Below are 144,179 nucleotides of genomic sequence, written 5' to 3'. Positions count from 1 at the left end.
GTAGTGCAGGTAACACCTTCGTGAAGATGTCAGCAGGATTGTAAGCCGTTGCAATCATCAACACTTGTACTTCTCCCACTTTAATCAAGTCTCTGATAAAGTGATACTTTGTAGCCATGTGTTTGGTCTGCTCGTGAAACACTGCATTCTTGGATAGTGCAATAGCGCTTTGGCAATCACAGTAAATCTCTACTGAGTTCTGAGGAAATCCTAGTTCCTCCGCAAACCTCTTTAGCCACACGCCTTCCTTCACTGCTTCTGACAACGCAATATATTCTGCTTCAGTTGTCGATAGTGCCACTACCTTCTGTAATGAGGATCTCCAGCTCACTGGATTACCACCCGCAGTAAAGACCATTCCTGTTGTTGATTTCGCATTGTCCATATCACCACCATAATCTGAATCACAATAACCAGTAACCACAAAGTCTCCCTTCCGTTTGAAATTCAAACAAGTATCAGTGGAGCCTTTAATGTATCTCAGTACCCATTTAACGGCTTGCCAATGATCTGTGATAGGCCGTGACATAAATCTACTGATCACTCCTACTACATATGCCAAGTCAGGGCGTGTTCCCACCATTGAGTACATAATACTTCCCACTGCGTTCTGATACGGCACCTTCTTCATACACTCCTCCTGATCTCGCAACTCCTCGTCTGTAGCTGCTTTTAGCGCAAAATGAGCTCCTAACGGTGTAGCAACCGTCTTGCACTGGTCCATATTGAATTTACCCAACACTTTCCACAAGTAATCCTCTTGAGAAACACACAGCTTCCTGTTAACCCGATCTCGAGTGATCTCCATTCCTAAAATCTTTTTAGCATCTCCCAAGTCCTTCATTTCAAATTCTGCACTCAAACAGACTTCAGCTTCTGAACTTCAGCTTTGTTAACAGAAGCTATGAGTATATCGTCCACATAAAGCAGCATATAGACATATTCTCCCTGCTTGTTCTTCTGGAAGTAGACACACGAATCATACTTGCTTCTCGTATATCCTTTTGATCTTACGAAGTCATCAAACCTCTTGTTCCATTGTCTTGGACTCTGCTTCAAACCATATAACGATCTCTTGAGCTTACAGACTCTGTTCGGATATCTTTTATCGACAAAACCCTCCGGTTGCTCCATCACTATGAATTCATCCAAATTACCATGTAAAAACGCGGTTTTTACGTCCATCTGTTGTAGCTCCATGTCAAAGTGAGTGACAGTCGATAGTATGAACCGTATGGAAACATGCTTAACCACCGGAGCGAAGATCTCTTGGTAATCTATTCCCTCCGTTTGGGAGTAACCCTTTGCTAACAATCCAGCTTTATGTCTTGGGGGTTCTACTCCAGCTATCCCTGCCTTTCTCTTGAAAAGCCATCTGCAGCCAATTGTCTTCTGACCCTTAGGTCTTTCTATAAGATCCCATGTCTCATTTGCTTCAAGAGACGTCATCTCATCCTGAGCTGCTCCAGTCCATTTATCACTATCAGCATCCATCATGGCTTCTTTCCATGAACTAGGTTCTGTCAACGTATCTTCGGACATAAAACAGACCAATCCAGCAAACTGATCCTCGCCATCAGTGATGTCACACTCATAGTCCATCAGTCTTGGTGGAGGTCTTGTGGATCTCCTTTCTATATCTCTGGCAAGTTGATATTCATTTAGGTCAGGTTCCTCTGAATCATCAGCTTCATCAGTAGTTTCTGTTTCAACTTCTGTACCGTTATGCTCCTTCTCAGTCTTCAGTACGTTGAAGTCAACTACTTGAGGAACTGTTCTGACATCCTCTATCTCAGCTACCTCAGTCTTAATATCTTTGTAGACCTGTTCCTCTCTGAACACCACATTTCTACTGATAACCACCTTTTTCTCATCGAGAAGCCACACCTTAAAACCTTTTACTCCTTCTGGATAGGCAGTAAATATCCCTTTCTTGGCTCTTGGAAGAAGCTTTCCTTCAGAGGAATGTACATAAGCCAGACACCCAAACCATTTCAGGTTACTGAGGTCAGGAACTTGAGACGTCCATAATTCTTCAGGTATTCTGAACTCCAATGCTGACGATGGGGATCTGTTGATTAGATATACTGCAGTAGCCGCCGCTTCTGCCCAAAACTTCAACTCCATTCCACTCTCACTCAACATGCTTCGAACCTTGTTCATTATCGTCCTGTTAAGTCTTTCAGCAATACCATTTTGCTGCGGTGTGTATGTGCACGTACGATGCCTAACAATGCCCTGCTCCTTACAGAATCCGTCAAATTGCTTGTTGCAAAATTCCAACCCATTGTCGGTTCTGAGTCTCTTGATCTTTCTCTTGCTTTGCGTTTCTACCATCTGCTTCCATACTACAAAACTCTGAAACGCTTCATCTTTGAACCTCAGGAAGTATAGCCATACCTTTCTTGTACAATCGTCTGTGAAAGAGATGAAGTACTGGCTCTTGGTTAGGCTGAATGGGACATTTGGTGATCCCCAGAGGTCAGAATGCACGTAATCCAGTTTATTTTTGGTTACATGCTTAGCCTGGCTGAAGCTTACCTTGTGTGTTTTCCCAATCACACACGCTTCACAGAAATTCAAGCTCTCAACTTTGCTCTTTCCAAATGATCCCTTCTTGTTAAGAATCTCCATACCCTTCTGTCCGAGGTGGCCAAGTCTGCTATGCCACATCTGAGTGTCACTGATCAGCTTGTCTGTGGTTGAAGCTGAACTAGTTTCACCTACACACGATGACGTTGATCTGGCCTTAGAGGTAAGGATGTAAAGTCACTGTCTTCGTAGTCCCTTCATAAAGACTGTACACCCTTTGATTACTTTCAGGACTCCATTTTCTGCCTTGAACTTGCAGCCTTTGTCTTCAAGGGTTCCCATTGATATCAGGTTCCTCAAAATCCCTGGCATGTATCTGACTTTGGTGGTAGAAAAGTAGTTCCATCGTCATTTTGGAAACGTACAGCTCCCACGCCTTTGACTTCTACTACCGTATCATTCGCCATTCTCACTCTGCCTTGTCGAACTTCTTGCAGGTCAAGGAACACATCTCGTCTCGGTGTCATATGGAACGAGCAACCCGTGTCAAGCACCCATTCATCGTAATCTGCTACCACTGCATTAGCTTCATCTACTATCAACCCTACCAAGTCCTTTGCATCATCTTTCGCTAGGGAAGCTTCCCCACTGTCTTGATCAGGCTTCTGGTTCTTGTTTCTTTCAAGCCATTTATGACACTGCCGCTTGAAATGACCTTCTTTTCCGCATGACCAGCACAGACGCTTCCCATCCTTACTTTTTGATTTTGACCTGAACTTGTTTTTACCTGCAAAAGCATTTCTATTTCTACTCTCCGACCTACCTCTTACATAGTTTCCTTCCCCATTCAACTTAGCTGTAGATGAGTCCTTATATTCCAATTCTTTAGACCTAGCAGCACTAGCAATCTCATCTACTCTAATAGCCTCTCTACTATACTTTAACGTCTCTTTAAGAGAGTCATACCTGCTTGGCAAAGCATTGAGTAGCAGTATCGCTTGTACCTCCTCGGGTATTTCTATGTTGAGTTTGTTCAGGTCCGTGACAAGTTTGAGGAAGTCGTCGACGTTCTGGTCGATAGTCTTTGCTTCTTGCATCTTGAATGAGTAGACCTTGAGTTGCGCATGCACTCTGTTAGGGAGAGTCTTCGCCATATACAGCTTGTCAAGAAGTTCCCATGCCTCCAATGCCGTAGTACACTTGTCGAGTTTTCTGAGAACATGATCTCCAACACTCATGAAGATGATGTTTAACGCCTTCTCATCTCGATCCAATCTTGCCGTTTCTTCAAGATCTTTCTTCTTCTTGGATTCTTCATCATCCTCATCTGTCTTCATCGTCACTAAGGCTTGTGACTGTGGTGACAGAACATCCTTCAAGCCTTGAACACTTAAGTTAGCAAGCATCCTCTTCTTCCAGATCCCGGTTCCGTCGAACATCGTGATCTGGATCTGCATCTTCATCTTGTGCGTCGCCATCACAAGATTCACCTACTTTGCAGATTCACTCTCCGATCGAGAAGTCGAATCTCACCGTTTTTGATCTTTGTAACCTTCAGCTCGATCTTCTTAACCTCCGGCTCTGATACCAATTTGTGAAACTCAATCACGCTCCACTCGATCACTGTCTACTGTCGAACGGAAGGATCACACAAGCGAGCGTTCACCCGGTGTTCACCGCACCACTCCATTAACGAGGAGTGGTTGGTATATCTCACCGGGGCCGGGATTGAACCGGCAATATACTATGCCTTCAACGGATGAACTCACAATCCGAGCCACCGTCTTTACAACTCGATCACCTAGCTTCTCTCTCACTTTACAATACGTTTGAGTGCTGATCTAACAAGATCCTAATCAGCTCAGCTCATACTTATCCTAGTCTAACCGTCACACGTGCGCACACTTCACACGTGAGATCAACAACTCGAGAGAGAGAGCCGGTTCTAATTGATTACAAGCTTAACCGACTAAACCAACTTTAATCCCCCTATACAATTAGAACCTAAACCAATGGATAGAAACTTGACTATATCCAACAAAAGCCTTAGGGTGTAGGTTAATTATCTTGTTCATCAAAACCTTAGCTTTTTATTTACTGCTTTAATCATAATCATCTAGTTTTAATTCGAAAACTACAAATTTATTGTGTAATCCTAAAGTCTATGTGGATTCGATCCTTAAATATTACAATTGAAACTTTTAATTAAAAGAATAAAATCACTGTTTAGGGCAATTTAAATGATATCACACCTACTCTCCGGTAACAAAAATAAATGTAATCATAATGTTGATGGATGGCACTACAAGATCTAAAATTCAATCAAATAGATTTTAAAACTTCCTTTCTATATGGTAATCAAGCAGTAGAGATTTATATGAAAAAATCAAAAAAGGTTGGTTGTCCCATAACAAGAAAAGTCTACAGACTTGTTAAGTCATTATACAAACTAAAACAAATTCTAAAATAATGGCATGGAAGTTTTGGCCATGTTCATCTTATGATGTCAAACAGTTCAACTTTATGAGTGTGCTACGTTCATATACATCAAAATTACCCTACACAGATACATTTGCATTATTTGTATGTTGATCAAATGCTCAACTGAAAGTAATAAAGACATGATCAGTCAAACTAAAAATATTTAGGGTTGCAAGTTTGATATGAAATATATGGAATTAATGTATGTCATTATAGGGATTAAAACACTAAAAAAAAAAATCAAGGAATCATATTATCTTAAATTCATTATGTTGAAATGATACTTGACATATTCAAAATCTACTCAAAATGGGAATTCAAAAACTCTCATATACATGAACCTTCACCTGACTAAAAATATAAGTGAAGCGGTGTCATAATTGGAGTATACTCATGTAATCAGAAGTCTAATGTACTTAACAAACTGCATTAGCCCTGATCTATCACATGTAGTTAATGTATTTAGTCACTACACAATTAATCCAAATCATATACACTAGAAAGCCATAACTAGATTATTAAAGTAGTGATGCTATACTAAAAGTTACGGACTACGCTGTGGTAAATAACTGAATGTTTTAAAAGGATAAAATGATGCCAAATAGATTTCCAACTGTAAAAATCAAAATCCAAAAAAGTGGATATGTCTTTACACTTTGTGGTGCAGCAATGTCTTAGAAATCTTACAACCAACTTTGTTCGCCAGATCGACAATTGAATGTAAAATTAACAACTTGAGATAAATGTGGAGAGGAAGTAGAATACTTCAAATTTGTTTTGAAGATATTCACATGTGGATAAGCCAATTTTATAGTAACATGTAGATTCTGATAGACAGTCAACTATTTACCGGTTATCAATTTATATAATGGTAAATATTTTCATATTATAAGACAACATAAAACTATTATAGAAATAAGCCAAGGAAGGAGGCGAGAAGTGATTGTGGTGGTGCTTCCATATGAACATCCCACAAGCTCAATGGCTGGTCAGGGAAATGACAATTCTAATCGGAATAAGGAGCAGTAGAGTGGTGGTGTACAGAAAGCTAAATGTTTAGCGAGCACCATTGTAACTCCATCCAGAGTCACTTCAGCTCAAGAAGACAACATTACTATCCGAGCCAAGTGTACGCCAAGGTCACTCACGTTCTCTCCCTCTAGTTTGCAAGTGGAGGCAAATGGTTTTGAGAATGAACAAATTATCGGAGCTCTGAATGATATGAAGTTAGTGGATCAGAATAATGATGGCAGTATGATGGAGTGTGAAGAGCAGGAAGATGATTTATTGGGAGAGGATCTTATTGCAATGGAAGATGTGCAACCTTATACTTTGGCTACATCTTCAACTACTAAGGATCTTAAAAAAGAAAGCAATTCCGCAACGATTAGTAATAGAAGGAATGTCCCATTGGGCATTCAACCAAAAAAAGCAAAGTTCCTTCGTCGAGGATCTCTGATCTCACTCAAATTACCCTAAAGAGTTAATTTACTCTCTCAAATAAGAGGTTCAATTGCAGTACTTATGGATCGAATCCACAAGGAGCTAGGGAACCTAATAAATCTAATGGGATTTGTTAAGTTGGATGTTTTAATGATTGTAAATTAGTTTTTATTGTGCAAGTAATTGCTTGATTGATTGGTTGAGGTTTTGGTGCTAAAAAGGAAATATCTAGACTTAGGGTTTTTATTCAGGAAACTTGGAATTATAATCCTACAGATGCCTAATGAGTTGCATGCATGATAATGTAGAGCTCAACTACTAAGCAACAAGTCAATCAGCTCTCGCGTTTATGGACTTGTCTATTAGGTAGATCTAATGACCCAAACAAATGTGTTCGATCAATAGCAAGTGTCGATCGATGATCCTATAGGGATATCGATCGATACACCTTTCACTCCGTTGATCGATTATCTAATACATATATCGATCAACGCGCTTGTAGTTAAGCGTTATGCGCGGGTTGAATAATGCTCACTAAGCTCACTAGATCAGCTTTCGCCTTACTCTTAGCAAGAAACTTAGCTTAATTAGAATGGTTTCAGGTTGAGAATGAAGCTCTCGCTTTTATCGAACAATCTTAGGGAAAGTTCTAGGTAGCTAATCTAGAATCAGGCATTAATGATAATCCTAATGATTATTATCACAACTCAGCAATCTATAGTTGAGGCTAATCCTTCATACCCTATTTAAACCCTAAAATTTGACAATGTAACTACTCAGACATGAGTAAGTAATTCATAGCAGCAATTAGGTAAGAAAACTTCATTAAAATAATAAACAGATATTAATGGAGTTCCAATCACAAATATAACTTTGGATCTTCTCTACAATCTATCAAAATCCTAAAAACCTTTGCTGATAATACTAAAACTAAAAACACAAGAAAACACACTTTGCCTCTAACATGGTGGCAAAGCTTATATATTTAAGTTAAAACTCGTCAGAGGTAATCTTGTAAATTGGTGAAAACTTGGGCTTCAAGTCAGCTGTGACCAAACGACCTTTCTCCGCGCTTCGCTGTCGATCAATGTTCTGACGTGAACATCGATCGATATTTGTTCATCAATATCGACCGATGGTCGAGCTCGATGGTCATCTCGGTTGCTTTCTCCAAATATCTCCAAAATGCTCCAAAATCATCACTTATCTCCAAATCACTTTTGATCTTATAAATATAATAAATAGACTCTATAATATAATAATTTGTAGTAAAAACACCCATAAACCATGGGTGAAAGTGGGTTAAATCCATGGTCTATCAATCTCCAAGATCACGATCAGCTATGCCTCCTGGGTCAGTAGATCCTAAGAGGATACGACAGCATCGGAACAGCACAAAGAAGGGAAGAGTAACTGAAAACAAGAACGGTGGTTCGATGGGTTCCAAAAACCCATCCAAACATCATCCATAAGGACAATCAGTTGGAACGGTCGAGGGAATGGGAGCAACCTCACAGTTCAACGCCTCACGGAGATGTGTCAGAAGCATCGCCTAGGATTTGTGTTCCTTTCTGAGACGAAGAATAAAAGGCTGCTGTCGCAAAACATTCAGGCCGACTTAGTGTTGGGGTCAAAATCGGTCATGACGGAATCAATGTCTGAAAGTCCGTAAAAATCAGCATAACCGTTTTTACGAAAAGTAATCTTCGTAAAGATATATTTACGAACAGCCTTGCAGTAAAATATCGTCCAAATCTCAATCGAACCACTAAATACCGATTGTCCGAAGGCAACGGACATATATCCAAATCGGCCGCGGACAAGCTCGAGTATGGAAATCAGACCGCGGACAAGCCAAGCTCGATCGATACGCGGCGACCAAGCATGCACACAGCTCGGTCGCTACGTAGCGACCGAGCTCGAGCCAAGCTCGGTCGTCACATAGCGACCGAGCGTCCGTCTCGCTCGGTCGCTACGTAGCGACCAAGCATCCGTCTCGCTCGGTCGCTACGTAGTGACCGAGCGATCGTCCCGCTCGGTCGCTACGTAGCGACCGAGCGATCGTCCCGCTCGGTCGCTACGTAGCGACCGAGCTCGAGCCAAAGCTCGGTCGCTACGTAGCGACCGAGTGATCGTCCCGCTCGGTTGCTACGTAGCGACCGAGCTCAGCCAAGCTCGGTCGCTACGTAGCGACCGAGCTCGAGCCAAAGCTCGGTCGCTACGTAGCGACCGAGCGATCGTCCCGCTCGGTCGCTACGTAGCGACCGAGTTCGAGCCAAAGTTCGGTCGCTACGAAGCGACCGGGCTCGAGCCAAAGTTCGGTCGCTGTGTAGCGATTGAACTTTTCCGAACGTCAATACGACACCATTTCTTGCATTCTCGTCAAAACCTTCGAATGCTATCTCCCGAAGACCGTAGCAAGCTCAGTCCATGTTTCCCGCCATTCTAATTCATCGATCAAACTTCGCGGATTAGAAACCGCGGAAAACTCGTAGTAAACGTGTCGAGTCGGAAGACGGCCCAAAGGGACCTAAAACACGACTCGAGGCCCATCCTATGATTTTCCTAACCAAAAGCCCGTAAACCACAGCCTGGTTTACGCTTGGTCCACAAGGAAGGATAAATGTCAAGTTTCCGCGGATAAATACGGAAGTTTTGAAGATAATTGTGATGATCGGGAAAAATGGAATATCTCCATTTTTATGCTATGACGGCTTAAGGGCAGAAGAGCAAAAGCGTAAACCGACCTTGGAGCTAGTATTTCAGGAGTCCTAGGCGAGGAGCAAGGGCGGAACTTTTTAGATTCATAATTCTCTGCACTTAGAAACTTTAGGCTTATTCTCGACAAGTTCGGTTTCTATGACTGGCACTCAATTACTAGACGAACTCGCCCAGGCAGTTCGATCTCTTGTCCAGCTCTATCAATTGAACTACGTTCGGCTTGATCCTCGAAAGGGGTACGTAGGCAGCCTTTAACAAGGTTCAGTCCGAAATCAATCAAAAACCTTTTCTTTATCTATTTCGTCTTTCGTTATCGAGCTGCGACTCAACTAGGTTTGAGCTATTAGGCCGCTAGCACTAAGTAACTCACTGACAGCCTTTGCGGCCAAAGCTTTCATGATCTCTTGTAATGATCGCAACGCTCTTACGCGGAGTCGAAATAAGATCAATTGTTTTCTCTAAACTCGTTTGTTATCTTTTCATAATTTCCGCATACATTTGGTCACTTGTCGTTGGCTCTCGCAGAGATCCGGGACCTCTGGGAAATTAGGGTTTTCCTAGTTTCCTTATTTAAACGGAAATCGACAGTGCGAATTTCGGTTACCACAGTTTGGCGCTAGAAGGAGGGGGGTTACGGATTACTCTTACTCATGGCCACAAAACGCTTGATCGAAACGATGTTTGGATATATGAAAGACAAACTCGCAGCACTGACTGCTCCTATGGCCAACGCTTACGCAAACGCCGTAGTTTTCAACAAAATCGAAAACTTAGTCGCGACCTTCCGCCACAGGAAGAGCACTAAAACAAGCTCGCGATTTCTCCCTGTAAACAAGAAAGGAAACGATAAATCTTATCAGAACCCCGTAAAGAAATCTCGATGCGTAAGGGTTTTACCAAAACACGTTTTCCGAAAACATTTCGGAAGGATAAAACTTGTTCTCCCAAAAAAACCGCTGAAAAACCCCTACGTTAATCGCGGAAAAAGGAAACACAACAAAACGATTACACAGCTCGGTCGCTACGTAGCGACCGAGCACGCACACTGCTCGGTCGCTACGTAGCGACCGAGCACGCACACGCTGCTCGGTCGCTACGTAGCGACCGAGCACGCACACGGCTCGGTCGCTACGTAGCGACCGAGCACACACGCTGCTCGGTCGCTACGTAGCGACCGAGCACACACGCTGCTCGGTCGCTACGTAGCGACCGAGCACACACGCTGCTCGGTCGCTACGTAGCGACCGAGCACGCACACTGCTCGGTCGCTACGTAGCGACCGAGCACGCACACTGCTCGGTCGCTACGTAGCGACTGAGCACGCACACGCTGCTCGGTCGCTACGTAGCGACCGAGCACGCACACGGCTCGGTCGCTACGTAGCGACCGAGCACACACGCTGCTCGGTCGCTACGTAGCGACCGAGCACGCACACGGCTCCGTCGCTACGTAGCGACCGAGCACACACGCTGCTCGGTCGCTACGTAGCGACCGAGCACACACGCTGCTCGGTCGCTACGTAGCGACCGAGCACGCACACGGCTCCGTCGCTACGTAGCGACCGAGCACACACGCTGCTCGGTCGCTACGTAGCGACCGAGCACACACGCTGCTCGGTCGCTACGTAGCGACCGAGCACACACGCTGCTCGGTCGCTACGTAGCGACCGAGCACACACGCTGCTCGGTCGCTACGTAGCGACCGAGCACACACGCTGCTCGGTCGCTACGTAGCGACCGAGCACGCACACGGCTCGGTCGCTACGTAGCGATCGAGCACACACGCTGCTCGGTCGCTACGTAGCGACTGAGCACACACGCTACTCGGTCGCTACGTAGCGACCGAGCACACACGCTGCTCGGTCGCTACGTAGCGACCGAGCACGCACACGCTGCTCGGTCGCTACCTAGCAACCGAGCACGCACACTGCTCGGTCGCTACGTAGCGACCGAGCATGCACATGCTGCTCGGTCGCTACATAGCGACCGAGCACACACACTGCTCGGTCGCTACGTAGTGACCGAGCTCAAGCCAACTCTCCACTCGCTACATAGCGACCTGTAAGGCCTCAGAAAGGTCCTCCTTTGGGTTCTCTTTTGAATCCTCGTCGAAACACTTTTCGTTTCGTCTCAATCGGAGTTTCCGTTGAGATTTTACGACGAAAACAAGTAGGACTCTTCTCGGCTTGCTTCCACTCGCTACGTAGCGACCTGTCAGACTGTCAGTCGCTACGTAGCGACCTGTAAGGCCTCAGAAAGGTCCTCCTTTGGGTTCTATTTTGAATCCTCGTCGAAACGTTTTTCGTTTCGTCTCAATCGGAGTTTCCGTTGAAATTTTACGACAAAAACAAGTAGGACGCTTCTCGGCTTGCTTCCATTCGCTACGTAGCGACCTGTCAGACTGTCAGTCGCTACGTAGCGACCTGTAAGTCCTCAAAGGGTTCCTCCTTTGCGTTCTCCTTTGAATCCTCTTCGAAACGCTTTTCGTTTCGTCTCAATCGGAGTTTCCGTTGAGATTTTACGACGAAACAAGTAGGACACTTCTCGGCTTGCTTCCATTCGCTACGTAGCGACCTGTCAGACTGTCAGTCGCTACGTAGCGACCAAGTCCTCAAAGGGTTCATCCTTTGCGTTCTCTTTTGAATCCTCTTCGAAACGCTTTTCGTTTCGTCTCAATCGGAGTTTCCGTTGAGATTTTACGACGAAAACAAGTGGGACTCATCTCGGCTCCCTTCCACTCGCTATAGCGACCGAGATGACATCCTCACTCGCTATAGTGACCTGTCAGGCCTCAAAGGGGTCCTCCTTTGCGTTCTCCTTTGAATTCTCCTTGAAACGCTTTTCGTTTCGTCTCAATCGGAGTTTCCGTTGAGATTTTACGACAAAAACAAGTAAACCTCATCTTAAACTCCTTGACTTGTTTATGCTCACCCTACCTCCATCTTTGCGTTCACTTTCGGATCTCGATCGAAACGTCTCTTGTTTCGCCTCGATTGAAGTTACCATTGAGACTTTACGATATAAAAAAAAAAACCGCAAAGACCTATTTTCTCGCATGGATTCAGATTAATCGTATAAAACGGCAATGGTTAACTTAACACCTTAGCCGCCTTAACTATACGATTACGTTGAACCTTTTTACAAAAATCGACGTCTTATCTAAGGAGAAGATAACAGTCAAGTTCGGAAGATAAATGTCAAAGTTTCAAAGGATAAACACCAATACCGGAAATGGCGAACATACACGAGAATAGGAAACGAAAATGAGCACGCAAAACTGAGAAGGGACAAAACTGCATCTTCGAGAGAACTAAGGTATTTCCGACTTGAAATTTTTGAAATCAGACTTGGAATTTTCGTAGGAAATTACTTTGAGGCTGCCATAGAACTTTAGGGAACGTAAAACCTAGGCGGATAGTCTAGCGAACTAAGTTTTAAGCGATTTTTCCTGTCTCGATATATTGTTCCATAATTGTTCATCCAGATCTTGCAAACCGATCTAAACTCTCCGAAAGTCGAGAAACGATCGCCACGCATATCAAGCTCGCTTCCTAAAGAGAGAAAAAGTTAGAGACATGAACGTCGTCTTAAAACCGATTCGTTTCTTAAAACCGAACCGACATATCCCAAGTCGTCAACGTGGAAACAACCAAATCACAGTCAAAGCGTCGTCTATAAATCATCCCGAATTATCGATCATTCCAAACATCAGAAGAGGAAACGTACACAACCCTTCAAAGTATCGGTTCAACCGTTTTCTTTGGTAAAAAAATGGGGGGAGTAGGTACGTATACTATACTCGTATACTCCCAAACTTCAAAAAACTTCTGCAAATCGTCAAGAATAGGCAAACGACAATCTTAATATTCGTCTAAACGCTAGCAACATATCCAGACGATCATGAACATAATCTCAAAAACTATACATCATTTCTTGTCGCAATCATGCGTACAGAAAACTTGTACCAATATCAAACTGAAACTCGACGATTAGCCAAAGTATTGAAGCCTTTTCCGGCTTCAATAAGCCAGTTTCGTTTTAAAAATTTTACGAGAAATCTTCAATCACCAAAGCATTTCTTTCAGTTTCCGTTGTACCAAGTAAGTCACGGAAAAGCATCGAAAACATTTGCGACGAAGAAGACTCGAGAATAGATGTAGCATCATGCACATTAAAAGGAACACTTTCCTCCCGATGGTTAGCTAGATCCACCTCTGGATGACCAATTAGTTCAAGAAACGAATGTGTCATGAGAATCCTCTCGAAAAACCTATGAAAAACGTTCTGCGACTAGATCGTATTGAAATAAACTTCGGTAACACTCCATGAGTAACTCCAAGCAACTTTCACCTAAGATCAAAATCACGGCGGGAACGTTTCTCGTAAAACCCGCAGAAACAATGCTACTTTGACATATGTATACATATCACTGATTTACGACCTTCGTAAAATCGGTTATATGATATGATAAATTATCGTATAGCCCATAGTCGGAAATCATATGATAAATTCTTCGTAACGAAACTAAGTCCTAACAACCAAACGGTTAACGGAAAATCTAAACTTTTCGAAAATTGACCAAGTTCAATACGCTCCACAATTCACTTTAAGCCCGCAACGTTTTAACCATAATACGCGGCATGTAAGGAAAAATTCGTAACAAAGCTTCTAGAGCTATACGAAACATCCTAAAAAATGCACGAAATACATCTCGGAAGGCCAACACTTCACAAAGCATTATGAAGGAAAATGCTTGTTCCCATGGACAAATTTACACGACACCTCAGTCATAATTCCTCGATCGCAAATAAAGCTATTAGCATCCGAGCAGGAACAACAATTTTTGGCTGCGAACATTCATAGTCAAACCAGAACGTTTCTCAAACACAGGGCTAATACTAAACCCTCGCAACATCGCGAAATATCTTCAAAGCCCGCGAACATTTCAAGCACGAAACGTGGCATACGAAAGAATAACAAATCTTCAGCATCGCGAGACGTCGCGGACGCCTGAAGATTAGTTCTTCGACGAAATTTCCTTCCTCGATAAATACACCTTCATGGAAGACCAGACAGTCATACGCACTAACATCTTCTCAAAACATATTCTTCGCGAAGACTCAAAATAGTAATTTTTACCATTAAGTTTGTTGCTGATCACAACAAACTCTTAAACGTCCTAAACAGACTTAGCCATCTCGTAGAAGATGACTCTCTTACATCCGACACAAGGATAATAGCGCTATAAAAGAAATCCGAAATTTTGGTCTAGCACTTCCGGTTTCCGGAGAGATGCTCGATTCGTATCAAACAAGTCGTATAAGCCGAGAACCTATCGCGGACTTTAAATCGATACGAATCAGGAAGAAATCGCAACAGGAAAAACGATAGCCGGCCAGTCACCGCACAATCCTTAAACCGAAAGTAAACCTAGGTCTTGCCCTAAACCCAGCACACTGGTCTCTAACATCTCTAGGCATAGTATCAAACACCCTGATAAGAGATCCCAAAATTTGTCTCTTTGCCAATATTCGAACGTCTTCAGAAAAATCCCGCAAGTTTACACACTGCGAAAAACTCTCGAAACAGATTATGGATATGGCAATTCACACAGAGTTAGATTACGAGACGACAACTCGTAGTCTTCCCTCTACACCCATACAAAACGCCATCGGCAGCAACACACCTTATAACTGCTACATAAAAACTAGACCATAAAGGTCCTACTGGAAAACTAGTCATAAGAACCTTAACTCCAAGATGAACTACGAAAGGCTTGATCCCTTCAACAAGGGTACGTAGGCAGCCGTCATAAGGCGCAGCCCCAATCTTTTCCGTTTTCTACTTTTAGGAGAGCGAGAAGATCACTTACCACAGACCTTTTCAACCATTAATTCTGCCTAACTCACCTAACTTGCCTAAAGCCACTCGCTAGAACCTCACGCTAGAAGCTCATGATTCTAACGAGCTGGGGGGCTAACTGTTGGGGTCAAAATCGGTCATGACGGAATCAATGTCTGAAAGTCCGTAAAAATCAGCATAACCGTTTTTACGAAAAGTAATCTACGTAAAGATATCTTTACGAACAGCCTTGCAGTAAAATATCGTCCAAATCTCAATCGAACCACTAAATATCGATTGTCCGAAGGCAACAGACATATATCCAAATCGGCCGCGGACAAGCTCGAGTATGGAAATCAGACCGCGGACAAGCCAAGCTCGATCGATACGCGGCGACCAAGCATGCACACAGCTCGGTCGCTACGTAGCGACCGAGCTCGAGCCAAGCTCGGTCGCTACATAGCGACCGAGCGTCCGTCTCGCTCGGTCGCTACGTAGCGACCAAGCATCCGTCTCGCTCGGTCGCTACGTAGCGACCGAGCGATCGTCCCGCTCGGTCGCTATGTAGCGACCGAGCTCGAGCCAAAGCTCGGTCGCTACGTAGTGACCGAGCGATCGTCCCGCTCGGTTGCTACGTAGCGACCGAGCTCAGCCAAGCTCGGTCGCTACGTAGCGACCGAGCGATCGTCCCGCTCGGTCGCTACGTAGCGACCGAGCGATCGTCCCGCTCGGTCGCTACGTAGCGACCGAGCTCGAGCCAAAGCTCGGTCGCTACGTAGCGACCGAGCGATCATCCCGCTCGGTCGCTACGTAGCGACCGAGCTCAGCCAAGCTCGGTCGCTACGTAGCGACCGAGCGATCGTCCCGCTCGGTCGCTACGTAGCGACCGAGCTCGAGCCAAAGCTCGGTCACTACGTAGCGACCGAGCTCAGCCAAGCTCGGTCGCTACGTAGCGACCGAGCGATCGTCCCGCTCGGTCGCTACGTAGCGACCGAGCGCTTGTCCCGCTCGGTCGCTACGAAGCGACCGGGCTCGAGCCAAAGTTCGGTCGCTGTGTAGCGATTGAACTTTTCCGAACGTCAATACGACACCAGTTCTTGCATTCTCGTCAAAACCTTCGAATGCTATCTCCCGAAGACTGTAGCAAGCTCAGTCCATGTTTCCCGCCATTCTAATTCATCGATCAAATTTCGCGGATTAGAAACCGCGGAAAACTCGTAGTAAACGTGTCGAGTCGGAAGACGGCCCAAAGGGACCTAAAACACGACTCGAGGCCCATCCTATGATTTTCCTAACCAAAAGCCCGTAAACCACAGCCTGGTTTACGCTTGGTCCACAAGGAAGGATAAATGTCAAGTTTCCGCGGATAAATACGAAAGTTTTGAAGATAATTGTGAAGATCGGGAAAAATGGAATATCTCCATTTTTATGCTATGACGGCTTAAGGGCAGAAGAGTAAAAGCGTAAACCGACCTTGGAGCTAGTATATAAGGAGTCCTAGGCGAGGAGCAAGGGCGGAACTTTTTAGATTCATAATTCTCTGCACTTAGAAACTTTAGGCTTATTCTCGACAAGTTCGGTTTCTATGACTGGCACTCAATTACTAGACGAACTCGCCCAGGCAGTTCGATCTCTTGTCCAGCTCTATCAATTGAACTACGTTCGGCTTGATCCTCGAAAGGGGTACGTAGGCAGCCTTTAACAAGGTTCAGTCCAAAATCAATCAAAAACCTTTTCTTTATCTATTTCGTATTTCGTTATCGAGCTGGGACTCAACTAGGTTTGAGCTATTAGGCCGCTAGCACTAAGTAACTCGCTGACAGCCTTTGCGGCCAAAGCTTTCATGATCTCTTGTAATGATCGCAACGCTCTTACGCGGAGTCGAAATAAGATCAATTGTTTTCTCTAAACTCGTTTGTTATCTTTTCATAATTTCCGCATATATTTGGTCACTTGTCGTTGGCTCTCGCAGAGATCCGGGACCTCTGGGAAATTAGGGTTTTCCTAGTTTCCTTATTTAAACGGAAATCGACAGTGCGAATTTCGGTTCCCACACTTAGGATTCATTTATTTACCGTTGAGCCACTTGGACTCAACAGAGGTTTAGTTTTGCTTTTTATGAATGAATTTCAAGTTAATGTTTTATTTTCGAATAACAGAATGATTGACATTGAGTCAGTCATTGATGGAATAAAAGTCTTTATGACATTCGTTTATGGAGACCATGTACTAGAACGAAGAGAACAAGTTTGGTAACGTCTTACGCGTTTCTCAACAACATGAAATGGACCTTGGTTTATGATAGGAGATATAAATGAAATCACATGTCACAATGAAAAAGAAGGAGGAAGACAACGCCTTGATAGCTCATTTCTACCTTTTGGACAGATGTTGAGCGATTGTGGTATGCTGGAGTTTCCATTTACTAGGAACATGCTATCATGGGTGGAAACGAGAGCGGGAGGATCAACTATTAGATGTCGTCTCAACAGAGCTGTTGGAAATGAAGATTGGCACGAGAAATTCCCTCCTTCTGCTGTAAAATATATGAGGCTATGGGGATCGGATCATCGTCCGATCCTAGCAGATATTCTCACAAGACCTATAAGAATATCGAAGAAATTCTAATTTGACAAAAGGTGGCTGGACAATGAGGAACTGAGACAAGTAATTTTGGATGGATGGAAATCTCCAGATCTCCTACCCGACGCAAATATAATGGAGCATATTTCTAGTTGTCGTAAAGCCTTGAGCCAGTGGAGGAGAGAGCATAATTTGAACTCAGAGAAATTAGTGGAGTAACTTAAAGAGAAAGTTGAGGGACTGTATTTATGAATGATGAAGTGACAACTGAGGAAATAGCAGAAGCCTTGAAGGAACTCTCTGATGCTCTTAAGGCAGAAGAGATGTTTTGGAAGAAAAAGAGTCGAGTCTTTTGGTTGAGGGAAGGCGATAGAAACAACAAATTCTTTCATGCATTGACAAAGCAGAGGAGAGCTAGGAATAAGATCATACAGCTTAGAGATGCAAATGGAAATGTTGTTGAGGATGAAGAAGGATTGGTAGCCATTGATACTAGTTACTTTAGGCAGATCTTTGAGTCCTCCAACCTAGAAGATTTAGCGGATGCGCTTTCAGAAGTATCCACATCGATTACTGGGTCGATAAATAGTGATACTACTGCTCCGGTCACTGAATGGGAAGTCAAATTAGTACTTTGTGTGATGCATCAAGAAAAGGCTCATGGACCAGATGGGATGACAGTTCTCTTTTATCAGAAGTTCTGGGATATTGTAAAAGATGATTAAACTCATACGGTTAATCAATTTGTTTTTGATGGATCGATGGCAAATGGATTGAATGATACTAATATCTTTCTCATCCCAAAAACGAACAATCCCAATGAGATGTCCCAATTTCGACCCATCATCTTATGTAACGTCAACTACAAGATTATCTCTAAGGTCTTATGCCAGAGATTAAAGAAAGTTCTACCAGATCGAATGCATAAACTCAGTCAGCCTTTGTAGCTGGGAGACAAATTTCAGACAATATTATCATTACCCAAGAAATGTTTCATACCCTAAGAACTAAACCAAGCAGAAGAAACAAAAGGATGGCCATTAAGACAGATATGAGTAAGGCATATGACAGAATGGAGTGGTCGTTCATTGAGGAAGTTATGCGAAAGATTGGGTTCTCTAAGGTTTGGATTACCTGGATTATAAGGTGTGTTACATCGGTAAAATACAAGGTACTTATGAATGGACAACCAACAGAAAATATTGTTCAAGAGAGAGGTCTACGTCAAGGAGATCCTTTGTCTCCTTTCATCTTTATTTTATGCACGAAAGCGCTCGTTAGACTTCTTAATCATACAGAGAACCAAGGGAAGATAATGGGGATGCGCGTTACACTCGTGTGTCCTTATGTATCCCACCTTATCTTTGCTGATGATAGCATATTCTTCTGTAAGGCGGAGCCCCGCGAATGTGAAGAAGTGATGAAAGTAGTCAGGAAATATGGACAAGCATCAGGACAATGCATTAATTTTGAAAAATCCTCCATACACTTTGGCAAGAGGATTAACACAAATGCTAGGCAGCAGATTAAAGATACACTTGGGATCCAGAATGAAGGAGGAATAGGAAGATATCTAGGAATTCCAGAGGATATAAGCGGATCCAAATGCAAACTTTTCGAATTTCTGAAGGATAAATTAATGCATAGACTGAATGGATGGACGGGAAGGTGGCTATCAAAAGGTGGAAAAAAGGTTCTGATTAAATCTATCCTGCTCCCATTGGAGATATGTGAAAACCTTGTGAGTGCCATTGCAAAATTTTGGTGGAGCTCAAACCCCCCCCCCCCCCCCCCCCCCAAAGAAAGGAATTCATTGGGCAAAGTGGGAAAAGGTCTGCAGACCACGAGAAGAAGGCGGGATTGGTTTCCATATGATCCATGAGTTTAACCTTCCTTTACTGGCAAAAAAATTATGGAGACTAGTGCAATACCTTGATTCGCTGGTGGCTAGAGTATTGAAGGGAAGATACTATAGAATGTGTTCGCCTTTACGATCTCTGTAAACAGTCCATCATATGTATGGGCCAGTATCTCAGCAGTGTGGGAACCGAAATTCGCACTGTCGATTTCCGTTTAAATTGAGAAACTAGGAAAACCCTAATTTCCCAGAGGTCCCGGATCTCTGCGAGAGGCAACGACAAGTGACCAAATATATGCGGAAATCATGAAAAGATAACAAACGAGTTTAGAGAAAACAGTAGATCTTATTTCGAGTCCGCGTAAGAGCGTTGTGATCATTACAAGAGGTCATGAAAGCTTTGGCCGCAAAGGCTGTCAGCGAGTTACTTAGTTCTAGCGGCCTAATAGCTCAAACCTAGTTGAGTCACAGCTCGATAACAAAAGACGAAATAGATACAGAAAAGGTTTTTGATTGATTTCGGACTGAACCTTGTTAAAGGCTGCCCACGTACCCCTTTCAAGGATCAAGCCAAACGTAGTTCAATTGATAGAGCTGGACAAGAGATCGAACTGCCTGGGCGAGTTCGTCTAGTAATTGAGTGCCAGTCATAGAAACCGAAGTTGTCGAGAATAAAGCCTAAAGTTTCTAAGTGCAGAGAATTTCGAGTCTAAAAAGTTCTCTCTCCATGCCTCTCACCTTGGACTCCTTATATACTCGCTCCAAGGTCGGTTTACACTTTTACTCTTCTGCCCTTAAGCCGTCATAGCATAAAATAGAGATATTCTATTTTTTCCGATCTTCGTAATTATCTTCAAAATTCTGTATTTATCCACAAAAACTTGACATTTATCTTCCCTTGCGAACCAAGCGTAAACCGTCCTACGCTTTACGGGCTTTTGGTTAAGAAATCGTAAGATGGGCCTCGAGTCGTGTCTTAGGTCCCTTTGGGCCGTATTCCGACTCGAAACGTTTATTGCGACTTCTTTCGATAAAGAACAGACTTTCCGCGGTTTTTACCGCAAAGTTTGATCGATGATTTAGAATGGCGGAAAACATGAACTGAGTTCGCTACGGGCTTCGGGAGATAGCATCGAAGGATAGACGAGAATGCATGGACTGGTGTCGTATCAACGTTTCGGAAGAGCTCGATCGCTACGTAGCGAATGAGCTTTGGCTCGAGCTCGGTCGCTACGTAGCGACCGAGCAGTGTGCATGCTTGGTCGCCGCGTATCGATCGAGCTTGGCTTGTCTGCGGTCCGATTGCCATACTCGAGCTTGTCCGTGGCCGATTTGGATACATGTCTGTTGCCTTTGGACAATCGTATTTAGTGGTTCGATTGAGATTTGAACAAGATTTTACGAGGATTACTTTTCGTAAAAATCTTCATGCTGATTTTTACGGACTTTCAGACATTGATTTCGTCGTGACCGATTTTGACCCCAACAGTTAGCCCCCCAGCTCGTTAGAACCATGAGCTTCTAGCGTGAGGTTCTAGCGAGTGGCTTGGCAAGTTAGGCAAGTAAGGTGAGTTAGGCGGAATTAATGGTTGAAAAGGTCAGTGAAAAGTGGTCTTCTCGCTCTTCTAAAAGTAGAACACGATAAGATTGGGGCTGCGCCTTATGACGGCTGCCTACATACCCTTGTTGAAGGGATCAAGCCTTTCGTAGTTCGTCTTGGAGTTAAGGTTCTTATGACTAGTTTTCCATCGAGACCTTTTGGGTCTAGTTTTTATGTAGCGGTTATCAGGAGTGTTGCTGCCGATGGCATTTTGTATGGGTGTAGAAGGAAGACTAAGAGTTGTCATCTCGTAATCTAACTCTGTGTGAACTGCTATATCTGTAATCTGTATCGAGAGTTTTCCGCATTGTGTAAACTTGCGGGATTTCTGAAGATTCTCGAATATTGGCAAAGAGACAAATTTTGGGATCTCGTATCAGGGTGTTTGATACTATGCCTAGAGATGTTAGAGACCAGTGCGCTGGGTTTAGGGCAAGACCTAGGTTTACTCCTGGTTTTAGAGGGTGCGATGACTAATTCGACTTACGTATCCCGTTTCAGTTTCATCCTGATTCCATACCGATTTAAAGTCCGCGTTAGGTTCTCAGCTTATACGACTTGTATGGTTGGAACCGAGCATCTCTCCAAGGAAAATTTTTAAGCCTCTTGGAAGTGCTGACCAAAAATTTTGGGATTCTTTTATAGCGCTATTATCCTTGTGTCGGATGTACGAGAGTCATCTCTACGAGATGGCTAAGTCTGTTTAGGACGTTAAGAGTTTGTTGTGATCAGCAACAAACTTAATGGTAAAAATTACCATTTTGAGTCTTCGCGAAGAATATTTTTTGAGAAGATGTTAGTGCGTATGACTGTCTGGTCTTCCATGAAGGTGCTTTTATCGAGGAAGGAAATTTCGTCGAAGAACTAATCTTCAGGCGTCTGCGACGTCTCGCGATGCTGAAGATTTGTTATTCTTTCGTATGCCACGTTTCGTGCTTGAAATGTTCGCGGGCTTGAAGATATTTTGCGATGTTGCAAGGGTTTAGTCTTAGCCATGCGTTTGAGAAACATTCTGGTTTGACTACGAATGTTCGCAGCGAAAATTTTTGTTCATGTTTGGATGCTAATAGTTTTATTTGCGATCGAGGAATTATGACTGAGGTGTCGTGTAAATCTTTTTATGGGAACAAGTGTTTTCCTTCATAGTGCTTTGTGAAGTGTTGGCCTTCCGAGATGTATTTCGTGCATTTTTTATGATGTTTTGTATAGCTCTAGAAGCTTAGTTACGAATTTTTCCTTACATGCCGCGTATTATGGTTAAAACGTTGCGAGCTTAAAGTGAATTGTGGAGCGTATTGAACTTGGTCAATTTTTGAAAAGTTTAGATTTGCCGTTAACCGTTTGGTTGTTAGGACTTAGTTTCGTTATGAAGAATTTATCATATGATTTCTGACTATGGGCTATACGATAATTTATCATATCATATAATCGGTTTTACGAAGGTTGTAAATCAGTGATATGTATACATATGTCAAAGTAGCGTTGTTTATGCGGGTTTTACGAGAAACGTTTCTGCTGTGATTTTGATCTTAGGCGAAAGTTGCTTGGAGTTACTCATGGAGTGTTACCGAAGTTTATTTCAATACGATCTAGTCGCATAACGTTTTTCATAAGTTTTTTGAGAGGATTCTCATGACACATTCGTTTCTTGAACGAATTGGTCAACCAGAGGTGGATCTAGCTAACCATCGGGAGGAAAGTGCTCCTTTTAATGTGCACGATGCTACATCTATTCTTGAGTTTTCTTCGTCGCAAATGTTTTCGATGCTTTTCCGTGACTTGCTTGGTTCAACGGAAACTGAAAGAAATGCTTTGGTGATTTTCTCGTAGAAATTTTTAAACGAAACTGGCTTTCTGAAGCCGGAAAGGGCTTCAATACTTTGGCTAATCGTCGAGTTTCAGTTTGATATTGGTACAGGTTTTCTGTACGCATGATTGCGACAAGAAATGATGTATAGTCTTTGAGATTTATGTTCATGATCGTCTGGATATGTGATATACCTTGGATTTGACCCGTTTTCATCCATGGTATATAGGTAATTTACTATATATATATCTATGTTTTCTACTCTTCTAGGTATGTTTTCAGGTTCAGGTGCATTTCAGAGTAAAGCTATGACTTTGGAGCATTTTGGAGGTTAAAGGACATTTCACCCGAGCTGACCACGTAGATGTTGGGGAGAGGAAGATTAATCGATCAATGCTTATCAGTGCTATCGATCGATACCAGGAGATGCCTCGACAGATGAAGATTAATATCGATCGATGTACACAAGTACCATCGATCGATGTCGAGACATCAGACACGCGACATTTGGACTCAGCAGACTTAAAACCCAAGGCCAAGGCAAATTACCAAAATGCCCTGACGAGTTTTTAACCTAGTAGATTATATACTGCCTAAGTGTTTTGACGGCAGAAAAGCTTTTCTAGACCTAGTTTTGTTACAAGTTTCATTTGAGAGAGAGAGAAGAGAGTTTTGGAGAGAAGATCACTTGTGATTGGAACTCTTTGTTTTCATTTTTTTTCATCTATACTATGAGTTTCTATTTCTTTATTGTTATGAATTGCTTCGCTATGTCTGAGTAGTTTAATTATTAGATCCAGGGTTCAGATAAGTTTGTGGGATTAGCCCCAAACTATAGATCTGCCTTGTTGTGATATTCATGATAGATTTGTATTCATTGCTTGTTTTAGCCTTGCTAACTAGAACTTGATAATAGGATTGCATACTCAAGCACCCTTGTTATTCCATCCTGACATCTATCTATCATATTAGGATTTCTAGAGAGGGCTAACCGCCAATTTAGTATCTTAGTAGGGCATATCATACTCGCGCATAGGCTTGGCTAGAACCCGTTGATCGATGTCCTCAACTGACTATTGATCGACGTTGGCAAAGGTGTATCGGTCGACGTCATAATAGACCATCGATCGACACTCTCTCGTTGTCGACATACTAACCGTTGAGACACGAGATTTAGTTTGTTAACTAGTGAAACATGCGACAGCTGATGACTGAGTTAAGCGATTGAGCTCTAATATATCATGCATGCAACAGTTAGGCATCTATAGGTATTATAATCTCCAACACCTGAATAGTGGCCCTGCATCTAATATCATTTCCAACTAAGTTACATTTATTATTTACTCGCTTGTTACTATTGCTATTTCATTTAAACATTTGCAACCTTTAGAATTAATAAACACTAGATTTAATTGTTCCCTAGCTCCTTGTGGATTTGATCCCTAAGTACTACATCTGAACCTCTTTTGATGAGAGTAACACTCCTTAGGGTAATTTGAGTGGTATCGATATGTTGCAAGCGTTTAGACGAATATTAGATTGTCGTTTGCCTATTCTTGACGATTTGCAGAAGTTTTTGAAGTTTGGGAGTATACGTACCTACTCCCCACTTTTTTTTTATGAAAGAAAACGGTTGAACCGATACTTTGAAGGGTTGTGTACGTTTCTTATAGGTTTGGAATGATTGATAATTTGGGACAATTTATAGACGATGCTTGAACTGTGATTTGGTTGTTTCCACGTTGACGACTTGGAATATGTCGGTTCCGAGAAAATTGCCAGAAACGAATCGGTTTTAAGACGACGTTCATGTCTCTAGTTTTTTCTCTCTTTAGGAAGTGAGCTTGATATGCGTGGCGATCGTTTCTCGATTTTCAGAGAGTTTAGATTTGCAAGATCTAGATGAACAATTATGGAACAATATATCGAGACAGGAAAAATCACTTAAGACTTAGTTCACTAGACTATCAGCCTAGGTTTTATGTTCCCTAAAGTTCTATGGCAGCCTCAAAGTAATTTCCTACGAAAATTCCAAGTCTGATTTCAAAAATTTCAATTCGGAAATACCTTAGTTCTCTCGAAGGTGCAGTTTTGTCTCTTCTCAGTTTTGCTTGCTCATTTCCCTTTCCTCTTCTCGTGTATGTTCGTCATTTCCGATATTGGTGTTTATCCTTTGAAACTTGACATTTATCTTCCGAACTTGACTGTTATCTTCTCCTTCGATACAACGTCAATTTTTATAAAAAGGTTCAACGTAATCGTATAGTTGAGGCCGCTAAAGTGTTAAGTTAACTATTGCCATTTTATACGATCAGTTTGAATTCATGCGAGGAAAAAAGTCTTTGCGGTTTTTTTTTTTATATCATAAAGTCTCAATGGTAACTTTAATTGAGGAGAAATAAGAGACGTTTCGATAGCGATTCGAAAGTGAACGCAAAGATGGAGGTAGGGCGAGCAGGAACAAGCCAAGGAGTTTAAGATGAGTTTTACTTGTTTTCGTCGTAAAATCTCAATGGAAACTCCGATTGAGACGAAACAAAAAGCGTTTCGATGAGGATTCAAAGGAGAACGCAAAGGAGGACCCCTTTGAGGCCTGACGGGTCGCTATAGCGACTGAGGATGTCATCTCGGTCGCTATAGCGATTGAAAGGGAGCCAAGATGAGTCTCACTTGTTTTCGTCGTAAAATCTCAACGGAAACTCCGATTGAGACGAAACGAAAAGCGTTTCGATGAGGATTCAAAGGAGAACGCAAAGGAGGACCCCTTTGAGGTCTGACAGGTCGCTATAGCGAGTGAAAGGGAGCGAAGACGAGTCCCACTTGTTTTCGTCGTAAAATCTCAATGGAAACTTCGATTGAGACGAAACGAAAAGCGTTTCGATGAGGATTCAAAATAAAACCCAAAGTAGGACCTTTCTGAGGCCTTACCTGTCACTACTTAGTGAGTGAAGGTCTGACAGGTCGCTACGTAGCGATTGGAAGCAAGCCAAGAAGCGTGGCGATGAGGATTCAAAAGAGAACCCAAAGGAGGACCTTTCTGAGGACTTACAGGTCGCTATGTAGCGAGTGGAGAGTTGGCTTGAGCTCGGTCGCTACGTAGCGACCTAGCCGTGTGCGTGCTCGGTCGCTACGTAGCGACCGAGCCGTTGGCGTGCTCGGTCGCTACGTAGCGACCGAGCAGTGTGCATGCTTGGTCGCTACGTAGCGACCAAGCAGCGTGTCTGTGCTCGGTCGCTACGTAGCGACTCATGTGCGTACTCGGTCGCTACGTAGTGACCGAGCAGCGTGTGCGTGCTCGGTCGCTACGTAGCGACCGAGCAGTGTGCGTGTGCGTGCCCGGTCGCTACGTAGCGACCGAGCAGTGTGCGTGCTCGGTCGCTACGTATCGACCGAGCTGTGTAATCGTTTTGTTGTGTTTCCTTTTTCCGCGATTAACCTAGGGGTTTTTCAGCGGTTTTTGGGAGAACAAGTTTTACCCTGCCGAAAAATTTTCGGAAAACGTTTTGATAAAACCCTTACGCATTAAGATTTCTTTTATTCGATAATGAGCCAAACTTACGGGGTTTGATAAGATTTATCGTTTCGCTTTATGTTTAGAAAGAGAAATCGCGAGCTCGTTTCATTGCACTTCCTGCGGCGAAAAGTCGCAGCAAGGTTTACGATTTTCTCAAGAATTGTGGCGTTTGCGGAGTCGTTAACCATAGGAGCAGTCAGTGCGACGAGTTTGTCTTTCATATATCCAGACATCGTTTCAATTAAGCATTTTGTGGCCATGAGTAAGAGTAATCCGTAACCTCCCCCCCCCCCTCCTTCTAGCGCCAAACTGTGGGAACCGAAATTCGCACTGTCGATTTCCGTTTAAATTGAGAAACTAGGAAAACCCTAATTTCCCAGAGGTCCCGGATCTCTGCGAGAGCCAACGACAAGTGACCAAATATATGCGAAAATCATGAAAAGATAACAAACGAGTTTAGAGAAAACAGTAGATCTTATTTCGAGTCCGCGTAAGAGCGTTGCGATCATTACAAGAGGTCATGAAAGCTTTGGCCGCAAAGGCTGTCAGCGAGTTACTTATTTCTAGCGGCCTAATAGCTCAAACCTAGTTGAGTCGCAGCTCGATAACAAAAGACGAATTAGATACAGAAAAGGTTTTTGATTGATTTCAGACTGAACCTTGTTAAAGGCTGCCAACGTACCCCTTTCGAGGATGAAGCCGAACGTAGTTCAATTGATAGAGCTGGACAAGAGATCGAACTGCCTGGGCGAGTTCGTCTAGTAATTGAGTGCCAGTCATAGAAACCGAACTTGTCGAGAATAAAGCCTAAAGTATCTAAGTGAAGAGAATTCCGAGTCTAAAAAGTTCTCTCTCCATGCCTCTCGCCTAGGACTCCTTATATACTCGCTCCAAGGTCGGTTTACGCTTTTACTCTTCTGCCCTTAAGCCGTCATAGTATAAAATGGAGATATTCCATTTTTTCTGATCTTCGTAATTATCTTCAAAATTCTGTATTTATCCGCGGAAACTTGACATTTATCTTCCCTTGCATCCCTAGATAAAGAACGGACTTTCCGCGGTTTTTACTGCAAAGTTTGATCGATGATTTAGAATGGCGGAAAACATGAACTGAGTTTGCTACGGTCTTCGGGAGATAACATCGAAGGATAGACAAAAATGCATGGACTGGTGTCGTATCGACGTTTCGGAAGAGCTCGGTCGCTAAATAGCGAATGAGCTTTGGCTCGAGCTCGGTCGCTACGTAGCGACCGAGCGGGACGGATGCTCGGTCGCTACGTAGCGACCGAGCGGGAAGGACGCTCGGTCTCTACGTAGCGACCGAGCTTGCCTCGAGCTCGGTCGCTACGTAGGGACCGAGCGGAACGGACGCTCGGTCGCTACGTAGCGACCGAGGCAGGCTCGGGCTCGGTTGCTACGTAGCGACCGAGCTGTGTGCATGCTTGGTCGCCGCGTATCGATCGAGCTTGGCTTGTCTGCGGTCCGATTGCCATACTCGAGCTTGTCCGCGGCCGATTTGGATACATGTCTGTTGCCTTCGGACAATCGTATTTAGTGGTTCGATTGAGATTTGAACAAGATTTTACCGCAAGGCTCTTCGTAAAGATATCTTTACGAGGATTACTTTTCGTAAAAATCTTCATGCTGATTTTTACGGACTTTCAGACATTGATTTCGTCGTGACCGATTTTGACCCCAACAAGCAGCACGAAAATTACTATTATTCGCAATCAGACATAAGGTAAATTCAGTATATGAGGTTACGGTGTGGGAGGATCCTTGGATCCCGACAACGCCAGCTAGACCAGCACGGCCATTGGCCCCAGTGCTGCATTCAAACATGAGAGTCAGTGATCTCATTAACCAGGATATGAAGGAATGGGATGTTAGGCTACTGGAGAACTATGTTGACCATGCTGATATATCCTATATAAGGAGACAGACCATAAGCACCACTTATCGCCGGGATACAATCTGCTAGAACTATACTAAAAATGGACAGTACACAGTCAAATCAGGATATTGGGTAGTTCGGAACTTACTAAAGGCTTATGAAGAGAAAGAGGTTCTGAAACCTAGTATAACAAAGCTTCAAGCCTTTGCTTGGAAGATAAAAGCTCCTCAAAAGATTTGTCATCTTATATGGCAACTCATAACTGGTTATGTGGCAGTAACGAGGAATTTGGTATGGCGTAACATGAGATGTGATAATTACTGTCCACGATGTGGTGAGCCAGAAGAATTTGTAACTCATGCAATTTTTGAATGTCCACCAGCTTTACAAGCTTGGTCTCTCTCAGCAACACCAACAAGTCAAGATGTCTTTCCTCTTTCGAACATACATGCTAATATGGATTATCTCTTCTGGAGAAAGAACAATATTGTTGAGCCGGAATTAGACAGGGACCTATATCCCTCGATAATTTGGTATCTTTAGAAGGCAAAAAATGACAAACTCTTTAGGGGAATTGACAGGGATCCTTTGAAGCTAGTCTAATATGCGGAGAGTGAGTGTCAAGTCTGGTTTAATGTAAATGAGATGATACCAACAGCTCCACAAGCTCTAAATATTGAAGAACCTCAAGTCTATGCTTGGGTAATATCTGCATGATAGATGGGTCATGGACATCGACTGCATAGTTTAGTGGATATGGATGGGTCTGGCTTGACAGCTTGAGGAAGCTTCAACTAATGAGGACACCGAATCATATTCGAAGAGAGTCTGCCTTACATTCAGAGATGGAAGCACTGAGATGGGCAATGGAGATCATGTTCTAGTATTCTACTTGTCAAAGTTTTGGAACGGACTGCAAGGATTTGATTGCAATGATCAATGAGACTCATGCTTGGTCGAGCTTTGCGACAGAATTGGAGAGGATAGAAACTCTCATGATATGCTTCCCGGACTTTAAGCTTACTCATATTCCACGAGGGCAAAATCAAATTTCAGAATTTTTAGTTAGGACTGCAAGATCTTTCCATTGAGTACTCTATTTCATTGGTTGTTCTGTTCCGGTTTGGTTATCCAGACCTACTCGAGTTTGAGTAATAGAATAGCATTTTGATGAAAAAAAAGAAAAAAAAAATAATCTGTAATCACAATATCCCTTTCTTATTAAAGAAGGAACATTCATAGAAATAAACCTTGGCTTCATGTGTTTATTACATGAGTGCCATTTTCTATGTGTCATCACCTAAGGCACTCTCACTAGCTTTATAAAATAACCCTTTGTGACCTAGAATAATTACAACCAAATATCATTGGACATATACATTATACAATATGATTTATTTAGATCTCGATCGGTTTTGTGACATATGCATTACAATCCGATTTGAAACAAAAACCGGGAATTTATGACAGGCACCATATTAACGCGATTGAAAAAGGCAACAAATAAATTTCGACATCTATCAAATGAATTTTAGGTTTCGATAATTCTTCAACATTTTTGTTTACGGTTTGTTAATATACTTTATAATGCAACATTTTATGAACATTTTTTTAACTAATACCAAATCGTATTATAATGCAACATTTTTGAAACCGAGTCAACATTTTATGAACAATTTTATGCTTATTTTAGGAACACGTATTATAATATAACGTTATATAAACATTCATAAGAAAGGGATAAACATTCATAAGAAAGGAAACACAATTGAATTTCAAATCGCTCGATGCTAACTCAATATTCCAAATTATTACCTACGCTTAATTGGTCAAAATATAAAGGAAACACAATAATATTTTTAACGTATAAAAGGAAACATAATTCAAATAATCAAAGTACTTACCTAAATCGAAAGGAGAATATTCCTGAATTATTGCTGGCATGACCATCACGGATCTTAAATCGAAAACGCATCACGCAATAACAAAATTAGGTAAGTGGTATATACGGTATTAAAGAGGAGCATTAATATTTTTCATACTTCATAATAAGGCCGACTTAAGAGGGTTACTAACATTGATGGGATTTCCAAAATTGTTTTCGACCCCATTGGTGTTCCAGAAATTGATGCTTTACGATTGAGGTAATACATGCAATCAAATATTTTGTTAAATAATATTTTTAAATTCTCTAGATGATCTCTTTGCTATTGCTCATAATAGGATTGCAAACGAAGACTTCTGAAGGTTGCAGTTTGGCAGCAGTTATTTTGTCTCTATTTTTAATTTTATTTTGTTTTTTTATACATTGTTCTTTTTATATTTTATTAGACTATTGCTTATGTTTCATTTAATATTATATTTATAATTTACCCGCATGCAAACAAATATACAATTTAATTTTAATGGCCATCGCATATAAATTTATATTGACATACTAAAATTCCTAGCTATAATTCGTACTTTCTTACATATATTTTTTTTACTATGCCTATAACTTTAATTATGTCTACATATTAAAATTTATAATATGCTAATAATCTCTTCGCTCCGTGCAGGGTGCGGGTTTTCACATAGTATTACATTAAGTCAGACGATAACCTTTTGGATTCAAGGTTTCTCCTGAAATCAAGTTGTAAGATCATCAAAATTAATGGGTCTAAATATACTAAGAGAATGTTAATGATAGCCATACCTATGTTATTGGAGATCCCAAGGTTTATGTTGAAAAGGAAAATAAATTCAAGTGAAATTTGAATAGAACAATAGAAGATTTTTATCTCGGCTTAGTTTCTATGATGAATACATGTACATAAAGATATGCTTTTGTGAAGAGGTTGTGATTATATTTATAATGGAATTGGCTGTGTCACCAAGTTAGCTTAGCTTAGTCACCAAGTCAGCTTAGCTTGGCTACCAAATTTGATTTACTTGACCATCAAGTTTGATTAATTTGGCCACTAAATTTTTTCATAAAGCCGAAAATCATTAATGGATCATCTTAAGGGGGCGACTGGTTTTCCCGCTACCACCCGCAAACGCAGCTTTTGCGGTTGGTAACTGTTGTTGGCGGTTTGCAACAATCACTCAAATCGCTCTAAACCGCTTCAAACCGCTCCGAACCTCATAATTCAAAAGCTGGCTCCAGCTGGCGTTTGTGGTTGCAAGAGGGTAATTTTTTTAAAACAATATATATACAAAATTAAAAATATATAATAAAAATTTTAAAATTGAAATTATAAAAATACTAAATATATCTATTATATTTTAATTAATACTATAAAATTTTATAATAAAAATAATTTCAATAATTTTTTAAAAAATTAAAATTATAACTTTCTAAATATAAATTTTATATTTATTACAATTTTATGATTTTTGATATTTTTATAAGTATATTAAATATAAATATTGTTAATTTATTATTTGACCGTTACGACATTTGGTAGTTAACCAATCATAAATCTCCCGCAAATGCACCAATTTTTAACCGCAGCACCAGTCGTACAAATCTCTTAAGACCGCTACAAACCGCAACCGCCCGCATCCGCAAACTCTCGCAACCGCAACCTCAACCGCTGCGTTTAAACCAGTCAGGCCCTTACTCCCTAGTAAGCTTGCAAATGATGTCCAACAATCTTTCCATCTCTTCACATTAAATCAATTTTTTATTCAGCTCATTAGGTTTAGAAAAAAAATTCTATTCGCACATCAAATATCGTACTTAGCTGATTGCGATTATAATAGTTAGTTTCAACATAAAACATCTCTAATGCATATGTATTTGTTGATCTTTTCTCAACTACTAGTACATTTAGATCGTATTTCTTATCTTTAATAACACCTTCTTTTGATACAAAATACAAAATTCATTTTCTATCATACTCAAATCCAATTTATACGAAATCCATCTTCTTTGTCTCAATCCTAAGTTTTGTTTATAGATAAAGTACTGTATAATTTGTTCGAAAAACAATCTCAATGTTTACGGCACCTCAAAGGTATGTGATTAAAACTATTAATAAACCCAATGACTGGCCAGCACTCAAAAGTACATAACGCATAACAACTATCACTCGAACTCGATTAAGCAGTGTGCAATATCCTTTTTGAATTTCCAAAATACAATAGAAAAGCTTTCTAGATTGCTCGGAGTAGGGATGTTAAAATGGGTTTTGTTAATGGGTTTTAAATGGGGTTTTGTTAATGTGTTTTAAATGGGTAGTTTTGTTAAGATTTACTTATTAAATGGTTTTACTTAAAATTAGTGGGGACCGATTAATCCATTCAACTTAATATAATTTATTAACTATTTCGAGGGAAATGTGATTGTGCTGATTTGATTTTATGATTTTGGCGGGAAAACATAATTTCGCTGGTTTAACGGGAAAAGTGATTTTGCAGTTTTGGCAGAAAATCCGATTTTGTTATTTTGGCGGGAAAAGCGATTTTACAGTTTTGGTAGAAAATTTGATTTTGTTATTTTTGCAGGAAAATTCGATTTTATATTTTTGGGGGATCCAATTTTGCGGTTTTAAGAAGAAAACTTGATTTTGTGTTTTTTGGCATAAAATAAAAATAAAATTATTAATGTAAAATCATTTTACAAAAAGAATTTGAAAAAAAAACAAAAAATAAATCAACAATAGTTTGAATAGGTCTAAATTGGTTTAAATGGGTTAGTGTAAAACTTGCAGGTTTAAATTATTATTACAGTATTCCTAATAGACCAATTTTTAAATGAATTAAAAAGTATGGATGTTAAATGGGGTGGATCTTAAACGAGGTGAGTTTAAATGGGGTGGATTTTACCTTGTTAACAACCGCAGCTTGGAGTGTGTAGCTGACCTTCGCCACCAGCATACGTAGCAATGATACACTAAAATTGGATCTTTGTCTACTGTCAAATTAACAGTGTAGTTGTAATATGTTTAGATTCAATTCCAGAAGACCAGTTCACACTTTATCTTTATGGGATCAGAATTAAGCTAAAACGAAGTGGAGGTTTAAAAGATGTCAATAACGTAAGAACAAGTAACAAGATTAGGTTGTTTTCGAATTGATTAAAGGCGCTAGTCTAGAGTTTCTTTTCAGGCAAGGAGTTCGCGAACCAAGCAATTATTCAAGTTCAGTTATTAACAAGTGTAAACTCGGATCACTCAAGCTGAATCAACCCACTCTCGTGGTATTGATTCCTTTGCAGATCGCTCTTGATGCCTAAACTCTCATTTGGATCAAGTGGCGACAACAAGCTTTAGAGATCAAGTCCGATAAGTTCACAATACACCCTAATATCTACTCTCGCTGACTAGGGATGCAAAGTTCATTCAAATCGTATTAAGTTATCTATTAACTAGCTAAATCGATTAACCCTAATTCATGCACTAAGTGATCAGTTCAATGCAAGCAATAAGAACAGATATGAATGTAGACAATCTTAAGATAACTTATCTATGCTCAGGTACGAATCCCACACCCTAGAACCCTAAACTAACTCGGTGACTACTCAGACATAACACAAGAACAGAGAAGCATGATTTCTGAATAATACTGCATATAATAGATAATAGAAGTCAGAAGGTTCAGGATAATCTTCTCTAGGAGATAGATGAAGCCGTCTCTTGCAATTGCAAAACTCTCTAGGTCTTATCTTGTGTAAAAACTAAGGTAGGTCTAAAATAACAAATAGAAAACTATATATATAGGAGCTACATGCGGCTATAGAAAAGAAATATGAAATCTAGGGCAAATCCCGAAATAATTGGAAACTTTCTTTTAATTCTATGTCGCTAGAATAGGCACTCAGGCTGCTTTGCTTGGCTGTTCCGCGTAAAAGACTCCAAATCATATTTTTTCTCTTCTTTTCCTCTAGCTGGTCTATTTCTCATTCAATGTAATTCCAAACTTGTTATGACTCGAGAAAAACCAAAAAGACTCGATAAAACCTTGAAAACTATTAGTAAAACATACATATAACGTGCCAAAAACACAATATATCAAGCAACAGCCCGACAGGTGACCAAATATGGCTACGAGACTCATTTACGATTATCTTAGTAAAAATATTTCTTCTTAAATTTTTGTTTTATTTATTATAACTCAGGTTCTCTAGGCTATACTTTAATCTAATTTTACACTATTCTGCCTTGACACTTCTAATAAATTTCCCGATGGCAGAAATAAAAGGGCTATATATTGAGGTCCCTACCACTAAATTCAATCAAATATATGCTCAAAATGTTAAAATATTAATTAAATAGAGGTCATGATGGGACGCTCCTCCCATATATATATGTCTTATTCCATTTATCAATAACCTTGGTAGTGGAAAAAACTCGTGGGGAAAACGAGTACATCTAGAAGCGATACTACTCCCTATATATTATTTGGAGCATTACTGCATATTTTCGCAGTCACATGTTAACATTAAAATAATTTTTAAAATTTTTAAGAAAAATAAATTAGTTCTTATAAATATATATTATATTTTTTATTAAATTAGCTATATAATTGATTAGTAGTGTATAAAAGAAAATTTTCAATTCTTTCCTAAATAAAAGCTACATAATTACCTAATATGATTAACATATAAATAATAATTAATAATTATGAATATTACACATATGATAACAATTTTTGTATCTTCTCTTTTTTTATCTTTAATTTTATATTATTAAAATAAATTAAACAATCACATTAAGCAAATAGCATTTTTTCTTATATGTTATTTTGAATTTTTTAAAACGACTATAAATTACTAAAAAGGTAAAGTCCCATACTGAAAATTTTGTAATCAATAGTTTATTTTTTTTGTTCAAGCAAAATACAAATGATCATAAATCGTATGAATATGAAGTCTCGTTAATAAATTTTCATATTATATATGTAAATTTCAAAATTTTACATTGAAAATTTATTGAATTACTAATTTTATAATTTTAAATTTGTATTGATAAATTTCACATTAAATTTTTGTGATTAACAGTTCAAAATTTTGTTACAGCAAATATACAAATGTTAATAAAACATATGAGTGGTAAGTGTCAATAATAAATATTTATATTAAAATATACTATATATCTATGTCAATATCACTAAAGTTTAATTATATACCATATAAAGTAAATAAAATAATTTTTTGATTTATTTACCAAAAACATGATTGTAAATAAGCAAAAGATATTGATTTGTATTATGTGCTTACTCTAATGTATATACTTTATATATAAAAATTATTTTTTTAATAAGTAATTTCTAATATTTATTTGATCCCGACAATCATAGAAATACACTTCTTCAAATCGATGTAATTTTTAATATTGGAAGCACTATATATATATATATATATATTATTTCATTCAGATAAAATAATTTAGTCTTCATTTTTATTCCTAAAAATATTTAATGAAATATCATGACAAGATTCCAATAACCTTCTTTTGAGTTTGTTAGAAGAATGAGATATTTGATCATTCGTCTAATATTTGTTTCTCCCTAATATCCTATCTATCTATTATAATTGTAAGAATTAAATATTTGAACTATTTATTATAAGTTTTCTGGGTTTTATTTAATAAATCAAATAATTTTTAGTTTATATATACATAATTTACATATACTAGAATGGTAAAGTATTATATATATTTTTATTGTTATACTCTTAAGTAACTAAGCCTCCAAAGCGTTGGTTAATAAAATAAGTAATTTGTTTTTGTTGTTCTAGAATGAGATGATTTTTAGATCGAAATAGTGAATATATACTAGACATACATTTATATTCGAGTATGCACTTTTATTCTTGATATAATTTATTTGAACACTAACATGTGAATAGAGTTTACGGGTAATTTTTTTCAAAAATTTGATTCTTAGATATGTATATGGAGTAAAACTAATTTTTACAGATGTCAATCTTCTTAAATTGATATTTATGTAATTCACCGAATTCACAGAAGAAGTTAAAAAAAACTCTTATCAGTAAAACACAAACGAGAATGAAAGTATAATTTTATAGAGGTATGAAATGAAATCACTTATGGAGAGTCAATAATAAACAAACCAAGAGATGAAAACCTAATCCTCTTTCGTCATTTTACAATCGATGTTGTCTATCTAGTTTTGGTGATTTGTATCAGCCGCAAAACTTAATTTCTTTGTGCATATGAAGTCTTAAACATAATTAAAATGAGTTTTAATACCTTAACTCTTCAACAACGATGATATATTTAAGAAAACAACATTTGTAATCGTCATTTCACAATCGATAAAATTATAGTGTTAAAATGTTAAAACTATTTAATGAACAAACATAAATATAAAAAATTCCTCTCTCGCATGTGTACGGGTTATCATCTAGTTTCATGTTAGTCCTCATACATCCATGTGGCTGAGAATGTTTATGTGCGCGTAATATAAAGAGACAACAAATGGCCTCATTTATTTCGTACACCTAGCCAGGAAATAAAATGGAGAGAGTTATGGCAAAGTTAGCTAAATCTCGTTCCCTTTTCTTCATCTACTTCTTCTACTTCTTGTCCTTCTCCTTCTTAGGGTTCTTGGCACTCAGGATCTCGAAGCCAAGAACTACTTCACGTCCTCATGACTTGGATCTCTTCTTCACTTCTGTCTCCGCCATCACTGTCTCTTCCATGTCCACCGTCGACATGGAAGTCTTCTCCAACACCCAACTTATCATCATCACTATATTGATTTTACTCGGTGGAGAGATCTTCACTTCTTTCCTCCATCTCTACTTCTCTCACTGCGCAAACTTCGGCTTTCCTTATAACAAACTTAGATATCTTGTGTGTTCTTTAAGTTCGGACACTCCCATCGAGGATAGGCGTCGCGACCTTGAGAATGTTACAAATCATCTTAAGCGTCCTAGCCAGATCAATGAAAGGGCGTCTAAGTGTTTGTACTCGGTTGTTCTTGGTTATCATCTTGTAACAAACCTAGTTGGCTCCATGTTGCTTCTTGCGTACGTAAGCTTCAGCGTGAAAGATGTTCTTAGTTCCAAAGATATCTCACCTCTCACCTTCTCGGTCTTCACAACTGTCTCCACGTTTTCAAACTGCGGATTTGTCCCCACAAACGAGAACATGGTCATCTTCCGCAAGAACTCAGGTCTCCTCTGGCTCTTAATTCCTCAAGTATTCATGGGAAACACTTTGTTTCCGTGCTTCTTGGTATTCATCTTATGGGGACTTGGGAAGATCACAAAGCGCGAAGAATTTGGTTATATTCTCAAGAATCACAAGAAGATGGGATACTCTCCTTTACTCTCCGTTCGTCTTTGTGTCCTTCTTTGTTTGACTGCGTTAGGACTCGTGCTGACACAATTTCTTCTCTTCTGTACCTTTGAGTGGAACTCTAAGTCTCTTGGAGGAATGAACTCCTACCAGAAGTTGGTTGCATCTTTGTTTCAAGTGGTGAACTCCAGACACACTGGAGAAACCATTGTCGATCTCTCCACACTTTCCCCAGCTATCTTGCTACTCTTCATTTTCATGATGTGAGTTAATTAATTTCTCTATCTCCCCTCATTTGTCTTTACATTCGATAATACTAAAAGGCTCCGAATAATTCCGTCCTGTGGTATGGACTTGATGAAACATACCAAATAAGATAGTGCAAAAGTACAATCTCTTTCTGGTACGTTTCATCTGCTTTCCATACACTATAATCAAATTATTTGGGGTATAATTTAACGGAATCACGTTTGTAGAAGTTGCATACGCCTACATGCATTCATATATACACATAAAAATGAGCACATTAATTTTAAAAGTTCAACTTCATATTATATAATTTATAATATATAGTGAAATGAAATGTAACAGAATTTATATGGATTGGTTGGTACACATTTATATTTTGATACAGATTCAATGGTGTCAAAATTTTGTTTTCCAATTATTCGTAAATAAATCAATCACATATACACTAAAGATATTAATTCACAAATTTTAATGGGGTCATATACACATGTTGTGTCTTCATAGGTCCTCCCATGTGTGAAGAAGAGGTACATGCGTTGTTGTTTAAGGCATGGTGACCACATGGAAGTTGGTCGAGTTTTCAATATAATGGATCTTATATTAGACGAATTTATATAGTGGAAAATAACTTTTTCCTAACAATAAAAAGATACTTTTATTGGTAGACAAAAAATTGCATGAGTATTTGAGTGTAGCTTTGATTTATATCATTGCAAGCAAAAACAAGGAAGCTAAAAAGGCTCTGAAATTGCCAATTTTCCAGAAAAGTTATCGTTTCAAATAGTCCTATAAATTATTATACAATACATATTTGTATCAGCGCCTAATTTCTATAAGACACTTATAATAAGAGGATGTCACAGTTAAAACTTGATTTAAAAAAAAAAATCTTAATTTTAGGTTATTGTTTAGAAAAGCAAAAATATATTACACTCTTTCTAATATTATTTGAAAACATATATTTTCATGTGTTATGTCCGCGCTAATTTTTAGAGTACGTAAAAATAAATAACTAAAATAATTTAAATTTTTATACTAAAAATCACATGTTTAATTATAATAATAATATAATTTTACGTATATAACTTACAAAGTGACTTAAAACTTTTCGTACAGAAATGAAACCAAAATATTAATCAGCCATATGATTTAATTAATTTGTAACATTTATATATGTGTTTATGCAGAGGTGGACTGACCTAGTTTTTCTTTTGAATAACAGCTTTCAAATTAAAAACAAAGGAACATGAAAATGTATGGTTCAGTCAAAAAAACATACAATGTACGGTTTAATAACCATAAAGTTTGAGAAATTGAGAAATAACCTAGTTAATAAGTAAAAAATCATATTGAAAAAAACATATCTTCCTCCCTACATTGTGGTTGTTAAACCAAACATTGTGTTGACCAGGTATCTTCCTCCCTACACATTGTTCATGCCGTTCGCCAGAGAAAATGATAAAAAAGACGGAGAATATGATTCCAAGAACGAAAAGAAGGTAAAGAAGAATGGTGTCTATGTATCACAACTTGCCTTTCTGGTCATATGCGTCCTTCTCATCTCGATCACCGAAAGTCAAAAAATAAGACGAGATCCACTAAATTTCAGCATCCTTAACATCACTCTCGAAGTTATCAGGTATTATTTTTCTCGCTGTATGTAACATGTGGCATATGTTCAAAAAAAAATTGTAGCATACTGCATATTTTTACACGTGGATCCATATAAAGGAAAAATGGTTGATCTGTAAGTAGTGAAATTTTAGTGTCCTTGTATTGTAAAATGGTTTCATATGTAATATTCATTAGGTTTAGGTTATTCAGTATAAATATACCAATTAGTAAAACAACATATTTATTATTTTATGGCAGTGCTTATGGAAACGTGGGATTCTCGACCGGTTACAGCTGTAAACGGCGCCTGGACGTTAGAGATGGTAGCTGCAAAGACGCAGGTTATGGGTTCGCGGGACGATGGAGTCCCGTTGGAAAAATCATATTAATAATAGTAATGTTTTATGGAAAATTTAAGCAGTTCACAGCCAAATCTGGGCGAACGTGGATACTTTATCCCTCCTCTTCCTAACATGTAAAGTAATAAAATAAAATAAAATATCTATCTCCCCCATCACGTTTTTTTTAACAGCTCCCCATCATTTTTTCTTGCGTGATGTACATGAACTATAAGCATGTGTTATGCAAATTAAAGCCAAGGAGCAATCGTATAGACGTTTTCGAACAAGAATCAATCAATCAAGAACCGATTATTAATCGGAATAAGAACAACAAACTAGGGCCCCTCATTAATTTGGTCCAAAAAACAATAATACAAGAAAACAAAAAAAGGCAGCATCCAATGCTAATGTTGTAACCTCACATCCATCTATGATCTATCAAATTATTCCAGTAAGGATGTCTAAAGATACGAATATATCTGTGTCCTCACTAGAAAAGATCCGTGAAAGAATCATGTGGCTTATGACCGTTTTCAATGCAATTCGACATTTGTCTATGATCAACTGGACGCTGAACAATCATTAAGCAATAAGTGATATATAAGTTACGTGTTTAGGTAAAATTTCATTCAGTGAGTCCAGCCACTATAGATAAATTTCATTTAAGAATCGTGTTGGATTTCTTTACGTAGAAGAAACCAAATGCGTTTGGTCGGTGATATCCAAAATCGGAGTTGGGCCATGATATTGGACCTTGAAAATTAGTGAGACACTATATAAACTTTTTTTCAACGGTTGGATCTTCTGTTGTCTAGGTTGTAGTTAAGCTGGTCGTCACAATTTTTTATCAGTAATGTCTTTGAGTGTTTGGTAAATTCGACGGGGACATTTTTTCTGATTGAGCTGAAACTTAGCAGAAGTGTTGTTGACTTGTTCATTTTGGATTTATACAGTGAGATTAGTCTCTGATTGCTGGAATCCTTGTGAGCTGAGATCGTTTTGTGACTACCTGTTTTGAAGCTTTGGTGTTGCTCTATTCTTGTTGTTCTTGAGTTGAAGATTTCTCTTTGTAGCTAGGGTCTCCATTTTGTTCAGGGTGTTGAACATGGAGGACGTAGTTGTACTTATACCTATTTATATAGTGGACTTTTGAGTGGACTACGGTCCCGTTGTTTTTTCCTTCTCACATCGAGGAGGTTTTCCAACGTAAAAAGTGCTTGTCTCATTTAGTTTATGCCAATTGAATGTGTTGTCATCGTTGAAGTATTTTTCTCACATGTTTACACAAGGTCAGGGGAACACTATCTTATATTCTGCTGGGCGTGTTCTCCCCAACGGAGTGATATCATAAAGATTCGGCTCGTAGTAGCTTGCTTTCGCGACATTACCCCAACAAAGTGGTATCAAAGCTTCTGGTTTTAGAACTTTGGGTTTGATAACTTCGTATTATTGTTTTCTTGTCTGAATGATGGAAAATATGGACATGATAATAAGCTTGAATGATGCTAACTATCATCTATGGAAGGGCAAGATGGAGGATCTGCTCCTTGTTAAAGAATTTCATGTTCCAGTATTTCACGAGAAGAAACCTGATAATAAGACAGATGATGAATGGAAGTTGCTGCATCGCCAAGTGTGTGAGCTGATAAGGCAGTGGGTAGATGATAATGTTGCATAATATTGAGACTGGGATTGATGCTCGTTCTTTATGGTTGAAGCTGGAGCAGTTGTATCCTAAGAAGACTGGAAACACAAGAAGTTGAATCAGCTGAGGATAAGAAGGGAACTCTGATTACGGATCATTTTAATTTGTTTTAGTGATTGCTCAACAAGTTGTCTGATATGTGTATCAAGTTTGATGAAGAGATTAGCGGTCTGTGGCTTCTTGGTACTTTACCAGATTCTTGAGAGGTTTTAAGAAAGTCTCTTTGGAACTCCGCATCGGAAGGTGTTATTTTTATGGATTCAGTGAAAAACAGTGTTCTTAAAGAGGAAGCAAGAAGGCAGTCGAATGCTAGCAGTTGGCGTTCAAATCTCTTTGTTACTGAACCAAGGGGGAGGAGTTCGAATAGAGATCCCAAGAGGGACAAGAACAGGAGGAAGAGCAAATCTAATAAATTTGCTAATATACCGTATTATTTATGTCACAAGAAATAGCACATGAAGAAGGATTGCTGGAAAAAAAAACACGCAGCAAGGAAATCAAGAAGAAAAGGTAGATCGGGTGCGTGTCACCGAAGATCAGTTTCTCATTCTTCCTGAGGGTGATGCCATTAATTTTGCATGCAATGAAACTAGTTGTATTGTTGATAGTGGAGTTACTACTCATGTTACATCATATCAGGATTTGTTTTCTACATATACTGGGGGTGATTATGGTTCCGTGGAGATATGGAATGATGGTTTGGCTCAGGTTGCTGGCATTGGTGACATTTGCTTGGAGACTAGTTTTGGGACTAGGTTGGTGCTTAAAGATGTTAAGCATATTCCTGATATTAGGATGAATTTGATATTGACGAGAAGACTTGATGATGAGGGTTTCTACAGTTTGCACGGTTATGGTAAATGGAAGCTCTCTTGTTGTCTTTTTATTGAGGCTCGAGGTGAGAAGTCTTCATCTTTCTATTGGATGCAGGCTAAGGTCTCCAAAGATGTTGTCAATGTGGTGGAGAATGATGGTGCCATGGAGTTATGGCATAAGAGACTCGGTCACATGAGTGAGAATAGAATGTCTGTTTTGTCTTAGAATGAGGTGATTCCAGAAAGCTATAGTTTGCACCTGCAAAAGTGTTTGCATTGCTTTGCGGGAAAACAACACATGGTATCTTTGAAGTCTTCTTTGCCTTTTAAGAAGCCCGAGGTACTGGATTTGGTATATTCAGATGTGTGTGGTCCGATGAAGACAAGATCTCTTGGTGGCGCATCATATTTTGTGACTTTCGTTGATGATCATTCAAGAAAGTTACGGTTTTTTTCCTATGAAGACAAAAGATCAGGTTCTTGGATATTTCAAGCCTTTTGTGGCATTGGTCGAGACAAACGTGGAAAAAGCAGAAGTGTATCCACAATGATAATGATGGAGGGTATTCAGGACCATTTGATGCTTATTGCAAAGAACATGAAATAATGCATTAGTTCACGCCAAGCACCTAAGACTCCACAGTTTAATGGGTTGGCTGAAATGATGAACATGACGATTTTCAAGAGGATGAGATGCTTGATCTCACAGTTAGGCTTATCGATGACTTTCTGGGGAGAAGCCTTGAACACAGTGGTTCATGTGCTGAATTTGTCACTAAGTGCTCCATTGGAGGGTGATATTCTAAAAAGGGTTTGGACCGATAAGGATGTTTCTTATGTCATTTGAAGGTCTTTGGTGTAAGGTCGTTGTTCATATTCTCAAGGATGAGAAATCAAAGCTTGAGATGAAGTCAGTGTGTTCATCGGTTATGGTTAGGATGAGTTCGGGTACAAATTTTATGCTCCATTGAGAAGAGGCTCGTAAGGAGCAGAGATGTTGTGTTCATGGAAGATTAAAAGATAAAGGACATTGACAAGTTTGGAAATCCAACTAAGGTTTTTGAGAGTTTGATATGTTCAGAGGCTACTCCTTCTACATCTGGCTACGGTGAAGTCGAGGTTGAGGTTCAGGACGATACATCCAGTGCAGTGCTCCCGCACATGAAGATGGTAGTGTTGATTATGGTGATGATCATAGTGAGACATCAGCTGCTGTGAACCAACCTACTATCGTTAGAAGATCCAAGAGAGGTCTTCAACCGTTGACAAGGTATGATCCTAGTGAGTATATATTGCTTACTGATGGGGAGAGTGTAAAAGCTATGATGAAGCTTGGGAGGATGAACACAATTGGTTACGTGGTTTGGCGCCATGGATGAAGAGATGAATTATTTTGAATAGAATCAGACATTTGAGTTGGTGGAATTACCTAAGGGCAAGAAGATTTTGTTTAATAAGTGAGTGTACATAATTAAACATAAGGATATCAACTTGCCACCTCGATACAAGGCTACATTGGTTGTAAAAAGCTAAAGCCAGAAAAAGGTGATTGATTATGATGAAATCTTTTCTCATGTTGTGAAGATGTCATCTATTGGGGTTGTGCTTTGATTGCTAGCAAGCCTTGATTTAGAGGTTAAGCAAATGGATGTGAAGACTGCTTTCCTTCATGGTGATTTAAAGGAAGAGATCTACATGGAACAATCGGAAGGCTATGTGAAAAGAAAAGGCAAAGAAAACTTGGTTTGCCGCTTGAAGAAAAACCTTTTTAGATTGAAGCAAGCACCGAGACAGTTGTACATGAAGTTCAAGTTTGTTATGGGGGAGCATGGTTATGCAGAGACTGATTCGTACCATTGTGTATTTGTGAAGGTGTTTTGCAAGGATGATTTTATCATCTTGTTACAGTATATCGATGATATATTGATTGTGGACAAGAACATGGACACAATTAAGGAGCTGAAATTCCAGCTAAGTGATTCCTTTGCCAAGAAAGATATAGGTCAAGTGAAACAGATTCTCAGTATGAAAATTGTGCAAGATAGAGGTGAGAAGCTGATTCACTTGTCTCGGGACAAGTACATTGAAAAAGTACTTAAATGATTTCACATGGATAAATCTAAAGTGTTGAGTACTCCTGTTGCTCCACACTTAAGACTGAGTAGTCAATAGAGTCCGGAGACATATGTGGAGAAAGAAGATATGACGAAGGTTCAATATGCTTATGCAATGGGTGGTTTGATGTATCATGTGGTTTGTACAAGACCGGAATTAGCCTACGCCTTTGGAGTTGTCAGCAAGTTTCTCTCCAATCCGGGAAGAGAACATTAGAATGTTTTGTAGTGGATTTTGAGATATCTCTGAGGGACTTCTGATTCGTACACATTGGTATCAGTCCATGAGATTAATATTGGGCCTTAGAGGTTAGTGAGACACTATATAAAGTATTTTAACCTAATTTGTAATTTGACTTGACACAAGAAAGAAGAGTATTCAAGAAGACTCATTAGACAAAAGAGAGAAAATGAGAAAAGAAAGCAGATTTCATATGGGTTTGTCAAGACAGGTTTAGAAGGTCCAACGGATCTGAATTGGGCTGATATTTTGTGTTAAACTTCTTCAGTCAGTGGGTTAAAAGTTCACTGAAAGGATTTGGATTTCAACGGTTGGATATTATGTTTTCTAGGGTTTAGTGAAGCTGGTCGTCACAGTTCTTCAGCAGTACTATCTTTATTGTTTGGTAAATCCGATGGTGAGATCTTTTCTGATTGAGCTCAAACTTGGCAGAGGTGTTGTTAACGTGTTCATATTTGATTTTTACGGTGGGATTAGTGTCTGGTTTCCGGAATCCTTATGAGCTGAGGTCGTCTTGTGGCTGCCTGTTTTGAAGCTTTGGTGTTGCTTTCTTGTTGTTGTTGTTCTTGTGCTTTGTAGCTAAACTCTCTGTTCTGTTCAGGGTGTTGAACAGAGAGGACGTGGTTGTACTCGTATACATTTATATAGTGGATTTTTGTGTGGAATACGTTCCCGTTGGTTTTTTCTTCTCACATTGTGAGGTTTTCCAACATGAAAAATGCTCGTCTCATTTAGTTTCTTTTTATTGTATATCTTTCCATAATCAAAGTATTTTCCTCACAGTTTAACACAAAGTCAGGGGAACACTATGTTATAATACGCTGTGCATGTTCTCCCCCACTGAAGTGATATCATAAAGAGTCGGCTTGTAATAGCTTGCTTTTGTGATATTACGCAACAAAGTGAACAACGTGGAAGCAAATAAAATATCGGTTGATTTATTTTCGAGATCTTCCACCCCTCAGGTAAGTTAAAAATGAACCAAGATACTTTATTGTAATTCGCAAATCCAATGACTTGGAGGACGATAGAAAAATTGTTTATTTGAAGCTAGTCGAGAGGAAAAGCGGTCCACAAAACTTTTCAAGTATATTAACTTAAGATCTGATACTAGTTGACCATAAGAAATATGCATTTCAGAAAAATAAGAAAAGACGAAGACTCAAATTAAACTTCTTAATATAAAAACAACAAAGCTAAAACTTCATAAAATTACTGATTACCAATAATCTAGCAAATTAATAAAAGAGAATCTATAAACAAAAATGAATAATGATTTAGATGGTTATTGCTTAGACCAAGACACAGACCTTCGTCTCCTACCTAAGACGATTTTCGGCTACTGGGCCGGGTTCTCTTCATGCCTCCTGGTAAAATGGAAAACTTCTACTAAAGAGAGATATTTCCATATTTCAAGATATGTAAGGATCGAACATAATTCTCGACTACTATGACCTATAAAAGGGGTTCCCAAACCCTAGAACAAATACCGACTATTCAAGACGTCAACTATAGAGTTAGCAGGCTAAAACTAGGGTTTCTTAACTAACATGTTGTATTCCTTCTCTCTTGATCAATAATAAACGATATTTGATCATGGACTCTTTTGTTTACTACTTCCTTCATGTTTTTGTAGTATCACGAAGAACCCTACTTAAAATTACCCAAACAGAAAGCATAGGATTATGATTCCTTTATATAGTAACAGTTTCACTGTATCACTTATAATAACTTACAGAGTGAGATGCAGAGACAACTAAAATAGAGTCGTCGAATATTACCAAGAACTTAACCAAACTCTGCAGTTTATCCCAATCCTTCGAAGTTGGTAGTCTTACTCTCTTCTTGCTGTCAACATTCTCTTGAAAGTGATCATTATAAAGTGTGTCCTCAACTTCTACTCTATCAAAATCACTTCAAAGCTCTTGTTAACATGAGGTAGGTTGAATTCTATTGTTTCTTGTAGTCCAAAGACAAGCTCTTTCTTGTCATCCTTGCTGACTAGCTTTTGGTCAAATTATTCAACTCTTTTATAATAAGCTACGATATATTGTATTGCATTCCTATTTGAATACACACTTGCATTCACCTCTAGGAAACCATCTCACTCAACTAAGTTTATGATGTGAACACAACAACTTAAATGAAGACACTCACCTCATAATACTAATGACTGAGGTCCTAATGCATTGAATGCTTCCATAAGCAACTTAAGAGCATTAGTGTTTGCAGTGACATTATCTACTGTGATTGTGAAAACTTTCATTATTACTCATTAGCCATACACTCAAGCAGAACATAACATATTGTTGCCCTTTTAAGATCCGCAACATGCTTGAAACCAAATGAATTTCCTAAGTTTACAGCTAGCATCAGTGAATTGTGATGCTGTGAACATGTAGCTAGATGTTGTAGTTGGTGCAACAGGAATGTTTGTTGTTAGAGAAACCCTTTGCGTATAGCCACTAATCATAAACATCAAATCTAATTTCCTCTGTGCATACAACTCTAAAATGTCCCTCGTTGCTGTTTTTTGTGAATGTGGTTTAGGTAGGTTAACCTAATTGCAGAAGTATCTCCATCCCAAACCATAAACGAATATTAGTGGCGATTCGGACATGATGAGTATTTAATTAGTAGCTTCTCTTACGAATTTACTTGAAACCTTTGAAAACTTCACTTGACCACCACCACCATCCTAATCACTTTCTGGATTTGGAATATGTTTAGCATGAGACTAACTTTGTACCCATTTTTGATGCTCCTTGTAGATTCTAAGATTTATTCAGACATGAAGTGTCATTAGACGATGCGAAACACATAACTCTACCACAATAGTTATAGCTGCATAATCTCTTATTCTCCTTCAGTTTTATATAATGGTCCAAAACTTTCAACCTTGTATTTTTATTCTTCTTCTTTGGTTGATTACGAGGTGGACATGACTTAAATTTCTTTTGTTTGCAGTTTCAGGACTACTTGTCTCAAACTCCTCTTCGAATCCATGAACTTCATCATCATCTCTTTTATCTTCATTTTCATTTTGAGGTGATGAAGAATCCATCTGCAAAATCAAGATTCCGAGAAGATTTTAACACAATCACAGTCACAAACCATCATCATCGCTTTGAACTCGATTACAGAACACAACAGAATAACACATCATAATCGCTATTAGTGTAATTAAATAACACAAATATAAGAATTTTGAATTTGAAATCAAACCTTTGATTGATTCCTTCACAAAGCTGAGAGAGGATATGTCAGAGAGAGAAACGAACATCTTCGATAAAATCTTGAAAATGAAGTGTTAACTTCTTTAAGGAATTCCAGTTTTCAAATTTAAATTTTAGAAGTCGAGAATTAGGACACATATGAATCTTAATCGTTGTCTTTAGGTTTTATTTTGTTCTGAGTACCGAGAGAGACCTAAGAAGAGGAATGATGTTATATGATTTCTCAGGTAACCCAGATGGTTACGGGTTTTTACTCGATCCAAAGCAGAAATCAAATCCCTTAATAATAGAAACTGAATCTCTTAATATTAGAAACCGATCGAGTTATTAGACGAAACCAAAGCCAAACTGAATCAGTTTTTTTGTGTCGGGTTTTCCGGATCAGGATTAAATGAATTGGAATAGTCTAAGCCATATATACTCTATTCTTTATAAAAAGAAGGATCAAATAAGTAGGGAGGTGAAGTTTGATGATGAGAAGAAATGGGATGGGGAAGACAGTCTTAAAGAAGACAAATTCATCAAATGTAATGAAGAAGAAGAACAAGAGAAAGTAAACCGAGGTGGGAACAGTGAATACATACAAGAATTGCAAGAGGGTATGAACGATGAGAATGATAACACTGAATACACAAAAAGAGACACAAACATCTCAGAAACAATTTCAGCTCAGTCACAAGGAGAGACACAAAACATCTTAGAAACAATTGCAACTCAACCACAAGGATAAGGATCAAACCAGAATGGAGGCAGAACATGAAGGAATAAATTGAGACCAGCATGGATGCAAGATTATGTTTGCGTTGATGAGGAATGATCACTAGAAAAAGGATGGTTGAGAACTAATGGGGATGTCTATTGATATACCATAGATTTTACTAGTTTTCAGCCATAGTATATAATTGTTTTAAAATCTATTTATTATGTTTTGAAGTCTTTTTAGAGTCTTTACAGGTTTAGGTATGTTTTGGAGCAATGTGGTGATTTTGGAGCTAAAGACTGAAGAAACTCGTAGTTGTTCATTAAACCAACCAGAGTCGACATTCAGAGTCAACCGTCGATCGACAAACATCACTTATCATCGATCGACAACAAAGCACGAGAAACGGGTCGCTAGTTCATGACCGACTTGAAGCCCAAGTTCTACATAATTATAAAACTACCACCGGGCGACTTAAACCTAATATTTTATGTGCTCTGCCAATTTATCGGGCAACACACGCTTTCTTATTTTCTATTCTTCACAACGTAAGGTTTTTAGGATTTTTAGTAGTTTAGAGAGATGATCTAAGACTCCTTCAGAGATTTGTACTTGAACTCCAGTTCTTTTACCTTATTTTATTTATGTTTAATTCAAATATTTGATTTGTTCTGCTTTACTATGTCTGAGTAGTTTTCTTGTTAGATTTAGGGTTTATTAGGGTTATGAAGGATTATCTAAAACTACAGAATTGCTAATGTGATATTTAAACAACCTTCAAAGAATTGCTATTAATGCATGTGTTCTAAAGTAGCTAACTAACACTTTGATTTTAGGATTGTGAACAACTACGACAGTATTTTCTGCACCAGAATAGATTCTCTTGAGCTAGGATTGCTAGAAACAAGCGACAACTGATTTAGTTAAACTAGTAAACATATCGATTCACTAACACTTGTCTAAGTGATATACCATGGATTTTACCAGTTTTTAGCCATGGTATATAGGTGGTCTAAGAGATATTTATCATGTTTTGGAATCTTTTTAAAGTATTTACATGTTTAGGAGTATTTTGGAGATACGTGGTGATTTTAGGGCATTTTGGAGATAAAGCTAGAAGAAACTCGTAGCTGTACATCAAACCATTCCAAAGTCGACATTCAGAGTCAAACGTCGATCGACAGACAACTTTTGTCGTCAATCGATAGCAAAGCCCGCAAGGCCCGACTTGGTTCCTAGCCGACTTATAGCCCAAGTTTCACATTAATTACATAAATACTCATGGCCGACTTTAACCTAATATTTATGTGCTATTCCATTGTCTTGGGCAACACGCACTTTCATACTTTCTACTTTTCACAGCAAAACATATCTAGGGTTTTTAGTAGATTGAAGAGAGGATCCAAGACTCCTTCAGAGCTTTGTATTGGAACTCTAGTTTTTCTACCTTATTATATTTATGCATTTTATTCAGATATTTGCTATATTATGCTTTGCTATGTTTGAGTTGTTACCTTTGTTAGATTTAGGTTTAAAAGTAAGGTTATGAAGAATTAGCCCAAAATATAGATACGCTAAGGTGATAAAGATTTCCTTCAAAGGAATTGTTATTAATGCTTGTGTTTTAGAGTAGCTAACTAGAACCCTGAACTTAGGATAATTGGACGCAAACGAAAGCATGGTCTTTTACCTGAATTAAATTTAGAACTAGGATTGATAGAAACAAGTGACAGCTGTTTATTCAAACTGTGAACCTATCGAACAACTCGATAACGCTTGCCTAGGTAAACATCGAACTATATCAACAAGTGATAGCTGAGATATAGACTTGGTCAATAAAATATATTCGCACGCAGAAGTTGGAATACTTTGCAATTAGAATTTGTGTTCTAGGATTGAAAATCTTAGCATCTATATCACTATAATTCCAATTACCTGAAACCCTAAATCTATCTATTTCTCATAATTGTTTATAACCAACCAATCAGTCAAACAAACAACTGCCTCACTACAGGAAATGTGGGTAGTAATAGCAGATGGAAAACGCTATGAGTCATATATAAAAGCGTTTCCTTGTCCGCTCTGACAGCGCCCGTTATAATAGGTCTGGCCCTTTTAATAGCAGTTTTTCTTTGTGCTATAATTAAGCGTACAACAATAGCGTGTTTCTGTTCGCAATTGTTAATATTTATAATAACGTTGTACAAATGTTATTAAACCTAATAATTTGATTTTCTCAATAACAAAGATAGCAATGTTTCGTGTTATTAATTAGTTTTTAAATAATCTGAATATTTATTAATAATAATTATGAATTGATTTTTTGTGATAATTAATTCAAAAATTTGTAATAAAAAGAATTTTAATTATTAAAAATCCAAAAAACTATATAATTATTTAAAAACCCATAACACAACATTATCACATTCATACAAACCATCACACAAACATACAACCTATCAATCTACCACTAATAAACCTTCACAATCATCCCTAACATAAACACTATCATCATCCGAAGCTTCATCACCCATATCATCAACTTCTTGGACAGGCAAAGGTGCACCACCAAAATCCTCTTCTGTTTCCAACTCATGATAACCTCTAGGTGGTGCTCTCATAACAACATACCAATTTGAATGATCATCCTCCCTAGAGTAGAGAACCTGTTTCGCTTGAGAAGGTAGAATGAATGGATCTTTCAAATAGGCTGCTTGGTTCATATGAAGGTTAACAAGAGTGAAGTCGTCTTCTTCCTTCACACCATTCCCTGTGTTTGCCCAGTTGCATCTAAACAGTGGCACTTTGAACATGTGATAGTCGATGAGTAAAATCTCATTTATCACTCCATAGTATGTAAGCATATCAGCGACCTGTCTCATATCTCGAGCACTTGATCTACACATGCTAATTAGGCTTCATAAGTTACTCCACTGTTTTGTGTCTTCAGCTTGACCGCATCAGTATGAAACCGTTGCCCATTAATGATGAATCCTTTATGTGCTAAAGCAACATTTCTTGGTCCAAATGCCAACCACATTATCTCCTTAGAATGACTATCTGTTGAGTCTGAATGAATCTGCCGCATGAAATCAGAACATGATCATCAAGCCAGAGGTAGTAAAATCATAATCAAAACATGATAATATGTACCCCGAAACCAATCATCAATCTACAAGCTAACCAATCATCAAAATACTAAAATCCAGACTGGTTCATCAAGCTACAAGCTAATCAGTCATCAAGACACAAGCTAGCCAGTCATCAAAATACTAAAATCTGGACATTTTCTTCAATCCACAAGCTAACCAATCATCAAGATACAAGCTAACCAGTCAACAAAATACAAGTTAACTAGTATTTACAATAATAATCAAGAAAAAAAAGATGGAGTTGGAAACCTTATTTTTAAGCCATTCTGCAAAGTGCTCAGTATGGTTTTTCCATAACAAAGTTTTATTTCTAGCAAATTGAACATCCTTAGCTTGTAACTCTTCCAAATGCATCCTGATTTTAAATTAAACAACAATATATGAAAATGAAATTATAAGTAAAAATAGTAGATGAAACATAGAGAATAACTTACTCAAGAAAGGGATCCAAAGATGCCATGTTCATTAGCACATAGCGATGTGCAATGTCTCTATCTTCATCTGAAAGGGCAACCTCTATACCCTTCTACAGAGGTCAGCTTTCAACCACCATTATGTCAACCTCAACATCTTCATTACGATTAACTGCTTCTTGAACTGGTACTGAATCCTTAAGGAACTCTAAACAAAATGCAACGCATTCTCCAGCTAAATACGCCGCAGCCATACATGCTTCTGGCCTTGCATAATTCTTAACAAAAACCTTTAGTGTTTTCATGTACCTATAACTTAGTCAGGAAATATGAATTAGTCAAACATCATTGCGGGAAATACATATATTGAAGCAAATGAGTACATCAAACCTTTCGAAGGGATACATCCAGCGGAAGTGTAATGGTCCTCCCAAGCGTGCCTCTTTTGATAGATGTATTGGAAGGTGGAACAAGATATCCAAAAGGGCTGGAGGGAAGAAGCGCTCCAGTTGACACATTGTTTCCACAAACTCTGTCTCCATGGATATAAGTTTCTCCGGGTCAATGATGCGCTGACACAACCTGTTGAAGTAACTACATAATCTACTTATGGCTATCCTAGGACCCCTATGTAACAACCCTCTTAATGCAGATGGTAACAAGTTCTGTACTAGGACATGATGATCATGCGACTTTAAACTACCAATATTTGGAGGGTTAACTGAAACACTATTCGCAATATTGCCACAATTACCATCAAGACCTCTAAACTTAGCTAACCTTTGGCAGAAAATGGTCTTCTCTTTCTTCGATAACCAGTAGGCAGCAGGAGGTAAGTATGTTTTTTTTCCCCTCACCTCTATGTGCAAGTGCTTTTTGATTCCAATATCTTCTAATTCTTTTCTTGATTTCAACCCATCTTTTGACTTCGCACTTTGCATCAAGAGAGACAATATAGCATCTGACACATTCTTTTCTACGTGCATAACATCAATATTGTGACGAACAGGCAACTCCTAACACATTAAACAAGAAATTGTTAGGCATATTCATATACAACAATCACATAATATAGGTTAGTTAATTACTATACTTTACCTTCCAGTAAGGTAGTTCAAGGAATATTCATCTCTTTTTCCACCGCCATAGTTCATTTGATTTTTCACACTCTTCTTCTTGAACCCTCTCATCATCTTCTAACTCTGGTATTTTCCTTTTTTTCCTTCTCAAGAGGTCTACCAAAATCATTCCTAAAAGCTTGTAGTGTCTCATATATCTCAGCGCCAGTTTGTATCCTATTTGCATTCCCTTCCTCCACAGTGTTGTCAAACCAAGTTTTTTTATATCTGTAATGATGGCCAGGCGGTAGTCTCTTTCTGTTTCCCATGTAGACAAACTTGCGGCTAAACTTAAGCCACCTTGCAGGTGTATCCTTTCCACATATATTGCAGGCTTGTTTCCCCTTTACTTTACATCTAGACAGTGTTCCTAAGGCTGGATAGTCACTGATACTCCAAAGCAGCAAGGCTCTGAGTTTGAAATTCTCCTTCGCAAATGAGTCGTACACTTCAATACCCTCAGCCCCCACAAATCTTTTAGATCGTCTATCAGTGGTGCTCGGTAAACATCTATGTTATTACCAGGAGCTGTTGGACCAGGGATCAAAAATGTCAACATTATATTCTCAGCCTTCATACATATGATTGGAGACGTGTTATAGTTCACTAACAACACTGGCCATGTGCTGTGATTGGGGTTTTGCATGGAGAAAGGGTTCATCCCATCTGTAGAAATCCCAAGTCGAAGATTCCTTGGATCAACAGCAAAGTCTGGCCATTTATCATTCACGTGTGCCCAAGAGATAGAATCAACGGGGTGTCGCATTGTACCATCTTCAGCGGCATTGGTATAGTGCCAACGCAGATCTTCAGCCATCCTTTTTGATGTGAATATCCTCCTAAATATGTCCTTGATTGGAAAATATCTAAGGACCTTTGCCGGAATCCCGACCTTTATCTCATTACTGTGCTTATCCATTTCCTATCTAGAAACTTTGCATCTTGGACAGCTTTCTAGGTTCGCATACTCCTTCCTATACAGTATGCAATCATTCTTGCAAGCGTGAATATTGTCGTAGCCGAACCCAAAGATCTTCAGAAATTTCTTGATTGCAGCTAAACTCTTGGGAATGACATTGTCTTCAGGTAGCAAATCCTCAAGTAAAACCAATAGCTGATCAAAGTAGTTCTCCGACACACCACTTTTAACTTTGAATCTGTAAAGTCCCATGATAGCTGAAACCTTCGTGTGTTTGATACAATCCGAGTACAATGGCGTTTGAGCGTCTCTTAGCTTTTTTCTAAACTCAGTTTCCTCTGGTGCTTCATCATCTTCATTTGTCACTACCCCATTGTCAGTTGTCTGGTTTTGACCACCTTCATCCATGGAGAATGCTGTCTTAAACAAATCAAATGCCTCCGTTTCATATTGAAGAACATTGTCTTCTGCAGAAGCTTTTTTCACCATGAATACTCCAACAAAAACTCTTATACTTCTTATCCATACCCCTAATCACCAAATGCTCCACAATTTTATCCAGTGAGGGATGGCTCAGATTGCAGCAGTTTCTACAAGGGCATAGCATTTCAGACAGACCTCCCAATCTTCTTGCTGACGAATTCACGAAATTAGTTGCTCCTTCTGAGTACTCGTGACTATTCCTACAAGAATCAGACAAAAGAAGTTAGCTTTCTTTCAATCGGCGAGTACAAGTGAGCTCGAGAGATTTTAGGTTATACCTTGGAAGCCAAATCCACGTCTTATCCATTTGCTTTCTTTCAATCGACGAATACAGGAACGGCCGGTGCGATTTTAGCTCGAGAGATTCATTTGCTTTCTTTAGGGTTTGTTCAAATCAAAGCTCGTGAGACATAACACGAGATGTTGTGTTCTGAAATTTTCCAATGCAAACAGAGACAGGAAAAATGAACGGTTGTGATCAAAGTTATGGAGATAAAACGAATGGTGTATGATTAATCAGAGCGCAATCTTAGTGGTTGCTCCTCATTGGCTCAGAAAAGAACGGCTCAGATCAAAGTTACCAAGACGAATCAAGGTTATTAATTTTGTTTTAAATCGCCACGTCTGCAATCTTGGAGGTTACTCCTTATTGGCTCAGGGTATTAATTTCGTTTGAAATCTGAAAATTAACATATAAAATAGGATATTAAGCATAAAAGTATAAATTAAATATTAAAAAATAAAATATTAGTATTCCAATTTTTTAAAAATTATTTCTTATAAATTTAAAATTTTTATATGAGCTTTTATAAAATTGAACAATCTAACTCATATGTTCATAAACACTGCTACTCATTTGTATGTACAATAGCTTTAGGGTATAGGGTTTGAACAAATGAGTGTTTATAAAATTTATAACTAATAATTTTTATGAAATTAAGATTACAATATCATTTTTATAGTGACCAAAATTGAGAAATCAAGAAAATTAGGATATAGGGTATACATTTGTACTTTAGTGTTTAGGGTTTTCACTTTAGGGTATAGGGTTTTAATTTTTGGTCTTATCGTTTATGGTTTTAATTTTTAAAGCTTATGGTTCAATGTAAAATTATGCACTTTAGGGTAAAGGATCATAATATTACACATAATATTTGTTTTTGTTTGTTAACCATAACATAATATTACACATGATTTAACCGAGCATATAAGTACTTAAACATTATATCACACACTAGAAATACATAACCGACATAACAACTTGAAAACTGTTTCAGATGACAAGTTTTAGATGAAATTAATTTTGTCATTTGGCCATGCCACAACCGAGCATATTGCATCAGACATGTATTCAATCTCAGCGGTTGGCCTCCCGACATTTGCATTACCGATCTTAGCCACATCAATCCACACCTTGCTTGCATTTGGACCTAGAGGTATAAAGTGGCACAACTCATCAGCTACCTTACGTCCAAAGTTGTTGCAATCCAAGAGAATACACTTATGCTTTGGACTTCTGGTCGAACTAATGCTGCCTGGACTCTACAACTCAAACAAGATGACAGAAGCAAGTTCCAACATCAATTAAAGACTCAACATCAATCATCAGACAAACAAATAAAATAACTTCATGTCAATAACATACCACTGCTTTTTTCTTGGCTGGTTTTGAAGGTGATGCTATTTTCTTGCCTGTAGTTTTAGGAGGTGTTGCTTATGTAGCGGTTGTAGGCATGATTTCAACCTTTAGGACTGACCATGCTATTTTCTCACTAAGTGCATCACCAATCAAGAACATATCAGCGGTTGTCCTCCACAAATATTCCTGATCATTGAACACCTTCACAACTTCGATACTAACAGCATTGGGACCTAGAGGTATATAATATACCGTATATTGTTAACCATCTCTTTGGATTTAGATGAGCACACGAGACCTTCATAAATAACCTCATCCTCGTCCTTGGTCCAATCATATATCTTACATCTTCGAGATTCACCTTCTTTTGTTTGCTAAAATGTAAGAAGGTAATGATTAGAGAGAACACAATTGTTGTAAGAAGAAAATAAGATTTGAATTTTTACCATGGATATATCTTCAGAAAAGTTTGGATCCCTATCCAAAATAACTTTATCCATTGGCCAATATATTTTGTATCCCACAGCTTCATCAAGAGTTAACACATCTGTCGTAGGCCTCCAGAGCGAAGCTACTGAGCTTAGTGCATACTTAACAACGAGAGCCACTGCATTAGGACCAATTGGTATACGACCAATTTTGTACTTCGGTTCAGCAGAGCAGAATTCTCCTTCACCAACAACAACATCTTCTGATTCAATCCAATCCAGTATTTGTACTCTGACTTCTGCTTTGAATCCACCACTACTCTCAGATGTTTCAGCATCACCATTACTTTTCTGAGAGAAGGCAAAGGAAATCATAAATGTCTTATAACTAATTGACCAAATGTAATGAAAAGGATTATCTTCTTCCCAGCTAAGTCTCGCACTATGCCCTTTAACTCTTCAATCTCACTTTTCATTTCTGCAATCTTTGCATATCTAAATTGCAGAAATGCTAGCTTAGTAGCCGTAATCCCTCTACTAAACCTCCTTACTCGTTCAGGTTTGTCTTTTCCCAAAACCTTGCTCACAGCATCTTCCCTTATGTTATCAGCAGCTGATGTTGAGTCCATCTGACTATCAAGTGACTGTATTTGTTCTAGATACATTCATTTAAACACAAAATAATTCATTGACACAATCTATTAATTATGCACAATATACAACTTCCATAATTCTTACAATAGTCTCAGCAAACTGGGGCTTCACAGGCTTACCATCAGCATGAGTGTGTCCTGTAATACATACCTTACTCCTACTCACCTTACTTGGGTCTTTACTCTTTTTTTCTATATTAAAATAGACATATCTCAGTACCATTTTAATTTAACAAGCTGTACAATATATAGATGTTTGACTACTCTTTTACCATATCTTCAGCCAAACGTAGCATTCCTTTGCGGCTGGTGGTATGAGGAATCTGATTTCTTCTCATCTCTCTGTACTTGTTACTCACTTCCTACAATATAAATATGACAGTGATTAAATCTATAAGACATGACCTTTAAGGATGAAAGTTACTTAGTCGTAGATAACTCACCGTGAAAGTTTTGGTAGTTTTGCTCTTAACCCAAGAGTTCCACACTTGAATGGATGGGTGTTGCTCGGTTTTAAATCTATTCTCTCAGCTGCAGTCTTCGCAGCACGTACTTGTGACACTAGCCTCGACTTCCCAGCCCTCCACAAATTTCTCAGCTGCTTGAAAATAACAGCTTTCTGCCACTCCTCTTGCAAGTTAAACTCCCTTGCATCACAATAAGCAAAGGTCAAACATATTTCAATTTAATGTTCGACAAAACATATAAATATATATATATACAAACCTGAATTTCTTCCCACATTGTTGCTTTAGTCGCTGCATCAAGATTTCTCCAATCAGCAAGTGTAACCGGAACATGTTCCCTCACAAGAGGACCAAGAAAAGACGATAGTGTTACTGACCAGGTCCAATATGATCACCAAAGTCATTGAATGTGACCATAATCTTTTCATTGGGATTTTCAGCCACTATACGCTTCTTTGTTGGTCCTCTTTTATTTTTTTTTCTTTCACTTCATCCCCTGCTAGCTCAACTCCTTCAGTACTAGGAATCTTATCATCTTGAGCATTGCTAACTCCATCTTCTCCCATATTGAGAGCTTTTTCTTCGTTCCCTTTCTCATTGCTAACTCCATCTTCTTGCATATCGAGAGCTTCTTCTTCGTTTCCTTTCTCATTGAGAACTCCATCATCTTCCATATTGGCTGCTTCTTCTTCATTATCTTTCTCATTGAGTACTTCATCTTCTTCATCCTCTCCTTCTATCCCAGCATCTTCTTTATCATCTTCAGACATTGCCTTCTCAGCCTGATCAGCCTCATCTTCTACCTCATCATCTTGAGCAGGTGTTACGTCTTCTAGCTCATCATCTTCATCTTCTACCTTATCATCTTGAGTAGGTGTTACGTCTTCTACCTCATCATCTTCATCTTCTACCTCGTCATCTTGAGCAGGTGTTACATCTTCTACCTCATCATCTTGAGCAGCCTTTTTCTTGATTCTACTACTTCTTCTCGTTGGCGTTAGAACTACATTCTTTTTTGGGGAAGTCTTTTTCTTTGTTGTTCTTTTCTTCACTTTTAGTGTTGTTGCAGAACCAACTTGTGGAGTTGGATCTACTACCTTCAAGCCTTGATTACGCCTACTCCGACGAGAACCAACTTGTCCTCCTCCTCTTGTCTTTGCCATTTCTGAAACTAATAAACAAAGAACAAATTCGATCAAAGTAAAATCAAAACCCAAAATCAAAATCAAAATCAAAATCTAAACCTAACATCACAAACTTGGACATGCATGTGTTAAAAAAAACTAAGAATAGAAACCCCAAATCAAAATCGGCAAAATCACAAACTTTCACATGAATCAAAATCGAAACCCACAATCAAAATCGAAACCTAAAATCAAAAGAGATTTGAATCAAAGAGATACCAATCGACATGCATGTTCACACAAACATAGAATCAAATCGAAGAGATACCAATCAAAATCATGGAGGAAACTTTATAATCTAAACTCAGAATCAAATCGAGACTCATAACAATTGAAGCTTCGATTCGAGAGAACTCTCGGGATTTTCTTCGGAACTATGAAGAACAAAGGGTTTCGATTCTAGTGGAATGTGAAGAGAGTGAAGACAAAAGGGTTTTGATTTTAACTTAAGTACTTTTTAATATATTTTTTCATATACGATAGCATTTATTTTTTGATTTGTAATGGTACGGTGCCTCCACTTACCAAATTAACGCGGCTGAATTATTCTGTTTTCCTGCGATTACAAACAGAGCTTTTAAATTTTATAAACGCTATTGTAAAGGCCAGTGGTGGTATACAATGGCAGAAATGCCAAAAACGCTATGCTACGATGCTATTAATACCCACATTTCCTGTAGTGCCTTGTTCACCCCTGCAATTTACTATTTAATTGTTTGCCTAGCTTAATCATAAACTGATTAGGATCTATTGTGTGATTTATCTCCTTGTGGATTCAATACTTAAGTACTACGACCGAACCTCTTATTTGAGAGAATACAAGGAAGATGTGTATGTTGAGAAACTAAAGGGTTTTGAGTCAAATGAAGTAAGTCAAAAAATGCTGAAAAAGGCATTGTATGGTCTTATTTATACAAGCACCAAGAACATGTTCAAGTAGGCTTAAATGTTATAATTTCATGAGAAAAGGATGAAAAATGATACTCCAAGCATACACTATTTGAAAAATAAAAGGGGAGAGCTCATTGATATTTAGCGTGTATGTAGATGATCAAATTTACACGAGTAACTTAGAACTACTGCTTAAAGGGTTTAAAAGGTCTATGGAAAAACGAATTTGCAATGAATGACTTGGAGATAAAGAAATGCTTCTTGGGAGTAAGTGATGCAAGATAAAGATGAGATCTTCATTATTTAAAAAATAATATTCTCTTAAAACATTGGAGAAATTAGGGATGAAGGACTGTGACTCAGTCAAGAATTCGATGAAAAAAAGAGCCAAACACTTAGTAGATTTAACTAAGACAAGAAGATAGTCGGGGTAATTTTATGACATCAACAAGGCCTGACTTAACCTACTCAGTGAATGTGGTAAGTAGTTACATGGAGAATCCAGTCGAGTTAAATATGCTAACGTTGAAAAGGATTTTAAGATATGTTCAAGGCATAGTCAAGTTTTGAAATTCAGCATAAACGAAGTGGAGAAGAAAAATTGGTAGGGTATGTGGATACTACGCAAATGATGAAGACAATCGAGACGCACATGAGATTATAATTTTATGGCCGTGAAGGTTCAATGTCTTGGAGCTCAAAGAAATCACCTATTGTCAGACTCTCAGCAACGTAGGCTGAGTACGTAGTTGCGACTAGTGGAGCATGTCAGGCAGTATGGTGAAAAAGTGTACTATAAGAGTTTGGATTGAACAAGGCGATGGCACAGTTCTCCACTGTGAGAATAGTTCTCAACATCAAGTTGTCTAACAATCTGGTGTTCTATGGATGAAGTAACCACATTCAAGTAAAGTTTCACAATCTTTGCAAGCTTGTAAAAAAAGGTATCATTGCAATGTTGTACCGTCCTACTAGGAAGCAGCTGTCGGACATCATGACAAAACAAATCAAACTTGAATTGTTAAAAAAAAGTTGAGAAGAGATATGGGAGTTTGTTCGGATAATATTAAATTAAAAAATAAATGTTTCAATTTAAGGGAGTTTGACCAATAAAAGATGACTGAATCTTTAGCTGTTTGGTTAAGTTGTTTGCAGTTTTGGAGTTTAGAACAAGTAATCATGAAACAACTTCAAATCGTTAGCTGGCTTTTTAGGACTTTTGTTTAATTGTATTGCATACGATTATCCATAAGAAAACCAGTACTATAATATAGTTATCCTCTTGTTCTATAAAATATCAACTACAGTTTGAACTGATACAAGATTTTCGTATGTCTATTGACAGATATGAAGTTGATTCTCTTATTGATGAACTCCTCTTCCACACCAAAAAAATGTCAAAGCCACCACAAAATAAATCGAGAAGATTGTGAGGAACTTAGCATCATTTAGCTTAGCAAACGTATTTTGCTGCAGCTTGGGACTACCTCCGTTCAAGTAAAAATCAGTGGTTACATTGTTCTTAGATAGGAACGTGTGAATCCCTCTGGTAGTTGTACAATGTAGTTGTGGAATAGAAGATGGATTCGCGTAATTCTACAAAGTGCTATGAGTTGCTTAGGGCTTAGCTTAACTCTCCAAATGCTATTTCATAAATCAATTTGTAAAGGCAGCGATTGCTGTGAGAAAATTTTACCGTTGCGTTTGGGATTTTTCTGCGGTCTAATGCAACTTGGCGTTATTATCTTACAATTTAGCATGCCCTACCAGGTGGCCTGTAGAATTTACTGAAGACGCTGTTAGAGATATGTGGACGACATTAACAGTAAGGATTTCAAGTGTGTTTGAGATTCTCTGTATACGGTTTGCAGTGTAGGTGAAGCTTAGCCACACAAAAGAGAAAGATATGGATAAATAGATTATCCAACGAAAACCTGCCACATCAGCAACCATAGCCAATCAGAGAACAGAATCATATTTCACATTTTCAATCTGAACCAATCAAAAGCATGAACCAATCCTACTATCCACCTTATAGCTGCAGGTTCGTCTCTTCCTTCCCTTTCACTTAACCTTTCTTGGTCTCGAAGCAGAGTAAAAAAAAAAAGCTTGGGCTAAAAAGATGGCGTCTTTGGGTGTGTCGGAAATGCTTGGTACGCCCCTTAACTTCAGGGCAGTGTCAAGACCGTCTGCTCCATTGGCGTCAATTCCCGCCACGTTCAAGACAGTTGCTCTGTTCTCCAAGAAGAAGCCAGCTCCTCCTCCCAAGGCCAAGACCGTCTCTGCTGCCAACGACGAGCTCGCCAAGTGGTATGGTATGTGTCTTCTACTTCTCTTTCAAAACACATTGTTTTTTTTTTCCTATTCTTATTCCATCAATACATCAATCTCTTGTGATTGTGAATTGTATTTGCACAGGTCCTGACAGGAGAATCTTCTTGCCGGATGGTCTTTTGGACAGATCAGAAATCCCAGAGTACTTGAACGGTGAAGTTGCTGGAGAGTAAGACACTTCTTCTTCATGTCTCTATATGTATAGCTTACTTTGTGTTTAGTGTTTAAGGCTTTATTGGTCTGAATTGTAGCTATGGCTATGACCCATTCGGACTTGGCAAGAAGCCTGAGAACTTCGCTAAGTAAGCAGATTCTCTTCTCTAATCCTGTTTATTTATTTATTTATTTTTTTTGAACATCCCTGTTTTTTGGTCTCTAACTTTCAAAATATGAACAATGACATTGAGACTGGTTTTGTAATGAATGTGGTTGTTCAGATACCAAGCCTTTGAACTGATTCACGCGAGATGGGCTATGTTGGGAGCAGCTGGTTGCATCATCCCTGAAGCCTTAAACAAATATGGCGCTAACTGTGGCCCTGAAGCCGTCTGGTTTAAGGTTTGTTTTGGCTACTTCAGTTTACTTACATTCTATATATCTAGCCAAGGAAGAATATGTGATGGGATCCTATTGGAATATCTCGATGCAGACTGGTGCTCTTCTTCTTGATGGAAACACATTGAGCTACTTTGGCAAGAACATCCCAATCAACCTTGTTCTCGCTGTAGTTGCTGAGGTTGTTCTCCTTGGTGGAGCTGAGTACTACCGAATCACCAACGGCTTGGTACATTTCTTTAGATTTTTGCTATTACATATTTTGCCGTTCCGCATGTGTGAAAAGACTGAAATTTTGAAATGCAAAAAACTTGGGCAGGACTTCGAAGACAAGCTTCACCCAGGAGGCCCATTCGACCCTTTGGGACTTGCTAAAGACCCTGAACAAGGAGCTCTTCTCAAGGTTAAAGAGATCAAGAACGGGAGATTGGCCATGTTTTCCATGTTTGCTTTCTTCATCCAAGCTTATGTTACCGGAGAAGGTCCTGTTGAGAACCTTTCAAAGCATCTAAGTGATCCTTTCGGAAACAATTTGCTTACCGTCATCGCTGGTACTGCTGAGAGAGCTCCCACTCTCTAAGACATTTCTCATTTTAAGGAGCTTCGAAGATGCTTTGTACACTTTGTTTGATGAGAGTTTCTGTTGACATTGTGAAAAAAAACTTCCATCTGCATCTTCTTGATATATTCCAATGTTACTTAATTATTGCTTCTAAGGATAACCATCTGATGGTGCGTTTGCGTTTAGTCATATACATATTTCATCATTTGGTTTTATTTTGATTTTCAGTGATTATATTATTACAGATAAATTCTATCCTAAACTGTCACCATTTTCTGTTACGAAAATAATTTATATTATGTACTCTAGTTGTTTGTAAGTGTCATAGACTCATAGCGATATCATTACTCATGTTTAAAGTCTGCATGATACACAATTGCACATTGTTTTTGGAGAAAAAAATAGAACCAAGTTTTTGTGGTGTATGAGAAGCATTGCAACACAAAGGAAAACAACAGTACATAGATCATGATGAGTACAATAAGATAATCAATCCCTTCGGTATTCATTCGAACAGTGGATATACTTGGGTTTTGTTAAGCAATTTGCTTCCACCCATAAAAATGAAAAAAAAGAAATGTAATCTGGAACATGCATAGTCATAACCCATAAGATATATAATCGTCTATTTAGAATAACCCCAGAAATCCATCTCACTGCGCAACGAAAGCTGGTTCGACGTAGGAACTGGCTGAACAACAGCCGACGAATTGTTGTTACCATCCTCAAACCTAATCCCTCTAGAGGAATCTTCATTTCCCAAATGACATGTCACAAGCCTATCCATCATTGACCATTCACCTAAACCTTGTTGATGGTTATGATTAGCCACTGTCTCGCTCGTGCCAACCTCTAAACCCGGCTCACATGCTTGCTGATATTGTAACCCTTCACTAGCCGCACTCTCACAATCCCTTGGAAATCCTGAAGAGTAGTCAACTCCAAGAGAAGGTGGCTTGTGGAAGATAGGTGGGTACTGATGAAGAGAAAGGTCAGGCTTGTTGAGTTCGAATGTCGTGGCTCCGTGGTTACGTACTAGTTGGTAAGGACTGTCTCCGTGCATAAAGCTACGAGCTTGGAGTGTGTTGTTGTTGTTGTTGTTTGACGCATCATTGTTGTATTGGTCGGCAGAGTTAATGCTTGAACCACCGTCATTCACTACCTTGAACAAATTCTTCTTCATGAATACCCTACAAACCACCCAGCCATCTTCCTACAAGATCAAATAATATATGTAGCAAACGGATTAAATATAATAGAGCAATTTCCTAACCAGATGATTAAATTTAACACATCATGACACACAGAGCCGTCTCAAACTATTTTAAGACTGCAATATTCTATATCAAAATGTTGCACAAAGAATTTTATAATAATCAAAAACCTTAATTTTCAATCGTATTGAAAATAGTTTTAAGATCAGATATTAGAACACCCCCAATTGAGAGTTTTAGCTTAAAAGTTCTAAAAACACATATACATATATATATATTATATATGTGTATGTAATTCTAGATTTCTAAAGGAAAACTCAACCCAACATATCTCACAAAGATATATGGAGTTGGATTTCCCGTAAAATTTAGAACCTCACAATTACATATACATATATAATATACACACATATATGTATTTTTAGAATCTTTAAACTAGAACCCTTATTAGAGGTGCTCTTATATACTACAGTATATTTATAGATTCCGAAGAAAAGAAAAAAAAAACAAATTACCGTCCTGCTGATATTTGCCAAAGTAATAGTCTAAAAAATTTGCAAAGATTTCTCAAATAAAAGACATACACTTAAGTTGCCTTGAGGATCATCAGCATCTTCAAGACGGTACTCATGCATGATCCAATCAGTCTTTTGGCCATGAGGAGCTCTTCCTTTGTAGAACACGAGAGTCTTCCTCATTCCTATCTTCTTGTAAGAGTTCCTTATGCACTTGTCACGTCCTGTCGCTTTCCAGAACCCTGCGTGAGTAGCACGGTTTGTCCTTGATCCCGTCGGATATTTCCTATCCTTGTGGCTAAAGAAATACCATTCGTTCTGCGGCGTTGAGCCTATCTTGCATCTCTCTATGTAAAAAAAAAAGCATACAAATTTAGAGAATTGGTTTATAAATAGTGGTCATGTATATAACTAGTAATCAAGAAATGGATGAGTAATCAAGAATTATGAGCCTTAATCTCAGAAAAAAATCAACTAACAATTAGTAAAAAAAACGAAATGGATGTGTTTATACATAACAAGCAATAAACTGTATGAATGTTCTTGAAAGATGGACTAAAGGAGTAAATAGTACCTTGTAAATCCCAAGGCTCAAGCTTGTTTAAGTCAACCTCTCTGATAACTTCCATCTCAAACTTCTGGTAAGAGATTTTCTTCTTTAGGTAGTAATGTAGAAGCTCTTCGTCTGTCGGATGAAACCGAAACCCAGGTGGCACGCCTCCGTTGGACGAAGAACCCATTTTGATTACGTTTTCTTGATCAATCAACCAATCAATCTCTTAAAACATTTAAGCACTGCCTTTCTTTCTAAGCAGCTACAAATTCTTGATTATATATATACGCAAACAGTCACACGTAGTTGTCAACGGAGTTAATTAAATGATAATATGAAATGTATATGGTCATGCATGTTGATCATGGCGATGATGATGGTGAAGTTGACGGCCGGGTACCACGCCGCCGGAGATGCTCAAAAAGCTATCGTAGAAAGCAAGACTCGCCGGAGATTAATATGACAATTTAATATAATGCCTCTAACGCACCTTGTATTGCAGCGTGTGGTACACTTGCGTAAAATCGACTGCTACATGTGTCTCTACGCCATGTTGACTTATTATCATTAATGAACGATCCCGATAAACATGTAAACACTAAACTATTAGTGTCATTAATCCCGTTTGATTGCTCCGTAAGCAAGGGTTTGTTAGAGAAACAAAGACCCATATGGATATGGGGATCTTCAACTTGGATATACGGTCCAGCTTTACGTATACATCTAGATATAATTAATATGAATACTAAAGAGGAATATATACAGAGAGGTATGAAAGTAAACAATATATCTATATATATATATATATGTATGGATCGTCTGATGTCAATATATGAATTTGAATATGCCATGCACTAGGCAATGGCCAAGGTTAGGGCTTTTTCTGCACATGTGCCTACCTATGACCTCCGATTCTTTCTGGTTTATTTCGTTTCTCTAACTTTCAAGCTTCCTATCTGTTTTTTTAGCTTGATTCATTGCTTCAAGCAAGTAATAAATACATACACACATTCATATATATATATATATATATACATAAACGGGCAAGATATGTTTATATATGAATGAATTGAATGACTACGGGATTTGATATTTTGAGATAATCAAATTTACAGTAGCTATATGGAAGAAATTTGAGATCATTATGAAAAAAAATTCTATAAACTAACGATTCGTAAACACAACCCAAACCGGAGAGTGAGAGTTTACAAAAAGATATAAATCTAGCATACCAAAAAGTGGATTTTTAAATTCAATAAACCACTAAACTTACCTCTATGTCATGATGAACTTGTGAAGAATAGTGTAGTGATTTTTTTTTTGTCGCGATCCAATCAGGACTAATTGAATCTTATGACAGTCCACCTTATGATCATGTATGTATATAAGACATGTCCAAAATAATGGCTTAGAGCTCCAAATGCTAGGGTGGACGACTTTTTCATGTCTTGTCTAGGGTCCATGAGAATATTATCCTTCTCTTTCGAACATAAACCAGTCCAAACGGGAGAGGTATCGTCAAGACGTCAGTTTTCAAAGTCATCAATCTGGCTACGAACTCCTGAAATATTATATTGGTAACTCTTGAGCCTCACAACGTGCCAAACTTTTCACCTTTGCATGATTTACTATATATTGGACTGATCGCGATCCAACTATATCATTTCAAAGTTTCCAACTAAAACAAATTTTATATCTGAAACATTCTCTTTAAAATCTAGATTTGATGGATTTATCTTGAACATGTATTCCAAAGATCAGCATACACAGAGTTTGCCGTGAACATTCAAAGACTGCAAACCAAGGAAAAGGCTATTTTACCATCTAAATTTTGAACTCTTAATCTCTTAGAATTTTTAAAATTTCAACTAGATCAAAGAGATAATTTCAAAATTTTGGGATATTTAGCAAAAAAAAAAATTGGGACAAAAATTTTGTTAATAAAATTGCGGAGCACAAGCTTGCTTGGGCCAGCTTGAAAGTGCCCAAGCTTTTAAGGCTGGGAACATTCAAAGAGTGCAAGTTTAATAGTTTCTTCATCAGAGACACATCAAATGATGAAGCGCTTCCATCTTGGAAGGTTATGATGTCTTCCACAGTTGGGATTTGAGAGATCGTATGTTTGGACACCACAAGAAATAGTCTTCCACCTGTCTGAATGTACAAAATTATGCAGGATCCAGTATCCTGATTTAATTATCGTTCAAATTTATGAAGTTAGTCATCAGTGTGTCCCGGGTTTACAAATTGGTGTAACATGTTAATATTCTCCACTATTTAGTTGACCATCCAACTAGGGTGAAAATTATGTCTTTGCAATAGCAACGGACCGTAAGATGACATAACCAATTCGTGCGTAACAGAATCATGTACCCATCCATGAATCAGTTTTCAGTGATGCTGATATGTTGGAGATGGATTACATCACTCGAACAAGAAATATGAGAGCCAAAACTTACACGATAAAATTTTATAAGGAGAAAAACTATTTTTTTTTAAATCGGATTTTCAGCGATAACCAACAACAAGTAATCAGAAAAAGATACGTGTTTAAAAACTGATATGCTCAAATTATTCAGAGAACACTATCAACACTACAAGAAAACAGCGGTATTCTGACGGACGTTCCGACGGAAAATGAATTCCTCGGAATATACCGAGGCATTTCCGAGGCAATTCCGAGGAAACACAAAATTTTGCTTCCTCGGTATTCCGTCGGAATATTCCTCGGTATTCCGTCGAAACTCTTATACACTTTAATAAATGGTAAAGGGAATACTTACAATTATTTTTGAAATTGTGTTATTTCATGGTTTATGATCATCTATACAAAGAATCCTCAATGGTATGCATTATAATTGTATAAGAAATGAAATACGGCGAAAATAATCGATGTTTTAAAACCCCAAACCCTGGTTCCTCAGAAATTCCTCGGAGATTACCGAGGGTATTCCGAGGAATCATGGTTCGTCGGAATATTTTCATTTAACCGGGTAAACCAAGCCGCCAAATATTTCGGGAAAATTGAATCAAAGAATTCCGAAGAAATTCCGACGAAAATATAAAATATTTCCGAGGAAATTCCGACGGATAGTTTCCGTCGGACGCCTCATAATATTAGGGCGAGCCCGATCTTCTTCCCCATTTCTCTCTTTCTCTCCGCGCCGCTGAGCCTCTCCTCTCGCGATTTCCGGCGACTCCACCGTTCTCTCTCGCGTTTTTTCGGCGAATCTCCCCTAATCCTCCCCCATAATCATGTAAGAACCCTATCCCACTCTTTTAGGTTAGATTTGTATGGTTTTTAAGTAGATTTGATGATTTTGGAATGAGATTTATAGATTTTGTTAGGGTGAATGGTAGATTTGTGTAAAATCGAGTTTGATTATGTATTTCACTTGATTTGAATTTTTTTTTTAGTTTTTATTAATTTTGTGATTATAAAAATCGAATTTGAAATTATATATATATATTGAAAACGTTTTTTGTATATAAAATCTATTTTTTGCATTTTAAATTCATTTATATATTTATTAAACATTTTTAAAATCTATAAAACTTTTTTTAAGATTAAAAATCATTTATATAATATTTAAAAACATTTGTTTTGTATTTTATATGTAAAATATAAATTTCTATATTTATTAAACATTTTTAATATTATGAAAACTATTTTTGTAATTATTTAACATTTTAAACATTTTTAAAACTATTTTTCGTAATTATTATGTTTTTGGGATTTATTTAAACTATTTTTAAAATTTTTAAACTATTTTTTATTTATTAAAACTTTTTTTATTAATTATTAAACTATTTATATTTTTGTGATTAAAAACTATGTTTTTTAACTATTTTTTATTTAAACTGTTTTTTTAATTAAAATTATTAGAACTAATTTTTAAATATGTTTTTTTTTTAATTTACAGGTCTAATGATGATCAGATCCGGCCTCGCCAGCGTCGTAGCCGGGGTGGTATGGGGAGCCAGTCTCGGGGTTCTTCCAGCCATGTTCAGGATTCCGTTTCGCCCCACAGCTCATACCATACATCTCCCTCTCCATTACTCGCTCCTGCTGCTCCCGCTCCCGCTGCTGCACCCGCTCCTGGTCCCGCTGCTGCACCCGGTCCTCTGGGAGTGATGAGGGTTGCGGAGTTGGTTCGACAGCCCGGTCGTGACCATCTTCCCTATCTCACTGAGTATCCACATGGACATGGTCAAACATGGTAATTTAAACTTTTATTTTTTAAACTATTTTTTATTTAAACTATTTTTTTATTAATAATTTATTTTTTTATTAGGTTCAACCGATCCAGGAACGGGATCAGCGCATGGATCAACCGTATGATGTACTCGGCCCTCGACAGCGGACATCCGACTTTCACTCACTTCCCTGTCGAGAAGCAGCATCTGTGGTTTCAGCAGTTTGCGGTAAGTATTCTAATTTTTAAATTATATTTTTTATATTATTAAAACTATTTTTTGTAATTATTAAACTATTTTCTATATTTATTAGACATTTTAAATATTATTAAAACTTTTTTTTGTAATTATTAAACTAATTTCTATATTTATTAGACATTTTAAATATTATTAAAACTTATTTTTGTAATTATTAAATTTTTTTTTTAATTATTAAACTATTTTTTATTTATTAAAACGACGATTTTTGTAATTATTAAACTATTATATTTTTGTGCTTAAAAACTATTTTTAAACTATTTCAGCAAGAATTCAACTGGAATGCCGATGATACGCTCTCTATCTATCACCATTTTGTCCATAAAGTTATGGACAACTATGGGAAGCAGATGTACGAGTGGAAGAAGAAGTGGGAAGTAAACAAGGTAGTTTTTAATTTATTAACAATTTTTAATTTATTAAACTATTTTTAAAATTATGAAACTTTTTTTTTTTAAATTAAAAGGTCCCAAAGTCGATGAACGACACGGTCTGGAAGGAGTTGTGTGCGCATTGGGATAAAGAAGAGACGAAAGAATCTTCTTCCACCAACTCCAACAACCGCAGGAGCGACCGTAAAGGAAAGGGCATCTACAAGCATAACTTGGGTGCTCAATCTATTGCCACTCTGGCGGATCGCATGGTAAGTTCACCCGCTTTTTCTTCAATTATTTAAGTTTCAGAATTTTATTTTTTTTTGCATTTTCAAATTTCTAATGTTTGTCTAATTTATTTTTTTTCAAGGCGGAAGAAAATGAAGGCCACCCAGTTGATGATCTCGCCCTTATGAAAAGGGCGTATACCAACAAGAAGACCGGCCAGATTGATGATGGTCTTGTGAGGGACGTGGTCGACCTGGTCCAAACTCAGGTGTATGACGAAGTGTCTCAGCTTCAAACCGATGATGACGATTCGACGGCCTCGACCAACTTGTCTCGGGTTCGAATCAACGAAATCGTTGAATCGGTAAGTTTTTTTTTTTTAAAAGTTCAATTTAATTATTTCTTGATTTTTATTTTATCATCAATTTAAATTATCTAAACTTGGTTATTTATATTTCAGTCGGTTCCAAAGAAAAAGGGACGTTTGGTCGGTTTGGGTCGTCGCTCCCGGTCGGCTGCTCCTTCTTCTGCACCACATGCGTATGTTGATCCAGAAGTTCTTACGGCTCAGCTGAAGGACAAGGATGATCGGATATCTGCGTTGGAGACTCAGATGGCAGCTCAACAGGCGGGCTATGAGACCCAGAAGAGGCTGAACGAGCAGATGATGGACATGATGAAGAGGATGTACCCGAACGAGACGTTCCCGAACATTCAAGACCCGTAGTTTTTTTTTTTTCCAAAAACTCTGAATGTTTTATTTAAATTTGAATATTATCTACTATGTTTTATTTTATGTTTTATTCAATTTTAATTTTAAATTTTAAAAATTTTAATTTTTAAAAATAAAATAATTTTTTTAAAAAATAAATTTTTTAAAAAAATAAATTTTTTAAAAAAATAAATTTTTTCAAAATTCCGAGGGAATGGAGTTCCTCGGAAAATTCCGAGGAACTTTCTCCCCTCGGCAAATTCCGACGAACTTTAAGTTCCTCGGAATTTTCTGAGGGAAAAAGTTCCTCGGAATTTTCCGAGAAACTCCACTCCCTCGGAAAATTCCGAGGGAAGAGAGTTCCTCGGAAATGTCCGAGGAACATTTGTTCCTCGGTATTTTCCGATAACCTTTCTGAGGAATATTTCGTCGAAACTTCCGAGGATTGGACCATCGGAATTCCCTCGGTATTTTCCGAGGAACCTTCCGACGAACTTCGTGTCCTCGGAGTTTCCTCGGAATTTTGTATCCTCGGAATTCCGTCGGAATTTTCCGACGGAATTCTGAGGAATTATGAATTTCCGAGGAGTTATTTCCGAGGACTTTTTTCGTCGGTATGTCCTCGGAATAGCGTTATTCCGACGACATACCGACGATTTTTTCCCTCAGTATCCCGATGTTTTCTTGTAGTGCAAATAAAAGATCGATTGTAATACTTGGGGACTGAATCCACAAGAAGGGTGGTCACACAATTGGTAAAGCTAGAAAGAAAATAGAAAGCAGTAAATTAAACAGAACAAGATATCGGTTTGTAGCAGATAGGAAAAATGCTAGATCTAGGGATATCAAACAAGAAATAAGAAACTAAGATAAATAGTTTCTAATGGTTTATTAAGTTCAGTCCCAAAACTCGAATTCATTTATCAGTTATCCAACTCTCGCCGCGATAAACTGTGTAAGTCTAGATCCTCGAAGGCCAAATTAGTCGTTGCACGACCAATTTTTCTAGATAGGCATTAACGATTCAATTTAATATGTTCTCTAAGTTAATTAGGCCGACTCTCATAGAAACCTAGCTCAACAGGATTCAGATAAAAAAATCAGTCACATTCTCGTTTTATTCCAATTATCCTAAGATAAAGTTCTTAATAACTCTAAGAACAAGCAGTAATAACAGTCCTCACGAAGGAGACAATGGATTAACTCTTTATTTGAATTATCTATGAAGTTTATTCATATTACCATTTGTGTTTCATTGATCATGTATGAGTAAATTCACCGGTTAGATTCGGATTTTGCAAAGGATTGATGAGTTGCTAGAGTGAATTATTAGGGTTATCTTTATTCTTCGTATTGATTGTTCTTAATGGTAGATGTCGATTGAAAGCTTTAAATATATTTCTTAGAATAATTAGTATATGCAAAAGCATTATTGATTGTTTGAACTAGTCATTGGTGAGCTAAATACCTATATGCAAAGAGATTTTGTTTACGAATTAGTGAACTTATCAAATGTGTTCTTAATGCTTCTATGAAATTACTGAATATGCAAAAAGATTTGAGAATCTAGGAATTAGATATATATTATATATGATTCTCTGCAAGGAAAGTTGATTCATTTGATTAATGTGCTTTAAGTTCTAGAATTGTTCTTAATAAATGTTTGATTTCCCGCTTTATCCCATCGCATACAACTCTCCTTACTTTATGTTATTTACTGCATTATATTAATTACTCACTAGCTTAATTTAATATCCCAAAATCTATTGAGTGAACTGAGTCTCTGTGGATATCCCTAGGTGCGATTTCTCTTATGTTGTAGGACATGATGACAAGCAGAGTCATGAACCACAACTTAGCATATTTCCCAAACCAAATATCTTATATACATGCATACCCAACTGGAAGACTCCATGGAGTCTGATCCGTTTTAGGAATAAAAAAGTGAAGGAGGCATCAACATCAAATTGTGTGACTAGTTCCTTCACACTCTTCATTGTAAACCGAGTTGTGAAATGGTTTTTTAACTCCTGACCTTCAACAATTGACGACCTTACATATGCTTCAGGGGTTTCATCTTCGGAAATAAAATAACCACTACAAGAAAACAACGGTATTCTGACGGACATTCCGACGGAAAATGAAATCCTCGGAATATCCCGAGGAATTTCCGAGGATATTCCGAGGAAACACAAAATTTGGTTTCCTCGGAATTTGCTCGGAATATACCGACGGAATTCCGAGGAAACATGATTCCGTCGGAATATTCTTATGGAACACCGAGGAAAATTGTATTCCTCGGAAAAAACCGATGAATTCCGAAGAAATATTCTAGACGTTAGAGAGCTGTTGGGGGATTTTAAAAATTCCGAGGAAATTCCGACAAACTAGCCGTTGGCATCGGAATTCCGTCGGAATTTCCTTGGTATGTCGGCAGGATTTCAACTATAAATACAAGCACCCCTCTTCCTCTTCATTCACTCCATATCTTCATCCTCCCTCTCACTCTCTTTACACATGAATTTGATTCATAAAAAAACATGTCTTCTTCAAATTATTTTCGTTCTTGGATCGATCGACCTCATTTGGATCCAAACACGAGATTGCTTACGGAAGAATACCAACGAGGTATAACCGAATTCATGGGGTTAGTTCACCGACAACCGGAAGCAAAAACATGTATGTTAAGATGTCCTTGCTCTAATTGTAAAAATAAAAAGGTTATTAAAGAGTGGGATGTTTGGACTCATCTATATTTGAGTGGGTTTACACGAAGTTACAAAATTTGGTATCATCATGGGAAAACTGATTATGAACATGGTAGTACTAGCGAACCTCAGCCAGCGGTTAGATTAGAAGAACCAATTAGAACGGATGTAGATTATGGTGTAGGTACTGAGCAGATGGTAAATGATCATTTTAGAGGGGAAGATTTACCCAATGCAGAAGCTAGGAGATTTTATGATATGTTGGATGCTGGAAAGCAACCATTGTACGAAGGTTGCAGAGATGGTCATTCAGCTTTATCATCTGCTACAAGATGGATGGGCATTAAAACGGATTATAATTTGGCTGAAGACTGTGTGGATGCGATTGCTGATTATGTAAAAGGTATTCTACCCGAAGATAATGTAGCTCCTGGCTCATACTACGAGGTTCAGAAACTCGTAGCTGGTCTTGGTTTATCGTATCAGATAATAGATGTATGCAGAGACAACTGCATGATTTATTGGAGGGCGGATGAACAGCGGGTTTCATGCAAATTTTGTGGGAAGCCTCGTTATAAAGATACGAGTGGAAGAGTTCCAGTGCCATATAAAAGGATGTGGTATTTGCCTTTGACGGAAAGGTTGCAGAGGTTGTATCTGTCTGAACGCACAGCGCAACAAATGAGATGGCATGGAGAGCACTCAACGGATGGTGAGATCAGACATCCTTCAGATGCAAAAGCGTGGAAGCATTTCCAATCAAAGTATCCCGACTTTGCGTATGAGAGAAGAAATGTCTACCTTGGATTATGTACTGATGGTTTCAGCCCGTTTGGCAAGAGTGGAAGACAGTATTCTCTATGGCCAGTCATTCTTACACCATACAACCTACCCCCAAACTTGTGCTTGCGACGAGAGTTTTTGTTTCTCTCGATTCTCGTTCCCAGACCAGAGCATCCTAAGAGATCACTTGATGTGTTTCTTCAGCCACTAATATATGAGTTGCAATAACTATGGGCTCAATGTGCTGAAACATACGATGTTTCGTATAAAGAAAACTTTCAAATGCGGGCAGTACTAATGTGGACAATAAGTGATTTTCCAGCAAATGATATGTTATCTTGATGGACAACGCATGAAATGCTATCATGTCCATATTGTCAAGATAACACTGATGCTTTCCAACTAAAACACGGAAGGAAAACGTGTTGGTTTGGCTGTCACAGGAGATTCCTACCACCAGATCATCCATATCGTAGAATTAGGAATTTATTTACGAAGAACAAGAGGGTGTTTGACAGTCCACCTCCGGAAATTCGTGGGAAAGATTTGAAGACACAACTTAGAGATTTTGGTGCAGAAAGGATGCCAGACGTCGGTGGACATGAGCGTTTTCCGGTAGATGGTGTTGGAGACCTACATAACTGGCACAAAAAAAGTATTTTCTGGGATTTGCCATACTGGGAGGATCATCTACTAAGGTATAATTTAGATGTCATGCATATTGAGAAGAACTTTTTTGACAATCTCATGAACACGATCCTTAATGTTCAAGGTAAAACAAAAGATAATTTGAAGTCAAGACTGGATTTAGTCGATATATGTGTTCGTTCAGAACTTCATGTTGATGAGAATGGTAGGGCTCATTTTCCCATATACCGACTTCATGCAGCGGGAAAGGATGTGTTCTTTGATTGGATTTCAAACGATGTGGAATTTCCAGACGGTTACGCATCTAATTTGTGTAACTGTATCGACAGAAAGGAAGGAAAGTTTACTGGCTTGAAAAGCCACGATTGCCATGTAATGATGCAGCGCTTCCTTCCGTTTGCCTTCAAGGAACTATTACCACGAAATGTTCATGAAGCAATTGCAGGGATAAGTGGTTTCTTCCGCGATTTATGCACGAGATCAGTGACTCTTGAAGGTATTGAAAATTTGAAGACTAACATAGCCGTGATTTAGTGTAACCTTGAGAAGATATTTCCTCCCTCATTTTTTGATGTTATGGAGCATCTTGTTATTCACCTGATAAGAGAATTGGAACTTGGTGGTCCTGTGCAGTATAGATGGATGTATCTGTATGAGCGGTATATGTTCCATTTGAAGAAGATGGTGAAAATTTTAAGTAGGGTGGAAGGTTCTATAGTCGCACAGATGATCAATGAAGAAACTTCAAACTTTGCCGAGTACTACTTTCCAGCAGAAGTTCAGACCAAAAACAGAAGACCTGCTCGGCATGATGATAGAGGCGAACGGGCAACATATCATGTTACGGTTCCAGACATTTTCACAGACGTTGGACGACTTAGCGGAAAACCAAAGGACCGTCGACTTACTGAGCAGGAGCGCAGTCATTTGCAAACATATTTGCTCACCAACTGCGAAGATGTTCTTCAATATGAGAGGATTTTCATGGCAGAAAAGCGGTTCGAATATAGATACGCCACGGAGGACGAACTAGAAGAAATAAAGCAGAGAGAATTTGCTGGATGGATGTTTACTTATGTGAGTGCTGGTTTGGCCAGAGGTGAAACATTTGACGATTGGATACACGAGATGGTCGTTGGACCTAACTTTGTTGTGAAGTCATATCCGAGATTTTGTACTCGAGGATATGCATTCACAACTCAGAAGAGGAGACGTTCGAGTACGACTTATGATGCTGGCGTTTGTTCTGCATCAGGAGATGATGTATACTACGGACACATACATGAGATTTTGGAAATCAAGTATTTGGGCATGGTTGGATTGCGCTGTACTATTTTCTATTGTGATTGGCACGACAACACTCCAGATCGAGGTGTGAGAACGGATGCATTTGGTGTTACATCAGTAAATTCGAGACGGAAGCTGCAATATTATGATCCTTTCATTCTTGCTTCTCAGGCCGATCAGGTTTATTATATCAAGTACCCCCGGATAAGGAACAGAGATGATCCATGGGTTACTGTTACAAGACTCAACCCGAGAGGCCGAGTTCAGGGAAGTTCAGAGCTGGAAGACCCACTACAACCAAGCACATCCGGCAACTTAAGTGCAGCAGAAGATTTAGGTGGAGTTGGCCTTGTAGTCGATTTAACCGACTTCGGAGAGGAAGCCGCCGTTCACGTAGAGGATGAACTAGTGATTGGAGAGTTTCACCAAGATCCAGATTCAGATTCATCTGGTGATGATGACTCGGAAACAGACTAGCGTCGACTTTTTTTTTTTTTAAATATAAATACCGAGGAAATTCCGAGGGCAGATAGGTTTTCCTCGGAATTTCCTCGGAATAGACCTTGTCGATTTAGGGATTTGATTATAGAGTCTTTTTCCTCGAAATTCCTTGGAATATTCCGAGGAAATTTAGAGGAAGATAGGGGTTTCCTCAGAAATTCCATTATTTTCCTCGGAATTCCCTCGGTATATTCCGAGGAAAATCCGAGGAACTAGAGGTTTTAAACCGAAAACAACGTTTTGCGGATTGAATAACACGTATATAACTTTCATTAAGTGTCTTAACCAGATTATGAAGTCAAACTTTGGTGTTTTACCCAATAACAAATACTTTTACGATTGCATGAACAAAAACAACACAACGTAAGAGAAACACTTATACACTTTAATAAACGGTAAAGGGAATACTTACAATTATTTTTGAAATTTTGTTATTTCATGGTTTATGATCATCTATACAAAGAATCCTCAATGTTATGCATTATAATTGTATAAGAAATAAAATACGGCGAAAAAAATCGATGTTTTGAATTCCGAGGAAACCTGATTCCTCGGACTATTTTCATTTAACCGGGTAAACCAAGTCGCCAAATATTTCGCGAAAATTGAATTAATGATTTCCGAGGAAATTCCGACGGATATAGTAAATAATTCCGAGGAAATTCCGACGGATAGTTTCCGTCAGACGCGTCATTTTATTAGGTCGAACCAGATCTTCTTCCCCATTTCTCTCTTCCTCTCCGCTGAACACTCTCTCCTCTCTCGCGAATTCCGGCGACTCCACCCTTCTCTCTCGACGATTTCCGGCGAATCCGCCCTAATCCTCCTCAATATCATGTATGAACCCTATCCCACTCTCTTAGGTTAGATTTGTATGGTTTTTAAGTAGATTTGATGATTTTGGAATGAGATTTAAAGATTTTTTTAAGTTGAATGGTAGGATTGTGTAAAATCGAGTTTGATTATGTATTTCACTTGATTTGGATTTTTCTTTTTAGTTTTTATTAATTTTGTGGTTATAAAAATCTAATTTGTATTATATATATATATAATATGAAAACGTTTTTTGTATATAAAATCTATTTTTTGCATTATAAAATCATTTATATATTTATTAAACATTTTTAAAATCTAGAAAACTTTTTTTGTGATTAAAAATCATATATATAATATTTAAAATCATTTATTTTGTGGTTATAAAACGTTTTATGTATTTTATATATAAAATATAAATTTCTATATTTATTAAACATTTTTAATATTATTAAAACTATTTTTATGTTTATTAAACATTTTAAATATTATTAAAACTATTTTTTGTAATTATTAAACTGTTTTTGGGATTTATTAAAACTATTTTTTTAATTTTTAAACTATTTTTTATTTATTAAAAATTTTTTTGTAATTATTAAACTATTTATATTTTTGTGATTAAAAACTATTTTTTAACTATTTTTTATTTAAACTGTTTTTTTATTAAAATTATTAGAACTAATTTTTAAATATGTTTTTTTTAATTTACAGGTCTAATGATGATCAGACTCGGCCTCGACCGCGTTGTAGCCGCGGTGGTATGGGGAGCCAGTCTCGGGGTTCGTCCAGCCATAATCAGGATTCCGTTTCACCCCACAGCTCCTACCATACATCTCCCTCTCCATTACCCGCTCCTGCTGCTCCCGCTCCCGCTGCTGCACCCGCTCCTGCTCCTCCGGGTCCTTCGGGAGTGATGAGTGTTGCGGAGTTGGTTCGACAGCCCGGTCGTGACCATCTTCCCTATCTCACTCTGTATCCACATGGACGGGGTCAAACATGGTAATTAAACTTTTATTTATTTTTTCCTTAAAATTTGATTCATTATTAATAATTTGTTCTTTTTATTAGGTTCAACCGATCCGGGAACGGGATCAGCGCATGGATCAACCGTATGATGTACTATGCCTTCGACAAGGGACATCCGACTTTCACTGACTTCCCTACCGAGAAGCAGCATCTGTGGTTTCGTCAGTTTGCGGTAAGTATTCTAATTTTTTACTTATATTTTTTTATTTATTAAAACTATTTTCTGTAATTATTAAACTATTTTCTATATTTATTAAACATTTTAAATATTATTAAAACTATTTTTTGTAATTATTAAACTATTTTTGGGATTTATTAAAACTATTTTTTTTAATTATTAAACTATTTTTTATTTATTAAAACTTTTTTTTGTAATTATTAAACTATTTATATTTTTGTGATTAAAAACTATTTTTAAACTATTTTAGCAAGAATTCAACTGGAATTCCGATGATACGCTCTCCATCTATCACCACTTCGTCCATAAAGTTATGGACAACTATGGGAAGCAAATGTACGAGTGGAAGAAGAAGTGGGAAATAAACAAGGTAGTTTTTAATTTATTAAACAATTTTTAAATTTATTAAACTATTTTTTATTTATTTAACTATTTTCTTTTTTTTTAATTAAAAGGTCCCAAAGTCGATGAACGACACGGTCTGGAAGGAGTTGTGTGCGCATTGGGATAAGGAAGGGACGAAAGAAACTTCTTCCACCAACTCCAACAACCGCAGGAGCGGCCGTAAAGGGAAGGGCATCTACAAGCATAACTTGGGTGCTCAATCTATTGCCATTCTTGGGGATCGCATGGTAAGTTCAACCGCTTTTTCTTCAATTATTTAAGTTTCAGAATTTTATTTTTTTGTGCATTTCTTCGAATTTCTAATGTTTGTTTAATTTATGATTTTTTCAAGGCGGAAGAAAATGAGGGCGAGCCGGTTGATGATCTCGCCCTAATGAAAAGGGCGTATACAACCAAGAAGACCGGCCAGATTGATGATGGTCTTGTGAGGGACGTGGTCAGCCTGATCCAAACTCAGGTGTATGACGAAGTGTCTCAGCTTCAAACCGATGATGACGATTCGGCGGCTTCGACCAACTTGTCTCGGGTTCGAATCAACGAAATCGTTGAATCGGTAAGTTCTTTTTTTTAAAGTTCAATTCATTTATTTCTTGATTTTTATTTTATCATCTTTTTATATTATTTAAATTTGGCTATTTAATATTTCAGTCGGTTCCAAAGAAGAAGGGACGTTTGGTCGGTTTGGGTCGTGGCTCCCGGTCGGCTGCTCCTTCTTCTGCACCACCGCCCTATGTTGATCCAGAAGTACTTACGGCTCAGCTGAAGAACAAGGATGATCGCATATCTGCGTTGGAGACCCAGATGGCACAGGCGGGCTATGAGACACAGAAGAGGCTGAACGAGCAAATGATGGAGATGATGAAGAGGATGTACCCAAACGAGGTGTTCCCGAACATTCAAGACCCGTAGTTTTTTTTTTTTCCAAAAACTCGGAATGTTTTATTTTTATTTGTACAACTTTGAATATTATCTAATATGTTTTCAATTTTAATTTTATATTTTCGAATTTAAATTTCAAAAATTTAATATTTTTTTTTAAAAATAAATTTTTTAAAAAATTGATTTTTTTAAAAAAATTAATTTTTTTCGAAATTCCGAGGAATAGCACCCTCGGAAATTTCCGACGAACTTTTCCTCGGAATAAGTCGTCGGAATATACCAAGGGAGAGTTCCTCGGAAATTTCTGAGGGCCGCAATTTCCTCGGAATTTTCCGAGGGCCACGTTCCTCGGAAATTCCCGATGAAAATTCCGAGGAAGGTTTCGTCGGAACTTCCGAGGATTGGACCATCGGAAATTCCATCAAAATATTCCGAGGAAGACCTCCCTCGGTATATTCCGAGGAACTTTCCGACGAACTTATTGTCCTCGGAGTTTCCTCGGAAATTCATTTCCTCGGAATTCCGTCGGAAATATCTGAGGGATTTCCGAGGAAATATGAATTTCCGAGGAGTTATTTCCGAGGACTTTTTTCGTCGGTATGTCCTCGGAATAGCGTTATTCCGACGACATACCGACGATTTTTTCCCTCAGTATGCCGCTGTTTTGCTTGTAGTGAATCGATGATACTGCACGTGCGAGGAATGAGACACGATATCAAAGAGGCCATCGGTTGACCTTGCTAACGAACGATATGTTCGGCTCGATGATCGATTCTCGTCAATCATATCCTAGCCCTCCCCATTACCGAAACATGTCCTAAAAAAAAGAACCAGTTGAAGTTTATCAAAATTCATTCCAGTGATATTGCCCACGTTGCTTTGATGATCTCTCCGCGGGTTATCTACTGAACTTGATCCGCTTATGACATCTGGAATTAAGTTGGAAGACATAACCTTCTCTTTTAATTTCCTTGAGCACTTATGGATCAAAGACATTCGCTTGTGAAGAACAAACTAAGAACACCGTGTATATCAAAGAAATATAGTGAATCTACGACATCATGTCGGAAAATAAATAGCAAAAGTGATTAAGAAAAAAAAGAAGAGTTTGGGAGAGAGCTATCTTTGTTCGTAAGAAGATATGAGGAAATGAGAACGTGATCCCTATTTATAGACATAACGATGCAGGAAACAAAGAAACAACATCGATAGGTCTACAACCCTATAACGACGACATGATTCCCACTTTTCTATGGACGACGATTCCACTTCTAGGGACAAAATGGGGTCCGTTTAATGGTTTATTTGGCATGATTAACAAATAACTGGTATTTTGACAGTTTGGGGGTAAACCATATCATATTCCTTGAAAGCGCCGAGATGGAAAACCAACAGAATTTGAAAGAAAAGTGCTGAGTTCTCTACCTTTAGGACTTACCTTTGTATATTCACCAAGATCCACTTCATCTCTTACAATAAATTGGGGACGTATTGTTGAAGATGGATTACATCTCTCGAAAATGGTCAATCAATTAGACTGAACTTGGCCCAGTTGATTAAGAGGTGGTCAAAGGAACACACCATCTTGGAACAAAAAATGAACGAAGTTTGCCATAAAATGAGAGGACCTAATTCAAAGAGAGGACATTCACAATCATACATAAGTCGACCAAGAACTAAGGTTTATTTAGCTTTATTGTTCTTGTTGGGTTCATCATCCTTTTACTATTTTATTATCTTTCTCCTTGTAATCATCTTTAGTCTATCAATAAACGTTTTTCAAATAATTCACCATCAAATATTATTCTGTACTTTATTTTATTGAATGAAAAGCTCAAGTGTGGTTGCATAAGAAAGTAAAACTCACAATAGAAAAGTCCTCTCTCTATTTGAAATTTATCTAATACTAGAGCTTGATCCGCACGCCCGTCCGTGTGTTAATTTTTACATTTTTATGAATTGCTTAACGATATTTCTAATTAAAGACATAAGTAATTTAGATATTTTAGGTTCGTACAAACCTATTCGGACCTTAGAGGGATCAAAGTCCGAACCCCATCCAAAAATTTATAATATTCGAACAAAGTTAATCTTAAACCCAAAAATCCGATACAAAAAATGATCCATATCCAAATGGGTTGGTTGAATTCTTGTCATGAATGAATCAATTTCATTCAAACTTGTGAAATTGGTTTGGTTAACACGTAAAATAAATGTTGACAAATTATTAGGATAAATATAATTGACAAAGTAATTAGGAAGAGTAAAAAATGGAATGTAAAATATTTATAAAACGAATTTCAAATAAGTAAATTCTATTTTGTACTATGTAATAAGTGAAGTTGAATTAATTAGAAAAGACAATAAATAAAGTGATTATAATTAGTTTTAATAGGAACTAGATTTTGACCCGTGCTTTTAAAGCGCGGGATTGTTTTCGAAACATTCCAAATTTATTTGATATAAATTTGTATTTTAATTGTATCTACACTTAAATATTACAAATAGAACATTATATTTAATGTTTTGAAACCCGACCCAACCCGCAGTAAAATTAGCAAATTCGATGGCTCATATGCAATCCATTTTAGTTTTCAAAAAAAAAAACTGTTATTTAAAAATTCTATAAAACCCGTAACAACCGCTAAAACCCGAGATCTGGTTATCGGTTGAGCTGGTAGATGACCCAATATGTAATTCGGTTTGATTTATTATTATATTTAGAGTATTGTAATATATATTCATGAATGTTCAAATGAATAGTGAATATATTATGAAAGTGATATTCCAATTTAAATACAATTTTAGTCCAACTAAAATTTCATCTTGTTAATGGATCAATATTTGAGAGGATGCATACTAAAAATGAAATAGATTTGAGCATCGATAATGTGTATACGTCTATTACAAATTAATGATTTACGTTTGCAAAAATTGTTTATTTATTTAGTTAGTTTACTTTTGTTATTCACATGTTATTAGATACTTTTTGATGTTTTGTCTATGACTTATTTTAAATTTAAAAGTTAATTTCATTATTCGCATTAGAAATGTAAATATTTATTATTTTATTTTGATATATATTTTTATTATATTTAATTCTTAATTTTTATAATTTATATATATATAATTATATTTTTAAATAATTATAATATTAACCCTTACTCTCTGGCATCGATTCATGTTAATGTAATGATATGATATATTTGTGTTAATATATTTGTTCAATTAGTTTATATTTGATATATATGTTACATGTCTCTTTGAGTAACCCGTAAAAAATATATTCATAAACCTATCAACAGTAACATGTTTCATCGTATAATTACTATTAATATTTATATATAAATATATATATATATATATATATATATATATATATATATATATATATATATATATATATATATATATATATATATATATATATATATTTAATACTCTGACTATAAAAATTATATTTTTATGTATTTGGTAAAGGTTTTGAACAATTTGTTTTTTTTTTTGCATTTGGATTAATATATAGTTGTATATATACAAATGAATATATATATATATATATAAGTATTTATTACATTAATGACTAAAATATAATTGATTAGTTATTTAAATTTCGAATTAATATAAATTAAATTCATTAGTTTAAAAAATAACAGATTATTTAGTTAGTTCCTTAATTTTAGGTATGATGTATATTTAATAATCAAATTAGATATGAATAGAAATAATAGGAAATATAATTAAATATAATGGTCCAATCTAGACTATTTGTAAGTAGATAAAAATTACTTCTGTTTTAATAGTATTGATTAAATTATGTAAGAAATCACTTAAAATTAGGCAAATATTATTTTGTACTTCAGTTTTAATAGAATAGATTTTTAGGAATTGTTTAACGACATTTCTAAACATATAAGTTATTTGAATATTTTAGATTCGTACAAACCTATCCGGACCAAGAGGGATTCGAATACGAACCCCATCAGAAAATTTATAATATTCGAACAAAGTTTACTTTTAAACCCAAAAATCCGATACAAAAATACAATCCGTATACGAATGGGTCGGTTGAATTCTTGTCATGAATGAATCAATTTCATTCAAACTTATGAAATTAGTTTGGTTAAAACATAAAAGAAATGTTGTTAAATTATTATGGTAAATATAAATGATGAAGTAATTAGGAAGAGCAGAAAATAGAATGTAAATATGCAATAAAAGCATTTAAATAGGTAAATTCTATTTTGTATTCCGTAATAAATGAATATGAATTAATTACTTTTAAAAGTAATGAAAATATGTAAGAAATGACTTAAAATTAGGTAAATATTATTTTGTACTTCAGTTCTAATGAAATAGATTTCTAACAATTCGAATCACCATCATAACTCGGTTTACACCAAACCAAGCTTAAACCGTTTTTGCTGTAAATGATAATATAGCATCACTAAAATCTGACTGACCTGAAACATATTGATTCTGGTTAAAACTTTACAGGTTGAATACCTAAGAATCATTTGACGGTTCTGAATATAAAATTTCCATAGCTTGGCACAGTCTTGTTTATAATCCGAAAGGCTTTTACAAGATATATCACAACATGATATCAATAATTTTTTTTCATGGACAGATACAGTGAATGCAATCGAAATCTTTTTTGTCCAGGTCAATCTGAGTTTTTCTGACCATCACCGTTTCTTCACTCCCTGTGTCTTGCCTTGGAGATTGTTTTGATCAATCCTTTGGTGATTTTCCAGAACCAAAGAAGATTCATCACAGACAGGACCGGTGCTACCGTAAGAAGGCTGTAAAATCCTAGTGGAAACACTTGTTTCACCTGCACAGAAAAAAAAAAGTTTTTAGATTCTCTTCTCTAGAAAATGTATGTTTGTTTTACTCACGGTCAGCATTGAAACTACCTGATGGAAATGGAAGTACATGTGAACAAAATAGTAGATAAACAAAAGGATCCTCGCGACCTGAAAGAGAAACAGATACATTCTTTTCCTCAGATACTAGAAAAGAGAGATTTATTTTGGTCTATCAAAAATTACCAGCCAACCCAAGAACAAGGAAATTCCGTTGAGTGTGTAAGCCTTAGAGCATTTTTGACCACTAGTATCCAAGTACCTATATCATTAACACGCTCGAAGTTAGAGGCCACATGTCATTTAAACCAGCAACGGGACTTTCTATAAATCCGGAAAACTCACCAGCGTAGATTGACAAAAGGGGTTGTGGCCTCTGACAAGAGAACTATGAATATGTAGAACTGTGCTTGTCCACTTGTGACAGAGAGAATGATGGAGAACATTGATAAGCAGTGATGAAAAACCTTGAATACGTAACCAGAGCAAAACAAACATTAATTAGCTTATACAAATCCATTCAGTCATTATTTAAAGGAAACCTCAATTAAATGCTAATTCTTTAACGAATATGGAAAATATTATAGGATGCTTTGATACTTACATACTCAATACCACCAAGAGTAGGAAAATGCCAAAAGATCATCGTTAAGTCTGCTATAAAATAGCCTAATGAGATCTGTTAAGAGATTAACGTTACTATATCATCAGTAACAAATGCAAAGAGAAAAAAGGACAGAAGAAGGAGATGATCTTATTGCGTAAGAAACTCACCCCCATTACAGCCTCCGATAAACTTGTTGTACTATTGACGACTGAATCGCCATGAACATTCTCATCAAACTGATCTGATATCACCAAGAGGTAGATTGAAGCCACAGAAACAAAAACAGCATGGAACGTTGAGAATCCCCTGTGAAGGAAAAAAAAAACATCTCTTAACTCAATTACGTATCTCAAACCCAAAAAGAAGATCAAACAGTGTTAAAGAGGTAAGGTAATCAAAACCTGTTGTTCCATTCCATTCTAACTTTGCTGTCAAGTTTTGGATAAGCATTGAAGCGCAAAGGACTTATGTAAGCAGCAAAGTCATAAACCTTCAAAAAAAAACCCAACCAGAATGATTTCAAGTATTCTTACAAGCATCGTTGACCTTAAGGGCGAAAAAGGAATAGCTTAGTGAGTTGAATTCTTTTCATTTAGCTCATATTGAAAAAAGGAAGCACTAGTTAGTTGTATACAAACTTTTTTGATGAATAAATTTAGCATTCATTCAAAAAAAAAAAGGCAAAAAAGACTTACGAGTTTGCACATGAGAATGCCTGAACAGATAGATGCAAGCAAGACGAGTTGTTTTGAAGAGACCGAAGCAGCATCATCATCACCGGTAAATGCGAAGTTGGTTGTCATGAACAGTCTTGCTTTGATGTTATTAATGGGTCGTACAAAGCTGATTGAGAAAAAGAAAACGAAACCTAGAATCAAGTACTTTTCGTATGTAAATTTAAGGGGTTATCCAAGAATTGGGTCATGGACTAAACTTGAGGAATCATTCAAGAAAATGAAAGAAGAAGGTATGTACCGGAGGAAACCCTTTCTCTCTGGTTCGATTCCGCTTAATTACAATCCTCGGATGTCGATTTGTTTGTCAAAGTTTCGAACTGTTCCTGATTAAATGCTCTGCAACCAAAAGGTTCGACACTTTTAATGTATTTTCATGTGACGGGAAGTTGAAACTTTTCTTATAAAGAAGCATTTATTGTTTACCCAAACAAATGGATCGGTATCGGTTGGTTGAATTAAACACAAGTAAAAAGTTTCTTTTAAAAGTTTTTTTTCACATTTTCATCATCATAAAATCAAGAACTATCTGTACAAATGGTAATATTATGTTGTTGACTGACCAACTGATTTCAAAAGGTTCCCACTCTCTTTCTCTCCAAATAGGTTGTTGTGTTTGAATGAGAGTATTGCGAGCGCTTGTTTATGTGAGATAAGAGTGAACACATGTAGATACAAAAGTTGTTTATTGAAGTTATTAGAGAAATAGCCTTAGATAAACCTATATGACTTTTTCTCCCAATTTTAGACTCCAAGGCCCAAAGTCTCAAAAATATTTTATTTAATATGGTCATTTACCATTTTACCCTTTTCTTTCTTTAATTACATTTTTTTCTGAAAATAATTTTGTTTCAATATTAAAATTTATCTGGATTATCCGATATTAAATCCCAAAACTGAAAAGATCTGACTTTTACCTGAATTATCCAAAATTAACCAAACCAGAACTGAATTAGAACTAAAAGCTTATTGGATATTAGTTGGTTCTTACGATTGGTACCCGAACTAAACCAAAGATCAAAATAACCAAACCAAAACTAAAGAAAGTTTCATAAATAATTGAATGGTTCATATATTTCTAGAACCTAAAAAACAAAAGATAGAGAAAAACAAAATGGAACTGAACCGAAAATTGAACATTCTTGCATAGTTTCAACTGCTTGAGACCAATTCAGCACATATCTAAAAAAAAAACTATACTTAATGATAAATAGTATATATAGTAGAATTGTTTTTTAAATAAACAATAAATTAATAAAATAAATAAACGAGTAAGTATATACAAACAGAACTTATGTTTAACCGAATATAATATATCCCGCGCTTTGCGCGGGAATACCACTAGTATAGAATATGATTAACTCATGAAAAAACCCAAACACATCATGAGTCAGGCGAAATGTCATTTTAATACCCTTACTAATCACAGGTTACGGTGTAGAGAGATATTTGAGCAAATGAATAGGACAGTTGTGCCAAATTCGTATCACTTATATACTCTTAACATTTCATAAATAAAACTAAACATATATAAATTACTTAAAGTTAAACTTCGATCAAAAATGTTTGATTCTAAACCTAATAGTCATGAGACATGATTTTAGAAAATAAGTACAAAACAGGATTTTAGTAAAGCAAAGATAAATAAATAAACACAAAGGAGAGTGGAGCCAAGAGAATTGGCACACTATTTATTGTTACTGTTGTTAGAAGGTTGACCAGTCCAATAAGTTTTAACAGCAACAAGAATCTTCTCAGGATTGTATGGACCTTTCTCATGATCCACAATTTGAGTATTCCACTTCATTCTCTTCGCTATTTTCTCTACTTTCGTCAACATCTCCACATTATCTCTCAACACAACCGTTCCTTCTGGTCTCAATATTCTATCCATCTCCAACAATATCAGCGTCAAATCACATCTTACAACACAAAACAATCAACCATTAATTTCGTTCATCATTGTTAGGGAATACCACATTAAGTATAGAATATATAAAGGACACGAAGTTGACTTACCTGTTATCATATAAAGTGAACAATCCTCCTGCATGAATCATATCATAAGTTCTTGGATAAGTAGAGAATCCTTCACACCAGTCTTGATACGTCCCAATCAATCCACGCTCGTAGATCACGCCTAAAGTCTGTTTCTCTGCATGGACTGGAACAACATTCATGACCCAAGATGGGTATTTAAGCATCGACGCAGCGAAACCACCGAGGTAAGCATTCATGTCCATTATGTTCCTGAATCTTCCACGTGAAAGCTCTGGGACTATCTTCTTGTAATGAGCTATCCTCTCTTTCCAAACCTCGTTGTCTTCTCTAAACATCTCGGTGTTGATGTCTTGTATGGTACCTCTGATGATCCTAGGAGGTACCGCGAATGCTCGGTCTGGCCAATCCTCGAGCGCACCACCTGCTGATTCCTCTGGATTGTTTGTGTTTGGTAACGGTGTTACGCAAGGTTCCAAGTCTTTGTACCTAAAACCGAGAGTTTTCAAGTATTGATTCTTACACAAATCTTAGACATGAGATGAGATGGGAGTTACCAAGCAGAATCGGCGTTGTCCGAGCTGCTGCATATTGGAGGTGATTTGTTGTTTTGTTTGAGCTTTTTACACTCAATGTGATTGATAGGCTTTTGCCAAATGGACAAGTCACCTTTTTCAATCACTTTCTTCCAGCAAAGACTCTTTGCTACATCTTCTATTGAATCTTGTTCTTGTTTTAAATCCTCCTCTGTTCTCTCCCAACCTCTCCAGTACTGTTTCCAGTTTATCGGTGGCCCCGAGAGGATCCAGTAACCGCCCGGTCTTAGAACTCGGTCCACCTCCATCAGGTACAAACCATCTGCAAAAGAGCTTAGTGTTAGTGTTCTTCCTCATCCTACCAAGAGAATAAAATAAGAACGTTTCATTACCATTTTTAAACCAAGGGATCAAACAACGAGAACAATGAGCAAGGTCAAAAGCTCTAGCAGGGTAAGGAAGCCTTCTTGATCCCATGATTCCAATTATGGCAGGAACTCCACGTTCTAAAGCAAACTGAACTTGAGCTTCATGAGTGTCTCTTGGAGCAAAAGACACAGCCATAATGTCTCTCTTCAAGAGATAAGCACCAAAACTAGCAACCTAATAAAAAAAAAACAATCAATGAATGAAATATTTACAAAGACAAAAGGAGAAGAGTTTGAAAAACTGACACCACATCCAGTGTCAATAGCTGTTCGGATTCCACCATTAGTAAGAGGAATGAGCCTAGCAATGTCATCGATATAAGCATCGGCTCCACGGGGAAACATAGTTCCACCACCAGGGAATCTAAACCGGTCACCTTCTACTTGAATCCAGTTTTGGACTGCTTTCTCAACACTGAGCTCTTTATGAGGGATGTTGCCATACCAAGCATAGTCTCTGCTTTGGGGCCATTTGAATGGAATCTTGTAGTTTGGTGGAGGAGGAATCAAACAGTAGAGAAGCTCATCTTTTGAAGGACAATGCCTTTCTCTATATTTCATCATGTTCCTATCGAATTTCCTTCCTCTTTGTCTATCTTCGCAAGGAGTGTATTCACTGAGGGATAAGTCACATGGTTCAAAGTACTTGATGGTTTGGTTTGTTTCCTTGAACTCATCCTGATTATGACTTTTGAAATCTAATGACTCAGAAGATGAGGAGGAGGTTGAAGAAGAAGGATTTGATTTAGTTTCGCATCCCATTTTGGAGTAAGATGCAGGGACATTGTTGTTTTGCCATGCGCCTAAAACGTAAAACAAAATACAGAGTCCGCTTACACCAAGAACCAAAGTTAGTTTCTTTCTTCTCGCTTCTGTTTGCTGATGTTGACCTGTGTTCTCTTTAGCCATTCTTGAGTGCAAAGACTGAAACTTTATCAAGGGAAAAAGGAGTCGGACAGAAACAGAACAGAGAAGAAAAGGCAAAATCAAAATCAAAATCTTCTGTAGATGTTATTTATTGAAGTAACAAATAGTGTGATTAATGAATATGAGAAGGCCAAGTTAAATTTTGTAAAATAATGTCAAATGTGAATCAACACCATCATAGAACGTAGAAATCTGATAAGATTATTGAACAATATGAGAAAAAACAAAACAAAAAGAAGGTAAAAAAAGGAGAGACTGACTCTATTCTTTACCAAAACAAGAACCAAGATCAGTTAATTAGAGACAAAATAAGACGTTGACCAAGAACAGCCTCATGTTCCTCCATTGTCTCCTTTAATATCGTTTTACCATATACACACAAACATTTGCTTCTTGAACCAAATGAAACCTTAAAAATGCATATGCATATGCATATACGTGTGCAATATCAATCTGAAACAAATCATGAGTTTGTTCCACCTGTGATTGAATGAATAATAAGTGGGTACATTTTGATTTCCACTAGTGCAATGCTGATTAACGATTTTGATTCCCTTGAGAAGCTAGGTTTCATCAAGGATTGTGTTCACACGCATATTACAGACATGTATATATATAAATGGAAGCATCCACAAGTATAAAGTGTAGTGTTTACCTTGAAGGCAAGGGAAATTATTAAAGACTTTGGAGTAATCTATGGATTCAAAGCATCAAAACATATTTATGCTGCAAGTTTCTTGGTTCTCTTTTTTAGGGTTTCTGAGAGTGTAGGGTACTTGCAAGGCTCTCTAATTCTACTTGGACCGAGAAAACTCTACAAATGCTCTAATCTTTTAAAGCAACTCTCTTCCTCAATTTTGCTGAGAGACGTGTAAAGAAATCTTGTTGGAGAAAATATAGCAAGATTATGCTAACGGCAAATATTCTAGAAATTGGTTTCTTGTTATATAATTTCCAAGGTCTTAAGTTTTTTTTTCTATCAATTAGTATGTGAGAATATGGTTTTAATATTCTCACTCGCCACAATTTGATAACCAGAAACAAACCTGAAGACTATATTAAGCACTCAATAGCCTATAACCCATGTTCGGAATCGCGCTAGGCGTGAGTCGGACGATGGGCATACGCCTAGCGAATTGATAGAAAATCAGAGACTGATCGGAGATTAATCGGGAATTAATTTTACACCTTTATACGTATAAATATTAGTGAATGATAGATACTACAAGAAAACACGGTGGGACAGATGGTAACTACTATCCCTTATTTACCAAAGAACCCGAGTTCGACTTCGAGTCCTCGTCCCTACATTTTCCTTTTTTTACGCTTTTTCTATTAATGAGGGTTAAAATGGTCAATTCGGTTTCGTCTCCCTCCATCTAAACCTGCAATTTTCTGATTGTAAAAATGGCGGCTTCTATAATTTTCTCAGATCTTTCAATATTTTCCATCATTTTTCACTTAATCTAGTTAAAACTTAATAGATCTAAGTTCTAACAAATATAAACCTATTTCCAGGCGCCTAGACCGCGTTTTCGAACACGACCTATAACTATAACCATTTCCAGGAATATGTAAAATAAGCAGATGGTTTTAAAAACTTTTGCAAGAACATAGTAAATAAAAACCCAAACATAAAGAACAATGAGTTTGCATATAATTGATGGTCCAAAAGAAACGAAACTACAAATCCATAAGAGATGTAACCAAAACGCTACAACTAAATCGCTCTTCCACCATATGAATATAATAGATAGCTTCATTCTTCAACAGCGATCTTGCCCTTCTCGCTCACATAGATACCATCAAGAAACTTCCTAATATCCTTCTTCTTCACATGGCATTTCTGCTCAAAACCAAAACAATCATCAAAAAACAGAACCTTTACAACACGAAACATAACTAAACACATCACAGACAAGACTCAACACCATTACATTTTATGTTCCTTACTCTCTACAACATATTTAAACAAACCCAAATCAAAAAGAAGGTACCTGATTAATCAGAGCGCAGGAACGTGAGACAAGCTCGATATCATTACCCTCAAGAGTAATCTCATCCTTGACTTTCTCAGACCGAACAATGGTAACACCATCCAACATATCAACCTTCCTGACCTTCTTCTCGCCAAGGAAGTTACGGATCTCGATGGACTTGTTGTTACCGGAGATTGAAGCGTTGATAGGGAAATGAGCATACACGAAGCGCATCTTGTAAAGGAAACCTTGAGTGACACCAGCGATGAGGTTGCTAACGTGGCTTAGAGCGGTTCGGATCGAAGCACTGGCTTTGCGAGAGCCGAACCACGAGTCGATCTTGAGCTGTCGCTTGCCGGTGACGGCGTCTTTGATGAGCTGGAAATCGAGGTTGAGATGCTTGAAGTCGCGAGTCAGCTTCCCGCGTGGGCCTTCGACTTCGATCACCTTAGCGTGGACCTTGATGGTGACGCCTTCGGGGATGTCCATCGTCTCGGATGACAAGATCGTCTTCATCTTTCGTCTCTTGAGTGTGAAATGCGACGGCGGTACTTCTCTGTAATACAATTTTGGATCAAAACCCTAAAGATGGCTCTTCAAATATATGTATGTCCCCCGTGTTTTGTCACACATTAAAGGGCTTAAAGGTGCCTAAATGGGCTTTCGATAAAGGAAAACCCATCAGATGAAATAAAGTTCATAAAGTCATTTAAAGCCCTTCAGATTTTTTTGGACATGGTTGATTCCCTTTTATTTAGCAATCGATTATTCTTTCTCATTTGTAGATTTTGGGCTGAACACCACAAATACCCGCTAATATTCGTTTTTTTTTTATTCTGGCTTGCTTTGTTCAAATACAAGTATTCGATATGTATTAGACCCCTGGTCCATCACTTTCAAACTGAATCGTCTAAAATGACTTTTTAGAAATCTCTCTAGCCTTTTCGCTTCAGAATAAGCGTCACGTGAGTTATAACTAGCATTTATGTCGTATATTGTTTAAAGCCGATAATGTTTCCAGTGTTGCGACATTCTCTTTGTTGAGTTTAAATTAAATGTCCTGAAAATTTTGTCTTGCATGCGATCATTAATCTTGTCTATACACCGTAGTTATAAAAAAAAAAATTCAGATGGGAAGCTTGTAAGACTGTGGCGTGGTGTATGGAACAAGGAAAATAATGGCGCCGGGAATTTCCACCTTGATCCTACATACTTTGGCTTTGGAGAGATAACCAGAGACAAGGAGACGTTCGAGCCTTTGATGAGCATAGTAAGGATGAGGTACGTGTTGGGAGAACGGACTCTGGTTGTTCTATCTTAGCAGGTTCCGGCATGGATCCTTGGCCCACTTGGAACATGATCTCTACCGATAAGCATAACATGACATACCTGTCATGATGAGTGTAAGACAGTGGTTCACTGAGCTCGTCCTTGTTAACACCATCGGAGCTCATAACGTTGATAGGTACCATTTCAACTGGAGAGACAACTTCGTGGTGGGAAGGAGCGGTTTTTTGTTGACAGAAGTCAAGATGAGTATGCTATGAGAGAATATGAAATTAATCATACATTCTTGGCTTGTGTTGACATATTTACTATTATTAGTCTCTACTATTTTACATGTTTTTACGTTATTAACAAAAGATTTGGAACATTTTGCAGGGTTTGTTGTTGGAAGAAGGATGAGATGTAGCAAAACCGTCCTGAAGAAATCTTTAATGAACAAGAGATGATGGTGCTGCATGGGGTTGATCTTGAATTGGACTTGGCCAACTCACTACAACATCAAGCTGCAAAATGATGTGAAGCTATTGCTCGGGAAATAATTTAGGTCAAAGATGACAATGATAACATGACTGATGCGCAAGTGGTTATGGAGTGATGTGATCATGGATAGGTATCTTGAACCAGTTCAGGAGGAGGTTGACAAGAAAGTTGTCTTAACCATTCCGAAGATCAACTGTAAGGAAGAAGAAGGCATTGGACGAGACAAAAATCAGTATTCAATAACCATTGTGGATAAGAACCAGCTGATCAACAATTAGGAAATCCATTTGTGAGTGCTCTTTTTTCCTATCTTGGTTTTGTACCATTGGTTTTCCAAGATAGGTTATTAACGAGGCTACATAACTTTACCTGATCTCCTGGCCTTCTCGGCCGCCAAGGGAATAGAAAATCTAGAACGCTTCGACATTAATATACTGTTTCCTGACCAAGAAACCAGAGGATGAGAGGGGAAATAATCGATCTACGCACCTAACGACGAAGAGGATTCGATCTACTCAATTCCAGAAAAAGTGAAGAAATAATACCTGAAGATGGGGTGCGGATGCCAAGATGTGCAGCTTAGAAATAAGAAGAAAAAAGGGAAATTTAAAAGAGAAATCGTTTTTGCCTTCTCGGAGAAACCGATGGCTTCGATCCCAAATTTGAGAAATGGGGGGGGGATTTTGAAATTCAAAACGAATTCATTTCTCAAAAATCAGATCGGATCCGATTCACCTACAAATAAGAAAAGGGAATCTGAGATACCAAGGCCGATTCGATCAACGAAATTCTCTAAAACTCAAGGAATCAGAGTCATGCACCGGGTCCAAGCACCATGCCGACAAGCGTACAAATAATGATGCTCACTGAAGGATCAAACATCCTGCCTAAGGCCAGGAGTTCTGCATATAAGTCTTGCCATCCACTGAAATGCAAAACCAGGGTCTCGAACCTTGCTAGATCACTTTCAGACAGGTCCAGAACCTGGGAACACCTACTAGACTCCAGTCTACCTCAGGGAAATCAACTCTACTCCAGGTTCAAACACGGTTCGGGCCTAAGTGGAAAAAAAAAAGAATCACTGGAGCGATGTCCTGCCAAGGGTGCCTGCTGAGATAGAGAAACTCCGATTGACTCAAGTGTACATGTTATTCCCCGACAACTATGACGAAATCGAGAAATAAGGAGAAAACTGTAGGGAAAAAATACTCATGTATAAAAATCCTCCAGGCCTCGGGCAGAACACCGACCTCCATGTTCCTGCTGAGAGGAACCCTGGTTTCGACCCCTGCTACCATCCCTGCCTCCGGGTAAAATGGAAGTTTTCTAATTAAAGGGATTCTTCCTTATTTATGAATATGAAAGTGTTTAACCTACCTAACCGACGTCTATGTGACTACATAAGGGGACCTCATACCCTAGAATAAGGGATCGACATTCAGAGACTAATTATAGCTAGACGGCTAGAACTAGGGTTTATACACCAAAACGTTGTAGTTCTTGCTCATTCAATCAATAAAACATCTCTTTACTCTCTATTCTTGCTCATCTTCCTGCTTCTGGAGTACTCACAAAGATCCTACACAAATATACCCTAACACTTCCAGGCTCATAAAATTGTAGTTGTAACGTCGTTCCCTATAAAAACAGTCCTCCACAAACCCGAAGTGTCAGGACGTCTGGCCAAATGGGCAATGGAACTGGGAGAATATGATTTAGTGTTTAGGCCAGCTACGGCTATCAAATCACAGGTCCTAGCAGACTTCGTAGTGGAATTTTCTCCCACTATGCTTCCAGCCCTAGAACAGGAGATCAACCTCCGAAATGAGGGAGGAAAGACTGGAGAATGGATTCTACATGTAGACGGATACAATAATATCAGAGGAGCAGGAGTTTTAATAGTACTCACCTCCACTGCATGGAATACAACCTCGAGGGCCGGAAGATGCAATTTCAAGGCAACCAACAACGAAAGCGAATATGAGTCTTGTCTAACGCTCGCCAAACAAATGGGGGGCCGAGAACATCCAGGTCTTCAGCGACTCACAACTAATAATCAGCCAGGTGCAGGGAGAATATCAGGCCAAGGATGCTAGTATGATCAAATACATGTCGATCGCCAAGTGCCTAGTCAAAAGTTTTCAAAGCTGTAAGCTTACACATATCCCCAGTGAGCAGAATTCCCAGGCCGACCATGTGGCTAATCTAGGGTCTGCCCTCGAAACTAAAAGCCAGATGAGTATTCCCATGCTGGTGCTTTAGTGTCCAGCAACGGAGAAAGAAGTGGAGCCTGAGGAAATTTTGGCCATCACAGAAGGAGTAACTTGGATGACCCAAATAGTCAAATACCTGGAAACAGATATCCTCCTTGAGGATCACAATGAAAAGAGAAGGATCAAGAAGCACACAGCAAGATATATTGTATTTCCCAGGAGAAATTGTTCAGAAGATCCTTCTCCGGCCGTTACCTGCGATGCATCACACCGGGAGAGGCCGCCATAATACTCGAAGAATTGCATGAGGGAGAGTGCGGTTCTCATTCGAGCGGCCGAAGCCTGGTATTAAGAGCCAGAAGAGTGGCTACTATTGGCCCACCATGGCGGAAGACGCAACAAACATGCCAGATATCGTGCCAAAGGCATGCTCCGGTTTCCAAGCTTCCCCCAGAATACCTCAACTCTGTGAGCTCTCCCTGGCCTTTCAGGAAATGGGGGCATGGATATAGTAGAAAAATTCCCAATAGCTCCGGGGCAAAAAGTCATCCTCCTGATAGTTACCGACTACTTCTCCAAATGGGTGGAAGCCGAAGCATTGAGCAAGATAACTGATCTCCACATCCAAAAATTCATGTGGACTAACGTGATCACCCGCTTTGGGGTCCCGCAAGAGATCATTACCGATAATGGACCCCAGTTACGAGCCATAACTTCAAAGATATTTGAAAGAACTAGGGCATAAAGCTTACCTTCGCCACACCAAGATATCCTCAGTCCAATGAACAAGCGGAATCTACCAGCAAGACGGTGGTAAACATGATAAACAAATGCCTGGAAGATGCTCATGGGAGATGGGTAGAAGAATTACACAGAGTTATGTGGGCTTATAGTACCACGTCCAAAATGGCCACATAGGAAACTCCCTACTCATTGGTCTACGGCACAGAGGCTATTATACCAACGGAGGTGCATGTAAATGACCTTATCAGAACCTCTCTCTCAGGAAGAAAATGATGAGCTAATGGCCCTGAGCCTCAACCTTCTCGATGAAAAGAGAGAGATAACAAGGCTAAGAAACTGGTCCTACCATCAAGACATCGCCAAAAGCTACAACAAAAGAGTCACAACCAGGACTTTCCAGCAAGGAGACCGGGTTCTTCGACGAGTCTTCGAAAATAAGAAAGACAAACCAGCAGGGAAGCTTGCACCCAAATGGGAGGGTCCCTATAAGTTAATCGAGGTACGAGGAGCATAAGCCTATAGGCTGCAAGACATCAATGGCAAGATTCAACCAAACTGTTGGAATGCCTTGCACTTCAAAACCTATCATTTTTAAATACAATCTTTGGATCACACTTTACATTGCTATACTACCTATTATTTAAGCATTATGGTTTCCTACTCCTATTTTACACAAAACGTCTCCGGACTGAGCCTATATAATAAAAATTAGTTATGACTAAGGGAGTAGCAGGAATACCAATATACTTAAAGGGGCATACGAGCTGGATCAGGTCTCAAGAGACTTCCGATCTTGGCCAACCCTTTTGCCTAAGTGGTATGTCCACAGTAACGATAATGGTTATACGAGAAATAAAGTAGATTTGATCCATAAAGATAAAGAATTGAATGACTTAATGAGTAAATATGTAAGAATCTAGCTTTAGGAAAAATGTCGACAAAGTGAATTAGAATTTTAGAGGAAAATGAAGGTGGGGGGGGGGGGGGGGGAAGAGGAAAAATTGTTTTCATAGCTTTTGACCCGGAAAAAAGAACATAGACATAAGTAAAATGTTTTTGCTTGGTGAGTCTTGATTATGTCTCCTATGCTCTTCTCCTTGTTTTAATACTTTTAAGTTGTGATTAGCGTTTTCATTTACTTTGCCAAATTTGATTTTTTTTAATGGTATTTATTTTAGTCGACGTTTCTGATCAGAACGTTTTCTTAGTTACTATTTTCAAATGATTTTATGTTCATTTAAGAATTGAGATTGACCATATAGGCTTGTATGTGTTATTCAATACAAGCCTTACACTTCATTTATGTTGTTCATTTTGTTTTCTTCATTTGGTTTAGCGTTACTGACCTTAAATCTTGTGTCAGAGTTTACATAGTGTTTTAAAAATCGCTTTAGACAGTATCTAGGTGCTAGGTCCTCCAAAACTGTGGTGATTATCTTGTAAGGTCCTCCCAAACTGTGGTGATTATCTTGTAAACCATCTAAAATCTAAACAAAATGTTTACAGTATTTTTCTCTCTCCTCGAAATCTTTCTCCATCCTCTATCCTCAGAATTCCTCCCTCTTTGACGTCTCCACCAGCTCCGGCAACCGGTGGTGGCACGCGTGGTTGCCGGGAGCCCTCTCAAATCCTCTTCCTCTTTGTATTTTCTCTGTTTCTCTCATATTCCTCTTCTATGTCGTCTTGCCCGGTGTTCTGGTTTGGTCCTCCGGCGTGGTTCATTCTGTCTGCGGTTGGTAGATCCTGGTCTGGTGTGTCGGCGCGGCGGGGTGTGATGTGGGTGGGATGTGAGTGAACGGAGTCGGTTTTAAGGGTTCGGCAGCGGCGATTGGATGAGGTTTTCATTTTCTCTCGATCTGGTCCTCTGCCGGCGGTGGGAGCGCGTTAACGTGGTTGTAAGGCTCCTTCTTTTCAGATCCAGTGGTCTTGCCTTCAAGCTATCGTTTTGGAGTGGAGTGGAAGTGGTAGTGATGTGATCATGGGCTGATATATGAAGCTATGGACATGAAAGACATTCAGAAATTGACCCATGATACTAGGTTGCATGTCCAGCCCATTTTTATCAAGTTACAAGCTAAAAAAGATTCATAAACAAGTGGTTTATTTGCTGCCCAAGAGGAGTTACGAAAATTTGGTGTTTCATTGCATGGAAGGCTTCTCTCGCTTGCATGTAAAGAATGCTTGTTTCAAGAACATTATCTCTCCTCCATACACTGAATTTAGCATTTCCCATGTAATAACTATTTAACTTTCTCACCAAGTTTAGTATCCTATAAATAAGTTGTAATCTTCATGAAATAAAATAAGAGTTGAGTTTATATTTTTGGAAACATTGAGAGTGATTCTCAAACCTGTTTTTGATCATGGTGTGTCATATCCATTGGTCAAAACTTGTATGATTGTTGGTGTTTAATATCCTTCAATCTAACTCAATCAAACTTGGTGCGTAATATCCAAGGGAGATTGTTAAAGGGTAAATCAGAAGCCATCCGCAACTTCTATGTGACCTTTCGACCCACGTCCCTTGATCGTTTGTTGCTTTCGGGCTCATTCGGTGCAAGACTTATCCCTTACCAATTTCAGAGTGTATTCCTTGGGAGGTTTCTCAGCAAGTTTAGTGTATTCCTTCAGTCTAACTTGGTATAATCTAGTGTATCATATCTAGAGGAAGCCATTATAGGGTAGTATCAAGAGACTTTCCACCCCTCTTGTGTCACCTTTCGATCCACATCCCTTGATCGTTTGTTTCTTTCTAGCTCATTCGGTGCAAGGCTTATCCTTTACCAATTTCAGAGTGTATTCCTTGGGAGGTTTTTATCAGGTACGGTGTCGTCGGAGTTCTGTATTTGCTTGGGGTCCAGTGAGGCGCCTCCTTCTCCATCCGGCCAAGTCAAGTTGTACTTTGGGGCTCTTTCTTAAGGCGTGTCTGTTGTGGTTTAGGTTTCTGTGTGGTTGCCGGTCTGCGGTGGTTGTCGTGTGCGGTCGTCGGATTGTTTCTGGGCTGGGTCGTCTATGACCTGCGCCTCGAACTCCCCGGTAGTCACTACTGCTTTGTCTTCACGTTTCTCACCGCTCTTGTGCTGTTACATCGCATCTGCTCAGTGTGATGCGTCCTCCTTTCCATTTCTTTGGGGTTCTCAACGGTCTCCTCCATTGCTGTCTCTCCGACGAGGCTTTATAGAGCTCCCATCGGTTCTCGGTGTGAGCGCGAGGTAAGGCTTCAGACCTCCGTTTGAGTCTCAAAGCTCTATTTCCTTGAAGGAGATTCGTGTGCTGATTGGTCATCCCAGCTCCATTGTCAGGTCGCTTGATCACCAATGGAGGGCTGATCTATCTCTATATTGTAGGTTTGAGCGAGCGGCTCAGGTGGCTCTCATTGCTCCATGTCTTCTTGCATCTGCTCACATTATAAATCCGAAGCCGAGCATAATAAGTGTGATTTTGGTGGTCTTGGGACGTCAAGCCAGATTGGCGCTCTAGTGTGCTTGATACAAGTGGAGGTTCTTAGCTCGGGTCTCAGGCTCCTCTACCGGTGGTGGTTGGTGGCTTGTGATTCCTTCAGCCGGTCTTTGAAAAGCTGTGTATGGTTGGTGTTAATCTTTTGGAGTAGCGCTTTGGGCTAGCCAACTTCTACCGAGCGTGGTCTCATAATTTATCAAAGGCTCCGAACCCATTTGGCAATGATGCAGTATCGGCCAGGCTATCCTTCTGCTAGTGTCTTGTGTTTATGTATTAATGTTATGTCTTTTGATCCTCCAATGTTGCTTCTTCTTTCTTCTTGGTGTTTAGGTTTTTAGTCTTTTCTGCTACTAGTATTCTTTATACTGCTCTCAAAAACTTAAAACTTTGGTATATAAAACTTAACATCTACACCAAAAAAAAAAATCTAAACAAATCTAATATTATAATAAAACTAATTATGATTTGTTATTTATAAATTATAGTAATTTATATATTATAATATAGAATCTTATGTAAATAAAATACTATGAATTTTATCATTTTTAGATAATGATATTTAATATAAAATATTATATATTTTTAGTTTATTATTATATTTTTTAAACGCCTAAACTATTTAACTAATAGTAACGTCCGATTAATCGTTTTAGACGGTTTTAGGTGTTAGACGTTGAGTCATCGTCACCTAGCACCTAGCACTTTTCTTTAACTCTGGGAATAGTTTTTTTTTCATTGTATTTAAATTTTTTTTATCAATACTGTATTTTAAGTTCGTTATTATATATGAACGTGTACATATACTTTTCCTCGTCATAAGGCCGATCCCTGCTTATTAAAACAACTTAACAAGATTATTTTATGAAAAGAAGTTAAAAGAACACGAGTTAGCAATAGCGTCGACGTGTGTTCGAGAGATCACGAGATGTAACAATAAAAAGCTGGTTACTTTGCTTTACATAACATCTCCATCTCAATTTCTACATATTCTTTCCGTAATTTAGTTAGTCTCTTGTTTACTCATGTCGAAATGTGTCTCAGCTTCTCCTACCTCCCAAGCATTCATATCTCTAGTTATCTATATATTTACCCTCACGTATATATTGAATCCGATATTCTATGGTATATTCCAGAAACAATAATCAATCGTAGATGTCTACTTTTATAGCAAAGAGTCTCGGGTCCATTGTCTCTATTGTAGCAAGATTTTTCTCTTTCCGACGCCGTCCTAAGTCTAATACAAGACCCACCACACATATCAGCTACTTCAGGATGTCTAAGAAACGCCCACTTTCTTTGCAGGTTATTTTTTCTCTTTGAAATCAAGCCCATTGTTGCCTCTAACGCAATCGCAATAAGAGGCACTGGCTTTTTTTTCCTTTTTAAATTCGTTTCGGCTTCCTTTAGAAAATTTTTACGGTGTTAGAATCAAAATACTTTCCAGAATGATAATGATGAAATAAAAAATATAGATTATAATGATACTTTTGCCATATGGTGGTATATATCGTAAATAAACATATAACAATGGTTGGTTCTGGCTAGAATTGTTGTACTATTTCAGTAATAATTGTAGAACCAATAGGACACATAAAAGGCGAGACCACCGATGAACATTTGAACCACATGCTGACCGTCCCAATACAATGGCCTAGCTTTCTATTTGTCCACGGTGTTTGGTGGAATTTAATTTGTTTAGCTTTCGATGAATTTGTTTTATTTGAGTATATGCAGAACGGATTAGCTTACTTTTGTTAAATGTGCTCCATTAAATGACAATTCCTATGCCCTACTTGGTTTCTATATATTCTGTTAATCCGTTTGACAGAAATTCTAGTTTTCATGTATACATCCAAAGTTTCTCATACGAAACCTAAAGCTTTGTGTTGGTCCTTCGCGTAGACGGTTGATCTCAAGGTCAGGATGTGTTGCACTGGTTGTGTCAGGATCGTTAGGAAGGCAATCTCAAAACTCCGAGGTAACAAAATAAACCCACAAGCATAAAGCCACCCATTAAAAAAAAAAAACATAAAACCACTCCATGATATTTTATATTAATTTATAAAAATATGAACTCTTATATTTTATTGAATTTAGAGAAATATTAATTTGTGTTGTGTTTATTTGGATCAAGAAACTAATCCACAATTAAATTTTATTAATTTATCAGATATTCATTAATTGATGTTACACTGTACATAATCAGTTAATAAGCTCTCTTGTTAAAGACAAGGTTATATTTAATGAAATTGGTTGAAATCACAGGAGTTGATTCAGTAGAGGTGGAGAGAGAGATGGGAAGAGTGAGAGTGGTGGGATACGTCGACAGAAACAAAGTGCTCAAAGCCGTGAGACGAGCCGGGAAGAGAGCTGAGTTTTGGCCATACCCTGAGCCTCCACTTTACTTCACATCTACTCAAAACTATTTTGTTGATCCCTCAAAAGAGTTTAAAGAGAGTTATAACTATTACAGACACGGTTACAATGGTACGGAACAACATGGTAATATCCCTGTAGGTAGTCGTGGAGACGACAGGGTTAGTAATATGTTTAATGACGATAACGTCAATGCATGCAGTGTCATGTAGCTGCTTAAAAACGACTGAAAACTTGACGCAAAACTAAATACTAATAGAATAAAACATGAGAAGTTCTTTTTTTTCTTCTAATTTGTATTGCAACATTTTATGATGTGTAAAACAAAATTACTGTTGTAAGAAAAATCAAAGATTCAATGTGGAGTGTACACAATGTCGACATGAAGTGATAAATAACAAGAGAAGAGGGTTCAAAAGAGTTCAAGAGACTTCAAAAATAAACACAGTAACTCCGTGAATAGTAACTTCAATTGTTTTGGTTGCTCTACAAAAATAAACCTACTAATAATCTTTTAGCCACCATTGTAAAATTAAAGGAAATCAATTTTTTTCTTCTCTTTCTTGTTCTTCATGTTCTTCAGTTTCAAGCAAGTAAACCATTCTAAATCTTTCTCTAACTGTTGAACCGATGAATAAGGTGGGAGTTTGTCCATTGGAAAGCAAAACCTGTACTACAACCTGGATATATATGTACTCTAGGGAAATCAGTTAATTCATACGTCAACAGAGTCCAACGATCTCGATCAGTACATGTACACATGAGCTGTGTAGATACATACACCAACACTTAATTAATTCACATTCAATACACGAACTAAAAAATACAGTTTTCAAATACATTGACCAATTGTCCTTTACTCAACATTATTTTTCTGTTTTTAAATATTAATTTAAAATAATTAAAATTTATTAATCAGGATTTATGTAAAATTATAGTTTTGTAAGTGCATATATTAAGAATATTTATGTAATATCAATTTAGAAAGAATTACATTTCATTTAAAAATATATCAGGTAAAATTTATTCTGGTACAATTCATTTTATTTTAAGTTTCATAATATTATCTAAATTTTTGAAAATTTTGAACTGTGTTAACTTATTTTGTATATATTAAAAACAAATTATGACTTGTATATATAGGAAATGAACATGTAAATAATAAAAAAAACTTATATTATTTGGTGATATATATTTCGTAAATTTTTGTTAGAATTCAATTATATAGTTAATATCCGTAATACATGTATCATTAAAGAAAAACGAAATAGAAAACATATCATATATTATTAATACATGTAATGTTATGTAACATAAATGGTCTGAATATTTTCATAACGTTTTGGAATATTCCTTAAATATATTTATTTGCTGATTAATTTTAATTAATAATAATTTTCTAAAACTAATGAATGACATGACTTTGTAAATAAATTAAAAATCAAGGACAGAATCCTAGTATGGATTATGTTTTAATAGTATAGATAGTATAGATGGGAAAAGGAGAAAACTCAAAAATAAGGAGGAGTTTTTTATTAAATATTTAATAAACCATTGGGTAAATCCCACCTAATCCATAAACCCTAAATTTTAAATTTTAAACCATTGGGTAAACAAACCTTAAACCCTTGGATAAATCCTAAACTCTAAATCAAAAACACTAAACACTAAAACACCCAAGAGTTTAGGTTTTATGATTTAAGGTTTAGGGTTTAGTGTTTAGTGTTTTGGATTTATCCAAAGGTTTACGGTTTACCCAAGGGTTAAAGATTTAGGATTTAGGGTTTAGTGTTTTGCTGACAACGTTAAAGATATATTTAAAAAAAATATATTTTGTAATTACTATTATTTTTTATTTATTTATTTTACCTATTATTTTAAAAACATAACATAACTTGACAATATTTTATTTTTTAAAAAAAATATCGAATATGAAATAACACAATTCTATTGGTTGGTGAACCTAAAGGTTCACGGAGTGAATCCAATAATAAGTCTTAAAATAATACATATTTAATACTCATATTTTCCATAGTATAAATAGTTTTAGAAGTATTTTTCACATTTTAATACAACTTTTGTACTTTTTAGATATTGTGACCAATTAAATTATGTATTTTTTAAAAAATAGATGATATATGATATTTTTTTAAAGTAACAACTTTCTTAATATTAATATTTTTAGCTCTGAAAAAAAAAGTTTTTACCTAAAACTACATAATCTTTTTGCACATTTTGATATGAGAAACTGAACCAACTATGCTACGTTACTGAGCTAGAGAAGTTTGGCTAGGAAAAGTGTATGTAGACTAGATTGCAGTGAGTCATCTCTGTGTATGTGAATCTGGCTTTGAATGCTAAATAGTGCATCAACTTTCTGATACAATCTTTGTTCTGTCATTCAAATTCTTGAATTTTAAGAGCATAACTCTCTACCATTAAACTGTCCACAGCGTAAGATAAGATGTGTCAATTATAGACTTTGAAGGAAATATGTTTATGGCTCATAGAAGGGAAAAAATAAGTCTTAAAAGTGGGGAACTACAAATAATGTTCAAGAAAAATGCTTCGGAAATGCAAGTGAACTACAAAATGCTTCGGGTCCTTGAAACTCAACTATGTAGTGAGTTCCATAATGGCGGAAACGATATCTCCATCATTAGTCTTAAGAGCCTTAACGGCTTTGGCCTTTGAGACACCAGCTTGAGTCATCACAAGATCAATGTCCTTGGCCTCAACACCAGTCTCATCAACATCATCATCATCTTCTTCCTCTTGTGCAACAGTGACTGCTTCAGAGGCATCAGCGTTGGGGATCATAGACGCAACATCAGGCATCTTGAACCTCTGAGCAGCTTGGGCTTGCAGCTGAGAGCTCATATCATCAATCTTGGCCTCACCGAATATCACATAGGTTTCAGAGTTGGGACTCTTGAACACATCTGGCTTCGAGATGACAAACAAAACCTGAGGTATACACAGAATCAAAAACATTGATGTTCAAGAAATATTAGAAAAATGTCAATAAAGGCGTGTGTTCTTACGTTCTTTGATCTCTTGATTGTGACTCTGCTAACATCAGTGACAGGTTTCATTCCAAGTTTCAGCATTGCTTTGCGGCTTTTCTTCTCGCTTCTACTTTGCTTTGAGCTCTCATTCTCACCAGCTCCTTCACACACAACAACATAAGCCAAACTCTTTATCATTATAAGTCCAAAGAAATGTAATAACCAGCAAGCCTTGTGAAGCAGTAATGAAGAGACTAACAAAGATTATATCACTCACAACCGAGAACCAGAACAGATTCAATCACTAATACATACAACGAAGAGAATCAAATCTAGAAAAGAGGAATATACCATCGACGTTATCGTCTTCGTCGTCATCAATATCATCTTCCTCCTCTCCATCTTTCACATCCTCAACAACGACACCATCGTCGTTCTACTCCACCCAAAATCAATCGTCAAACCACGAGAAATTGAAACAGCTCCTCAATAGAGAGAACGAGAAGAAAACGAACCTGGAGCTTCATTTGCTCTTTGATGGCATCCATCAACTGCTCCTCAATGTTAACTTCTTCAATGACTGGGCCTGGCATCTTCTTCAACCTCTTATCTTCTTCTTCCTTCCTTCGTAGAGAACGAAACCCTTAGAACAGCGCAGCGTGACCTTAAATATTGAGAGGCGTAAACTACTGCTTGGGCCTTACCCTAAATTAAGCCCGGCTTAATCAAACGGGCCCAACCGAATAATCTAACCTGTATACATTAAATATAAGTCCACAATATTTGTTTTCCTCAACGGCGATAAATTATTATTTATTTAATATGGTAGGTAAATTCCGATTTACTTTTAACTAGGTGTCCAGTTGTGTCCGCGTCCACGCGGACACAATAATTTTTGAGAATGTTAAACAGTTAAGATGCATCATAATAATGTCTCAGAATGTAATCTTATTAAGCTGGATTTGTCTTGGGTAAACATAAAAGTAAAAACTACATCAAGTTGAACAATGGAGATCGTATAACAGCCAGTGGCAAGGTTAGTACCCTAATTACAAAATAAGAAAATTTATCTTTTGGTTAAAGAATGTCTTATGGTCCTAACTTGAGGCTCACTTGTAACTAAATACAGATAAAGACAGAGAGTGGAGCCAAGGTGAGGACAAACAAAGTAGGTGCAATATACAAGAAGTGGAAAGATAACACGCACAAGAAAGCGTCAGCCGAGAGGATGGTGTGGAGATGATACACCAAACATGTCAGGTAGAGGTGGGCGAAGCAGGAAGATATTGTCAGCATCAGTATCAAATAAATATCATAAGTAACTGTTAACATATGTACCACTGCAAAAGTGCAAGTCAAATTTGAAGCACTGCAAAAGAGACAAACGGACCAAATCAATTAATAGAATGAAGACATTAATAAAAATGAAAATATGAATTCAAGGCACTTACGTTTCATCCCGAAGAATAACATTGAGTTTGTTAGTTTGTTTCCCTTTAGCATAAATTTCAGTGAGAGCACCAACATGAACAATCTGACCAACATCTTAACCAGAAAAGATGTATAAATTAAAAAAAAAATTTAGTTCTGCCAAATAAATTTAATTAATCAAAGAAATTTTACCAATCATCTTTGTTAAATATACACATATACTGATAAAAAGTTACTAACCAATCAAAACATCATTCTTGAAGATCCCAGAATGAATCTCTGAAAATTCATTCAGATACTTGTTTGGCAAGTAAGAAGGAAAATCATCACAAATAGTAATGTTTGTCGTTCGATAAAACGTCAACTTGTACGGAAAAGGATTTGTCCTATACTCTGTTGCATAATTCACAAGTATAAAATTGCTTATAAGAAAAGCAACACCCTCAGACACTTTTCCTTCATATATTTGTATCAAATCCTCATCAATGGATGCATGTATCCTTGTTCCCTATAATTGAAAAAGTTAGATAATCTTACATAAACTAAAAATAGAAATCATCAAAAATAATATTGTAGTGTACTCACAGTTGCGTCCACAAGAACCATCTCAATGGAGACAACTTTTTTTTATCTCCATAGCTTCCACAATTTCATAACCTGCACCTTTAATTTGTAACTATTGTTCCCTGGTTTAATATCATCAATAAAGACTAAAGTAGCTGGCTTCCTTCGTAGATGATACATGTTATTAAGATATTAGAAGTTTGATTTTGAAGCTTTTAAGGACGTGGGGATTAACTTACATATATATACACATCATAGGTTAAATAGTTTGTTTTATTTAAAAAGATAAATCCGATGATAATAGGGATAATAATGACGAATTAAAGATAGAAACAAATTATGTTGAAATAAACCAAATCATATAATGAAAAGGAGACATACATCAAACGTGACATATAAATAAATTAATTAATTATATAAGAAATAATATATATAAAAAATTCATTAAGGGTAGTATAGATATTAGCCACTCTAACTTTTAACGTGAGAGCTCGATTCTAAAAATTTACTTCGTAAATAATAGTATAGATTCAGTTAATGTCATTTTTCAAAAAGAATACATACCGTATCACTTTTATAATTTTTACTTAATAAATATTATAAAGTAATTTTGTTTTTAGTTATATTAATTCATTTATTACACAATTCAATGATAAAATTATAAAAAGGGAAATTGCATTATATAACTTTCAATTCAAACATTTAATAAACCAAAACACCTTTAATATCTACCGGCTCAACCTCTTCAACCTTTGTTCTCTGCTTTTTTAACTCTTAAAAAAATTTTAATCAATAAAATTATTGACAAATTTCTATATCTGAAATAGGTTCAATCGGAATTTGAAACGCGATCTCTTCTTATTCTCATATTATTTTATACTTGTGCTCAGATAATTTAAATGGAATAGACAACATCTTCCATACTATTTGTAGAGGATCCATAAATACATAAAAATAACATATTTCAATATATTGTATGGATTATATTTGGGTTTAGGATTTAGCGTAGGGTTTAGATTTAGTAATTGGGAATTGAGGTTTAGTATTTAGGGGTTGGACTAGGGATTAGTATTTAGAGATTGGGTGGAGTTGAAGTACTATACTACTTCAGTTATATGGAAAAGAACATTAATAAACTTTCACACCATGCGGTTGTACATTCCATCTTGTTTAAAGCACAATCAATATGATCGCATATAGCATGAATTCATGTCATTCCTTATATAAGATAGCACCATTCACTATTAACCATCCATTTACTCTCTACAATGCATAAATATGCGGTAAATAAGTATATGATGTGTGTGTTGCATTACGCAAGGAGGTGATAGCAAATAGTTGTGTTTCAATTTTTTCCATACAATGTCATTCTTTTTTTTTTGACAACAAAAAACATTCACTGACTCATATATACAATGTCATTCAGTCTCTCTTTTTTTTAATGAGTACTTACAAAGGATAAGAGTATAACTGGATGAAATGATTTTTAAATGTTAGTGAGTTAATTATGTCAAAATCATTGACATATTCTTAATTTTCATTGAGAATTTGGTTATACAGCAAATTAACCCTTATAAAAAATTTACGTAAAATGCAAGAAAAAAGAAACAAGAAAAAAAAAGCGAAAAATTCAAATAATATCATAAACCTGAAATAATATCTATATTTTCAAGTATTTTTCTTTTAACTTAAGGGAAGAGTCATCATTTTTTCTTTTCATGAATATACAAATTTTGAATTTTCATTTTTAATAAATGTATATTTTCTTTCACTGTTTATAGTTTACACTTAAATATTATAAATTCATAATAAAATAATTAATTTTAGGCTTGTAATGAATACATAATAGGGTAAGAAAACCATTTTTCTCTCCGGGAGCGACGATTTCATCAACCTCCTCTTTGCACTTTTCAAATCCATCTATTGTTCTTTTTTTTTTGTTCAAACCCAAACTTTCATATACCAAAAGGATGAACACGGGATTACAACCACAATCAATTTTAACCCAACATACAAACTACGAGATCTAATAACACCCAAGAACACTAAATTGGATCCTACGCTAATCCGATCTGAGACATCGCTGTATTTTTCACCACATCGAAACAAGAACAACTCCCTACCCGAGCTGAACCGTTTCTTAAACCCTAACTTGGACTAAAGAACCAAGGCAAACAGAGTACACAAGTATATCCTAAGTTGAATCCGATTATTATTCAAGTACCAATTGTTAATCACCACAAGATTAGCTTGAAGATCATGGATTAACAATATCAACACCAAAGCGCGTTATCCATTTATTGTTCTTAGTGTCACCGATATCTGTCGGTGGCTCCGTACCTTCTTTTTATTTCTTTTTAAATTTTATAATTTCACAGAATATTATCAGAGAAAGAGAAAAATTATAAGTGTGTCACCAAAACAAAAGCATGAAACTATGTTTCTTTAACATTTTTCCTTCATCTATCGAAACATCATCTCTGATTATTATGTCGGTTATCTTCCAGCGGTTTTTGCTAAATCTTTGCCAATTCTAACATGTATTGTTAGTTTGTGTTAGTTTACATTGGTTATCATGAAAGTGTGATGACTAGCAAAAAGTTTCAAATAAATCGTCACAGATTTGTTACAAAATATAACGATTCAATATGAAGAAGAATATGTAGAGACAAGAGGAATAAATTTTATGTCAGCCAACCATTTTTTTCAGAACTTATATTTTGATATACTATATTTGGTATCAAATATTTGTTTGAAATCATGGAATGCATCATCGAGGAAGCGACAATATAAAAGTATCTTTGTTGTATGCATATATCCTTACAATCGTTGAAAATTGGTCATTTCAATCATTATTTCTTACTGTTGAATCTATACATTGAATTTTAAACCAAAGAATATTATAGATCTAAATTGAAATGAGGCTAATATAATACAACAAAGAGTACTAATACTCAAAATGTGAGAAAGATTCAAATTTGCAAGAAACTTATGGTCTTTCATGTTTATGTTATTTTATTTGTTGGTTTTCATTGTTGTATATGTATTTGTATAATTTTTTAGAATCTAATTAATAAATAAATTTAATTTGTTAATAAACATGGTAAGAAAGAATACATCAATTTCTAAATAAAATGATCTGTAGATCTCAAGCATTCCTATGAGACACGCAAACTCTAAATCTGTTAATAATGTTAGCCAATAATCACTTTTAACAGTAGATTAATTAATTGATCCAATCACAAAAAAAAAAACAATACATGGCCGATTGAGTCTTTGGCGGTGGATGATGATGTGACAATTATCCAAAGTTTACCCATCAGTCAGATAAGTGTGCATGATTCGATGGGATGTCATTTCACCAAATAGGGGAAATATAAGGTCAACGTAGGCTCAAGAATATTGAGCTTAATGAAGCAGGAAGCTTGTGATCGTGAAATGATGATGTGGCTGCGAAGAATATGGAAAGGGGATATTCGAGATTTGTAAATGCTTGACTATAAAGAGAAGGAGACCGAAATGTGATTAGATTAGCCATTTTGACAAGAAAGAGAAGCACACTCAAATGAGAGAATCTCGAGTTAGGGTTATTGGTGAGTGAAAGACTTGTGAGAGAAGCAACTGCTGTTGCATTAAGAGATCTTGGGTATTTAGAAATTGGTCAATCGTGATGCAAAAGTTGTGTTTAGTCACGTAAGTTTGATTGAACAAGAATGACATATTTGTTCAAATGATTTCTAATAAAGGTATTCTTTAAAAATGAAACTCTTATCTCTAAGTCCTTTGATTATCCATGTTCTAGGTATTTCATTTGTTATCAGATCAGACAACCTCTAAGATACTCGATATCGTTTACAAGTTTAGATCTTGGGAAGAAGATGGATAATATTAATCATTTCACATTGATTCAAAAAGGAAGGGATTATGTTTGTGCCACTGATCCCGAATCTGAAAATGAAAATGATGTAAAGAAGAAGTATCAAGAACTATGTCATCAACTGGTTAAGATAAATCATGAAAATCTCAAAATACTGAAAGACAAAGCAATGATAAAAGCTCATATCAACATCCTGGAAATGAAACAGCACTCATCTAAAGATAAGGATAAAGCACGATAATAAAATCTCGAAACATTTGATGTCATACTTTCACAAGAACTATCTCAGGAAAAAAAAGAGTAAAAACAGAGTCGTGAAAGATCAAGTCGAAAAAAATGAAGAAATCATACACAAAGGAACAAACCACAAACATAAACTCGAGAAAAAGCTTCGAGAAAATCATCAGAAGATTTGTATATTGAGTCATGGTACAAAGAATTTAGATAAGATATTATTGATTGGACAATCCCCAATGATCAACTGGGATTTGAGAAATTTTGTATTGAATGATAACCAAATTGGAAAATCCCCATTCAGAAAGTCACTTTTGACATCCATTTGATACATGTTGATTCTCGGTTTACATGTGATCCCAAACAATAACCGAATTGGTTCAAGTCGTGCAACATGAGAAAAAGTTTCATCAAAGTCAATCTCTTCAATCTGTGAGTAACCTTGAGCAACAAGGCGAGACTAATTCCTTACAACATTACTTCTTCGTCTATCTTGTTCTTGAAGATCCACATAATGGCAATGACATTAACTCCTTCTTGTTTTGGAACGAATCCCAAATTTCTAGGCGGTAAATTGTTCAAGTTCTTCATGCATCGAATTTGTCCAAAATTCATCATCAAGTGATTCTATCAAGGAGATGAAGCAAACCAGTTTAACCATCACCTTGAAATCATTCTTCCTGTTGCGAGTTTTCCTTGCATCATTTAGATTACCAATAACGTCATCTAGTGAATGATTTTGATGCCTTTGAGTCTGATTTTTCTCATCTTTTTCTATGTCTTCCTTTACACAGTCCTCATCACTACTTACTGTCTTTCTTTGAGATACATCATTAGCTGCATCACTCTCATCTTGAGAAGGTTCACCAGGTTCCAATAGAAGACTATTATGATCATCAAATAAATAACTGTTTCTCCCAAGAAGTGTGTGCTTTTGTTATATACTCGATAGGTCATGTTGTTGGTGGAGTATCATAGAAAGATCCCTTCATCCTACTTGGAATCAAAATTTCCGAGTTGAGCTTTATCATTCATAATGTAGGAGATACAACCAAAGACATGAAGATAGCTCAGATTAGGCGATTTTCCTTTTAATATTTCATATGGAGTCATATTTTTCCAGGGCCTCACATATACCTTGTTGATGATATAGCCAGCATTATTGATTGCTTCAGCCTAAAATCTTGTAAGAGTGTTGTTCTCGTTCAGCATGGCTCTGGCCATCTCCTATAGAGTCCTGTTTTTTTCTTTCTACAACACCATTCTACTGTGGAAAGGTGCTCCTCACAAACGGATTTAAAAGAGGGAGTGTCGATAAAACCTTGTTTATCCTAAATGAGGATTCAAACATTCTCATTGTCCAGATCTATGTCGAAGACATAATCTTTGGAGCAACAAAGAAAAGCCTGATTGATATGTTCGTCAAGACAATGACCAGAATTGAAAATGAGTATGATGGGAAAACTCAGCTATTTTCCTGGACTTCATGCTAAGAAACAAAATGTGGAATCTTTGATGTAACTTCGGAAAAACAAGTGGAAGAACTTAAGGAGAAAGTGGAATCTTTGTATTCAAATGACGACGTCACAACTGAAGAGATAGTAGAGGCTGTTAAGGAATTGTCTGATGCTCTTAAGGCTGAGAAAATGTTTTAGAAACAAAAAGTAGAATTATTGGGTTACGAGAAAGAGATAGGTTGAAGTGTTACTAGTTATTTCAAGCGCATTTTTGAATTGTCCAATCTAGAAGAGATATATGCAGCTTTAGTAGATGTTACTCATACTATCATCAGACAATAAATTATGATCTTACATCTCTGGCTATAGAATAGGAAGTTAAGCTAGCTCTTTTTGCAATGCATCCTTAAAAAGCTCTAGAGCCCAGATTGGATGACACCTCTGTTCAATATATTTTTTTTTTAAATATTGTGAAGGGCAACTTAACCCATATGGTTATTTCTCTTTGATGGCATTAAGGATCAAGGTTTGAATGATACCAAATTTTGTCGCATTCTGAAGAAAGATAAACTTACTTAGATGACCCAATTTCAGCCAATTAGTTTGTGTAATGTGAGATATAAGATAGTTTCGAAGGTCTAATGCCAGAGACTCAAAAAGGTTATGCCTTTTTGCTGGAAGAAAAATTACGTACAACATTATGATCGCTCAAGAGATGTTTCATGCGCTTCAGATAAAACCACGAAGGAGTAATAAGAGAATGTCAATCAAAACTGACATAAGCAAGGCGTATGATATGATGGAATGGACTTTCATAAGAGATGTAAGGGAGAAAATAGGTTTCTCGGCTTTCTGGATTGAATGGATATATGGTGAATTTCATCGGTCAAGTACAAGTTCATTATGAATGGCTAGCCCAAAGGTAATATTGTCCCAGATAGGGAACTACGCCAATAGGATCCTTTGTCTCCTTTCATATTTATTTTATGCACGGAAGCACTTGTTAGCCTTCTTGATCATGCAGAGAATTAAGGAAAGATAACGAGGATGTGTGTGTCACCCGCTGACCCTCATTTTGTTTTGCTGATGATAGTTTTTCTTATGTAAGGGGGAGCCATGCGAATGTGAAGAAGTTATGAAAATAGTAAGGATATGTGGAAAAGCTTACGAGCAATGTATCAACTTTGATAAATCATCTCTACTCTTTGGTAAGGGAGTTTCTGAAAATTCAAAGCAAACGATTAAATACTCTTTTTGGATCCAGAGAAGGTGGAATGAGTTCTTACTTGGGAATACCCGTAGATATAAGTGGCTCAAAATTTAAGATATTTGCCTTCTTGAAGGACATGTTGCAAAACAGAGCTAATAGATGGTCGGCACAATGGTTATCAAAATGAGGAACTGATTTTCTAATTAAATCAATTGCGCTAGCACTACCAACATATGTTATGTCCAGATTCTTTCTTCCTTTAGACATTTGTGAGAACTAGCATGTGTCATTGCTCATTTGTGACGAAGGTCTAACCTTCATAAAAGGGCTTTCATTGGGCTGAATGGGAAAATAATAATTCCAAGAGACGAGAGAGGTATTGGATTTTGTATGATCCATGAATTCTAAATTTATGCTCGCTATGGGTTTGCGTGGCACGTATTATAAGCTTAGCTCGACTTCGTTAGAAAGTTCTACATATGCTCTCTCATATGCATGGATGAGCATTTCAGCAGCGAGACCGCTTTGGAATTGGGGATTAGACAGAAAATTCATTAAAGTTACGAGGTTAAATCATTGGAGAATCCATGGATTCTGACGACACCTGCAAGGCCGGCCAGGCTAAATGCTTTGGTTATTCATCCTAGAATCCCTATTAGTGATTTTATTAGAGATGATTTGAAAGAATGAGAGGTGGAGAGGCTAAAGAATTTTGTTGGAACAGAAAACATTCCTTTAATTGGGAGTTTGGCCATAAGTCGCACTACACATCGAAATACCTATTGATTGAGTTTTACGAAGAGCAATATACTATTAAGTCGGGATACTAGGTTACTAAAAATATTTTGAAACATTGGAATGAGGTCATATATTCGGAACTTAGTAACACTAAACTTCGCTTGGAAAGCTAATGCTCCTAAAAAGATGAACCACCTTATATGGCAGTTAGTAACATGACACATAGCTGTAACAAAGAATTTCACACATCATCACATGATGGATTTACTTTAAAGTATGCATCTAAAAATAAATCTTTTATTTTAAGAAAAAAATATGGAAATTTTTTTATTTAAGAAACAAATATAGAAAATCTTTATTTTAAGAAAAAAATATAAAAAATATTATTTATATCTCTAAATATAGAGAGCAAGTAGCACTTTCTATACTTTTCTTTAAATTAGAAGAATTTTATTATATAGTCATACATTGGACCAAATCTATTATATAATAGGAGAGTTTCTCTCCTCCTAATGCGACACGTCAGCGGTTTGTGGGTCCCACTTTTTAAAAGTGTGAAAAAATGTCAAATATGTGATTCGAACCCGGGTTATTGAGATATAAGCACCCACAACTATACCATTGCACTAAAGGATACTTTGTACATTGATGGTCGAAACTAATATATATTATAAAGGTCAGAAACTAATATAACATTATGGACTCCACCTCTTTTTTTGTTTTAATTGATGAATAACGAATGGACTTCGACAAAAAGTGGGCTTTGGGCTTATTGATTTTCTGTTTATTAGGCTTTGTATCTGCCCAAAGTGGTGATACGGACAAAGCTAAGAAGATTAGGGAAGCCGCCATTTTCACCATCTCCTTCGTCGCTTGCGATTTCCCTTCTGGCAATCAGCTATTATGGTCGATCTTTAAAGCTCTACGCACGTTTTTCGCCTACCAAACGCTTAGTTTCTCCTCTAACGCCTTCAGAGCTCGCATATATATAGAATCCCTCGAGGTAAAAGCTCTATCTTGTCTTGAACTTTTCTTTCTCAGTTTTTCGATCGCTTTACTTTCTCACATCCGTCACGAAAATGACTTATCCAGCTGCTCCAGCCGCTTCAGCCGCCGTTCCCTACTCCACCTTCAACTCTCTCCGCCTTGGAAGGTCCACTCAGTCCATTGTTGGTCGGCTCATCTGATTCTAGGATTGTAGGAACATTAACAAGAATAGAGAGTTTATGGGCATCACCATTCTCCTCCTTGATGAACTGGTGATGATTGTTTCTAACTTATTTTTTATCACTTTAACTCTGCTTTGCTTATTCTTTGTTCATATATGAAACGTGTCTTCATCTTTTTGTTTTGGTTTTGTCTATGGGTTTTTTTATGAACAACTAATGATTTTTCTCTGTTTTTCTTACAGGATTCTGTGATCTACGGTTTCATCCCAACAATCTCCAAACAAAACAGGAAAACTGAATGAATTATGTTTTTAGCAACCGAATCTAAAAAAAAATAAAAGACATCTTACTTAACAAATTAAAACCTTTTCTTTTGCAGATTCCGACGACGACAAAGCATCCGAGGACCAACGACAATGGAATGATGCGGACGAAGCCTAACTGATGTAAGTAAACTCCTCTTCAATAACGCATCACACTATTATCGCTCTTCAATCTCACAAACTTAAGCTCTAATCATGCCAGGGATCCCACAGGTGATGATGTCCCGACGACGGAGAAAAAAAAAAGAAAGATAACCTAACGTTTTTTTTTATTTTCAGTTTTTAAGTTCAAATCATGTTTTAGACATAGAGCCCAACATAATTTAAGCCCAAACATTTTAAATCCACAATTACTTTTTCATAATGTAAAAACGTCAACCTTCGTTTATGTTTTGTTAAATTATTTTAATCTTTATGTTTTGTTAAACTATTTCACACAGGGGGCAGATCTTCTTAGAAGGGGAGCTACTCGCCACGATGCTTCCAGTTTCACCATTCTTGAAACTCTTATGAACCACAAAGCCAATATAAGAGCTCTGTTTCAATCCAACGGCTGGATTTTGTCACAGACCACCGCTAAGCCTGAAGAGGGAAGAGAAGTGGAGTGCTGCGTTTTGAAAGATGGTTACTTGGAGTTTACATGATGAAGATGGAACCCGTGACGAGGAAGACGAAGAGAAGTGTTACTTGGAATATCCTAACGTTGAAGATGTAGACAATGTGTGATCTTAGCGATGAAGATTAGTGTAGCTTTAATATATGCTACTACGGTCCTTGAGCTCCCTAACAAGTACTAACAAACAATGTGTATTTTTAAAAAATAAAATAATTTTGTAATGTAAATAGTTTGAAACTTTGAGTATTTATTCAAACAACGGATATATACAGAGTTGATAACTTGATATGGACCCCCAAATAAGTTGGTGCTGCGCTGTTACAATATCTGTCTTTTTAATTTCATATACCTGACGTAAGATTCTTCATCATCTTCTCTTTTCCTTTCCGTTGTTCCACGCTTTCTGTTTCATGTTTAGGTCTTTTTTATATTCTCTATATTTTACCTTAATTATACTTTTTGAATTTTTCTTCTGTTTTGGGAGATATCTCTAACTTGAGTTAATCGTCAAAAGCTAGGATCAATTTTGTTGTCTTACTTCCGATAAATTTTATTCTTTAATTTGCACAAATCTTAAACAACACCAACATCCCATAAATCATACCGCCCCACCGATATCCAAAGTAACCAGCCCCGCGCTTGCGCGGGGTCTCAGCACCTAGTTCTTCTATAATAATGCTCTATTTTAGAAAAGAAAATATAAACATATACATTGGAGATGTGTTAATTGAAAGATTTTTTTTGTTGAATAAAACGTAACGCTTAATTCTGTCAGTCAACAAAACGTGTCAAGAATTTCAATATTTGAAATCTGCTGAAGCCTTGAATGGTTCACAATATCAAATACAATTCAGGTCTTTTGTTAAACAGCGTGCCGTGCATTCATACATACTTCTATTCATATATATATATGACATGTGGGATATATTATATGATAACATCTCTCTCTATCTCTATAACTCACTTCAGATTCACAGCACAATCACTTCCCCAACCATGGAAGCTTCTGCAACATCCAAGCTTCTCGTATCTGACATCGCCTCCTCCGTTGATCACGTTCCTTCAAACTATGTCCGACCAATATCTGATCGTCCAAATCTGTCCGAGATTGAAACATCCGGTGATTCCATCCCTATGATCGATCTCCAGGAACTCCATGGACCCAATCGAGCCGGCGTTATCTACCAAGTTGCTCATGCATGCGCTTCTTATGGCTTCTTCCAGGCAACTCCATGCTTAATTCACTATGCTTCATTTTAACTCGAACTTGCCCTGTTTTACTGCATTAAAAAATTTCTCCAATTTACTATGCTCGATTACAAGACATTCTGATATTTGTTGTTGTAATAGAAGACACACTGTTTCGTTGAGTTAAAATGTTAATTGTTTCATTTTTCTAGATCAAGAACCATGGGGTGCCAGAGAAAACAATAGAAAGAATGATGACGGTGGCAAGGGAGTTTTTCCGGCAGCCAGAGAGCGAAAGAGTTAAGCATTACTCTGCGGATACAAAGAAGACGACGAGACTCTCCACAAGTTTCAACGTTGGCTCAGAGAAATTCTCTAACTGGAGAGATTTCCTCCGACTCCATTGCCTTCCTATCGAAGATTTCATCAGCGAATGGCCTTCGAGTCCAGTCTCATTCAGAGATGTCACAGCTGAATATGCCACAAGCGTTAGAGCCTTGGTCCTCGTACTTCTCGAGGCAATCTCAGAGAGCTTAGGCCTTGCCAAAGACAGTGTAAGCAATACATTAGGCAAGCACGGCCAACACATGGCCTTAAACTACTATCCACCCTGTCCTCAACCCGATCTAACTTTCGGACTTCCCGGACATAAAGATCCAAACTTGATCACTCTTCTTCTTCAAGATGAAGTGTCTGGTTTGCAAGTCTTTAAAGATGGTAAATGGATCGCTGTTCATCCGGTTCCCAACACTTTTATTGTTAACATTGGTGACCAAATGCAGGTACTTAGGAGAAAACAAATTGAAAATTTCATAGGTTTCTTCACCATCCTTGTGTTAAGTTTATGTGGTTGATTCTCCTCTCAGGTTATCAGCAATGACAAATACAAGAGTGTGCTACACAGAGCGGTCGTGAACAGCGACAAGGAGCGGATATCGATACCGACATTCTACTGTCCTTCTTTAGACGCTGTGGTTGGCCCACAACAAGAGCTGATTAATGAGGAAGAAGAGTCTCCTGCTGTTTACAGAAGCTTTATATATGCTGAGTATTATGAAAAGTTTTGGGACAGAGCACTTGCTACTGAGAGCTGTATTGACTTGTTCAAAGCTTCCAAAACCTAAGACTGCAGTTTAGCAGATGTCATGACCGAAACAAGAATGCCCACCTGTGTTGCAGTTTCATTTTATTTCCCCTAGATTCTCATGAATGTTAATTCAATCTGTTTAACAAATAAAACAAATGTGCTTCATCTCTTTTGTCTCAACATCACTTCTCATTAACAAAATCTTATGCATACACTGGGCTGTCAATATAATATTGTGACGACCCAATATAATACAACTTAAGAGCATAATTCAAATAAGAAAGAGCTTCCTTCACTATTGATGTCTTTGATGAGTTTCTTAGAATCTGATTCAAAGATAAGTCTCTTTTACCTCAAGATCTTCATATTTAGCATGTCCATCTCATTGCCTCTGATTCTATCAGAGTTCTTACTCTAGGTAAGGCTTTTTGTGTTACGGACTGAGAAGGACAATGCGGAAACACACTAAAATATGATAAAGGCGATAAAAGTAAAACTACACACAAATTTAAAGTGGTTCATTAATTGGCTAAGTTTACAGATAAAAAAAGATCTTATTATTAGAATCAACAATGTGTTTTTTTTTCCGCACATACACGCATAATTTTCTTACGAATACTTATTAACTAGCTGTTTTACCCGCACATACGGGCATAACCATCTTACGAATACTTATTATTTTATGTCTTATTAATTTAAAAATCGGCATTATAAAACTCTAATTGGTGAACATGTTGAAGGAAAAAAATTTGTTCCTCAAAATTATTGAAAGGTAGATCCCACTTTTTTCTTCTAAATTCTCTATGGAGGAATGAATTTATAAGAAAAAAATTTTCCCATGCAAGAACTCTATCCACAACTCCGCGGGGCAATATCCCTACCAATTTATAATTTGTATGATTGCGATGTTTTATTCATTTTTGTATAATCTTTAATTGACTAAATATTTTATAATTACAGCACAACTAAAAACTATCTACAAAAATATTTTACAAATACAACATATTATTTTTGTAGTAATATTTTAATTATTTAATACATATAAAATACGGATACTTCAAAACATACTTTTTTTTACAGCAAAAAAACATTCACAGACTCATATAGACTCTGTAAACCAAGGTGATAACTCTAAATCCATGTGTACGACTAAAGACGGTTGTTGCCGAGCACTATGTGCCAAACTATCCGCCCCTGTGTTCTCCGCCCTAGGTACATGAACAATATCTGAGTTGATGAAACTTCTTCTCAAAAGCTTGATATCTTCCAGGTAGCTTTCAAATGCTGGTCATTCTTCTGGTTCCGAAACCATCTTCGCTAATTGAGAACAATCCGTTGCAAAAGTAACTTGAAACTGTCTTAAATTTCTCATGCATTCCATTGCCTATTACAATTAACTGTCTATTACAATTTCTCATGCACTTCAAAACATACTAATAACTAAAAAATATTAACTGCCTATTACAATTTTTTAAAAAAATATATACATGAGATTTCAAAATATTATTGTTATATTCATTTATGTAATTTTAAATCGATCAACAATTTAACTTATTTTTTATTTGATTTTGAAAATAATACATATAATGTTATATATAATATTAATAAAATATATTTACATGTCTAAGAGAAAAATCGTTCTAAATTCAAATAACAAAATTAATCAAAATTTTAAATTATTTAGAACAAAAAATATTATGGCTGAACTCTTAGAAATTGATGCTATCTAATATACCTAGTATATACCAAAGGAATAACCACTCTGAATATATAGTACATATCCAAAATCACTTGTCTAACTAAAAAATAATTATTTGTTAAAGATTATTATTATGAATTTTAAAATAATTTCAGATTGAAACTAAATTATTAATTTTATTTTTGGTCCAACTAAATTATTAATTAATTATCAAAATATATTTACTTTCTAATTATGTATATCTGTGCATAAGCACGGAAGAATCACCGAGTAGGCAAATATATGTTAAACACGTCTAGGAATTTCTTTGCAAATACGAAAACTTCTGGATCAAACTACAATTCTTGAAACTTGAGCCAGGTTTTGCTAAAAATCGACCAATACACAATGAGTATTGATCGACACTACTTCAAAATATCGACTCCGATTTCAAAACTTCATGTTTTCTTCACTTAAGCTCCAAATTGCTCCATAATCTCCATACATAAAGACTCTATAAATGGATTTATTCCATGGTTAAAACCGGTAAAACCAAGGTATATTAATCATCCTCGGCTCTAACTGCCAACCGTAAGGTTCATCATTACATTTCATCGTGATCTCCAGTTCTTCGGAATAGCTGTTTGCTCATCTTCCAAATCGGTCATCTGATTGCTAGAAGTATATCGGTTGAGACACATATAACCCTTCTCGAAAATTCTTTCACTCTTTCCTGATCAGTTCATTGATCTCGATAAATCTATATACATCTGAACACTACAAGAAAATATGAATATAGCTACCACAATATTTGTCACAATATATCTTTTTTCGTCACAAATTTTCTATTGTGACCGATGTGTGACAAATTATAAAAGGTCACAATAAAATGGTCACAATTCAGTTTACGTGTCAAAATCGTCACAATTTTAGTGACCATTAACCGCAGTAACAAATTTGTCACCAATTGTGACAAAATATCAAAGTCACAAAAAACGACACAATTTGTTACAAATTAAATTGTCATATATACGTTGCAAACTGTGACCAAAGTTAAGCCACAGAATCGTCACAAGTTGTTACCAATTATGTGTCGCCTATTAGTTACATATTATGACCAAGATTATGTCGCTTATTTGTCTCAGTTAGCTACGGAAAGATGGTAATGAAATTGTCACAAACTCCTTTAATTTGTGACGGTTTATTGTTACTAATCTTTGTAACATATTCTGACCAAGATTATGTCGCTTATTCGTCACAGTTAGCTACGGAAAGAAGGTAATGAAATTGTCACAAACTCCTTTAATTTGTGACGTTTTATTGTTACTAATCTATGTAACATATCATGACTAACAGAGTGAAAAGATTAGTCAGATTTACAACATCAGTTTTAAATATATAAATATTATATATAATATTATGGTGAACACTAAAAACGTTACCATTAATATACCAAATAAAAGTTAACATCCAAATCAAATAACAAAGATAGGTTCACAAAGATAATAACATGAAATAGTCTTAATGAAATACATAATAAAAGATATTAAAAACATGGGGTGAACGTAAGCTTCATGGAAAGTGGAAATTTCTGGAGGTGGACCCAAGTCTAGACACTTAGATTTGTGATAGACTGAACAAGAGTCTCCATATTCTCAAGTCTTTTCTGAAACTGCAGATTCTCTTCACGGCTTTGTTTTAGTTCTGCTTCCACCTCTTGCAATCTTTGTGTTATCATTTCAACTTCTTCAGAAGCTTCGGGTGCAGTCGACGAAACATCACAAGCTGGTAAAATCTTACTGTGTAATGCTCCAAGTCCAAAGACACGTCCCTGTTTAGACATTCCAGCAGCCTAATAGAAATGTAAAAACATGAGAACAAAAACAAAAGCACTTCAAAAACTGTAACTACAATAAATAAATACTAGTGTTTACCACTATAAACATCACAAGAAATGCATGTGTAGTTCGTAAAAAACAAAAAAGCCACAACAACAGTGACTAGTTTGACACTATTTTATAACCATATAAGCCAGTTATGTACTGCTTCACACTAAGGAAAAATAAGAGAAATAATCAACAATGTAACTAAGTGTAAATATTTAGTACTAATAAACATCACAAAACATGATTTAAATATTGTAACGGTATAAGAGTTTAGAATATTACCTTGACATAAATTTCATTTTTTTCACACTGGTCAAGATTCTCAAGTGTTACATTATCTAGACCAGAAGATTCGAGCTGTCCCAGACGTTCTTCCACGTGCTTCTCATAAGTTTCTGCAACCAAGCGAGCACGCTCATCAACGTATGTTCCGTCAGGTCTTTGATGAGTTTTCTTCATCACAGCAATAAAAGAGTAGTCTTCGTTGTTTGCTTCCTTTAAACAATTACAGAATTAGAAAATAAATGATACAAGTGATCAGAAACTAAGAATGGAAATATAAACCTTACCAGCACATCTTGAACTTTGGCATAGGAACATGAACCCGCTCTATGTCGATGCGGACCTAAGCCATTGCGATCAGACAATCGAGAAGCACGTGCACTAGCACTTGTTTTTTTGGCTTTCGGTGTTGCCCAATAAGCTTGCATAATGGTCCAATAGTCAGACAAAATCCAGTCAGGTTTTACTCCTCCTTTCTTTGCAACACTTACCATTCCTTTGAGGCGATAGGCAGCAAGTTTCTTAAACTCCTTTTCAACTGAATAGTTGATCGAAGCATCCCAATTGAACTTTTTCTGAGAAATAGTATAGCAAACAACATGAATTACTGGAGAAAACCATTACAGAATTAGATAAGAAACATAAAATAAAACATACCTTAAACATTGAAAACCATGTTCGTTTATAATAAGGCGGCACTTTTTTCCAAGAGTACCATGGTCCTTTAAAACAACCTTGAATGATCTTTCTGATTGCAGTTGACACTTCAGTGTTGTGTTTAAACCTGTTCCATTGAAATAAAATTAGTAATGAATTATAAGTCTGAGACAAATGGTAATTGGACAGTACCATTTAGATCCATTCTTTCGAGAATGATGGAGCATGGGCAAAGATGTACGAACTACATATGATTCTTCCATATGTACACTTGGTTCGGAATTTGCAACAGGTGTAGGCGAGAGAGCAGGGGAAAGGGGTTCTTGTGAACCACTACCAAATCAATGATTTGATGATCTCCCATAGGAGCGCCCACCTATTATTGGTGAAGCCATCTAGGAAAACAGTTGATCAAATAAGATATAATGTAATCATGAATATAACTTACTCAGCCTTAAAATAAAGCTAAGACCATAATATGTGAGTTTCACTACAAAAGCGTGGTGATGGATACGAACAATTACGTTTAGGTTAGCAAAATCATGAATCAAAACTTTGATACAGTTTTAGCAATCCAAATCCAGAATCAAGTAGAAATTACCTTTTTACTGTGGAAGGCAAACCAACCGTTGGAATAAGGAAGACAACGGAGGGACCGAGAGAGCAACAAATAAAAGAGATACCTAGAAAGATAATCTCTTGGGGGTTTTAATGGGTTCGTGAAATTTTGGCAACACTTGAAGCGGTATAATGAAAATTTTATGCCTCCACGGCTCCACTAACAAAATTTAAGGCGGCTTGATTAAAAATTTAGAAACCCCACTATCTAATTTTAAGACGTCTGGTTATTTAACAAAAAATATTTACTTAATACAAATAAGAAAAGTACGTAGCTTAAATAAATCATAGATAATGACAAAAAGTAACAAATATTTTTTTGTGAAAAGAACGAGTAGTAAAGACCTCGTACACTTTAATGAGTATGGTCCATAAACGAGTATATTGTATCAAAAGTTACTTAGATATTATAAAATATGGAAAGATTCTTCAGAACTCATGATTCTTATTAAAAAAAGTTCGACAAGTCATCTTGAATCACGAACGGCGCTTAAAAAAATGCATAAATTCAGTGTCTAATTGGAAGCAAAAACCATCGAACAATACAAGAAAGGAAATTATTACTTAAGTAGCAGCTCAAACAAGCTTATGAAGCATAAAGCCTTGACTGTAATTACTACCAATGTCTCAAACAACAGCTTATCAAAGTATATAAGCATGACGAGTTATAATGGCTGTCCAAGAGATGAGTGTTAGTTTTTTTCAAGCCAACTAACGATATAACCCTTGTTGCAATCCATCACTATTCAAATGCAACATACAACTATACAACTTCGAGTACTCAATAAAACGGATAGAAACTCAAGATATCTCAGATAATTGGAACAACATCTCTAGCTAGCTTATATATTTTCACTTTGTTACTTAATTAGGTGCTTAGTTTGGTAAAGAGAACATTACAAGTCCCCAAAACAGACGAAACTTGATTCACAAGAAAACACATCGCCTAATTGTTGTAATAACTTTCTTTCAGATTTAGACCAAAGAGAGAAAGAGAAGAACAAACATGTGTGAATTCAAACAAAAAGTTAGAAAAAGTTCAACGTGAACATGTCAATTCATCACTTCCAAGAATCGTTGTTTAACAGAATGAAACATAACATAAAATATTAAGTTAAATAGGGGTTCAACTCAAAATAAAATGCTGAAATGTAAGTCTTAAATCAAAATAAAATAAAAACAACGACCAGTTTAATCAGACTCTTCTTCCGACACTTCAATATCTGAATTTCCATCTTCATCATCTGATCCAGATTCATCATTATCACTCACATCATCAAGGTACTCTGCTTGGCCATGTAGATTTGTTAACGTCTCGACTTGCACCGTATCAACATTCATAACTGGAGAATCATTTTCAGACTGCATTGCAGTAAAATCTAAGTTCCCATTAACCAAAATTCTTCCTCTTGGTTGTATCACTATTGCTGCTTCCCATTGTTGATCTCTTTTCCGAGTTACACGCGGATACGGAACGTAACATACTTGATCTGCTTGTGAAGCCAAAATAAAAGGATCATATTTTCCATAGCGCTTTGTGACATTAACATCAATGATGCCTGACTTGTTTTTCCGGATACCTCTTCCACTGGTTGAGTCATACCAGTCACAAAAGAAAACCACAACTTTCAGATCAACAGGTCCAGGATAGTGGAGTTCTAAAATCTCTCTTAGTATTCCATAAAAATCAGGCTCATCATTTGATCCACAAGATGATGTACCTTTCACACAAACTCCATAGTTGGCAGTTTTTTTGTCTTTCCCATGATCGTACGTGTGAAACGTATAACCTCGAGAAAAATAAATTGGCCATGAAGTTACTTTTATCATTGGACCATGAGCAAGTGACTGCAACCATTCCGGATATGATTTAGCAATACAGTTATCCTCCACCTGTTTTCACCAATAAATACAAAACACTTAAGATAAATAAACTTTAGCAAAACTAATTATTTTAAAACTACTTATTTCTTACATGTTTTTGCAACCAATTTGCAAATTCTTTTTCTTTAAGAGTGATTAGATCATCATCACTTATACCCGGATGATCAGCAATCATGATCTCATCAAACAACCTGTATAGGAATCCCTTTTAGAAAGACTAATTTTATAGGAAATTACTCTTGTTCAAATGTAAACCAAATATATATTTTATACGTACCTTTCAAATGGTCTTAATTGTTCACAATTTAGCAGAACATATGTATGTGCATGATGGTAGTCTTTTGTTTGAAGCCATATATCCTTTGCTTTACCGCTACTTCTCCCACGCTGGGAAAACATATCTGGAATATCACCAAGTTGAAGCCATATATCCTTTGCTTTATCACTCTAGTTTGCTACAGACCCGATCGATGCTCAATATTCCTGATACATACTCGTTCACCATCGATTGTAACCGACATTGATGCAGTTATTCCTCGGGATTCATCTCTCCATCAGTATCACACCCATAAATGACTCAAACTACACCAGATCATCCTTCGCTCGACTTTCAGCTAGTCGTCTCCACGGACTGCGATGCCCATCGGTCCTTTGTCTCGTGTTTTCGATCAATTCTTCTTTTCTTTTTGTCTTTCATGTTCTTTTTATCTCAGCTCGGTTTCTCTCCAGAAACTCTTCTCTGTGTGTTTTCCTACGAAAAGAGTGTTAAAAGAAACTATGGACGGTTTATGGATTACACCATAACCATTCCCAACTGCTCCCACCCAAGCAGGCTAATATCTCGCTTAATTTGGCCAACTGCCCATAACCGCTAGGTGACGGGTCTAGAATTCAGTAATTTGTCATAGCAGTTTATAAGCCAGTCAGTAAACGTTAATCAATCCAGTAACAATTCCGCCTCAGTCAACTGCCCATAACTGCTCCCTTATCAGTTCAATAACCGCCACATAACTGCTCAAGTAGGCTAGTAACCGATGTTAATAACTGCTGGGTAACTGATTAATAACTGCTCGGGTAACTGATTAGTGACCGCCAAGTAACTGATCCAACCATTTTCTTTGGTCTATTAGTATGCGTTTGGCTCAGTAATCGTTCCCACCAAAACGTATATATGTCATTACATAATTAACTAACTGATCTCGGATGACAATTCAAACCATCTTGTCTGATTAGTCTAACCATAACTCGTCTTTGGACTGTTCCAGCTCAGTCCTCGAAACGAAGATGTTATAATATGCCCATAAAAGTTGCCTTATGTGTCGAGAATATTGAATCATCGTAAAACTTTTTTATATTAACATTAAAATGATATTTTATTACTCAAGCTTGAAGTGGTTTGGTAACAAAATAAAGAGTCCTATGAAAAGACCTATCCATTATAGCTAAAAAGTCACCATTCTCATTATGTCCAGGAAAATGTGGGATAGCCTGAAATATGAAAATTCTGTATCAAATATGTTAAAGGTTCGAGCAGTAACTCAATATGAAAATTCACCTTTTATTGCATGTTTTATAAACACCCCCATACATTGACACAATTAATCCCTATGACAATTCAAAAAATTAATAATTTTAGGATTTGGATATTTTATTAAGTTACAAATTTATTGATTTACAGAAGTTTTATAGATTTATATCTTTTAAAATATTTTTATGTAAAAATAAGATGAATATTTTATTTAACAGTATATGTATTGATTAAATTGTATAGATACACATTATATGTTATTCTTATTTGGTTATTTGGTGCATAGAAAATATATACTGTAAATGAAAATGTATTTTAAGCATAAAATGAAATATAACATCAAACATTTTGAGATATTGATAAAAATAAAAAAATAAACTGTACCGTGAATAAAAAATCAAATATACAATATATTATTCATATTTATATAAACTTCAATTATTAAATTATATTTATGTTGAAATAAAAGTATCTTATATTTCGCGAATTGTGTCATAGTTTTCGGTGAATTTATTAATTTATACCTAATGGAGTTTCTACTATTATACAAATGAAATCTGTTTGATCCAAAAATTGTGTTTATCTTTGTGATGTTTGTTGGAATCAATCAAATAAAGAATCTAAAGATAAAAGTTTAGATTCTTGAGGTTTAGGAGAAATCTTAAAAGAATCAAATGAGAAATGAACATCAAAAGAGTTTATTGATTTAAGATTGTATTACATGTAGGATTACAAGTGTAAATAAATCTAATAATCCATAAACCTTTGTAAGAAGTGTTCTAAGTCTAAAATGGAGAAGAAGAGATCCTTTGATAAAGAGAGTTGTATCTCTCTTTATACAAAGAAGAAGCTATGGCTTCATAGTAAAATGGGTCTAGTTTATTGTCTAATGGGCCTTGAGGTATGATGTAAATCCACCCCCAACAAATCTATGAACCGCTTGTGGTTAAATTTGACTTGCAATGGCTAGAATCTAAACTAGCGCTACGTTAGAAGCCTAACCATTGACACATGATTCTAAAACAATTAACATGACCAAGGCTTTCATAATCATAACATTTTGAGATATTGATAAAAATAAAAAAATAAACTGTACCGTGAATAAAAAAATCAAATATACAATATATTATTCATATTTATATAAACTTCAATTATTAAATTATATTTATGTTGAAATAAAAGTATCTTATATTTCGCGAATTGTGTCATAGTTTTCGGTGAATTTATTAATTTATACCTAATGGAGTTTCTACTATTATACAAATGAAATCTATGAACCGCTTGTGGTTAAATTTGACTTGCAATGGCTAGAATCTAAACTAGCGCTACGTTAGAAGCCTAACCATTGACACATGATTCTAAAACAATTAACATGACCAAGGCTTTCATAATCATAACATGTTTTTTGGAGACTCTATAATTTCCTCTACATTCCACTTTAATTGATGGATTTGAAAATCTAAACTAAATCTAGTGTTATTGGTTCTGTGATTTTAAAATATGTATTGAAATCATGTGTTACGTTATTCGTTTAATGATTCATAAATTCTAATTCAAATCACGTGTTGTTCAATCATACGGATTTACTGATAGATTTGATTTCATAATGTATTTGAATGGATTTGCATGGATTTCTTTGTTAAAAATACAAAGGTTCGAATCCGAGGGAAAACCTCCGGATTTGTAAATACTAATCCGGGAGAATTTGAAAATTTGTATAGTTTACTTGAATTTATAAATACTTTATGGATTTCTAAATCAATCAAAAGATATAAACCAATAACACCTCCTTAAGGAATTGATTGATTTAGAAATCTATGTAATATTTATAAATCCAAGTAAAATATGCAAATTCTGAGATTTTCCCTCGGATTTGAGTCTTTGTATTTTTAAATAAAAAATCTTAAAAAATCCTAAAAAATCCATTTAAATTCATTATAAAATTAAATATATTAGTATATCCGTACGATTGAATAACACTTGATTTGATATAGAATTTATGAATCATTAAACTAATAACACATGATTTTAATATAAATTTGAAAATCATAGAACCAATAACACTAGATTTAATTCGGATTTTCAAATACATTAAAATAGACTTGCTTTATTTTAGAAATTATAGAGTACCAATAGAGATGCTTTAAGAAACCCTTCAAGGGTTAAATCTGAATATAAAGTTATAAACATAAGCATGGAGTCATTGTCACAAAAAAGAATTCAAAAGTAACCTAAACATTGACACGAAAACATTCAAAATCTTAACCTTGGATAACAACTTTTTGTTGTGAGGACTCCTGTTGCATCAAAGTCGAATACTTCCTACAACATTTTCAGGGTATTGCCCACCAAATCGTTCGTATGATCATCTTCTTCCTCTTTGTCCGCAACTTTAACCTTCTTCTTTACCCGATCTTCAGAAAAATAAGTCTCTTTGTTTATATCATCAGTCTGAAAACATTTCATCTCCATTTGTGTAGAAACAAAATTTCTTATTCTGCCTTCATTCATAGGAGCAGAACCATCTTCTGGGTCCTCAGTTTCACATGCATTTCCCTTCTCATGATCATCCCAACAAGCAAACTCTCTATACTGAAACCTAAACTTCTTAGGCACGTAACCAGAACATTTCCACAGCTGACGTGACGAAACAGACGAAAAGTTTTCAAACAGAGACAAGTCTCCACCAGGAACTCCTTGAACATGAACCCTTTCTTCAATTGGGACCTCCTTGAGCATGAACCCGTTGGTGTTTTTAATCTTGCATTTATGACAGGCAAATAGATCATCTCCTTTAGCATAACGAGAGCACCATGTGTGAACCCAAACCCCGCATTCATCACAGTTCACCATCTCTTTACCATCATCAAAATTCACACCGCAAACACAATCTACAGTCCAAGATCCATCGACCCAATCATCGTGTGGTTTCATAATCGCGATTACAAGAAAACCCTAACGCCAAATTCTCCGATTTGTTCACCAATTTACCCAGAATCGGTGGTCTAAAGTTGGAAAATTTATAACCCTAAATCGTCTCTTCTAAACGTCGAAAACCAATTAGCTGCTTAACGAGGATAGCTATTTGAAGATTACCGATAGAAAACCGATCCCGACAGGTACCTGCAGTGACTCTCGATTCCGCTTTCTTTGCGGAGAGAAAGAAAAGGACAAATATTCTTCAACAAATGCAGTTCATCAATTTTAAATGGGCTTATGATATTATGGGCCGGATTAGAAGATGGATTTTTATTTTTTGTTGTTATTTCTGCTCCTTACTTTTTTCTACCAAATTCTTTTCGACATAAAACTTTACAACAGAAAATCGCATAATAATCTTCTTTTTCTTTTGATAAAGAAATATTCAATTGGCTTCGTCCGGGTACGAACCGGAGACCTTCAGTGTGTAATAATCTTCAGAATAGCATTTATTTACGTTTTAAAGTTTGAAATTATTTAACGAGCATATTAAACTTTCAAATTGACTTTTTATCGTAAAAACCCTCTAAATAAAGCGACATGTCAATTTTTATTTTTGATTATTTTTATTTATTTATTTGACTAATAAAAATAACTAATAAGAAATAAAATAGGAAACATTAATAAAAATTAGAAAAACTACATAAATTTTTAAAATCGTTTTTAAAGAAACTTTCTTAAAATAAAAAAAATCATTTTTTAAATGCAATTTTCTAAACAAATAAAAATATTTTAGTTCTTTTTTTAAATAATAAAAATCTCTAATAAATAATTTTGAGCATATCACCATTAACAATAACATTGTTTGTCATGTCACAATTAAGAATAACATTTATCTTCATACCACCAATGATGATGGTGTCATAACAATTTTTATTCATGTCATAAATTTCATTCGTTTGAAAAGATCATATAAAATCCCCTTATACATTAAAAGAGAAGTCACTTTAGTGATTTTTGATGAGGTGGCATTCATATAGAGCTTCTCAGGAAAGACGTTATAATTCTATTGGCTGGATTTTTTGAATTTTTATTTTTCATTTATTTTAATCAATCACTTATGTAGACAAGCCCAAAACTATTGTTGATTTCGTTAAGCCCATATATAGCTAGAAGATAATAATTATCGATTTAGTTTAGCCTTGGGTACCCGTTCGGGTTTGGGTCGGGTATTTCGGATTTTCGGATATTTCGGTATAGAGGTGTAGAACCCGTTCGGGTATTTCTGTATTTCGGGTCGGGTTTGGGTATTTTTAGTTCGGATTCGGTTATTTCGGATCTGGTTCGGATATTTAGATTTTGAAAAAAAATATTAAAATTTTCATTTCTCAAGTTTCTTATATTTAAAAATATAACTTTCAGTTAACTAATTTTTTATTTTTAATAGATTGAATAGTTAATAGATTTAGACATAACATTTTAAAACTAAAAAGACATTAATTTAGTTATTTTTTTAAATTTCGGATGTAACTTTTTGTTAATTTTTTAAATAAAAAACTTGACATGCGTTTTAAGTGAGTAGCAAATCATTTTTTTCGTAATTGTATGTATATCATATGAACTTAAAGTATGTGTATTATCAATATAAATATTTTATATAAAATGAGAGATGTAAACTAAAAATATAAGGTTAATTATACATATGTTCGGTTATCTTCGGATATCTATTCGGGTTCGGGTATTATCCGTTCGGGTTCGGGTATCCAATCTCTCCTTATTCCATACCCGTTCGGGTATTTTGCTACTTCGGTTCGGATTTCAGTTCGGGTTTTTCGGATCGGGTTCGGGTGCCACTTCGGATATCGGGTAAAGTGATCATTCCTACTAATTAGGTTGTTTGTTTTTAATAACTTACCTTTCTAATATAGATTACTTGCACAAGTTGAAATCATTAAATATGCAAATCACTTATTCACAATATGGATTACTTATGCAAGTTGAATACATTAAATTTTATCGATTTAGTTTACCATTGGGGAAGATTTAGAATTAAGACAAATATTAAAAATTTTCCTTATTATTCAAACGGTAAACTTGCGCATGTTGATATCATATTTATTATATTGCTTACAAAATATTTTAATGTTTCTAATTAGGTTGTTTGTTTTTAATAACTTACCTTTCTAATATGGATTACTTGCGCAAGTTAAAATCATATCATATGCAAATCATTTTTTGACAATACACATTTAATATCTTTCTTTAAATGATTTTATTATTTATTGTGCAAAATATTAAAATCATTAATATGAGAATAAATCGACTGTATATATATAGGAGACACCTAAGGTCTTAAAATACAAACATTCTCTTTTCATTCTTTAAAGTATTATTCACAAATATCTCCTCTCATACTATTAAGGTATTACGACAATGCTGCTTGTGTGCTAAGATAAATGTGTTTAGACGCAAAGGCTTCTCATCTTTAGAACCCTGAACTCACCTCTTTGTGTCTTGTCTCCAAAAAGCATGTCTGATCTATCTTTTTCATGTGTTGAATACTGGTAACGACAATATGGTCTTCATTTTTTTATATGTAGACCAGGTCGTGAGAGTGATAGTGATCCAGAAAACCTTGATTGAACATGCTGAGAAGCTTCGCCAAGTTAAAGCAGTTCTTGAAGATGTTCTTTAGTACTTTCTCTCTCTTTGTTGAATATTGTCCGGGAAAGTATTACTTAGTATCATTTAGTAATATTATCTTATATCATTTTTTTTTTGTTGAATATACTATCTTATAAGTAAGCTAACATTATGCATTTTTTATTTAATTCATGAGATCATTTTTTCACAGCAGAAAACCTTTTGGAATGGTGCAGGGAGGAAATTTCTCAGGGATATACAGGAATGTTCAACTAAAGCCGCTGAAGTGGGATGGTGAAGGCGAAGAATAAAGACCTGTAGAGGCCCTTATGATTCTTAAATACGGCGGTGTTCTAACTCACGCTGGTAGAAAACAGGTGTTTACATACTCTACCATTTAATTTGTCATTGTTATATATATATATATATATATATATATATATATGTTTTCCAAATATGGAAGAATTGTTTAACTTATTGACGTTTAACATCACTTGCCATATAATCTAACGAATATTACAAATAACAATTTAAAGAAACTATTCTCAAAATTATTGAAAGACTAATAATGTTTTATTTATTACTTTTAATATATATAACCTATAAAATAAAATGAACGAAATTTTATATAAGATAATTATAATAGTTTTATCCTCTACTTGATGAACTGTGTTCGAATATAATTATATAATAACTATTTTAAATATTACAAAATCCAAAAATGTTTATTAATATTATTTTTTAATTATTTATCGTTGTTTAAAGAATAAATTTATCATAATTTAAAATAATTTATAAAATGCTTACAAAATGCAAGGCAAAGTTACACTTTCAAGAGTTAAGTCGAGATCTGGATTAAAAATCATAATAACTGGTAAAAAAGGGAAGCCGAAGACAAAAACATTGAATGTTGTCTACAAACAAAATTTTCAGAATATTCCGTAGTCACGGTACGTAATTTTAATCTACTTTTTTCAAATACAAATTTTAAAATATATAAACTGTTACAATTATTTATTTTTTGTATTTGCCAGATGGGTTGTGATGAGTTAGGAGACCGATGACGGTATGTCAATTTAATATTATTTCATGTTCAATAAAATTTAGAAATTTATAAATCTATCAAATAATTTTAACCTGTCAAATTGCTTACAAAATTTATTTAATTTTTTGCACGTTTCTAATTGAATTTGATTTCTTTATCGAGAAATGTACATCATAATTTATATTATTTATGGATTTGGGGTCGGGTTATTTCAGTTAATGCTTCAGGTCGGGTTCGGGTATTTTTAGTTCGGATTCGGTTATTTCAGATTGGATTAGGATATTTAGATTTTGAAAAAAAATTAAAATTTTCATTTCTCAAGTTTCTTATATTTAAAAATATAACTTTCAGTTAACTAATTTTTTATTTTTAATAGATTGAATGGTTAATAGATTTAGACATAAAATATAAAACTAAAAAGGCATTAATTTAGTTATTTTTTTAAAAAAATTTGGATGTAAGTTTTTGTTAATTTTTTAAATAAAAAACTTGACATGCATTTTCGGATCGGGTTCGGGTGCCACTTCAGATATCGGGTAAAGTGCCCACCCCTACTAATTAGGTTGTTTGTTTTTAATAACTTACCTTTCTAATATGGATTACTTACGCAAGTTGAAATCATTAAATATGCAAATAACTTATTGACAAAATTTGTTTTTAATAACTTACCTTTCTAATATGGATTACTTTGCGCAAGCTGAAATCCTTAAATATGCAAATCACTTATTCACAATATGGATTACTTGCGCAAGTTGAAATCATTAGATATTATCGATTTAGTTTACCCTTGGGCAAGATTTAGAATTAAGACAAATATTAAAAAATTTCCTTATTATTCAAACGGTAAACTCGCGTATGTTGATATCATATTTTTTACATTGCTTACAAAATATTTTAATGTTTATAATTAGGTTGTTTGTTTTTAATAACTTACCTTTCTAATATGGATTACTTGCGCAAGTTAAAATCATATCATATGCAAATCATTTTTTGACAATACACATTTAATATCTTTCTTTAAACGATTTCATTATTTATTGTGCAAAATATTGTGCGTTATTAATATGAGAAATAAATCGACTGTATATATATATGAGACAGCCAAGGTCTTAAAATACAAACATTCTCTTTTCATTCTTTAAAGTATTATTCACAAATCTCTCCTCTCATACTATTAAGGTATTACGACGATGTTGTTTGTGTGCTAAGAAAAATGTGTTTAGACGCAAAGGCTCCTCATCTTTCATCGACTCTGCCACCCACTTTGCCTTGGAAGTATTATATGCTACTTGAGGAATCGACTCTGCCATCCACTTTCATTGACTCTGCCACCCACTTTACCTTGGAAGTATTATAGAAAGATTAATAATGTTTTATTTATTACTTTTAATATTTATAAACTATAAAATACAATGAACGAAATTTTATATAAGATAATTATAATAGTTTTATTCTCTACTTGATGAATTATGTTCGAATATAATTATATAATAACTATTTTAAATATTAAAAAATCCAAAAATGTTTATTAATATTATTTTTAAATTATTTATAGTTGTTTAAAGAATAAATTTATCATAATTTTAAAATAATTTATAAAATGCTTACAAAATGCAAGGCAAAGTTTCACTTTCAAGAGTTAAGTCGAGATCTGGATTAAAAATCTTAATAAATGGTAAAGAAGGGAAGCCGCAGACAAAAATATTGAATGTTGTCTACAAACAAGTTTTTCAGAATATTTCGTAGTCACGGTACGTAATTTTAGTCAACTTTTTTTTTCAAATACAAATTTTAAAATGAATAAACTGTTGCAATTATTTATTTTTTGTATTTGCTAGATGGATTGTGATGAGTTAGGAGACCGATGACGGTATGTCAATTTAATATTATTTCATGTTCAATAAAATTTTGAAATTTATAAATCTATCAAATAATGTTAACCCGTCAAATTGCTTACAAAATTTATTTAATTTTTTTTGCAAGTTTCTAATTGAATTTGCTTTCTTTATCGAGAAATGTACTTCATAATTTATATTATTTATGGATAATATTTTGATTTTTATTATATTTTCTTTTAATATGTCTACATAAATGTTTGTTTATTATTTATGGAAAAATAATATTATTCACCTAAAATAAAGAATTACGAAACATATACAATATAATTTTAATTAATGATAATATAAAATATGTTACTTCTAAAATTATACACTATTTATTCCATTTTTTGAATGAAAGTATCTTCGTAAACTCACAAAATATTTTGTGACGTTGCAATTATACATACTAACAATATATGCCTCTTCATACTGGCGTTACTGTGTTCTCTCTCCTGAGGTACGGACCGAGAGAGAACACAGAGTGCGGAACGATCATGTTCTTATGCCCGCACAGGGTGCGGGCCGGTCACCTAATAAGAATTATTTTAAAAACACAATCATATAAGAGCTCTAAATTTTATTTCCAAAAATAATTGTGAACATATGACCATTAAGGCCTGACTGGTTCAAACGCATCAGTTGCGGTTGCGGGAGTTTGTGGATACGGGCGGTTGCGGTTTCTAGCGGTTTTAAGGAATTTGTACGACTGGTATTGCGGTTAAAAATTGGTGTGTTTGCGGGTGACTTATGACTGGTTAACTACCAAATGCGGTAACAGTCAAATAATAAATTAACAATATTTACATTTAATATAATTATAAAAATATCAAAAATCATAAAATTATAATAAATAAAAAAATTTATTTAGAAAGTTATAATTTTAATTTTTGAAAATTTATTGAAACTGTTTTTACTATAAAATTTTATAATATTAATTAAAATATAATAGATATATTTTAATATTTTCATAGTTTCAATTTTTAATTTTTTTATTAAAATATTTTTACTTTTGTATATATATTGGTTTAAAAAAAGAAATTTTTTTTACCCTCCCGCAACCGCCCGCAACCTCAAACGCTAGCTGGAGCCAGCTTTTGAATTTATGAGATTCGGAGCGATTTGAAGCGGTTTAGAGCGATTTGAGTGATTGTTGCAAACCGCCGACAACCGCTACCAACCGCAAAAGCTGCGTTTGCGGGTGGTAGCGAAAAAACCAGTCACCCCCTAACATTAACACTTTTCGTCATATCTAATCTATTAATTTAGGGATTGGTTTTTATCTACTACTTGAAGTTGTCATTTAAGTTTTTATCTCTTTCATAAATGTTACTAAAATATATCACACTACTTTATAAATGGAACATACCTAGTTAAACTTAACCAATATACATACAATCGGATTACTTAATCTAAACCAATATCTAATATATTAAAACCATCCAAAATTAAACAAAAACCACAACGACAGGTTATTGCACTTAATAAAGCAATCCAATAAAACTAAACCAACAGGTTATCATGTTTGGTATAGATGTTCGTCTTTCCTTCTCTTCAGATCACTACCTGACACATAAAAAAAAATCAAATTATTTTCTATTTTGTCCATCTTTCATCGTACTAACCATTCTAACAAATATAAAATCTGATTATGAACACAAAATTATCTGCATATAAGCTTCAATCATATATAGATTAGATCATGACTTTTGTTTACGTTACATATGTTTTGTTTATTTGTTTATTATAGCCGAAGATACAATTCATACCCGTACACAATATATGTTCCTTTATATAAAAGTACTAGTGGTGTGCCCGCGCTACGCGCGGGGTGATTATCTTTTGGTCTAATTTGTATTAGTTGATGTAGCCATATTTTAAGCTATAGAATGTTGTATAAAAGTGTTAGTTGTTGTTGTTGTTTTTTTATGAGAAAAAAATGGTGAGAAAATAAAAATATATATTAATGAGGACAAACCATTTATAATTATTTTTTAAAATTAAAATCAAAGTACATAATAGGACATAAATGATATTAGAATTAGTATCCAATAAACTCTTTTTAACTTTTTAATTAAGCTAGCATCATAGATTACTTTCTTATATACCAAACAACTTTTTTTTGTACGACTCCATTGATCAATGCAAGCAAAATGGAAATTATGGCCGAAAGTAAGAGAGCAAAGATTGTTTTCATCCTTGTAATTTCGGAAGCATACAACGCATATATCATTTTCCTTTTCCGTAGTTGGAGGCCTATTACTACCCTCTAGATCGGTGATGATCAGATCAACGTCTAGTCTTGATGTTGCGTTTTGGTTATAGTCTTTGATAGTTAGAGTAACTTGAAGATCATTAACTAAGATATTTCTGACGTCTCTTACTTCATTCATCATGTATTCGATAGTTTCTTCAATGAGGAATGTTGAATCGAGGTAATGAATGTTATGATATGTTAACATGTATTACATGCTCTCAGTTTTTAAGTCATTAAAATTACCTTCGCTGTTGATGATAGATGGTAGCTGAAAATCAATGATGGATTATTGTGTGTTGGATCTATGGATGTAGTAGTGTTTGCTTTGGATTTTCACTTGAACAACTTGTTTGATGTGACAGCCGATGAGATATAAGTGGTTGGTTACTCATTCTTGAAGTATTTGTGGGAGCATAAGGTATTGTAGAAACGTATTATATAGGGTGAGGTTAAAAAGATGAATTAATTGACTTCTTCTAACTTTGGTTTTAAAGATCATTTATTCATGGGTGTTAAATTTTTTGGAGTTATTTTTTTTTGTATTGAATTGCTTTTTTTTAACGTTTTACAGGTTCTTTTTGATCAAAACTATGTATTATTTTCATATTGTGTTTATTTTGAAGAAACTTTCATAGTATTAGTTGTTATGTAGCGTTCGGGTTTAGTAATAATATAACTTTAATTTTAAATTGTTAAACAGTATATGGTTTAGCTAACCCAAGATATTTGTGCTCTTTATTGTAAAATTTGTATAGGGAGTGTTGTTTTATAACTAAATGAGTCATAGCTAAGCTTTGCATGAATTTTATATAATTCATGGTTGTAGTGGAATATTTTTGTTTTGTTTTTGCAGGGGATGCGTGATAGATATATATATATATATATAATGTTCTGTCATTTTTTTTGAGTTGCGTTATCTGTAAATATGAGATATTATTTTTTTTCATGGGAGTGCGAGAAAAATTAAAGGGAATTGTTTGAATGTAATTTATAAGGTATTTTAGGACCTTAACTTATGCTTTGGTACTTTTCAATACACGATTATGAATATATTTTATTTTATTGGTGCTTTTATATCTGTGATATGTACTTTTTCATATATGTTTTGCTTATTTTTCAAGACAGTTAAAGCAATATGGACTTATTTGGGCAAATCAAAATTACCTTTTTTTGTTTTTTTTTTCATTTATTCTTTAAAATCAAAATATAGAAAGCTTAGAGTCTAAACTCTTTGAAGCAAAGAAATAGATAAACTGGTGGAATTGATCCCTTTTCTAAAAGGAGATAATAACCCACTTATTAACTTAAATCTCAATAGCGCAGATCTTCATCGCTCCAAAACACTTTTTTATAACTCGACCTTGGATATGTTACAAACACCGATTGTTAATGAGAATAAATGAGACGGAGTGGAAGAGAGGTGGGGTAAAACTTAATGATTGAATTAAAGTTTCATTTTAATAAACATGGAAGACGTTACAAGAATACGTGATTGGGGACGATAGAAGGCGATGGCTTTCAGATGAAGACAATATAGCTAAACTTAAAAAAGAAACGGGCTGCTCAATAAATAAACGGAAAGACCAAAGAAAAAAGAAAGAGAAAATCGTGTGTTCGAAGCAAAAGAGTAAAGAAGAAGTTGTCTCTACTCGACACGTGGCACGATATGGAGATAGAAGAGGTGAGGTGGCAGCATGTGGAGTCTTTCTCTTCTACTTTATTAATATAGATATAGATTAGATATTTTGTAATTTCAATTCGTTTAATATTTAATGATTATCTACATACAATCGATATCCAGAATATTTTATCCACTTTAAGATTTGCCAATAGAGTCTGGAACAAAGCCTTCAGATACGTGCAGTGTGTGTGTTATCTCAACGCAGCTGAGCTTAGCTTTTTGTATCCAATATATTTCAATCTGCCAATGTTTGTAACAAGCTCGGTTTATTAGATTAGATATTATGAATAAACAAACACTCAAAGAAAATTATGAAACTTATATTTTCTGTTTCTCGATTGACTTGACGAACCACATAATTCGTTTCAAATCGGCCACTGATTTTGCGTCCGCTACTTTCAACCTGGATAATATCTGTTTCCTTGACTTGATCTCTCAAATTACTGTCTGATCTACAAGGTTTGCATATCTAGATCAACAAACATATTAACCAAACCAATTCTTTACACGATTTATAAACTATAAGAGATCAGATTAGCTATAAGAGTTAGGTTAAAAATTAGTATAACTTTCTTTTCCTCCGATCAAATAGCAAAGATCATGCATGTCCTGAGAAACAAAATCTTTGTAGAAGATCAATTGATTTTTTTTTATTGTTTCGGTAAACTGGTTGTTTCGGTTCCAACGAAGAAGAGAGAGAGAGAAAATATGAACTTGAATGGTGCATCTATTATTCACACCGACAGAAACAAAATATTAATTGATCATCAAAAGTTGTTGACTTTACAGATTATTTTGTTTTTTTTTTGGGACAAAAGTTTATTACTCATTTGGGTTTAGATAATATCCTTTGTTAAATTAAATTTGTCACAAGGCCTGATCCATAAACTATTAAATAGCCCAAACTTTTGATCTTAAAAACATCCATTCAAATTTTATGGGCCAAATGTGTTTAATATTTTTAACAAACTAATTATGATTAGTTATAAGCATAACTAATAAAGTTGTTAAAATTATATAATATTTATAAAAAAAATCGAATATTTTAAATTTAACAAATGTAAGTTTAAAGTGATCCAAATCAAACTATTATACTGAAAATGAAACAAGATTCAATACAAACTAACAACATGTACAACACAAATTATAACACCACTAAAAATTAGATATAGATGTCAAAACTAAAATTAAAATTAGATGAATCAATTTCTGTGTTTCAGCGCGGGTTAAAATCTAGTCACCATTAAAAGAAACATTTCTAATTTTTAAATCATTTAGTTTTGATATATTTGAAATGGTGATATATTGATATATTCGAAACAGTGCAATTTCTGACATATGGATATAATGGTTTATGACGCCATTGTCATTGATGATATGACGAAAAATGTTACTCTTAATCGTGATATAATGACGAAAGATGTTATTGATAATGTTAATATGTTCGAATTATTTTATAAAAATAATAAATCAGATCTTTTATATGATTTAAAAAAATAAAAATAAAAATATTTTTATCGCGAAATTTAATTTCTAAAAATATTTTAAAAAACTAAGAACTTTTTCGATTTTAAAATTTCCTATAGCTTTCTAATTTTTATTTATGTTTCCTATTTTTTTTTTTATTAATTTATTTTATTAAGTAAATAATTAAAAATATTTTAAGAAAACTTACATGTCACCTTGTTTACAGGTCATCAAGTCACATTTTCTACTGTGAACAAGTAAACCATGTTGAAAGTTTTTTATGATACAAAAGCCAGTTTGAAAGTTTAATATGTTACTTAAATAACGTTAAAGTTTAATGTGTTAATGAATGCTACTTTGAAGGTTTTTAAGCGATTTCCCTAAATCTTTATATTAACTTCAAGATAATATCGTCCCAATACAACGACCTAGTTAACCTATGATTGGGATACAAAAATAAAAGAAATATTAATAATAGATAAAGAATTTTCTGGAAAAGGATAGTTTTGTTTTGCAATTTTATTCTTGAACATGCACACCAAACAAGTGGCAACAAATTTGCATTATAATTTCTAATTATGTACAGATCTCTGATAAATTCAAATCATATTGACTGTAATGGTATATATAAAATAGAATTGGTGAAATATAAAGGAAAATAATAAGATGACTGGAATATAGAGAAAAAAAAGGAGTACATCTATTCCATTCTTTCATGATCAAAATTGCAATGAAATAACTTTCTTTAACTTTTTTTTTTTATTTTTTTTTTGGAATTGGTGAAATAAATATTAAATTTCATTCCATACTGTGAGAAGTTTGTTCAAGATTCATCAGGAAATGGATTTGGAATTTGAACCGAAAGCGATAGACTTGGGTTGAGTTTATTGGGCTATGATATGTTCAAAGGTGGAGTAGAGCTATTAGGTTTAGGTGAAATGAAATAGGCCTAGTACAGAAAGTAAGACGGTGTCATATAAGTTCTTGGGTGTCTTCTTTACTTGATGTTGTTGACAGTTGAGCTAACAGACGAGTGATGAAAGCTTGATAGTACAAAAAATATCATAATGGATAACCAAGTACTGACCCAGAAGAGAGGTTGACCCACATTTGGAAACTCTATAATCGCTTTTGTATCCTTGTTGTTTGATATTTTTTCTTGTGTTTTGAATAGAGAGAGAGAGAGAGAGAGAGAGAGAGAGAGAGAGAGAGAGAGAGAGAGAGAGAGAGAGAGAGAGAGAGAGAAGAGAGAGAGAGAGAGAGAGAGAGAGAGAGAGAGAGAGAGAGAGAGAGAGAAGAGAGAGAGAGAGAGAGAGAGAGAGAGAGAAGAGAGAGAGAGAGAGAGAGAGAGAGAGAGAGAGAGAGAGAGAGAGAGAGAGAGAGCAATCAAGAGTTTGAGTCGAGTGTGTGATTCAAAGGTGTATCATCAACAAGTGATATCATAGTACTGGTTTGAGAAGCTCAAAAGAAGTAAATGTCAAAACTAATTGTGAATATTTGACTTTTCCTTTGGAGAAGAAATTTCATCACCTTCATTGCAGAACCCGCAAGAGGCCCCTGTTAACGCTGACAACCAGCCACAGCTGAAAGATCAGGCGGAGGT

At 36.1% G+C, this 144,179-nt stretch overlaps 11 protein-coding genes and 1 long non-coding RNA gene across 13 annotated transcripts; 4 read left to right on the top strand and 8 right to left on the bottom strand.

Annotated features, from left to right (window-relative positions):
• The first annotated feature begins 36,701 nt into the window (after positions 1-36,701).
• LOC106391792 (sodium transporter HKT1-like) lies at positions 36,702-39,916 on the top strand. Its single transcript, XM_048740852.1, has 3 exons — positions 36,702-37,787; positions 39,185-39,412; positions 39,646-39,916. Exons 1-3 carry the CDS (start codon positions 36,739-36,741, stop codon positions 39,857-39,859), a joined length of 1,491 nt encoding a protein of 496 aa, XP_048596809.1. The 5' UTR covers positions 36,702-36,738; the 3' UTR covers positions 39,860-39,916.
• A 12,310-nt stretch (positions 39,917-52,226) lies between these two features.
• LOC125578114 lies at positions 52,227-54,141 on the bottom strand. Its single transcript, XM_048740408.1, has 4 exons — positions 53,745-54,141; positions 53,306-53,670; positions 52,495-53,120; positions 52,227-52,413 (listed from the first exon to the last, which is right to left on the bottom strand). Exons 1-4 carry the CDS (start codon positions 54,139-54,141, stop codon positions 52,227-52,229), a joined length of 1,575 nt encoding a protein of 524 aa, XP_048596365.1.
• A 7,754-nt stretch (positions 54,142-61,895) lies between these two features.
• On the top strand, positions 61,896-63,522 carry LOC106391791 (chlorophyll a-b binding protein CP26, chloroplastic). Its single transcript, XM_013832497.3, has 6 exons — positions 61,896-62,201; positions 62,305-62,389; positions 62,472-62,522; positions 62,658-62,778; positions 62,870-63,004; positions 63,095-63,522. The coding sequence occupies exons 1-6, from the start codon at positions 62,009-62,011 to the stop codon at positions 63,353-63,355; spliced, it is 846 nt and encodes a 281-aa protein (XP_013687951.1). The 5' UTR covers positions 61,896-62,008; the 3' UTR covers positions 63,356-63,522.
• A 12-nt stretch (positions 63,523-63,534) lies between these two features.
• On the bottom strand, positions 63,535-66,363 carry LOC106394177 (protein BEARSKIN2-like). Its single transcript, XM_022691050.2, has 3 exons — positions 65,641-66,363; positions 65,136-65,413; positions 63,535-64,550 (listed from the first exon to the last, which is right to left on the bottom strand). The coding sequence occupies exons 1-3, from the start codon at positions 65,804-65,806 to the stop codon at positions 63,963-63,965; spliced, it is 1,032 nt and encodes a 343-aa protein (XP_022546771.2). The 5' UTR covers positions 65,807-66,363; the 3' UTR covers positions 63,535-63,962.
• Positions 66,364-85,099: 18,736 nt separating this feature from the next.
• Positions 85,100-87,234, bottom strand: LOC106394618 (TLC domain-containing protein 4). 2 transcript variants are annotated; one of them, XM_013835187.3, is made up of 9 exons: positions 87,067-87,234; positions 86,787-86,934; positions 86,493-86,581; positions 86,259-86,397; positions 86,089-86,163; positions 85,830-85,951; positions 85,671-85,746; positions 85,536-85,595; positions 85,100-85,453 (listed from the first exon to the last, which is right to left on the bottom strand). In XM_013835187.3, exons 2-9 carry the CDS (start codon positions 86,892-86,894, stop codon positions 85,316-85,318), a joined length of 807 nt encoding a protein of 268 aa, XP_013690641.2. In that variant the 5' UTR covers positions 86,895-86,934; positions 87,067-87,234; the 3' UTR covers positions 85,100-85,315. The 2 variants fall into 2 exon arrangements, with proteins under 2 accessions (XP_013690641.2, XP_048596808.1); XM_048740851.1 differs by lacking the exon at positions 87,067-87,234 and having other exon boundaries at positions 86,787-87,060.
• A 366-nt stretch (positions 87,235-87,600) lies between these two features.
• On the bottom strand, positions 87,601-90,949 carry LOC106395591 (probable methyltransferase PMT17). Its single transcript, XM_013836001.3, has 5 exons — positions 90,034-90,949; positions 89,752-89,962; positions 89,381-89,681; positions 88,845-89,312; positions 87,601-88,747 (listed from the first exon to the last, which is right to left on the bottom strand). Exons 1-5 carry the CDS (start codon positions 90,694-90,696, stop codon positions 88,513-88,515), a joined length of 1,878 nt encoding a protein of 625 aa, XP_013691455.2. The 5' UTR covers positions 90,697-90,949; the 3' UTR covers positions 87,601-88,512.
• A 1,366-nt stretch (positions 90,950-92,315) lies between these two features.
• LOC106391789 (60S ribosomal protein L9-2) lies at positions 92,316-93,304 on the bottom strand. The gene is made up of 2 exons (XM_013832495.3): positions 92,712-93,304; positions 92,316-92,560 (listed from the first exon to the last, which is right to left on the bottom strand). The coding sequence occupies exons 1-2, from the start codon at positions 93,207-93,209 to the stop codon at positions 92,474-92,476; spliced, it is 585 nt and encodes a 194-aa protein (XP_013687949.1). The 5' UTR covers positions 93,210-93,304; the 3' UTR covers positions 92,316-92,473.
• Positions 93,305-93,605: 301 nt separating this feature from the next.
• On the bottom strand, positions 93,606-97,731 carry LOC106395431. The gene is made up of 3 exons (XR_001279254.3): positions 95,006-97,731; positions 94,830-94,901; positions 93,606-94,653 (listed from the first exon to the last, which is right to left on the bottom strand). It is a non-coding gene; the product is annotated as an uncharacterized LOC106395431 (long non-coding RNA).
• A 3,722-nt stretch (positions 97,732-101,453) lies between these two features.
• Positions 101,454-104,334, top strand: LOC106395895 (heavy metal-associated isoprenylated plant protein 44). Its single transcript, XM_013836222.3, has 3 exons — positions 101,454-102,178; positions 102,779-102,854; positions 103,142-104,334. Exons 1-3 carry the CDS (start codon positions 102,029-102,031, stop codon positions 103,462-103,464), a joined length of 549 nt encoding a protein of 182 aa, XP_013691676.2. The 5' UTR covers positions 101,454-102,028; the 3' UTR covers positions 103,465-104,334.
• A 1,373-nt stretch (positions 104,335-105,707) lies between these two features.
• On the bottom strand, positions 105,708-106,990 carry LOC106391788 (nascent polypeptide-associated complex subunit alpha-like protein 4). The gene is made up of 4 exons (XM_013832494.3): positions 106,776-106,990; positions 106,612-106,696; positions 106,297-106,421; positions 105,708-106,219 (listed from the first exon to the last, which is right to left on the bottom strand). The coding sequence occupies exons 1-4, from the start codon at positions 106,851-106,853 to the stop codon at positions 105,869-105,871; spliced, it is 639 nt and encodes a 212-aa protein (XP_013687948.2). The 5' UTR covers positions 106,854-106,990; the 3' UTR covers positions 105,708-105,868.
• An 11,785-nt stretch (positions 106,991-118,775) lies between these two features.
• On the top strand, positions 118,776-120,323 carry LOC106395919 (protein DMR6-LIKE OXYGENASE 2-like). The gene is made up of 3 exons (XM_013836235.3): positions 118,776-119,103; positions 119,280-119,849; positions 119,934-120,323. The coding sequence occupies exons 1-3, from the start codon at positions 118,795-118,797 to the stop codon at positions 120,189-120,191; spliced, it is 1,137 nt and encodes a 378-aa protein (XP_013691689.2). The 5' UTR covers positions 118,776-118,794; the 3' UTR covers positions 120,192-120,323.
• A 10,506-nt stretch (positions 120,324-130,829) lies between these two features.
• LOC106394713 (inactive histone-lysine N-methyltransferase 2E) lies at positions 130,830-132,233 on the bottom strand. Its single transcript, XM_022691049.2, has one exon. It carries the CDS (start codon positions 131,619-131,621, stop codon positions 131,010-131,012), a length of 612 nt encoding a protein of 203 aa, XP_022546770.2. The 5' UTR covers positions 131,622-132,233; the 3' UTR covers positions 130,830-131,009.
• Positions 132,234-144,179: the final 11,946 nt, after the last annotated feature.

The sequence above is a fragment of the Brassica napus genome, chromosome A9 (assembly GCF_020379485.1).
Source record: "Brassica napus cultivar Da-Ae chromosome A9, Da-Ae, whole genome shotgun sequence".
Lineage (NCBI taxonomy): Eukaryota > Viridiplantae > Streptophyta > Magnoliopsida > Brassicales > Brassicaceae > Brassica > Brassica napus.
The sequence above is the reverse complement of the archived record's forward strand: the minus strand, read 5'-3'. Positions and strand labels throughout refer to the sequence as shown.

What these genes read in the sequence shown, in the direction of transcription:
- LOC106395591 (XM_013836001.3), bottom strand. Translation starts at nt 90,696, where the DNA reads ATGGCTAAAGAGAACACAGGTCAACATCAGCAAACAGAAGCGAGAAGA. An exon ending in CTATTGACACTGGATGTGGT is followed by an intron (nt 89,963 to 90,033) that starts GTCAGTTTTTCA and finishes TTTTTTTATTAG; the next exon opens with GTTGCTAGTTTTGGTGCTTA. An exon ending in GACAACGCCGATTCTGCTTG is followed by an intron (nt 89,313 to 89,380) that starts GTAACTCCCATC and finishes TCTCGGTTTTAG; the next exon opens with GTACAAAGACTTGGAACCTT.
- LOC106391792 (XM_048740852.1), top strand. Translation starts at nt 36,739, where the DNA reads ATGGAGAGAGTTATGGCAAAGTTAGCTAAATCTCGTTCCCTTTTCTTC. An exon ending in CTACTCTTCATTTTCATGAT is followed by an intron (nt 37,788 to 39,184) that starts GTGAGTTAATTA and finishes TGTGTTGACCAG; the next exon opens with GTATCTTCCTCCCTACACAT. An exon ending in ATCACTCTCGAAGTTATCAG is followed by an intron (nt 39,413 to 39,645) that starts GTATTATTTTTC and finishes ATTTTATGGCAG; the next exon opens with TGCTTATGGAAACGTGGGAT.
- LOC106394177 (XM_022691050.2), bottom strand. Translation starts at nt 65,806, where the DNA reads ATGGGTTCTTCGTCCAACGGAGGCGTGCCACCTGGGTTTCGGTTTCAT. An exon ending in TGAGCCTTGGGATTTACAAG is followed by an intron (nt 65,414 to 65,640) that starts GTACTATTTACT and finishes TTTTTTACATAG; the next exon opens with AGAGATGCAAGATAGGCTCA. An exon ending in ATCCTCAAGGCAACTTAAGT is followed by an intron (nt 64,551 to 65,135) that starts GTATGTCTTTTA and finishes TTGATCTTGTAG; the next exon opens with GAAGATGGCTGGGTGGTTTG.
- LOC106391788 (XM_013832494.3), bottom strand. Translation starts at nt 106,853, where the DNA reads ATGCCAGGCCCAGTCATTGAAGAAGTTAACATTGAGGAGCAGTTGATG. An exon ending in AAGAGCAAATGAAGCTCCAG is followed by an intron (nt 106,697 to 106,775) that starts GTTCGTTTTCTT and finishes TGGGTGGAGTAG; the next exon opens with AACGACGATGGTGTCGTTGT. An exon ending in CAATCAAGAGATCAAAGAAC is followed by an intron (nt 106,220 to 106,296) that starts GTAAGAACACAC and finishes TGTATACCTCAG; the next exon opens with GTTTTGTTTGTCATCTCGAA.
- LOC106395919 (XM_013836235.3), top strand. Translation starts at nt 118,795, where the DNA reads ATGTGGGATATATTATATGATAACATCTCTCTCTATCTCTATAACTCA. An exon ending in CTTCTTATGGCTTCTTCCAG is followed by an intron (nt 119,104 to 119,279) that starts GCAACTCCATGC and finishes TCATTTTTCTAG; the next exon opens with ATCAAGAACCATGGGGTGCC. An exon ending in ACATTGGTGACCAAATGCAG is followed by an intron (nt 119,850 to 119,933) that starts GTACTTAGGAGA and finishes TTCTCCTCTCAG; the next exon opens with GTTATCAGCAATGACAAATA.
- LOC106395895 (XM_013836222.3), top strand. Translation starts at nt 102,029, where the DNA reads ATGTCTACTTTTATAGCAAAGAGTCTCGGGTCCATTGTCTCTATTGTA. An exon ending in AACGCCCACTTTCTTTGCAG is followed by an intron (nt 102,179 to 102,778) that starts GTTATTTTTTCT and finishes TCCTTCGCGTAG; the next exon opens with ACGGTTGATCTCAAGGTCAG. An exon ending in GGCAATCTCAAAACTCCGAG is followed by an intron (nt 102,855 to 103,141) that starts GTAACAAAATAA and finishes TTGAAATCACAG; the next exon opens with GAGTTGATTCAGTAGAGGTG.
- LOC106394713 (XM_022691049.2), bottom strand. Translation starts at nt 131,621, where the DNA reads ATGAAACCACACGATGATTGGGTCGATGGATCTTGGACTGTAGATTGT.
- LOC106391791 (XM_013832497.3), top strand. Translation starts at nt 62,009, where the DNA reads ATGGCGTCTTTGGGTGTGTCGGAAATGCTTGGTACGCCCCTTAACTTC. An exon ending in AACGGTGAAGTTGCTGGAGA is followed by an intron (nt 62,390 to 62,471) that starts GTAAGACACTTC and finishes TCTGAATTGTAG; the next exon opens with CTATGGCTATGACCCATTCG. An exon ending in ACCGAATCACCAACGGCTTG is followed by an intron (nt 63,005 to 63,094) that starts GTACATTTCTTT and finishes AAACTTGGGCAG; the next exon opens with GACTTCGAAGACAAGCTTCA.
- LOC106391789 (XM_013832495.3), bottom strand. Translation starts at nt 93,209, where the DNA reads ATGAAGACGATCTTGTCATCCGAGACGATGGACATCCCCGAAGGCGTC. An exon ending in CCTGCGCTCTGATTAATCAG is followed by an intron (nt 92,561 to 92,711) that starts GTACCTTCTTTT and finishes GGTTTTGAGCAG; the next exon opens with AAATGCCATGTGAAGAAGAA.
- LOC106394618 (XM_013835187.3), bottom strand. Translation starts at nt 86,894, where the DNA reads ATGACAACCAACTTCGCATTTACCGGTGATGATGATGCTGCTTCGGTC. An exon ending in AGAATGGAATGGAACAACAG is followed by an intron (nt 86,398 to 86,492) that starts GTTTTGATTACC and finishes TTTCCTTCACAG; the next exon opens with GGGATTCTCAACGTTCCATG. An exon ending in TATCGGAGGCTGTAATGGGG is followed by an intron (nt 86,164 to 86,258) that starts GTGAGTTTCTTA and finishes ATCTCTTAACAG; the next exon opens with ATCTCATTAGGCTATTTTAT.
- LOC125578114 (XM_048740408.1), bottom strand. Translation starts at nt 54,141, where the DNA reads ATGGATAAGCACAGTAATGAGATAAAGGTCGGGATTCCGGCAAAGGTC. An exon ending in CCCTGGTCCAACAGCTCCTG is followed by an intron (nt 53,671 to 53,744) that starts GTAATAACATAG and finishes AGGGTATTGAAG; the next exon opens with TGTACGACTCATTTGCGAAG. An exon ending in AAAAAAAGGAAAATACCAGA is followed by an intron (nt 53,121 to 53,305) that starts GTTAGAAGATGA and finishes TTAATGTGTTAG; the next exon opens with GAGTTGCCTGTTCGTCACAA.